The sequence below is a fragment of the Cinclus cinclus genome, chromosome Z (genome assembly GCF_963662255.1).
Source record: "Cinclus cinclus chromosome Z, bCinCin1.1, whole genome shotgun sequence".
NCBI classification, from domain to species: Eukaryota; Metazoa; Chordata; class Aves; order Passeriformes; family Cinclidae; genus Cinclus; species Cinclus cinclus.
In genome coordinates, this window is record NC_085084.1 from 8,202,527 (window position 1) to 8,346,705 (window position 144,179).

The window sequence follows — 144,179 nt, forward strand, 5'->3', positions numbered from 1 at the left end:
CAGAGCACAGGGACACCCAGACACCCTCTTTAGACCCTTGTGTGCCATTAACTAAAGGCATCTCCCCAAACCAAGCTGTCCAATTCAGCACTTAGCACAGAATATGTCACTGCCAGGGAAGTCAGCATGTAAGAATTCAGAGAAAAATGCAATCATGAAATGTATTGGGGATTCAATATAACGCAGGATAAATTCAAATTTTGGTGCTTACCTTCATAAATGAGCATATATACTAGCTGTTTTCTCTGGAGTGTAGTTCAAGAGTGTGCACTTTCCATAGCAGTAACATTCTTCACTTCATGCATTCACAGCCACCAGAGCTCTCACACAACTTGTTGTTTCTCTTAAGTGTAAGGAAGGCCTTAGTTCAAATGAACCGTGCTGCTTCCTCCAAAAGATACCAAATGATGGCAATAATACATGCAAAGTCATAGGTTCTTTAAGGCAGGCCACTGGTATCTAAAATAAGGATGATTTACATGTAGCATCATATGCACATAAGGTAACAATCAATTTTCTTACGTTTGAGAAAAATATGTTTTGTGCTCCCAGAAAGTACACAGTCAAATAAAGCCAAACTCAGATACAAATGTTTTCCTCACCATGAAAATGGCCAAACAAAGAATAGCTGCCAGTGATACATTTCCTACGGCCCTGTTTGCCCCAGGTGTGGATACAACCAGCGTCTGAGCTGCTCAGATCATTCTGGCCCGTTGATCCGAGCCTGTCCCAGAGTGTCACCAACAAGGGCATGGAAGTTCAGCATCCCGTGCTCTATGCCCTGTGCTCCTCTCAGGGCTCCTGAGAGCTCCTCCAGGGACAGGATAAACCCCCGCCAGTGGGGACCAGCTCCTGCTGTGTCACCAGGCAGCCTCGGATGGTGCTGGGGCAGCAGCCCATGCAGGGCTCGCTCAGCGTCAGCCCCGGGCACTGTGGGCAGTGCTGCATTCTCAGCAAAGCTCTGCTGCAGGCTTTGCAGAAGTGTGGGTGTTCTGTTGGATTGATCCCTGCAATCCCCAAATTCAGAGCCCGCAGCAAAGTCCAGCTGGCTGTGAGTGATCTTCCCATTTGTCCCATGGCCTTTTTGGGAATGCTGCCAAGGAGCCTGATGTCTCTTCTCCCCACCTGGAGGCATCAGCACATGCCAGGGACCTGTCAGTGGCACCAGGGTTAATCACAGTTCCTAGACTACTGCAAACAGGGTGGTGTCAAAACATGCATTTGCTAATTCCTCTGTGCTAATGCCTGTGCCCAGCAGGAAGAGTGCAACATCTGTGAAAAGCTCCTGCACATCCACAGCAGCCTCAGTATCTGTGTTGGTAGAAGCATTGCAGAAAAGTGTGCTTGTGAATTCTCAGCCAGTCTGATAAGCATTTCAAGGGTTTCTACAATCCATCGCTTGATCAATCAATCAATCAATCAATCAGTCACTGTTTTTAAGGTTTAAAAAAAGGAAATTAGAATGAGAACTTGAAACAGTTATATTATGACATCTTACATATATCCCAAATGAATTTTTGCAGTAGAATTTTGGAGGAGACACACTCATCAAAAACTAGCACAGCTGTCTTTTCTCTCTAGAGAAACACCTTCCAAGCAATGTTACAGCACAATCAATAATTCATGTTTTCTTTGCAGGTTGCATTAAACACAGCCTACAAACTTGTGTAACAGGAAATCATTGTAAGTGGAGTTCTTAAGTTCCAAACTGCAGCAAAGGCCTGTTGTACCTGTCTCTGTAGCTCTCTTACCTCGTGTCTCAGTCTTCAAGTTGCAATAAACAGCTGAATGGTCCCAGTAACTCTGAGTCCTTCCTCTTACCATCCTGAATGGATGGGCAAAAGTAGCATTATAAACAACATAAGCAACTCTTCAATTCTATCAGAACTTAATGCTTCAAGTTTGGATTATGTGTCTTGCAGGGCAAGCGGATGCACCAAACACACAGGAGAACATGATTTTAGACGATGCTGTTTAGTTTGGTATGCTCAAGAGTTGCTTGCCTCAGGAACAGGTGGATAATTGCTCTCTAAGCCTCAAGAACTGCAGAGTGAGTAAAGCCTGAATGGACAAACTCACACTTCACGTGGTTCGTGGTAATCCTTACATACTTGGAGTAGTGTTGGATACAGCCGGTTAAGGATACTGGAAAAACATCCTCCCCTGACATGATCTGTGATTTCCAGGTAAGAGAAAAAGTCAGTTTTCAAAACAGAAAAAGAATTTTTATGTTGAGGAGTTCCCTAGACCTGCCTGAGAAGGTTGCCCTTCAGAGAAGGCAATGAAGCAATAGATGGATCAAAAAGTAACTTAGCTTAGAGTTGAGAATAAAAACACAGAAACACGTATTACAAATATTAACCCATTTCATACACTTAATGGCTACAACTCAGTAAGGTTTGATTCAAGCTGTACAAGTTTTCATGCATTTTTTCACATTTCCTTTAAAAAAGACTGTACAAATAATGTAAGGAAAAGCATGAAGTACAGTTAATACTGACTAAAGCATGATGTTAAGCATAGGCAGAATCAAATAGTGTCCAACCATGTCAAGCATTTTCTGAGGCAATCTGAAGTCTGCTGAGAAGTCACTGACTGAAAGGAATAGTAGCAAAAAAACAGAATAAATGTAGAAAAGACAGGGCTGGTATAAGAGAACAAGTGGTGTGTGGAACAGAGAGCCCAGTTGGTTGAGACATTCTGGCTTTGGTCGGGTACAGACCATGGAATAAGAAAGCACAGATATGAAGCAAAGAGCTTCATGTGCAGCTGTCAGGTTTTTTGGAACTATGTGTTTTTTAAGGCTGCCAAGTAATGCGAACAATAGGCTGATTATGTAACTGGGGGGACATTCTGGCCTGGGGATGTGACTGCTTGGGGCTGCAACAGTCTAGAAGGCTGACCTGAGAGAACAATACATTACTTCAGTGACTTCAGTGACTTCAAGAACTTCAAGAACTTCAATGACTTCAACTCTGATTTCAACTCCCAACTTCAACTCCGACTTCTTTCTGCTTGGACTTTGGCTTCTTGCTTGGATTACTTTTTGTACCCCTTCTTTGAAGTCTCATCTCTCAGGAGCATGGCAGACTGGCTATCACATCTTTAATAAATATCCATGTAGAAGTGCCTTATATTATGATCAAAAGTTTGTTCAGTTGAGGTGAGTGAAAGGATTCTTGCTGACTGTAGTGGGTTGGAAACCGCATACTTTGGGAAAAGATCACAGAGAAAAGATTGAAGTGATCAGCATATCCTTTGTATTCAGTCTCTGTTTTCTCCAGTCTAAATGAGATACATACTCATAAATCACAACCATTCTTCTGTTCTCTTTAAGTCTTAGTTTGGTATTCCGGAGGGCTCTTGAAATTAAATTGGCTTTCTGGAAAGCAATTTGCTATTCTTCTAGTAGTCGCACAAGTAGGGACAACAAGAGTTGAAAGCTCAGAGTAAAGAGTCAAAAAGCAAATTTGCATGGGTTATTTTGTGTTTTTTTATTGCTACATCACATACATATGTGAACTTCTCCTAATGTGAGTCTTGCTATCATCATTCATAAATATCACAGTGATTCAGCAAAGGGATTACTTTATTTCCAAAGTCAGTGCCCTTCAAGAAGCTGTCTTCTCACCAATGGAGACCTCAACAAAGCTTCTTGGATTTCTCCTGGGAGTTAACAGCAGATGTGCCAGCGGAGCACCTCTGCAGCTCCAAACATCTCCTGCAGCCCCTTATGCCTCAGTGCTGAGCTAGATTTATTTATATACATATTTTATATGAATTGATTTCTATATTTATTTCTCTATTTCTCTTTCTATTTCTATTTCCATATCTATTTCTACAGAAAGAATATGAGCAGCTCATCTCAACCTCATCAGCTCATCTTCTGTACCCAAGACACTTGTCCTGCACTCCATGTCTTAGGGGTGCCGGTGTGTATGGGAGACCCATTTCCTTCTGGAGCAGCAAATGAGGCACAACAGATCCCACAGGGAAGATTCAATGGATCAAAAGGTCCACTTTAAGCACCTGAAGCAAGGATGAGATCTCCACCAGCCCTACAGGCAGTTTGGACACCCAGCTCCCCTGGAGGCACAGGTAGGTGGGAAACTCAAGGACAGCCCTGAATGATGAACTATCTAACTCTAGTACACCTCTATTTTCCCTGGGGATATAAGGAATGCAAAGAACTTGCAGTCCTACTAGAGAAACTTCATGGAGCTGTCTGAGAGTGTTTGATAGCATTTTGAAAGGTAGATGCCATTTTTTATTTGCCTATCCAAAAGGGCTTTTGTGTTCCACAGCTTTTGTGTCATATCCGTACGTCCTTTATGGACATTTTGTATTTAAAACGGTTCCAGAGGGCTGTGCTGAGACCACGGAATTAAATTCTAGATATATGGTTATCACAGGTTTGACAAGCCTTCATATACAACCGTGGAGGAGCCCAGAAGAGCAAAGACAAAAATGGAAGTCAAAGTGATTCTGGGTTTAGATTGCTTAAAATAATAAGAGGGGGAGAAGATGAAAACTTTTTTTATTATTACTTTTCCTAGATGGAAAGCATAAATTCTGGGATCTAAAATGTCTCTTACAATCCACAGCTGCACTGTCCTATTACCAAAAGCACAAATATTAGCTGATAGAATAAATCATGCCGCACATGGATAATCAAGAAATTTTATAATGTGGTCTAAACAAGAAGCAGTCTTTAAGATTGAATTACATTGCTGCTGCCTCGGCAACTGCCAGATGAATGAGTACAATAATCAACTAGGTCAGAAACTGACTTTTTCTGCCTTTCAAAACAGGATACAATGATACTGGCCACTTGTGTTTATAATTCTGCATCATGTGGTTTAATTGTCATTTTATGATTTCTTACAATATCTGTCAATCAGGTTTTCTTCTACTGGCACATTTTCTGCTTTATAGCCATGGCTATTTCTGAGATTTGTTTTGCTCTCAGCAAATCTGCTGGCAGACAGCAAATCAGTCCTATGTTTTCTTGCAATGTACAAGAGCTCCTGGGAATACCTGACACTGGCAATCTCTGTCATTCACAACGCTTTCTGACCCTTCAGTGCCAAATCAAGTGACACTGCTTCAATACTGCAAGCTGCAGCAATGAGTTTATCTTTTAAATCTGTGGGCTGAGACTAAAATGATCAGCATGAATTATTCGGCAACATAAAAGAAGTGATGAGTTTTCAATCACTATACATCTAATCCATATAAAGCACATTTTAAGTATAATTAAGATGAGCTAGATAAGCTCTTTTTATTGTTATCAAATGATGTTTTCATCTTCAGCACCGAGGTCTCTTATCTCCGTCATTTATGAGATCTTCATATTAACTGCTCTACAATATCCCAAAGATATTTTGTGCAACGCTCCTGTTAATAATGTCTATTTTTTTACCACTCACAAAGTGTCAATTTTGTTTCTCTTCAGCAAGAGAAAATTAAAATTATTATTTGAACAATCCTAAATCAAACTTCATCAAACTTGTCAATTTTTTAACCAATTAATTTTGGAAAGGACAGTAGTATTTCTCTTCCTGATTTTACTAAGAAAGAACAAAACACCAGGCTAGCAAACACTGTAGATGAGATCTTGTTTATGTAGAGCATTTCTTCAGCTGGTACTTCATACCTGTACATATATACATTGTATGTAGATTATAGTGTATTTACCTAAGGGCTTACAAACTGATGTAAAATAACTATTAGTTCATTGCTTTAAAGGATTTGCTCTCTTCCCTTCCTTCAACAGTTGTGTTCCTGAGAACCATGGGTAATTGTAAATGATAAAGAAGTTGCATGGTATCAATTAGTCCAGTGGGTTACTGGCATTAAAATCAAAATCAAAAACATACACACGCCTTGTTTACTAGGAAGAAAGAGGAAAAAAGGGAAATTGAGAGTTTGATTCCTGGACATTAATCGGATTTAATGGAAATATTGCAAAGATTGAAAGAGAATTTGGATTCAATTCTAAACCAGCCCTGCAATTCTCACCCTTAACTGCTTTAGCAAAGTGTCTTGATACTAGAGGTTCCTTAGAAAATAAGTTGAACTAAAGTTCTATGGAACTATGCTGTTGTAAAACCTTTCTTAAATTTGCCCTTTCTTCACAGAGAAGCATGAATGTTCTAGAAATCTGCTAAAGGAGAGAAGACATGGTTCTAAATGCTGAGCACTACCTTTTCAAACACCCAGGGTACGTAATGCAGAGATAGCCTAGAAAGTAAAAAATCAGTATTAACAGTGGGGCAACAAGCGCTGAAGTCTTATCATTGATCCCATTTATAATCAGGTCTGCTCTCGGCAGTGGATTTGAGCTCCAAAAGCCGAGCAGAGCCTGCAGGATGGGGAACTGATCTGTAACTGCAGTTCCAGGAGGGGTCCTGTTGGCAGCTCAGGAACAGCTCCCTTGTCCATCAGCAATGTGCCCGCTCCTCCTGCATGCTGCCAGTCCTTCCCTTGCAGTGCCAGCAGGAGCTGCTCCCTGCCACCGGCCAGCTCCTTAGCCTGGAGTGCCTTCCAGTGCTGGCAGTCCAAGCTCCCTCTTGCCTTGAGCCAAACACGTGCCTGCACCTTGGGCTGGCTTTGCCAGGTCTCTTTTTCCAAGCGCCTGACTCCCAGGCTTCTGCCCCAGCCCAGGGACATTGGTTATTTCCATCACCAGGTAGTTTTACACCATGAACCATTTTGGTTTTAGCCAGGAGGTGAATCATTACGATTCTGGTGTTTTCTTGTACCCAATGTCCTGTTAAGACCAAGAATGAGCTGTTCCCACAGCTTAGTGTGTGGCTATTCCTACACCATTTTATTCCAGACTGCATGACTAAAGAAAAGCTATCCTTTTCCTTCCTGTGTTCCAGCTCACTAAGTACTTCCTACATGTGTATATATATATCTATTTGTATATATGGATGTCTGCGTATAAAGAAACAAACATCAATGGAATGATCTGAAAATCCACAGAGCACAAGTTCTGTGCCCAGTGGAGTCCCGGAGTTTCCTCAGCAGGCTTTGCAGGGAGTTCTTGGTGAACATGTGCCTCTGCTATCCCAAATCTGCCCTTTCCTTGCCCAGCCTGAGTGCACGTGGGACATGTGCTGGGCATGGCTGGAGATTTTCACAATCCAAATCCTCCAGCACCATCGCCTTTACACCTGCTCATTGCTTTGGACAGCACAAATCACACAACACCCATCTCAGCCGACAAATGTCATTTCTTGCACATTGCTACAACCACACTGCTGATCGACAAACACACAAGAATATTGATTTCAGCTGAAAAATAGAATTTGTTACAAATTGTGACACCCGTGCTGGCAATACAGAACGACACCAATCTCTGTTAAGGTTAAAAAAAGGAATTTATTACATTAGTACAACAAGGCTATGGAAATATATACAAATACTAACTCCAGTTAACAAAAAGATTAATTTATTGCCAACATCTACAACAACTCACTATACACAAAGATCAATTAAGTGTTGAACAACCTAATTTATTACATACTACTACAAGTGTACAGTCCATATAGAAATACAAATATATGCATTCCCTCTCTAAATAGATAAAACTATACCATTCTACAATTCCATACACGTTGAAATAGAACTCAATTAATACATATATACATATATATAAATACATATAAACATATAACTATACACAGATGTAAAGATAGATTAAATATTACATATTAAATACAATATAGATAAACAGATATATAAAAAACCCTATCTATAAATTTAAAAATATCCCTGTGCCAAGCTAAATAGCCATATAACTGCACCAGTACAAATACAGAGCTCTTCACTTGGATACACATGTAAATAGAATGACATCTAGAAATTTATTATTATCCATATAAAAATAAAACATATAGTCCTATGCAAATAACAATATACCTATTTAAAGAGCCATCTACCTATAACTGCATCAAAACAAATAGATACATGTGTACAGAAAAATTTATACATAGGAAACAGAACTAAAAGTAGATAGAACAACATACACGTCTACTTAGACACATATATACACATACATGTAATTACAAACATATATGTATGTATATGCATACATATATGCACAGCATAGGTCCATAAATAAAACAACAGATGTATAAAAATATTGCTATACAAATAGCAACCGACATATGTAAATATCTGTATAATTATCTGAGTCTATGTGCAAGTCCATCTATCTTGAACAAGGACGCTGAGGGATTCCAGCAGCCCCAGCTCCAAAGCCTCTCCCTCGGTCTCCTCGGCCCGTGCAGAGCAGCTCTCCTGGACAGGGACAGCACATGGCACATCTGGGAAGCAAAGGGAACACGGAGTCAGGATCAGGCCCTTTCCCTTGGCAGCACCTGCCCTTCCATCAGGGAAGCAAAGAGAAAACCTCAGCACCTCCCCAGGAGGGTTGGAAGAAAAAGCAGGCCCAGCGGGCCAGGCTGTGGTGAGCGCAGCCGCGGCGGGACTGTCCCACAGCCCCCGGCAGCCCGGCACAGCCGGCACAGCTCCCGGGCCCTGCCGGCACAGCTGCCTTGCCCAAGGACAGCCCCTGTGCCGGCCGGGGCAGCTGCGCTGAGCAGCCCCAGCACGGGCAGGGCCCGCTCCTGCCCCGCCGGGCAGTGCCCACGGCCACAGCCCACGGCACCCTCACCCCCACCCTGCCTCCCCGGCCCTGTGCCCTCACCCAGGCTCTCGCGGGGCAGCAGCAGCTCCCTGCTCGCTCCTCTTGCTCCTGCCCTTCAGCTCCTCCCTGCTGCCTCCTGTCAGTTCTCCTGCTGTCTTCCAGATCTTCACTGCAGCTGTGGCACAAGTGGAGGCTCAGCAATGGCTTCCAAGGCCAGCCAGAGCTGCAGTCCCTCAGCCCTCTGTGCTCACTGCTGGCCCCCTCCATCCCCTCAGCTCTCGGCAAACCCCGAGTCCCCTTCAGGTTCTTCTGAGCCCCGCAGTTCCCTCACCCCCCTCAGTCCCTTCTGACCCATCACATCCCCTTGGACCCGCCGCCACCCCCCTCAGCCTGTGCCACTTCCCTGTCACCTCAGTGCCACCATTGCCCTCTGCTGCCCCACAGCCTCAGCCCCAGCAGCACCTCCAGGTCACCGTCCCTTCAGTGTCACCGCCTCCTCAGCCCCCTCAGCCCCCTCAGTCTCACCGTCCCTCAGCAGCTCCTCAGGGGACAGTGCCTGGGGCCACCGGCAGCTCCCACCTCTCCAGGGACACCCGGGGCTGGAACTGCTGCTCCTCCCGGCCTGGCCGCCAGCTCGGACCCAGCACAGGAGGAGGGGACAGAGGGGGCACAGGGGAAAGACAAGAGATGAAAAATCGGCATGCCAGGGGGGAAAGAGCTTAAGAAAAGACCTGCACCTATACAGATATCAAGCTTTCTAAGTGAACTCACTGTAAGTGATATAAATACAACTATGTCTATGTATAAACACAGCTACAGAAATGTAAAAGTAACTACAGACAGGTATAAATGCCTCTAGGCATTTTGACAACTATAGCTTCACATATAAAAATATAACTATGTATATCTACAACTATATATATAAATTAAATTATACAGACCTAAAAATACAACTACATAGACATATAAATAGACCTATATAGATCTAGAAACATAAATGTATAACTATATCATTGTAACTCTAAATATCAACAAATATGTCTATGGCAGAGGGATTCACCTGCCCGATGGTCACAGGCCTTTCCTCTGTCTCTTCCTGCCACACAGGGCAGCCCTTCTGGAGAGGCTGATCAGATGGGATCTGGGAAGCAAAGGGAACACTGAGTCAATATTGGCCCTTGTGCACACTTCCCTTGGGCACCAATTGTCCTTCTATCCAGGACTGTTAAAGACAGTCTGAAAGGCAGACTCTCATTTGGAATTTAAAGCCTGCTCTTCAGAGAGCACGGATCCTTCCAAGTGTTCAAAACTGTGGAAAGCATTGAAAGCTTTACCATTTATCTTGATAAAGTCTCAGAGCTCATAGTGCAAATAGCACCTATGAGACCTTGAAACACAGTCTCAGCTCCCACAAGGAAGCCCAGCCTTGTTCTTTCTCTGTGCTGACACAGAGACCTCAGTCCCCACTGAAATGGCTGAAGCTGAAGGGTGCTGTGAGCTGGGTTAGGAACCAGCTCCATGAGCTGAGTTCTACCAACTGCCCTCTGCACTGAGCAACAGCTGCTCCAACTCGACCATCAGCTCTGGCAGGAAGAGCTGGCAGGGAAAGAGCTCCCTACCAGGACTGCAGGCTGCACCAGCTTGCTAAAGATAGGATCTATAATGTTCCCTCTGTCCTCTCAGGTCTTGCTAATTTGGGGTCATTCAGCCTTTGACTTTTGCCAACGGATTTGCAATTTCTCACCTGTTTGGACTCTGATCTTTTGCTCCTTGTTTTACTTCTGTCTCAGGACAGATAGCAGCAGACTGGTACTACATTTAGTCAGTGATTTGGACTTCTATCCTGACTTTTTCCTTTTTTTTCTCCCCCCGTTCATTCTTTTTTCCTCCCTGTTCCTTCATGGGCCAGGCTCAGCCTAGCCTCCCCTGTCACCCTACAGCAAACTTATCCATGGTCTTCAGCACAAAATTGGGACACCTGGCCTGTGGGCGACACAACTCCCACAAGGTCAGGTTTACTCCTGGCTCTCTTGCCCCAGCAGAGGACTCAGTGTCAGAGCCTCTGCAGAAGCGTGGAGGGCAGGGCTCAGGGAGGTTGTGTCACTGCAGGATTTGATCGAAAGGCACCCAGAAGCACCAACCCTGCAGACAAGAACTCAGCTCTTCTCATCTCCCCTCCTGTCACAGGCAGTCTCAGAGCAGCAGTCTCACACCTCCCTAATCCAATGTGGGCTCTCTCCTTACCAGGCTCCTCACGCTCTGGGGAACTGTTCCCGCAGCTCTCGGTGCCAGATGAAGCTTCCTCTGCTGCAGCCTTGTTCAGAGCGTCCTCTCCTGATGACTCAGGGGCAGCATTGATATTCCCCTTGAAAGAGAAACAGAAAGAAAGCAACCCAAAGATCATTCACTATTTTCTTGGAATCACATCGGGGTACAGGAACTCTCCTTCCCCACTCCCAGGGGATATGGAGAACAAGGGGGGAACACTGCCCACATGGTTCACATGACAAGCATTTTCAATTCAGGATTTGGGTGGCCAAGGTGAAACTGAAGCTCTCACAAAATGACCTTTGAGGCAAAACATGAACACAGAAAAACACAAGACACCAAGTGAGGGGACGTGCCCTCAGGTGCTGACCCTGCCTTATCCCATGAGCTGTAAGAAATCAGCCAGCAGAGAGCCAGGGACCCTCCTTGTTGACACCACAGGCAAGGGCAGAGCTCACTCCCAGCACTGCCCAGCGCTCTGTGCTGCAACCCCACACAATAAGCACACATTTCTGCCAGGGACTCTCATCACCCCCGACCCAAACGCTCAGACAATCCATCACCAGCTGGTGCTTTTTTGGAGCCTTCTGCTGCTGCCCCGTACGTATGATCCAAGCAAACATTTAGTGACCTAGGGTATTTCCAGGATCAGATTTTCCAGTGGCAAAAATCTGTAAATCTGGAGGGTAAAGGAAAAGAAACAACCCACGTCTTCTGCAATAGCCTGCCCATCAGAATCCTAAAGATTCTAAAGATGGTTCAGAGACTACAAAGTTTCCTTTTAGTGTGGAATACAATTCTTTTGAAAAGTGCTACGTGTGAGTTTATGGAAGGCAAAAGACGTACCACTGGAGAATTAAATATTAGAAAAACCTAAAAAATCCCGCTCCCTGCCCTGAGTCTGTCCTTCCTCAGTCATAGATGTACTGCAGCCAGTGGGATCAGCACATCAAGAGAAAGAGAGCCATTCTTTGGACAACACGTGGAATAGCTGTGAAAAGGCTTTTGTAACACTCCAGGCAAGTTGGGGAAGAGTTCAGAGAAATGGGATTCCTAATGCAAAGACGGAATCTGTCAATCAAAAGGACAGAAGGCTGCAGCTCCAGCACATCCCCAAACGCAGCTCTGGGAGCACCTACACGCACAGCAGGGCTCACACAGCAGCTGCAGCAGCTCCAGCCCAGCCCTTGCTTTGCCTTGGCCTTCCAACACCAAAGAGGCAGAGCCCACATCTGCTGCTGCAGCAGAGGCACCTCTCACGTGCCCCTCCCTGCAAGGGACACTTGGCCTTCAGTGCCCTTCTTCAAATGCTCTTCTGTTCTTTCCCATCAAACAAAGCCTGGTAGAACCTACTGCCTCTGCACGAGGCATTCTTCCCAGGGAAAGGAGCAACCAAACGTGGGCAGCGCAGGCTCACACCTCTCACCCTCACTAAGGGAGAAGACTTTTTCATTCTTCTCCTTTTAGAAATCCTACCTTACCTAGAATAATTAGATAGCTATACAATAACAAAACAAATTCAGTTCAAGAAGCCTTTGCTTCCTAGTCCAGCCCCTTTTCTTCCCATCCAATGGGCTTACCTGAGCAGAGGGAGACCTTTGAGGCAAGGATCTCCTGATCTCCCGAATCATTTTTTCTATTTCAATGCCTAGATCTGCCGCTGCTGACTGCTCTTCCGCAGGTGCATTCCGTGCTGAGCTGGAGGCCATCGATGCTGCACAACCAGCACTACCAGGTGGAACACTGAGGGCTGAAGTGCCTGGGTGGGAGGCTGCAGGAATCCAAAAACATTGGTCAGGTTCCAGAATGAGGCTTTGGGACACAGAGCTCTATGGCTGCCTTGGATCAAACATCGCAGGAAGCACACAGGAAAACCAGGCAGAGAATCTTTTGGCCTTCTAGGTGCCCCTTCCTAACAGTCTTGACAATTTCTGTCTCACAATGACAGAGCAGCGCTGAAAACTACTTCAAGCGCTCGCTTTTCATGACCTTCTGGAAAAGCAAGGCTACAATTCTTTTCCTACCTGGCTCACCGGAGGCTGGGAGCTGCTGCTCCCTGTGCAGCTGCTGGAAGCTGCAGGGCTGGATCCTGAGCACCTCCTGCTCGGCCGGAGGCAGCTGCTCCCCGCAGAGCTCCGGCAAGCGGCTGGGGGACCCCTCCCGGCCGAGCGGCAGCGGTCGCTCCCCGTGGAGCCCGAGGAAGTGGCAGGGCGGCAGCCGGAGCACCTCCCGCTCGGCGGGCAGCGGCCGCTCCCCGTAGAGCTCCTGCAAGCGGCTCGGCCCCTCCCGCCGGGCCGGCAGCGGCCGCTCCCCGTGCAGCAGGTGGAAGCCGCAGGGCGGGCGCCGGAAGAGCAGCGGCCCCTCCCTGGGGGGCTGCTCGAAGCGGCCGGGCCGGGGGCTGCGCAGCTCCCGCCCGTCCGGCGGCGGCCGCGCCCTGGGGAGCTGCTGGGAGCCGCGGGGCGGGCGCCTGCGCCCCTCCCGCCCCGCCGGCAGCCGCTGCCTGTTGGCCGCGCTCCGGCGCCGCATGCGGAACAGCAGGTCGGGGCGGTCGCGGCGAAAGCAGGGGTTGGCGTAGTGGAGCCAGGCGCCGGCATCGCCCGGCACAGCCGAGCCGAGCCAGCCCGGCACCTTGCGGAAGCCGTAGCGGTAGAGCTGGCGCACGAAGCTGCGGAACCGCGTGGCCCTGAAGGTGCGCGGGGCCGGAGGCCGGGCGCCGCCCGGGCTGAGCAGCTCCCGCTCGAACAGGCAGCGGTCGACGAGCAACCCCTGGGCCCGGCCGTCCCAGCGCACGGACACGACGCGGGGGCTGTTCACCAGGCGCCACAGCTTGGCGGGGAAGGTGTCGGCGTTGAGCCCGGCGGGCAGCGGCAGCTCCGCCATCTCGCCCATCGCCGACTGTCGCCACAACGCCCGCGGCGCAACGGCCGCGGCTGCAACGGCGGCGCGCGGCCTGAGGGGGGCGCTGCGCTCGGCCCCGCTCGCGGCCCCCGCGCGGGCCGGACTTGGCGGGGACGAGCGCCGCAGAGCCGGGGCTGCGGGACCAGCGCGGGTGGGGCGGCTCCCGGGGCTGGCCGGGCACCGCAGGGCGGGCCGGGGTGAGCTGCAAACCCCTTCTGGGACGGGTTTGCCTGCGATGGAAAGGTCCTGCACATGAAGGTTGAGGTGCACATGTCCCTGCTGCACCTCTTGGTGCATCTTTGTATGGACCACAGGAATACCCACTGAGCCTGTGAAGCGCTGAATTTGGAAAGTCCTAGTTCATGGGGGTTTCTTGTTTGTTTGTTTGTTGGTTTATTTGTTTATTGGTTTTTGTTTTGAGTTTTTTCTTTCTTGTAGGCAGCATCCATTTGTGGTATCTGTCAACCCTACTTCCTGCCTGGTGCCACTGATCATTCCTGTGAGGAAGAGGGTGCTTGAGAAAGACTGTCAAAATCACATCTGGACCATTTCCTCCACCAACCAATGTATGATTTTAGACTAGGACTGTAGAGTAGGACTGCAGAGTAGCACTGTAGAGTAGGATTGTAGACAAGGATTATAGAGTAGGATTGTAAATAAAGACATTTTCTGAAACCTCAACGCATCTGGAAGATTCCTTTCCTTCTCACCATGTGTCAGAGACTGAAATATTCTAATTTTAGACTGAAACATTTTCTTGAAGGATATTTAGAAGTGTATTACAATGGCTGCACATAATACCACCATATCCTGAATAGGCCTTTGGAGTGAGGCCCTGGACTGTTCCACAGTGAAGGTAAGATAAAACTCAGGAACTGGGGACATTGACCAAGCACAAGCTTAGCACCTCTGGGCAGGAGACAACAGCCACAAGGCTATCAGCTGCCAGGCTCGCACAGAGCCTCACCCCAAAGGGTGGGCAAAGAGAAGCTTTGGGGGTCTGTTGGAAAGCCTCTGGTGAGAGGCTCAGGGACCACCCATCCTCCCATGTGCAGACCAGCCCCGCTGTGGGGTCCTTCACCCAGGGGAAAGCTCATCCACAGCAGAGGGGCTGACAAAGCCCGTGTCACCAGCTGACGTGAAGTTGCTACATCAAATATATCCATTTCTTGCTTGCTTCCAACTTTTACTGTTAACAATCTGGAGTTGCTTTTTTATTTATTTTATTTGAATCTCATTTGACTCAAATTTGTCTGCAAAGATCTTGTCTTGATGTTTTAGGCTGGATTACATCTGAGTGAGTGCCATCAGAATTGAATTGTTCTTGTGAACAGTGGTGTGAAAATGCTTAAATAGTTTTGGTGGGTTCAAGTCAAACTGGGCAGAAACACCAATTTCATGTCGTGTTTTTAGTTTGCCATTTTGAAAATTCCTGGGCAATGTATCAATTGTTGTGGTGTGTCTAGTACTTGTCAAATCACCAGTGCACCCTCTAGTCGCAGAAACTTCATTTATTTACAATCGTGGTCTCATTCCCCCTCTACAATCCTTTTCAACAATCCTGCTCTAAGCTTGTTGTCATGTAAATGATCCTGGGGTGATTATCACACCAGTCTTCCGATCTCTTTTCACTGAAATTGTGAGTAGCACATTGATGGAATTAGGCTTACATGATGATACAGGTTTTCAATCACAAAAGGCTCCAAGAATTCTTCAACACCATTGGTATGGAGACAATTGAGGAAGTTCTAAAATACTCCCTAAGGGGAAAAGGGGCATTCACAGCCTCTTTGAATGTTCCCAAATATTCTAGTCCTTCAGTCAGATTCATATACTTCTCCAAAAGAAAGTTCTGGCTTTGCTGGCCACACCTCTACCTTGACAGCTGAATAAATCAACAGCAGGAAACTTAGGAAAGGGATTAGACACCAAACTTCATAGAGCCCATAGGTCTGTGCACAAATCAGTATCTGTCACTCTAGAAAGAGTGGTTGGAAGAGCTTGTTTTGGAGAAAACTACAAAACTGCCAGAGTTTGCATATGGACAGATTCAACCAATTGGTCTTGAAAATCTGCTGAAGTATCTTGCCTGCAACATTTCTTTATGTGTTTACAGAACACTTGCCAAAATCTGCATATTCCTTGACTCACTGACAAGGTGAAACCAAGGTCTACAAATAGTCCTGGGAGGTGTTTCAGCTGACATCTTGGAGCAGCCTGTATGCATTCCTCTGTAACCCTCCAATAGAAGGTGATTAGGGAGGGGGTTGTCCAAACTTCTCCACCTTTGACAGCATAAGGCAAGGAATTTAAACTCTAAGAAAGTTCACAAAACACCCATATATATATCATAAGAATTTCAATTTGCCACAATATTTTCTTAAAATGTGCACAACTTCATAGGTACTTGGCTTCCACCCTCTACTGAAAAAGTTTATTTCAATGAGCAAACCTAAGGCTTGAAGCAAAGAACTGACCAGAAGATAGCCACTCCAAATGCTGCTTAAACAACAATGAGAGATAGAGTTATGAACAGTGAAATTTCTTTATCTTTCAAGGTCTAAACTAACTTGATTCAAGTTCTAGAACTTCCTAAAATTCTTTCAACTAATCCCACATTTTTAACCAATATTGAACTGCTCAGTGCTATGTGCTACCATAACCATTCAATGCTAAGTTAAGTAAGGCTAAAAGACTAATGTTCTTTTTGAAATAAAAATCCAAAGGTGAGAGATTTTCATCAGGCTGAAGCATCTGTCTCGTGCCAGGACTCCAATTATTGCTTGTCAGCTTCAGATATTTGTCTGTGAATATGGGACAGCTTATTGTGGAGGTACTGGCTAGCACCTGCTCTTCATTTCAGAGTAGCTGGGGCTACCTTGTGAAGGAGAAAGAAAAAGAAAATTAGGGAATGCAAGCATCTCTGCCAAGTTTCGAATCTGATGTCTTTTGTTTAAAAAAGCCTTGAGCCAGACTCAGCAGTAACCATGGCCCTGCAGGTCTGGTCTCACATACACCTCTTGTAACTGCTGATAATCTGCTAGCCTGGAATCAGAGACTACCACTATTCATGAAACTGTCTGAAATTCCTGTTGATCTTGTCAATCTGAGTATGTAAATTCTGGTATTCCTCATACTCTGCATTGAAGTCATCCTTGTAGTGCTGGCGTTGCTCCAAGGAGACTATGGCTATGTATGTTCTAATGGAAAAAAACAGATCATTTTTCTATGAATGAACTCTAAGTGAATATTCTAATGTGTTCCTATTCCATAAAGCACATGTGTAGTTTTACACCAAGCACGTGGCAAATGTCAAGCACAGACCCCCAAGCTCTGAGTCAGTTCCTCTGGCCCTCACTGTTTCTACATGCAAGTTCATGTGCTAGAAGAGAATGTAATGAGGTGACTCTAGAAATCTGCCACATTTCTATGACACTTAATTACTAAGGGTTTACATAGTAGAGGTTGTCTTCATTAGGCAGTAGAGCGCATTTAGGAAACACTGGCACTCATTTCAAATGTCAAAGGACCAGCAATGACCACAGCCTCAGGAAGAGAAGAAACATTGCTAAATTATATTCTCTTTCTATATAGGGAAAGCTTTTAAGTTTACATTTGCTTTTGAAAATCCATTTGTAATTCATTTTTGGCAGGGACTTTGGCATTTATGGATTTGGTTGCACAGAGCTGGACTTCTGAGCTACATTTATATCTGCCTGTCTAACAGCAAAGCAGAGGTAATGATAATATTTGATTCTTCTAGTGGACAGCTGTTACAAAACTGAATCTTGAACTGAGGCCCTTGTTATAAAGCCAATTTAAAAATACTCTACAAATGTCTGAAACCACAACAAAAAAATCCCAAACCACATCGCTGCTAAGGAGGGCAAAACACATTAATGCCACTGACGGAGAGAAAAATTTCCACATCCTTTCTCCCTCAAGTTAACCAAAGTAAAATTTATAGAGCTCATGATATGAATCCAAGATGAAGTGGAAATGGGAATGACAGACACCACTTCCCAACACTGACACACCAATGCTTCTGCTCCTCTGAGCCTGAGCACCTGGCTCATTTGCACGACAAAAACTCCCTCCACAAGGAAATGAATCCTTCAAAGCATCCTGAGATTAATTCTTGCAAGCAGGAATTATTTCCCACACTGAAATTCAGTACCAAGACAGACAGCATCTTGTGCCAGGGATGGGTCCCAGGCCAGATGCAGCTGCCTGGTGTGCTGGTGTGTTCTGCAAAGGAAAGTACAGATGTCTTTGCAGGTTTTGGCAGGTGCCTCAGAAGAAATAGCCTGGACTTGTGCCATGTGCCCAGTACCATTTCCTAGCAAGAGCCCTAGCACAGGCCTCCCTCAGCTGCTCCCCTGCAGGGCCAGCCTTGCCCTGAGCCTTGCCACGGAGCATCCCTGGCTGTATCCAATGTGAGCCAGGGCCCTGCCGCGCCTGCTCCAAAGGCCACAGCTGCCCCAGAGCCCAAGGGCTGCAGGAGGCCTGACTGCCCTTGCCACCATCAGTGCTCTGACAGAAGCTCTGAGCCATTCCCAGCCTTTCATACCACACACACACACACACACACACACACACACAGACACTTCTCCCTGCCCTCCTGCTCTGCAAATCCCAGGGGGGATGCAGCACCAGAGCTGCAGCTGACCCTGTGCAACTGCACTGCAGGAAGGGAGGGCCCGTCCGGGACAAACCCACCTCGGGGTCCATCTCAGCTCTCCCTCCCACCCCACCCATCTCCTCCTATTCCTTTCTATCTCTTGTTCACATTTACTACTAAATACGTCTGTACTATTGATTCTGGAATATGGCCTTGCTTGCACCTTAATTCAGGGAGACGTTTCTCTTAATAATCAAATCGTTCCACCATGGTTATCCACACAGGACCTAGGAAACACAGCCCAACAATATTTTCATCAACATTCAAAGGACACTACTCCTTCAGCCTCAGCAAGTGCATTTACTTCCTATTGGACTTTTGGTTCTACTTCGGCACCATGGCAGGTACTGGGATTCTGGAGCTCCAAAATTTATCATTTTTGGTACCTCATGTTTGCAGGGCCAAATGGAGCCGACACTTGGGGCCAGGGATGAAGTGGAACGGGAATCTGGAAGGCAGAACCAAGGAAGCAGCTGCTGGAAGGACTTGATTGGGCTGCTGGTCAATCCTCTGCTTCTTGCTGTCTTGGTTTTGGGAAAACTTTGAAGGAAACCTCTGAATGGGTTCCCTCTGGGAAACAGACTGCCCTCATAGCGGCCCCTCCTCCAACTGGTTTGGGCAAAAATTTCCTTGGAGTGAAGTGGAAAAGAGGTGTTTATTTAACAGGCAAAGCAGTCCCCAGCACAAAAATGAAGAACACTAAACAACAAAATCTCTCTCTGCTCTGACAAATGAGATGACAAATTCAGCAGAGTCCCTTTTGTGGGGTGCAGCCCGGCTCACTCAGGCTGTTCTCAGTCCCTCCAGAGCTGGGAAATGCCACAGCCCAGGCCAGGCATTCTGTGCCACAGGTGCCAGATCCTGCTGCTCTTCTGAGTTTTCCAGTCCAGAGCAGCTTCCAACAATTCCAAGAACAACGAAAATAACATACAGTCTAGGGAACTTCTCTGTCTCAGCTAGTCAAAAACGAAGTAAAAGCAAAGGAGAGCTCTCCCCTGCTGTCCACTGCAGACAACACAGTCTGTGTGTAAGAATGTGGGGGAGCAAGTGCAGTCCCTGATGACAAACTGTGCACCTCTTCACTCCCCCTTCACTCTTGGAACCAGTCTTCAAGTTGCAGAACTTAATAGCCAACCCAAAGAGAACAAACAACTGGGGATGCAAGCATCATAAAGTCAACCCAGGACACTTGCTCATCACAGGGCTCATAAAGTCTGAATCTAGAGGCACAAAGTTTGCATGAGTTTCTGCACTCTTGTCAGAAGGAAAACCAATTCCATTCTAGAGGGGTTACTGGCACCAAGGCTCCAATAACCTGCACACAAAGCTCCTCATTAAAATGACAAGATTGGGTTGGAAAGAGCCATGCACTTGTGAATTGCTCTTTGGCTCTTTTCAAAGGCATTTGGGAAGCTCTGCACACACAAGCTCAAAGCCATCATTTCAGAGAAATGTTGGAAAATTATGAAAATAAAATGATCTGGCATAAGAAAAAAATCAGCTGCAACAGGAAGGAACACTGAGGATCTTGGCAATCTTCCTTTGCTTTTCATCTGGTGTTTTGTGGCAAGTTTATCCTTTATAGTCTTTGTTAGCTTACATTGCCACTCTATACACACAGCTCGGAATGTCAGCAGGTGGAGATTGTCATTTCATAGCTGAAATTGGACAAAATCGATACAGAACACTCCAAGTTGCTTGGGATGTGACCTATGGAGGTCTTACCCCAGCAGCAAGAAGGGAGAACAAATCAGAGTCTAAAAAGACAAATTAGTAAAATTTACAAGGAAACCACTGGGATGTAGCCAAAAGCATTTTCCCTTGCACTATTGAGGATCAGAATTCAAGTGGCTTCTAAAGAAAAAAGTGAGCCCATATGAAATGCTAAGTGGAAGACCTTCCCAGGTTACAATGCTTTCTATAGACAATCATGTGATAGGAAATGATCATTTAAATCTGTGTGTATCACCTTTGGGAAAAGTGATCTCATCTCTGGGAAAAGTTCTCTCATCTTTGGACAGATTTCTGGTGTGAGCATCCCTGATGACTTTGGATGACAGGTACATACATACCTCATCAACCTGGGGACTGTGTCTATGTCAGAAAGCAAAGCAAGAAGGCACTGAAAGAAAAGTGGATATGACCATTTCAAGTACTCCTAAGCACTCCTGCATCAATAAAAAGGGATGGGATAAGTGCATTGGTAGAACTTCCACAAAGGAAGATAGCTACAACACTTGAAGATCTAGATAGCAAAATAAAGTCAACTGAGAATTTGAAGCCTCTAAAAGCATGAACATATGACTTCTTTACGCTGTATAGAATTAGAAGAATTGCCATGTAAGGAGTGAGAAGTCATGAAGGGGTAACCATGAAAAATCCTCTGTTTCAGCCCACTCTTGACAGCAACACTCTTGCATGTGGTTCCAAGCAGCAGCAGTCAGCAAGCCAAGGGCAGGCTCCCCAGCAGAATTCACCCCAAGGCCCCTGTGGCAGAATTCCTTGTGCTGCTGCACTCCAGAGGTATAGGAGCAGCCCCTGCCCCAGGCAAAAATGGACCCAAATCTCGGGATTTAAGAGGTGACATTTTCTTGAACTTCACTGGAAGGAGAACAAAGGGCAGCAACAACTCAGCTGTTCAATCACAAAATGCAGCAAGATATCTCAGTTATGGGGACTTAACTGTGTTGGCATGGAGATAATTGAGGAAGTTCTAAAATACTCTCCAAGGAAGAAATGGGCTTTCACAGCCCCATTTGAGTCTTATCATATATTTTCTTCCCTCAGTCATTTTTCTATCCTTCCCCAGAAGAATGTTATGACATTGCTGGCCAAAACTCCACAGTGTCAGCTGAATATATTAACAACGGGAGAATTAGGAAAATGGCTGGACTTCCAAGTCCCCATAGGTCTGTGCAGGAATCAACAGCTCTGTCTCTCTAGAATATCTAGTTGTGACGGACTATTTTTGAAAGAACTACTGAACAGTGTCTCCATATTGACACATTCACTTAATTTCTCTTTAAAACCTGCTCAAGTATCTTCTCTCCAACACTTGTAAATGTGTTTGACAAAACATTTGCCAAGATCTCCATATTCCTTGGCACACTGACAAGGACAAACCACGGTCTACAAGGGGTCCTAGGAGGTGCTTCAACTGACATCTTGGAGCAGCCCATATGCATTCCTCTCTAACCCTCCAAAAGATGGTGATTAGGGGAAGGGATTTGCCCAAACTTTTATACCTTTGACAGAATAATGTAAAGAGTTAAAATTACAAGAAAGACCAAAAATCACCCCTATACCTATCATAAAGAATTTCAGTTTTCCACAATATCCTCTTAGCATGTGCATCGCCTCATAGTAGAGGTACTGGGCTTCTACCCTCTACTGAAAAAGTTTATTTCCATGGATAAACCTAAGGCTTGAAGCAAAGAATTGACCAGAAGAAAGCCATTCCAAATAATGTATAAAGAATGAGAGATACAGCTATCAACAGTGAAATTTCTTTATTGGAAAAGTTCAAAACTAACTGCTTTCAACTTCTAAAGCTGCCTAAACTTCTTTAGACTAATCCTACATTTTTAACAAGTAATCATCTGCTCAGTGCTATGTGCTAACATATCTAACTGTTCAATAGTAACTTAAATAATCCTAAAAGCCTAATCTTCTATTTCAAATAAAAATCCAGAGGTCACTGATTTATAAGGCTGAAGGAGATGTCTGGTGCCAGGACTCCGCTACCTGCTTGTCAAATTCTGATATTCGGCTCTGAATATGGGACAGCTTTTTATGGAGGTACTGGCACCTGCTCTTCATTTCAGAGTAGCTGGGGCTACCCTGTGAAGGGGAAAGAAAAAAAAAGAGGGAATGCAAGCATCTCTGCTGAGTTTAGAATCTGATATCCCTTGCTTTAAAAAAGCCTTGAGCCAGACTCAGCAGTAACCATGGCCGTGCAGGTCTGGTCTCACACATACCTCTTGTAACTGCTGATAATCTGCTAGGACTCGATGAAGCAGCATCTTCAAGAAAAAACCATGAAGAATGTTTCACTACCACCATAAAATGCAAACCTAGGTAAAACGCTAAAACTACCGTCAGTTTGACTCCAGAGATTTTCTTCTCTGCGAGCCACCACTCATCTGGAATGTTTGCAAAAACAAAACTCCAAATCCCAGCATCACCCAAGATCTGCAATTAAGCCTCTGAATAGGGAACACAAGGAGCACATGCTCTGAGGTTCTGCCTGGGACACATCTCACCTTCCTCTTTCTTCATAAACACATCAAACAGGGGCTATTGGGCAGGGTCTTGCAAAAATTAGACCCAGCCCAAGCAGTGGCTGAGCACATATGGCAGTTACGAAGTTTCCATTTGTCCCACTGAGCAGCTCCAGGGAATCCAGTGATGTGATGAAGCACAGCCTTCACAGTTTTATCCTTCTTTACCTGGTAGACTTTGGAGCCTCGATTCAGAGACTTCCACTGTTCATGGAACTGTCTAAAATTCCTGTTGATCTTGTCAATCTTAGTATGTAAATTCTGGTATTCCTCATACTCTGTGTTGAAGTCATCCTTGTAGTGCTGGCGTTGCTCCAAGGAAACTATGGTTATGTATTTTCTAATGGAAAAAAATCAGATCATTTTTCTATGAATTAACTCGAAGAGAACATTCTAATGTGTACTTTTACACCAAGCACGTGGCAAATGTCAAGCACAGACCCCCAAGCTCTGAGTCAGTTCCTCTGGCCCTCACTGTTTCTACATGCAAGTTCATGTGCTTGAAGAGAATGTAGTCAGGTGACTCTAGAAATCTGCCACATTTCTATGACACTTAATTACTAAGGGTTTACATAGTAGAGGTTGTCTTCATTAGGCAGTAGAGCACATTTAGGAAACACTGGCACTCATTTCAAATGTCAAAGGACCAGCAATGACCACAGCCTCAGGAAGAGAAGAAACATTGCTGAATTATATTCTCTTTCTATATAGGGAAAGCTTTTAAGTTTACATTTGCTCTTGAAAATCCATTTGTAATTCGTTTTTGGCAGGGACTTTGGCATTTATGGATTTGGTTGCACAGAGCTGGACTTCTGAGCTACATTTTTATCTGCCTGTCTAACAGCAAAGCAGAGGTAATGATAATATTTGATTCTTCTAGTGGACAGCTGTTACAAAACTGAATCTTGAACTGAGGCCCTTGTTATAAAGCCAATTTAAAAATACTCTACACATGTCTGAAACCACAACAAAAAAATCCCAAACCACATCCTCTGCTAAGGAGGGCAAAACACATAAATGCCACTGATGGAGAGAAAAATTTCTACATCCTTTCTCCCTCAAGTTAACCAAAGTAAAGTTTATAAAGCTCATAATAACAATGAAAGAGGAAGTGGCAAGGGGAACGACAGACTCCGGTTGCCAATACTGACACACCAATGCTTCTGCTCCTCTGAGCCTGAGCACCTGGCTCATTTGCGTGACCAAAACTCCCCAAACACATGGAAATGAATCCTTCAAAACATCCTGAGATTAAATCTTGCAAGCAGGAATTATTTAACACGCTGAAATTCGGTACCAAGACAGAAAACAGCTTGTGCCAGGGATGTGTCCCAGGCCAGATGCACCTGCCTGGTGTGCTGGTGTGTTCTGAAAAGGAAAGTACAGATGTCTTTGCAGGTTTTGGCAGGTGCCTCAGAAGAAATAGCCTGGACTTGCGCCATGTGCCCAGTGCCATTTCCTAGCAAGAGCCCTAGCACAGGCCTCCCTCAGCTGCTCCCCTGCAGGGCCAGCCTTGCCCTGAGCCTTGCCACGGAGCATCCCTGGCTGTATCCAATGTGAGCCAGGGCCCTGCCGCGCCTGCTCCAAAGGCCACAGCTGCCCCAGAGCCCAAGGGCTGCAGGAGGCCTGACTGCCCTTGCCACCATCAGTGCTCTGACAGAAGCTCTGAGCCATTCCCAGCCTTTCATACCACACACACACACACACACAGAAACTTCTCCCTGCCCTCCTGCTCTGCAAATCCCAGGGGGGATGCAGCACCAGAGCTGCAGCTGACCCTGTGCAACTGCACTGCAGGAAGGGAGGGCCCGCCCAGGACAAACCCACCTCGGGCTCCATCTCAGCTCTTAGCCTGGGAGATACAGCAAAACCTTCTCCAAATCATCCTTTCAATACTGTAAACAGCTTCACATGGCACCCCACTGCCAGTGCCAAGGCTTAATTGTTATTTCACTCACCTCAGGTAGTCAGCTTGGTTGTTTGTTGCAGACCATGTGGACACAATGGAAGTCTCTTTTCTCTCTCCTGTAGAAAAGCAGAATTTGGACACTCTTCACCAGGAGATCTTTAAAAAATAAAAACAGACCTCCAGGATGGCTTTGAAAAAGCCCTTCAGAGCTTTGTTCTCACAGGAAATTTTTCAAGAAACCCTACACAAAGTAATAACGGGGCAGACATAACATTCTCTACAGTAGCCAGTTCTGAGCTTTAGACAGAATGCATGGCCACTTTATTCTACAGGTTTTGCACTAGCACAGGATAAAGCCCAGCTCAGCTCTTCTGTTTTGAGGGCATGAGGTGGCATCTGCACAACCCTTCAAGTCTTGCAGTAACAGATGCAGCTTCACAAAAGATAACAGCTTGAGAGAGACAGAGGAGAAGAGAGAGAGACCAACATGGAGGTTCTAACAAGAAATAGAGAAAAAAGCTGCAGTCCTTCATATCCAATGTTTTTATGACCACTTCCTTGCCCATTCTAGTTGGACACAGTTTGGATGAAACCAAGTGTGGATGCAAAGTTTCTGCACTTTTGTCTGCAGGAAAGTCACATTATGTTCAATACAACTTGTAAGAGCAGCTTTGCGGAGATCATTTCATTCCCGAAAGTGCATTTGCTCTCATGATTCAGTCTACACAAAAGCTTCAGCCCAAGCCCCAAATTGACACACAATCCAGAATTTTCCCTCACTAGCTGCTCAGGGTTTTTCTACTGGCTCCTGAAGAAAAACGTTCATGTGTTTATAGATTCAAGCAGGAGTCCGTCCAAAGTCATCCCAAGGTTTGTTGGTATTGTGTGTATGTCCAGAAGAAATGTGGAAAGACCATCTCAAAGCACCTGTCCCTACAAGCACACCACCACTCTCAAGAGGCATCTGCACACTCTGAACATGCCTCCAGGCTAAATGCAACTAGTGATTTGCAAATTCAACTTCCAAAAGAGACAACACACAGAGAAAGCAACTGAACTCTGCCCTACTGGGCGTGTCCCTGGGATCAGAAGTCAAGTGTTCTTTGTGCCTTTCTGTTTAGCTTTTCAATGTCATCTTCAGTCTTGTAAAGCTTTTGAAGAGAGAAATTCTGCAGCTAAGATACAGAGGAGCTCCTGGCAAAGCCCAAACTACAACTTCAGGAACTGCAGCCCAGGTTTCGTAGCTTTTGGAGTTCCCATGAAAAGGCTGAGTTCAACGAACAATGTTGAAATCATTGCGATTTGATCTACATATTTCAGCAAACTAGTCTGCAATCAATGTGTAATGGGTTTCTGTCTTCAACATGCAGACTTGAAAACCTGCTGGTGGAAAAAGTGGTGCCTCAATCAACTGTTACTTTTACTGGAAATCAAACTAAAAGAAAACATCCATTCTCTGTGGCTTTCTAGTTCCTGGCTCCTCATTTTTAGCAGGTTTCCCCAACATTAATCCATGGGTCACATTTCTTTTTCTTGACTGGTTTTCCAATACAGAGGGAGAAGTTCTAAAATTGAATGATGTCGTAGATAAAGTTCCAGCAGCATAGATTCTGGGCTTTGCTCTTGCTGTCTTTTAAACAAGACTTACAATGTAATGCAAAGGCAGAAAACAAAGTCTTGATTTTTCAGGACCGTGCATGAGGGATAATGTAGAGCAGTAATAGAGAGCAGTGCCTTCATGTCTTCAGTCCCAGGTTTCCAAGCTCCCTTTTCACACCGTGCAAGAACACAATTCACTATTTCAGAGCACAGTCAAAGAAGGATGTTCCCATAAGATAAGCCATCAGAACAGGAATTTTAGAAAAGCACAGACGGCATGAAGAAATGCACTAAGCCTTGACCTAACACAGGTGACGACTTGGAATTAGGATACCAGACAGAAATGCTGTTGGAGGGACTGTGGGAAAGGAAAGGACAGCTTACATCCCTTACAGGCCAAGATCTAAGAATATCTGTGACCATCTGTATCTGTGGCTACTCAAATCCTGGGCAGTATAAAGGTGGTACCTCCAGAGGGATTTGGGGACACCCATCACTGACAAGACCAAGGCTGAAGAAAGACTGGCTGGATGACAGAGAATCCATGTGGTGCTGATATCTTCATACTTAACATCTCTCTCTCTTCCCCAAGCCCCACCTCTCTTCTCTTATTCTTTTCTAGCTCCCTACTTTGCATTTACTCTTAATAACATCTGCACACTTGAAAAGGATCTCACTTGCGCTCTTATTTGGGCAGAAGCTTCTCTACACAACCAAATCTTTCCACCACAGTTCTCCAGAGAGGACTTAGGAGAAGCAGCATATTAATACCTTCATCGAAATCCAAAGGATGGGACTGCTTCAGCCTCCCCAATTCATTTTTCTTCCCATTTGAACTGGGGACCTCCTTCTGCACCATGTCACACTCTGGGACACAAGAACTCTGGAAATTTTCATCCTGGTGCACCTCATGGGTGCAGGGGGAAATGGAGCCGACCCTTGGAGACATGTTCAAAGTAGAAAGGGATGTGGAAGCTAGCACCCAGGAAGAAGAGAGGCATGCAGCTGCTGGCTGGATGTGACAGGTGAATTGCTGGTGACCAATTCGCCTCTTCTTGCTCATCACAGGATCAGTAAAGTCAGAAAACAGAGAGCGTTTCTGCAAGAATAACAAAGTAATTAATTAATTAATTCATTCATTCATTCATTCATTCATTCATTTATTAATTCATTCATTCATTCTTCTATGATCAGGAGCAGCTCCAGTTGGCTTTGTCTAACTCCCATTTCCTGCTTGTACACACCAGGAAAAGACTCAGTTCTTGCTCGCACACACCTACATGATGCACTAAAGACACCCTTGGCTGGTTTAGGGTTTTACCCATTAAAGACAAGATCAGTGCTTCACTCACCCAACCCAGGAGTACTGGCTGTGGTGGTTGGTTGTGAATTGTCATCAGGAGGAGCAAAGACATCAGTCACATGTCAGGAAATTCTTTAGGTGCTTTTAGGTAGAATTGCCTTGACTCAAGCAGCCACTCCACTCTTTAGACTCAAAGCTGCTGGTTCAAAACTTCTTAGATTTGTACAGCAGACTTTCACAAGTGGTGACTTATGAGCCCTTCCTTTTCCCTCAGTACCCTTCAAACATTTCTCACCACCTCCCAAGGACCTTCTCAGAGGTGCTGGCTCACAAGCCACAAAACACATGGCCACAAGCTCCCCACTCCCACAGCAAACTTGAGGGCTGAGGATGGAGTAGAACAGGACAGCCATGCTGTTCCCAGGCAGAGTGAGGGAGGAGAGAAATTAAGGCTGAGAAGGGAGTGAGGGAATACCACAGTTTTGTCATGCATGCAGAGCCAGCCCTTTGAGCCCTTCTCCAGGGAAAGAGTGGAAAGTGGCTGCTGAGCTCAAGTGTCCAGGCAGAGCAGAAAGTTGGCTCAGGACAGTGCTATTCCACCCCTGCAGGACCCTCTCTTCTGATCACAACCTTCCCGTCCAAGCAGTCACAATGTCTGAGGCACAGCATATTTTGGCCCTGGTTTTGCACATTCCCATCTCAGCTTTATTCCCATCAGCAGAAGTCTGAACATTAACACAAAACAAAGAATGTGCAAAAATGCACCAAATACCTGAGCAGGTCTTGCTGGAGCATCTCTCTCAGAAGGCCCTGGAGATGTCACTTGGCTGGTGCTGGTGCGCTTCTGAGATGGAGCTGATTTGCTAGGAAGATGGTCAAACATTTCAGGTTACAAGGATTAAGTATCAACTGACATAGTTCTTTCCTTGCCGACAAAACAGACTTTCAGTGTCAGGACTCAAGGAAACTGCATGAGGCTAAGTTGAGAGAGCTTTCAGCTGGATATCAGGAAAACATTCTTGCCCCAGAGGGTGCTTGAGGACTAGAACAGGCTCACCTGGCCAGTGGACACTACAGCAAGGGCTTCAAGAAGTGTTTGGACAACACTCTTGGGCACAGGCTGTGATTCTTGTGGTGTCCAGAGCAGGGCCAGGAGTTGGACTCCATGACTGTGATGGGTTGCTGCTGACTCAGCATATTCTAACAAGCTCAGCTTCATTTCCCAGGGTGTTTCCTCTGAAAAGCCTGTTTTCCTTCCTCTAAAGACTGAACTTACCTAGCTAGTATTAACTTCAAATTCTCCCTATCGATTTCAGTGTAGCCAGGCCAATCAGTCTGAAGGGTTGGAAATAGATGTTCCTTCAGACTGAAGGAATTATCCTTTAGGTTCAGGTTGGCTACCTACAGGCAGACATACAAGAAAAGAAACATCAATTATTGTTCTGTTATGCAAACTAGAGAAATCCAATTGGTCCTGACAGCTGTTTGTGAGCACCTAACTCAAACTAAACAATGTCCTTTGGTACAGAGATGAATTATTCCTCTATCACATGAGTTTCAAGCCATGTCAAACTTTCACCAACTTGAAACAACCAAATATGTCTATTGATATCAGGCAAGTATTCCTTTGAAAACAACATTTAGTGCTACAATGTGTAAGGAGAGGCTGTCAGGCCCAGTATCCCTCCCTCTTCATGTGGCAGAGCCAAGGTTCATTCCTGACAAGTCCTGTTGTGAGAAGGCAGTGCACATGGCTTGCTCTATTCCTTTGACAATAAATGAGGTTCATCCCTCCCTCTAGACAAATACAAAGTCTACTCGAGAAGCTAAAATGAGGTAGTAATACTTCAAGACCACTGACATGAATAGTGCTGGTTTAGATTTTATCACCTGTCACCTCCTCAGAGATCTTGCTGAGATGAAGACAGGAAAAGTCTCTCTCTATTTACCCCGACAATACATTAAATACCTCATCAACACAGCATCACCATGCCTTCATATCTGGCCTTTCTCTTTCTTTGAAGACATTATAAACACTGATGTTTATCTGATGGTCTGTGTTGATGGCTCTGTCCCCCAAGCTTGAAAAAAATGTAGAAGTAACAAAGATACCAAAATTGAGGATTTCATGTCTTAAAAGCAGAACTAAGGTTGTGTTGGAAGGGAAGTCAGTCTGTGAAGCCATTTGATAAGCAAGTCTGTGCATCCAAAATTGTATCCATTTGAATTATCCTCCCTGGACATTGTTCATAGCTGAAGAAGATGTATTCTTATGTGGTATATTAATGTTGGCATAATTCAACAACAGCCATGGGGAACAGGGAGGATTTTAAAAAGAGAAAAGTTTCTTATAGAAAGATTGAAGGAAGAAATATAAATTAAGGATAAAAGAACAATGTGGTGGAAAAAATTGCTGGAACAAACTGCACAATCTCACCTGCTGGAGGATCTTTCCAAGGGTACCCTTGTCCTTTTGCATGACTCCATCTCTCTGCAAGCGGGCAAGTAACTCTGGCTTCTTGTACGTCCTCAGAGCAAGCAAATGAATCACCCTGTCCCTGTAGGGTCGGCGATAAACAGCAGTGCAAGGATTGCCTTCACTCTCTGCAGCCTTCATGGGCATTGTTTTCTTCTTCTCAGGTGCAAGATATGAAGTGTTTGGCTGGGCACTTTTGTTTATCCAAAGGAAAGGAAAACAGAAATGAATTGTTATTGGGAGCAGGCAAGAGAGCTGATTTAAACTTATGATGGAATTCTTGGGCACAGAGCTGCACTTGCATATCCTTGTGAATCCCTTCCAGCTAAGCGTATTCTCTCATTCTGTGACAAAGCCCAATCCCTAACTGGTACTGCATGGAGCATGTTGCAAGGGCACCCTGTACCCTACCAGCAACCACACCTGACTCACCTGAGTTTCTCAGTGCCAGCCCAAAGCAAAACCATCCAGACCAAGTTCCACAATTATCTCACTAGTGCCAGTTTTCAACCTCAATTGCTGAAATGTTCAATATTCCCTTTGGATCTATGTAAACTATCAGCAAGTGTTACACAAATCATCATCATTCACATGATAAACAGAAGATCCATAAAAACAAATTTGGAGGTTTAGTTTCATTTCCTCAAAATACCATGATGTTGCTGCCCTAAAATGCTCAGCACTCAGCTAAGGCAGAGCAAGAGCTGCACTTTCAGTGGCAGGGATGTCCCTGCAGGCAGGTGACTGCAGCCACAGCCAGGTGAGAGCCTCTTTTTCTCAGGGCAGCTGGCTGTGCCTAATTCAGCTGTCTGCTACAGGCAGCACCACGGAGTGCCTGGAAGGGGAATATCCACCTCATGTCTGCCTGGAGCCAGGCTCCTTGGGGAAACACTACTCAGAACAGGTTAATAACAGATGGCACCACCAGAGCACACTGGGCTTTGTGCACAGTTATGGGATCTGTGGGGAAGATGACATCATTACTTGCCTTTCACTTTCTTTGAAAAGGACCCAAAACTGTATTGTGTCTACCGTTACTTCTTACTGACCATGACAAAGAATGAAATCAAGTAACATTTTCCATCTTGACCTTATGAATTTCTGCATGGGACTTCCTCAATGTCATTTTTGGTCAATTTCCAAGGTTTAACACATAAACAGAGTGCCTAGCTACCCCAAAGTCCACTTGAAAACCAAATCATTAGTTACCAAGGCAGGTTACTTAAGAGCATTGGGTAGTCCCTACCTGGACCTCAATGCTCAAAATTCCAAACATTCCAAAATTCCAAAATTCCGTCAAGCAGTATGGGGACAGGGAAGGACTGGCAGGCTTTCCAAGAGGATAACAGGCCAATGGCTGAATGTAGTGACAAGAGATTGCAAGGCTGACCTCAGGGCAAACCACCTATAGCTGAGAACTCTGAACACACCACCTGGCCCAAGAATATGCTGCAAGAATAAATTACCAAGTTGAAAATCTTACAGACATTGAACAAAATATGAAAAGCAACCATACCTCCAAGTGGGTTATACAATTTGACAACCTGCGCACTTCCAATGTGCAATGCCTCACTGGAACTTGGCTAAAAGGCAAAAGAAATGCTCTGTAAAACTTCCAGCCAGCACTCCATTCCTGGTGATTCACCAGGCCCTTACTTTTAAACAAGAGCTCTAGTTGAAAAGTTTTGCTGTCCCATCACTAAAAACAGCTGCTCTGACACAATTCTCCCTCTGAAAGCAGCCGGCTACAAAACTGCCCTGAGACAGCGACTGTCACTTCCCCTTCAATGCAGACAAGTGCTCAAGTAGCAAGTCATCCTGTCCCAGTTGCTGGAATTTATAGGCACAGGCTTCCCTTGAAATCAAGTGCCTGAGGACAACTGGACTGGCCAGAGCTCAGCTGACAAACCAGGCGAGAGTGGTTCCCAAAAAGATCACAAAGTTGGGACAGCACCCAGCGCTGGCATTGATTTGGTACTAAGGAAGCACATGCTGCAGTGAGCTCCAAGAAGAATTTCAACTGCAAATGGTGAATTTTGTCTGGAACAGGCACCAAGACCCTTTCTCTTCTCCACAGCTCTAGGTGTATTTATTTGCATAGATGTGACATGGAAACAGTTTATCCCAGGTTAATGACATGTAACAAAATTTGGATTGCTTGGCTGAACTCATCATTTGCTACAGAATGTGCCACAGGGAGCTCAAAACTCACTAAAATGTCTGTAAACAAAACCATATTTTTTAACAAAAACAGCCTACTGCCATGTAACTGCTTCATTCTAAAAGCAAAATGGGCTGAAAGTGAAGCTAAAAGCTATTCATCTGGAATTTGCCTGGACTTTTATTTAAACAGGAATATCACTTGCAAATACCTGTGAAAGCAATATTCCACAGTCCTTTAGAAATCCCTCAATATTTTGCTTGTGACACTGTTCATCCTTCATCCATGGCACTGTCATTTGCACTAAGTATTGCCTCAAAACAATTCCACTGAGATTTCTGTTTCAGTCATCAGCACTGGCAGAGCTTAGGATAGGGACTGGACATGAAGAGGAACAGGGAGTCACCTGAAATTCACATCCTTTTATGTCAGCTAAACGAGTAAGTTTCCTCTAAGACCACCCGTGCATTTTATAGAAGAATGGGAACAAATATCAGAGGGGGCTGATGGGTTTCCACCAGCCTGGATTATTTATGGAGCATTTCATTACTTGTTTAGCCTATATTTTCTCCTGCTTAATGTACTTAATTAACTTTGTAATTGCTTCTTAAATTAATCATAAACAGTATGGTAATCATATACACTGCTTTCCTCCTAAGCAGGAGAAGCAAGAGGATCGTTACCCAAGAACAGACAGAATATTAATTATGAACAGAACTCGGGAACTTGCAGCCAATGAACACAAAGAGCTTTGCTGGTTCAAATGTATCAATACTAAAATGTTCTGGGGCTTATGGTGCAGGCTTTGTGAATTTGCCACTGAGCCCCCCCTTTCTGCCCAGAACTGTAAATATTTACCTCCACTCAGTGTGTGGATCAGCCTCTTGACCAACGGGTGTGAGATCCAACCAAGCTGGAAGAGCACTCGCTGAGCGCTCGGACACCTCCGCTCTCGCTGCAGCCACGGAAGGGTCTGACCGGTCCTGCCCTGTGCTGCTGACAATGGCCTCGTGTCCTTGGAAACAGGCAGCTCCATGTTCCAGGCTGGGTGGGATGTCACTGAGGAGCTGGATGGGACACACCCAGGGCAGAGGGAATTCCCACTGGGCACACATAGGAACGCACTGCCCAGTTCCACAAGGGACTCAGCTCATTTCCAAGAGCAGGAAGAGGTGCTCCGGTCACCCCAGTTGCTGCAGCTGTGCAAAGCAGGGCTAATTAAGTGTTTCTGCACAAAAGTGCTGTACTTGGCTGTCTCCTGGGTGAAGGTGCAGCTGAACACCTCTCACTAGGGCAGCAAGGTGCAGCCCTGCCAGCACTGCTCGATCCTGCCAAGGGCCGGTCAATCTGTGAGGCTTCCAGCACGTTCCTGCTCAATCAAATATCATCTCTTTGACAAAAGCCCCCCGGACCATTCCTCATCCCCCTCTTCTAAAAGGATACAAGCCAGCAACATGCACAGGCCCCCATGGGCTCTGCAGGAGGAGCTGACATGGAAGAGCCAGTGCTGACCCTGAACACAATCACAGGCTGATAGTTGTGCTGACTGCAGGTGGCCATTGAAGTTATATTGACACATCTGGAAAAATAGTTTATAGTCAGTTTATGATCCTTTTACTTGCATTTTCTCCATACCCAAGCTTACTCCTGATTTCAGTCAACTGGCAGCAATAATACTCTCTTGCAGTCATTACAGGGAGAGGGAATAAAGCATGCCATTGAAAATGTGTTGAATATTTGCATCCAAGCTCCTTTTCCATATCACATGTACTCGAGGGATGGCCAGTTCACCTCAGACCAGGAGACACCATGGTCCTCACTGATAGAATAGGCTGGAAAATGAATGGGGAAAAAATGCCAGCTTCTGTGTCACACAGGTTATGTGTGGTTTAGAGCACAAAGGAAGTCACTGGTTATCCCTGAGCAGAATCTTAAAATAACAGGTGGTATTGCAAGATCAAAAGACATGGTGCTAAAGACAGCTCCTACCTTGAACCCTGCTATGTTCCTCAATCCTTCTACAAGGAATCACAATCTCCAAGCAAATATGGACAGCTTTGGGAGTGTCCAGTTCCCTGCTAAAGCAGCAATAATGTACTGCAAAGCTCACCAGTACACACAAAGACCCAGCAACATCAGAAATCAAGTAGCAGACAAAACTGCTAGAGAGGGGGCAGAATTTTGAATAGGCAAAAACCAGGCAGCTCTTTGTGAACCTGAAGGACATGGAGGCTGGAAAAGAAAGTGCTGTCATGGACTACACAGGAACACTGTCAGGAGAGTGGAAACATGGTGGCTACATCAATGAACTTGGTAATAAAAAAAAAAAAAAAAAAAGGAAAAGAAAGAGGAGGAGAATGTCAGTGTTATTCATTGTATGTGGGACGCATCCCTTAAGGCAGGAAGAGATGAAAAAGTGATCCCTTGTGAGGAATGGTGGAACAGATTTTGATGCCAAGTGCAGAGATGATGTGAAAAATATCCCATTTTTATTGAGAGATTTGCTTCTTGTTTACTTCCACAAAAATGTTGGGTCTCTACAAGTGTCTGTTTGGACAAAATTACAAATTCTTATTAAATAAATGAATGTTTGCATATGTTTTCCTTTTTGAATCCCTACAAAATGCAGTCAATGCTTTCAAAAGTATTTTTCCATTACCTGAGCCACTTCAGGTGTAAATAGTAGATCTTCCCAGAGAAGCCTCCTGTGTGAGGCTAAAAGACAGATCACTGTCTTTAAGAAGAGAAATTCCCAAGAAATGCTGAGAGTTGCTGCATCCTGCTTTAGGCTGTCTTTTCATCCTTTTCCACTCTCATGCATTCCAAAAAAGGCTGGATTGCACTGACCAGTGAAAGTCTTTAAAAGGACTTTCAGTGGCAGTATAATTCAGAAAATTTAATTACCTTCACTTCTGGTACTTCCATACATCAGTCTCTGGAATTTGGAGCAACAGTATGCAGCATTGGGTTTTTTCCCTGCTCTTCCCCAGCCTTGGTCAAACCACAATTCAGGCTCAGATCTGTAGTGTTTGGTTTGGGTTTTGTTTGGGTTGGTTTTTTGGTGTTTTTTTTCAGAATGGGATTTCAGTCATCATGCTCAATATTCAGCTTTGTATTTCCTTAGAGCGTTTTAACTCACACTGAATATTCCTTAGAGACACTTGCTGTGGTCAGCCCAAGGCAGGAGGATCTTGAGCAGCAGGAAGGTTCCAGAGGACTGGATGAATGTTGATATTGTGTCTATTTCCTAGAAAATCAAATAGGATTACTTGGGTAACTCGAGGCTGGAGACCTGAGCATCAAACTCGTGAAAACAACAGGACAGGTGACACGAGATCTCATAAATACTAATGGGGTAGGAATGAAATTAATTATGCTTAAGTCCCCTTAAATAATGTCACTTCCTTCTTGAAAATTATGAAATTGGTTTTGGTATAGATAAAATCATTTTAGGCTTTTATAATGCTTCTGGCATAGTTCCACAATACAGCCTAAGGAATAAATTCAGTCTTCACAATATCAATCAAAGCTATTTGAATAGCTCAGTAACCCGGAAAGTGCCAGGTCTCTGAGGAGAGATGTCGGGAACTGCTGCTTACATTTACTGAGAGAAATTTGCAGTAATTGCAGGTAATTGCAGAGTTGTAAATTCAGGGGCAAGGTGTTGAGGCCACTGGGGCTGGAGCAGGATGACCCTGATTCCAGAGGGATTACATTTGGAAGCAGAGCATTGAGAATTGGAGTGATCTCTGTGCACCTGACATTTTCAGGTCAAGGTGGGATACCATTCTGCTAGGTAGGTTTTATCCAGACAGACAAACAAAGAAACAAACAAACAAAGAAACAATCAAACAAACTGTAGGGCAGCAGCACTTCTTAGAATTATTCAGGGGTGAGTAACTGGCATTATGGGAGGTCAGACTTGATCATTTAATGGTCCCTTATGACCCACCTTCCCTGCTCCTGCTGGAAAATGTGCAAGCAAATAGTACAAGTGCTTCTGCACCCCCATCCTGGGCAGTTCCACAGTCCTTAGGAGAGAATTATTCAGCTAGGGCAGAAATGAGTGCCAAGGCAATTCCTAAACATTGAGATGCTGCTGCCTAATCACTTTTGTTTTCTTTGATTTTAAAACTACTCTGGTTTTTTTGTATCATTGTCTCCTCAGGAGATTTGGACTTGATAGGGGATATGTGGGGAAGTCCCTGCGTGGTGAGGTTTTTCCTGATGTATTTAGGTGAAACTACATAGACATGCCTTGTACTTTTCTGAATTACCCTTGGTTTCTAGGTGAAGAGAATATAAAAATCATTCTAGACTAAATTTTTTAGACACCATACATGATTACATAGACAATCAATGCATGATTGGTTTGTTCGTTGGTGTGGGGCTTTTTATCTTTTTTTCAGGGGAGGTTGTTGCTTCACTTTTTTTACTAAATTAAAAGACAAAACCACAAACCAAGGCATTTTAAGTGCCCTATGTGTCACAGAGATCGAATGTTTTCTGCCATGCTCAAGTCACAGCACAGCACAGTTCTAGACTGCAGAACACATGCTGCCTGTGCTGAAAGGCTGTAAAAGAGAGACAATTCCAACTGCAGCTGGCCTGGTCTGCATGAGCACAAACCTTCACTGCATGCACTGGAAAGGATAGGGAAGGAAGACCCTTGGAAAGGATATCAAAATACAGAGGCACAGACAGGAATGAAAAGCTTCCGAAATTCAGGGTAGTGGTCTGATACTTTGATCTTGTGAATGATGCAGTTTTCTCACAAGACTTTCCACTGTACCCCCCGATGTGTGTCACTCACTGTTTGTGGTACCTGATCAGGGCATGCCAAGGGTGCCTGCCTGGATAGCCAAAGAATGGAAAAGGTACAGCAAGGTCCCTATGGATGATGAGTTAAACACATAGACAGAGGGCAGCTGGGTTGTCCCCTTGTGTACAATAGGCCACAATTAAATTGACAGAGTGATTTCTTACACCTGTTTTTTTCCTGCCCTCAGATCACAACAACCCCTGCAGCTCCACGCTGGGGGAAAAGTGTCTGGAAAGCTGGGACAGGCCCTGGGGGTGCTGGTGACAGCAGCTGGACACGAGCCCAGGGGTGCCCAGGTGGCCAAGAGGCCGCTGGCCCCTGGGCTGTCCCAGCCATGGTGTGGCAGCAGGAGCAGGGCAGGGACTGTCCCTGTGCTGGCCCTGCTGAGGCCACACCTCAAATCCTCAGGGCAGCTCTGGGCCCCTCACAACAAGACAGGCTTTGAGAAGTTGCACATCAGGAGGAATTCCTTCCTCAAAGGGCTGTCAAGCATTGGCCCAGGCTGCCCAGGGAAGTGGTGGAGTCATCATCCCCAAGGAGATTGAAAAGATGAGAAAATTTGGCACTTAGGAACACAGTTAACGTGATGGATTTGACAGTGTTACATCAATGGTTGGACTCCACGATCTGAAGTGTCTTTGATAACCCAAACCATTCTACAATTCTATGAGTACAGAAAGCCCAATTTGAATGAGTCCCAAAATCATGAGCACTCATCCACTGACAGTTCCACCAGGTCAGTCTCATGTTGGATATGGAGTCAGGAATGAGCTAAGGAAGTCTCATGCTAAAAAACACTATCAGGAATCAACACAGAGAACAAAGTAACACAAACGCCACAAAATCACTTGCAATCACAGCAAGAGCAAACATGTCTGAAACCAGTTTATCGTCCTTTAGTTAAATCCTGATATCACAAGCCACCTGATGTTTCCATTCCAGGTCTACTGTGTGTGCCTTAGAGAAAACTTAGGAGAAGCTGGTTATGCTTTTAGTGTACTCAAATACTCCAAATTTGCATCACCCAAGCCATCCCTAGAAACCATGCTGCCATTTGCCCAGACATTGCTCTGGAACAGTCTCAGATCAGTTATTTCAAGTGTCCTGAGTTCAACACCTGGAGGGGCAGAAAGTGTTCTGTAGGGCTTATTAAAAACTGATTCTACAGCCTATCTCTAAATAATACTAGGAACTATTTTAACCAGATATGAAGATGCTCAGGATTTTGCAGAAGTAATTTGCTGGTGGCAAGATCAAGCCCATTAAGGAGCACAGCAGCTGAGATGCTTTCATTGATTGCTGTAAAGAATTTTGAAGTGTTGCTACTTGTTTCCATTTACATGTTCACTTCTGAGTGATTTTTTAGAAGGCATCTTGAAAGAAAAGTGTTCTTTGGGTTTCTTTGGTAGCAATACCCATAGCAGGCAGCAGGCTGGAGACCTGCTGAAGATCTGGTGAAGAGATCTGGTGAAGAGCTCGGAATACCATTGAAGTCATTGCTCACTGAGCAGCTCTGAGAACCCCTGTGCTACTATCAAAGACCCACCAGCTCTGGTGCCAAAGAGTTCAGAATGTGGCTACGTGGAAATCAAGTCCCCAGCACGTCGTGACTCCCCCTACGCCCAGATCGCCGGCTCTGCTACGGCCAGCAAGAACGTGTATGAAGTTGGTAGGAACAAAATCCACCTCTGGATGCTGGGGCTTAGGGACAAAGAGCACAGGGCTTTTTATTCCTTGATTCAGTTTCATCAAAAGACATGAAAATCACTGGAAACACAAAATGATGGGATTAGAGTCGATGTTCTGCTCAAAAGCTGTAACAACAGCGTTCTTTACTCTTTTGCTGTAATTCACACAAACAGGGTTTGAAGTACCTTCAGCTCTGCTCAGGTACTTCTGAATTTCCCTGGTGTGAAAGCCTTCTTTTGAACAACAGCATATGATAAGCTTGGCATTTGATTGCAATGGAGTTCAGCTCTAGGTGAGACTGAACGCAGCTGGAATTATGGATGGCAGGGCTGAAGTTCTATTGCTTTCTCTTGATCAGAAAAAAATGGCAACTCCATCCACAGACACAGTATTCCACTCATATGGGCCCTAGCCAGTTACCATATTTCTGTAGTTACAGAAAACTTTGGGGTCCTGTGGATTGGTAGCTATCCTGATCACCTCTGGGCTGGAATAAATTGTGTCCCCTGCTACAGGATATATTTTCCTTTTCTGCATGCAAGTAGAGACCACTGAATTCCATCAACATGCCCATTCTGCTTTTAAGAATTTTTATCAAGCCTTGAGTAAAAACTTCAAATTCAAGTTGGTATATTGTTGCTTTGTTTTGTTTTTTGAATTTGCTGAAAATAAAGACACAAAAGGAAGAGATGCTGTCTCGTTTCTGTCTGTAAAGACACTCATGTCAAGGCCCTGCTGCAAGTGCAAAGCAAAAACACCAACCTGTGTTTGTACAGCTACATTTGAGGACTCAACACATCGAGGAATCTTCCTGCTGCAGCAGAAGCTGAAATGAAGTCTCAGTGTTTTCCCTAAAGTTGTGTGCATGCTCTCTCTCCTCACAGAGCCCACGGTCAGCGTTGTCCAGGGCTCGTTCAGCAGCGGCGGCGGGCGCTTCGGCCAGGATCCCTATGACCTCCCAAAAAAACAGCCACATTCCATGCCACTACGAGATGTGCTTCCCATCCTAGGGAACCCCACACCCTCCACAAAGGGGGTCAGCAGCAACTGACCCAGCAAGAAGCTGATGCCTACAGCTCTGGGACGCTCAAGGGGCAGGGTGGCACGGTCGTGCTCCTTCCTCTCTAGTTTACCATCTCTCTTGGCTCCTCATCTGTCTGCCAGATCATTGCTGTACCTTAAGCAGAATCTCAGCATGAGGTTTGTATTGACAGATGGACAAATGCCACACTCTTGGCATCCTCATTCTTCTGCCTTTTTTTCTTCATGTTTTTTTTTTTTGTTTGTTTGTTTCATGGCAGTACATTTTCTAGAAACAGGTATGAAGCACTTTTATATTGTAATATACTGTCTTAAAAAATAGTAGTTTGCAGATTAGTCTTGATAACATCACATTTTAGTGACTTCAGGTATAGGCTTTATGTCTGTCATGTTCCAGATTAGTAATACTCCAAGGACAGTGCAATTTAACAAATACCACTTTGTGCAGGAGACCTGATTCACCAACTACCTTTCAAGTATGCCTATTATTTTTTTTTCTTAGTTGATATAAAAAAAGTGTTTTGTTGTGGGAACATATTTTCCAGAGATGACTGATGTTCATCGTTCTCCCTCTCACTACCATATACTTCATGTACATGTAGGTTAAAGCAATAAAGTCTCTAATGAAAGATGGGAAGTGCTTTGAACTTTTTTTGTTTGTTTTACATTTGACTACGGGGGATCTTGAAATAGCATGGGAAATGTAGGAAATGTCATTTGTGCTCTCATGGTTTCACCCCAGCTGGCAACTGAGTACCATGCAGGTAGTTACTCCCCCAGGGAGAAGAGGAAAGGAAAGTCCTTGGGTTGAAATAAGAAAAAGAAAAGAAAAGAAAAGAAAAGAAAAGAAAAGAAAAGAAAAGAAAAGAAAAGAAAAGAAAAGAAAAGAAAAGAAAAGAAAAGAAAAGAAAAGAAAAGAAAAGAAAAGAAAAGAAAAGAAAAGAAAAGAAAAGAAAAGAAAAGAAAAGAAAAGAAAAGAAAAGAAAAGAGAAAAGAAACTACTAGTAATAATAGTAATGCTAAAACAGAAAAATCCATCATAGAGGTCTAATATTTCAGATTATAAAAGCTGCAATCCAGTATTGCAAAAGTATAGTTCTGCTTTCCAGGCTTTTCTAGGCAAAGCTGAGAAACTCAGCGCTCCTTCAATGCTGTTGAAAAAACAGGGGGCTTAATCCTATGTAATTCCCTTGTTTTACATTCAAACTGCCATCTTCTTAATCAAAAAAGGAACAAAGAGTGATCCTGATTAACTACCTGGTGTAAGTAATCATTGGTTATACATTAACATTCTTCATGAAGAGTCAAGTTTCCACTCAAGGACAAAAAGGGCCTGGAATCCCAGAATCCCAGAATCCCAGAATCAATCAGGCTGTGAAAGACCGTGGAGATCATCAAGTCCCAAGCTGTGACCTAACACCACCTTATCACAAATTTATCCTTATCTGAAATTGGGGACCTAGAACTGGACACAGCACTGGAGGTTCAGCATCACCAGTGCAGAGTAGTAGAGGAGAAGAATCTCTGTCCTGCTCCTGCTAGCCACACCATTCCTGATCCAGGCCAGGGGCCATTGGCCTTCCTGGCCCCCTGGGCACACAGCTGGCTCATGTCCAGCCTGCTGTCCATCACTGACCCCAGGTCCCTTTCTGCCTGGCCCCTGTCCACCCACTCTGTCCCCAGCCTGCAGCACTGCAGGGGTGGCTGTGGCCAAAGTGCAGGACCTGGAACTTGGTCTTGTTGAAGCTCACCTTGTTGGATTTGGCCTCTGGATCCAGCCTGTCCAGGACCCTGTGCAGAGCCCTCCTCCCGTCCAGCAGATCCACACTCACACCCAGCTTGGTGCCATCTGCACATTTGCTGCTGGTGGACTCAATGCCCTCATCCACATCCTCAATAAAGATTCTAAACAGGAAACAGCAATGCAGATGTTAAACAGATGTTAACAGATGGCCCCAGCACTGATCCCTGGGGACACCACTGGTGACTGCCTCCCAGCTGGATGTGGCACCACTCCCCACCACTCTCTTGGCCCAGCCTCCAGCCACTTCTTGACCCACTGAAGAGTGCACCTTTCCAAGCTGTGGGCTGCAGCTTTTCCAGGGGATGCTGTGGCTCACCGTGACAGAGGCTTTGCTGAAGTCCAGGCACACAACATCCACAGCCTTTCCCACATCCACCAGGCTGGTCACCTGGACATACAAGGAGATCAGGTTGGTCAGACAGGACCTGCCCCCCCTAAATCCACGCTGGCTGGCTCTGATCCCTCGGCCATCCTGGAGATGCCCTGTGATGGCACTCAAGGTGATCTGTTCCATCACCTCACCAGGCACCCAGGTCAGGCTGACAGGCCTGGAGTTCCCCAGATCCTCCTTCCAGCCCTTCTTGGGATGGGGTCACATTGGCACCTCCACTCCTCTGAGACCAACCTGGTGAGCCAGGAGTGAAGATAAATGGTGGAGAGCACCTTGGGGAGCTCATCCAGCAGCTCCCTCATCTGCCTAGGATGGATCCCATCTGCTCCCAGAGACACCTGTGAGCATGTGAGTGGCTCAGCAGGTTCCCAGCTGCTTCCTCCTGGATTACAGGGGTCTGTTCTCCTCCCTGGCCCCATCTCCCAGCCCAGGGGACACTTGTCCTGAGCATGACCACTCTTACTGTTGAAAAGTGACCCAAACAAGGTGTTCAAGTACCTCTGCCTTTTTCCCATCTTTGCCTACCTAATTCCCTCCCACATCCAATAAAGAACCCAGGTTGTCCTTGCCCATCCTCTTCCCTTCATGTATTTATAAAAATATTTTTATCATCCTTCACAGCAGCCACCAGCAAGTTCTAACTGGGCTTTTGCCTCTCTAATTTCCTCACTCATCCCTCACAGTGAAGGAACTGAGCACAACACCACCAGAGCTCCTGCCCCATCAACCACGAGACCCAGAGCCTTGAAGTCCTTTTTAACTACCCAGGTGCTCTTCTTTTCAACCTCATCACTGCCAGCCTGGACAGCCTTGTCTCTGCCCCACACAGTCCTGAACTTGGGGATGCTTTTGATCAATGTGTGTGTCCTCAGATGGAGAACCTGCTGTCTTCATTGTGCGAGCCTTGAATCCCACACTCTGCACTGCGAAGTTGGAGGAAAGGAGCCAGAGAATGAAACAAGCCACCAAAGTGTTCTCGCTGGAACACTGGTTTGAAAAACTACACATTAAATACTAAACATGAGCTGCTGTGCATTCAGCCTAAAGCTGTGCTTGTCTTGGCACTTGTTTGGTCCCAGTGCAGAATGGAAATGACCCCTCAGCCAAATGGAAGCTGTGGGGTTGTCTAATCCAGTGCTTTCATCTCTCTTCACCCAGTCAGCTGGAATGGCCTGAGGATCACACAGAATACACAGGTATAAACACCATTCTGCAGTACAGCAGGAGACCAGACAGGCTGTGCAAGGGCATCTCAAATAGCCCTAGAAAACCAATATTGAATACTGGAAGAGCCCTCCTTGTACCAGTGAAGTCCAGCCATCAGATGAAAGATAAGTAGCATCATGCTGTGTAGATTTCTTATAGCTTAAGACAAAAGGTTATTTGAGAAGAAAAAGAAGTTTTAATTATGTACATATAGATTTAGTTAATCTCCTCTCCTATCTTTGCCCTAAGCTTTTTCTCTACAGTGTATTTCAGAAGCCTGAGAAACTCTTCATGAGAAAAAGACATATTCCTTCTTCCTGTAGGTCAAAGACAGGAGATATCAGGAGGGAATCTCAGTTCTTCTTCTAAACCACACAACTTCATTCCTTGTCCATAGCAATGGAAGTTTGAAACATTACAAATGGTTATTGCCAGAATGAGGGAAATCCAAAATGGACAGGAAGGTCCAAGCCTTCAGGAGGTTTGACAGGACAGTGACCTTCCTGATCATTTGCTCACTCTCATGTCATAATAATCTTCTGAGTAAAGCCAGAACTTTAGCTCAGATTAAGCGTTCTGCAGAATGTGAGTTAAATGAGTATTACTTGAATGAAATTAAAAAGGGAAAAATCCCAAAAGTCATGGCCTGTAATCTAGTGCTGAGAAAGGATGATGCTGAATTGTCCAGGAATTCCTCCAGTGTGAATACATGGCTCCGTTGTCCACAAAGTGTGTCAGCTTGGCTCACTCTTCCATGGGGTGCAGTCCCTGAAGGCCAGGCTGCTCCAAGCTGGGTCCCCCACGCGGTGACAAGTGCCATCAGGAAAGCTGGTGCAGCGTGGAGTCCTCTGTGCAGGGTTCCTCGTGGAGCTGTCCAGGACCATGGCAGGGCAGGCAGGTCCATGGCACGCTTGGCTTGTCCCGCAGCTGGAGCAGAGTCAGCGTGGCAGGGCTGTGGTGCATGGAGAGCTGGGGGAGTGGGGAATACAGCAGCAAGGTGGGAGTGACAGCAGAGACAGGACATTGGGGAACATGGCAGTAAAGAGGGAATGAGAGCAGAGACAGGCCACAGGGAAACATGGCAGCAATGCAGGGACACAGCCAGAGGTGGCAGCGCAGCCATCACCACCTGCACAGAGACACTGCAAGTGTCCTGAGTGCTTGGCTCAGTGATGTTGAATATGCCATGATGACTGCAATAGTGCAGGTTCAAGACTAAGCTCTGCCTGCTGGGAACTTGCTTTTGGCTCAGCCAGTTCCTTGGCCACAGACTGTGCCCATAAAATGCCCAGTGGGAGTCAGCCAGCTCCTGCCTTGCCTGCTCGCCTCTCATCTGCCATTTGGGGAGACACAAAAAAAAAAATCTCCCTTGTCCTTACAATTCATTTTGCTCTTGCACTAACCCACTCCATTCCTTTCCCCCTCCGATTTCCTTTTCTCCCTTTTCCTCCACTCTGCACTCACACTTCCAACCTCACACAAACCTTCTGACTCACAAGTAAACCACTACTTCCTTTTTACCAATGTCATCTTTCAACATTGAAAAACCTCTCTTATTTACACTTCTCTTGCCCTCCCTACCACAAGCATTCCCAGCCATTGCTCTTACCCTTTTTATTTTGTTTTTTTTTCACTTTTATTTCTTTTTCACTTTTATTTCCCTCCATGAGAAATAAACCCACACAAATACCTGGGACAGGGCATAACAACACACAAAGCGTTACTCCACAAGCCATACAAACCATTCCACTTTTTCAAATGGCAAAATCATCCTCTGTCCACAACAAACTGCTCTTCTTTTTGTTCCACCAAATAATTCCATGTGCCTTTCACAATCAATGCTTTTTGCTCTAGACTCTTTAGGAAGATTTATGCTAAAATATTTCCCACTCAACTCCTTAAACTCTCCCCACAGCAGCTTATATTAACAGAAAGCTGCAAATTGCTGAAGCTCAGCTGCACTTGGATTGAAAATTCCATCTAAAATATTTTGCCTCTACAGTTTGAGCTTTCTTCTCCCCATCTGCCTCCTCCACACTTCTCACTGGACTTTTCCAACATCTTCTATCCCAGCACTGAAGTCCACAGTGGTCTTTGCATCTTTGCATTTCCTGAGGCTGCAGCAGTTCTGTACATGAAGTGGTTCTTGCAGAGACACCAGAGCTATCAGTGCTGTTCTAAAACACCTCCCGTGGCCCTGGTGAACATCTGCCCTCTCTTGCCATCACTCTCTTTCCCCCTCTGTCCCTCTCAAGCTTTTGTCTTTAGTGAAGCTGCATCTGTTACTGCAAGACTTGAATGGTTGTGCAGATGCCACCTCATGCCCTCAAAACAGAACAGCTGAGCTGGGCTTTATCCTGTGCTAGTGCAGAACCTGTTGAATAAAGTGGCCATGCATTCTGTCTAAAGCTCGGGACTTGGCTACTGTAGAGAACATTATGGCTGCCTCATTAATAAGTGTTGTAGCTTTTCATGAGTCATTTCCTGTGAGAACAAAGCTCTGAAGGAATTTTTCATGGTCATCCCGGAGGTCTGTTTTTGCTTTTTAAAGATATCCTGGTGAAGAGTGTCCAAATTCTGCTTTTCTACAGGAGAGAGAAAAGAGACTTCCATTGTGTCCACATGGTCTGCAACAAACAACCAAGCAGACTACCTGAGGTGAGTGAAATAACAATTAAGCCTTGGCACTGGCAGTGGGGTGCCATGTGAAGCTGTTTACAGTATTGAAAGGATGATTTGGAGAAGGTTTAGCTGTATCTCCCAGGCTAAGAGCTGAGATGGACCCCGAGGTGGGTTTGTCCCGGACGGGCCCTCCCTTCCTGCAGTGCAGTTGCACAGGGTCAGCTGCAGCTCTGGTGCTGCATCCCCCCTGGGATTTGCAGAGCAGGAGGGCAGGGAGAAGTGTCTGTGTGTGTGTGTGTGTGTGTGGTATGAAAGGCTGGGAATGGCTCAGAGCTTCTGTCAGAGCACTGATGGTGGCAAGGGCAGTCAGGCCTCCTGCAGCCCTTGGGCTCTGGGGCAGCTGTGGCCTTTGGAGCAGGCGCGGCAGGGCCCTGGCTCACATTGGATACAGCCAGGGATGCTCCGTGGCAAGGCTCAGGGCAAGGCTGGCCCTGCAGGGGAGCAGCTGAGGGAGGCCTGTGCTAGGGCTCTTGCTAGGAAATGGCACTGGGCACATGGCACAAGTCTAGGCTTTTCTTTCTCTGGTACCTGCCAAAACCTGCAAAGATCTCTGTACTTTGCAGAACACACCAGCACACCAGGCAGCTGCATCAGGCCTGGGACACATCCCTGGCGCGAGCTGTTTTCTCTCTTGGTACTGAATTTCAGCGTGTTCAATATTTACTACTTGCAACAATTAATCTCAGGAGGCTTTGAGGGATTCATTTCCATGTGGAAGGATTTTTTGTCCTCCAAGACAAGCAGGTGTTCAGGTCCAGAGGAGCAGAAGCAATGGTGTGTCAGTATTGGGAACTGGTGTCTATCATTCCCATTGCCACTTCATCTTGGGTTCGTATCATGACCCTCTCACCAGAGGCTTTCCAACACACCCCCAAAGCTTCTCTCTCTGCCCACCCTTTGGGGTGAGGCTCTGTGTGAGCCTGGCAGCTGATAGCCTTGTGGCTGTTGTCTCCTCCTCAAAGGTGCTAAGCTTGTGCTTGGTGAATGTCCCCAGTTCCTGAGTTTTATCTTATCTTCATTGTGCAACAATCCAGGGCCTCACTCCAAAGGATAAGGTGATATTCTGTGCAGCTATTGTAATACAGTTCTACAAGTCCTTCAAGAAAATGTTTCAGTCTAAAATTCGGATATTTCAGTCTCTGACACACGGTGATCTAGAAAGGAATCGTCCAGATGAGTTGACGTTTCAGAAAATATCATTATTTACAATGCTACTCTATAATTCTTCTCTACAATCCTACTCTGCAGTCCTACTCTACAGTCCTACTCTAAAACGGTAAACTGCCTGGGGAGCAAACGATCCAGATGTGATTATGACAGTCTCTTCTCCACCATCCTCTTCTTCATAGAAACAATCAGTGGCAGCACGCAGGAATTAGGCTTGACCGAAGCCACAAATGGATGCTGGCCACAAGAAAAAAAAAAACAAAAAACAAAACAAAGCAAATAACAACAAACAACAGAAAAGCAATGAACCATGAGTTTTCAAGGTCAGTGCTTCACAAGGTCAATCAGGATTCCTCTAGTTTATAGAAAGACGCAGCAAGAGGACCAGTGGGGTCATCTGCACCTCAACCTTCATGTGCAGGACCTTGCCATCACAAGCAAACGTGGCCCAGAATCCCACTCATCTCTTAATTCTGGTGCCTTCACCTTGCTGGGATTTTTCTCCTGCCAGGGCTCTGGAAATGGTGCTTTCGGTCTCTGAGGTTTCTTCCTTTCAGGAAACTCCAAAGACTCACGTAGGTGCCTCTCTTTGAAGACAGGCATCATGCTAATTTCCACATGGAGACAGAGCAGTGTTTGCATGCCATGTGCCTCCCTGTGCTGGATGCCTTCCTTCCTTCCTGCAATCCTTCCTTCCTGGATTCCTTCCTGGAATCCTTCCTTGCTGCAATCCTCCCTCCCTCTCTCCCTCCCTTCCTTCCTTCTTAGCAGGGACAGCCGAGTGGCACTGGGTCCTGCAGTTCCCTCTCTGCCCCACAGCCTGGCAGAAACCCTGGGGCAGTTCCTGTCTGCTTGACCAGGCCAGGCAGCAGATGAGGCTGGGACAAGTCCCTCTCAGCTGTCCCTGTTTGCCTGGTAGAAACCTCTAAGAGTGGGGTGGGGGGCACAGAGCACGGCCCCTCAGAGGCTCACTCTGAGCCCACCACAGCCCCTCCTTCCCGCAGCCAAATCTCAGACTGCTCAGTCAGGTCTGGCTTCCTTGGCTTCTTCCAACGCTGTTTCATGCCTCTGCACCCAGCATTGCTCTACTTAACCACCACCAAATTACAAAACAGGGCAACAGAAACAGTCAGAGGACAGAGCACCTCTCTCCTGAGGACGGACTGAGAGACCTAGAGTTATTGAACCTGAAGAATAGGCCCCAGGGAGACTTTACTGCCACTTTCCAAAACTTCCGTGTGGTTTCTGAGGGAGTGGGGGACACCTCCTTTAAAATGTCCACTTACAATATAATGTAATACTGCTGGGCTACCATTTGGAAACAAAAAGGGGATCAAGTCCCAGTAGGTCTAAGGAATAACTTGTTTACTAGGAGGATGGTGCCACACTAGAACAAGCTACCCCAGGAGCTGGGAGGTGCCCCATCCCTGGAACCATCCCAGCTCAGGTGGGACAGGGCTCTGAGCAACCTGACCTCCTGAAAGTTGTCCCTGCTCATTGCAGGCCACTTGGACCAGATGACCTTTACAGCTCCCTGCCGGTCCAGCCCAGTCTAGGGATTCCCTGCCCTTTTCCTTTCAACAGCACCAAGACTAGAGGTGGGGAGGAGGGGGGCTCATCTGATGCCTTGGAATTCAGTGGAGGAGGAGGAACCCATCCCTGGCACACTGTTTCACCTGCAGCCCCTTCACATTTTACCTGCAGGAGCTCCTTGGCAGACCAGCACTGTGCCTCGTCTCTCTGCAGGCAGCAGCTCAGGAGGTGCCGCAGCAAAGGAGAGAAGAGGTCGGGCTGCTGCAGCTTTGGTCTCCCTCCGGTGGCTATCAGGAGCTGAGGCTGCACAAAAAGGAAACACGAGGCTCCACCTGCTTCTTTCACATCTGTAACTGCTCTCCCAGATGTCCTTGTTTAACCTCCACTCTGCAGTGGCAGTTTCTGCCCTGGCAGAGAGGCAGAGATGACTTTCCTACACCACCAAAACACCCAAACCCCAAAGCAGCCACAGCTTTTCCAACATTCAAGGGATCCTGCCTTGGCAGCTGATTTCAGTGACTGACCTACTTAGTGGCAGCTACATCAGCAAAAGCACATTTCATTTCTCTGACGATTCACACCAGCTTGACAAGCTGTTTAGAAGGGCAGTGTGCTCTAGCTATACTATTTCCAAGCATTATGGCACAAAAGGAATCTCTGCAGTGCTTGGTCCCTTTAGCACAGCTCCCACTAAACAAAAATCAAGTTTTTGTTCTCTTCTAGAAAAAAAATGCAGATGCAGAATCTATCTCAACTAGAGAGAAATAACAATGGGAAGAGGCCTAGGACTCTCCATGAAAATGCCCACTGCAATAGTAACAGCTGGGTGCTGGTGGCACTGAAACAGATGGGGACCAGAGACTTTGTTACTTTCCTTTTCAAGCCAGAGGAAAATTTCCTTCACTTCACCCACACCCCCAGAGATCACAAAGGGGCTTTGATCCCATCCTTCTGCAGCTGAGCTCAGCCACTGGACGTGGTGGGGAGCTGAAATGCTCACTGTCATTGGAACTGTGCAAGTCAGGGATGGCCCTGCTCCTGCAGTAAAGGAACACAGCACCGGCATCAACCACAGCCCTTGGATCCCAGCCACACACCTGACTGCAGCTCATCTACTGTTAAAGTACCAAGAAACACCCAAGGCTTTGGTGGGCAATTCTAACTGCAGTCAGAGAAAAACACATCCTAAACTTAGCCGGGTCACCCAGGGACATGACACAACAATGTACAGATGATTTGAAAGCCTGAAAGATTTGAAGACACACAGGATCAGGAAAAGATGGTACAGTATGCAGGAAAATTGACGTGCTTTGGTTAATGAAGGGAAAAGCAAGCACAACTGCTTGAGGATTTCTTTGGTGGTTACTTATTTTCTTCTCATTTTCATTTGCATTTTCTTATTGTTATTGGTTTTCTTCTTCTATTTCTTGTTCTACTTCTATTTCTTCTTCTTCTTGTCTTTGTTCTTATTCTGTTCCTTTCGCTATTTCTTCATATTTCTCTTTTCCTACTCCTTGTTCTTCTTCTTTTTCTCCTTATTTTTCTTCATTTTCTCTTTTTTTTTTTCCTTTATTTTTTCTATTCCTTTTACGTTTTTGTCTTGTTTTTCTTCTTGTTTTTGTTCTTTTTCTTCTTCTTCTTCAACAGAACTGCAAATTGCTCTGAATTCCATAATCCACCCTGACTACTGTCAGGAAACAACATTCTCTCTGCAAAACTGGGCTTTCAGTTCCTTAAGAGATCTGAAATGCAGCATTAGGAAATAGCCAGCGATGCCTTTGCTGTTGTTGCTGCAGACATGGAAATGGATTTTCTTTCAGCCTACTCAGCTGGCCCTCAACTGCCACAGGTCAAGTTCACAGCTTGCTGCACAATTCCAAAACACCAGGAACAACAAATGTTCCTTTCTCACTCACCTCTCAATATCTGCCTCAGGTGACCTGCAGTGGGCAAGGGAAAATGAACCAGATTCCTTGAGAAATCTGGGCTGCTGAATCCCTCAGAACAGCTCAAGCCAAACAGAGGGCATTTCCATTTCACAACATCCCTCCAGGAGACACAGCTCTTTCACACAGCCAGAAAGAGAATAGGACAATATCTTTTGTCCTGCCTACACTTTGGTCTGTTTTGACAGTAAATGAACGCTAACTTAGGAGGAGAACACAATTGGTTTTTTAACTCTCAATGCTCATGTCCACCAGATAAAGTACCTTCTCTTCTCTTCTCTTCTCTTCTCTTCTCTTCTCTTCTCTTCTCTTCTCTTCTCTTCTCTTCTCTTCTCTTCTCTTCTCTTCTCTTCTCTTCTCTTCTCTTCTCTTCTCTTCTCTTCTCTTCTCTTCTCTTCTCTTCTCTTCTCTTCTCTTCTCTTCTCTTCTCTTCTCTTCTCTTCTCTTCTCTTCTCTTTCATGTACCTTTTCCTCAAATAAATTGGATGCACTAATTCTCATTAAGCTGCTGAAAACAGTTGCCCAGAAAAACTTCCCCCAAATCCCCCTGAGCTATGGCAGTTCTATTGTGAAACAGCTCAGGAGCAGCTCCAGGCTTCAGGAGCAGACACTCACTGCTTTGCAGTTTGCACTTCATTGTAAAGGCAATCACTATTAAGCACTCAGTAAAGGGTCAGGTTAGATAGTCAAATCCTTTCATGTCACAATTCAGAATAAAAGCAGCTTTTGCTCAGTGCTGGGGAGAACCACAAAGTCTTTAGAAGGGCTTCTGAGAAGGTCTCCCAGTCTGCATTTTCAAAGTTGTCCTGCTTGACCCAGCAAACTGAGGAAATGGCAGACTCTGCTGCCACAGACTCTCCCGGGGAGGGAATGCAACCCCTCCAGGTTCCCTTGCAAATGCTGCCCGCAGCCCCCTGGCTACAGACACCCCGTGTTTAGGGGAACAGGTTGAAAGGAGCTTTACCAAACCAGTGACATCCTAATGCTCTTTCTGTTTCAAAATCAACCCAGTCACTAAGAAAGAGCAGGAAGACATCTAAAAGACAAATTAGGTTATACCCACGGAAAATCTCTACTTACATGTCACGTTAGTCAGGTAATATCCTGAACAACCACTGCCATAAACTGTGCAAACTGCAGCAATGACTTGCTCAATCTTTGTAGCGCTCCTGTGCAGTTTGCAGACAGTTCAGAAACACCAGAAAAAACAAGGCCCCTGTCACTGTGCTCAGCTGCCCACTGACAAACTGGAGGATGCTGCTGCGCTGGGCACACCCAAGAGCTGCTCTGGCACTGAGGTCTTGGGTGCATCAAAACAACCTTCTGATGTCACCACAACTATTTGGCAACCATGCCTTGACATAACAAAAAAAAATGCTCCATGTTGGTCTGGACTCTATGCCAAAAGCTTTTAGCAGGGTCTTGAACCCTTGGGACCCTTTCCTTTTTGAGACCCACGTGCCTTTCCAACAAACAACTTTATAGCAACTACGAACAGCTCAACTCTTTTGAACAGCTCAGCTCTTTTGAAGATTAAACCCACAACCCCAACAGAGTCCAAGAAATGTCCAGGTCCCCCATACTTCCCTTGGCATGAGCTGCAAGATGCAGATGGTCAAGCTGACACTCCTGGACAAGAACAGTGAGATGTATCTTGCAGGAGGACACACTTGAATCCCAGGAGCCCTGCAGAATTTGTCTGCCTCTCTCAGTTTGTGTGTCCCTGATAAACACACAGGCTCACAGCCACCCATCTGGATGAGGAGTACTCCATACCATTTCAAGACCAAGGGCAGTATTCCACAACCACTTCTGAACTACCTTAGGGCAGTGATTAAACTACCTGTGACAGCAGCCAGGATGAGATGTGATTATTACTTGAAAAATCCCATTTTTGCTGCTTTGCCACAGTCCTCACCACAACATCTCATCCTGACCTTCAGTCCTCCTGGAGCTACTCAGGCAACAAATGCCACTCCCCCCTGGCAGAGTCACAGCCAGCCTGAATGGGCACACACGAAGAGAATTTCTTCCACTTGAGCTCCCTGGGCTCTTCAATGTCCCTGACACGCTTCCACTAGCTCAGCTCACTTGAGGGGGGATAACGATCCTGGCAGACCTAAGCAGCATGTCCAGCAGACAGGGGGACTCAAACCAAAGCATCCCAGCTTCAGGTTTAACAAGACTTGTGCAGTCATCACACAAAACACTTCATGGAGATATTCAGCTGAGACTGGGGAATGTACAGTGACATTTGAGTCAGGCGGGAGCGGCACTACAACAACCTGAAGTGGTGTTTGCAGACAAAACAAACCCAAGTGAGGAAGCAGAGAAAGAGGCAGAAGTTGCTGGTGAAGTTCAACAAAGAACCATTTCATGCCAAGTTTGTTCCAAAACTGAGATGCATTTTCAAGGCATTTACCATGACTTTTTGCTTTGCAGTCTTATTTTTGGTATAAAAGGCCTGACGTTCTCTCTCCCTACACTCTCAAGTCCAGAGACTAAGGTGGCCCCCTAAGTGTTCGTTTCAGGTGTTTTGAATTCACTAGACTGAAGAGTATGGCTACTCTGTTGTGAGTGAATGGACAGATGGGGAACATCTCCTGAAGCCAGTTTCATTGAGTATACAAGGTGTTTATATGGGGTTTACCTTGTAGGGCAATCACAGAGGGCTCTAATTTTGGTAACAATTTCCCACTGGTTTCACATTCTTCATGACATCACATTACCTGGTAACATTATCTTATCACAAAATTTCACCACATGTTTCTCAGTCACTTCTTGCCCATGGAGCACTTACCTTGTGTCCACCTCTCCCGTGGTTTCTGCTCTGTAAGGCCTAGAGATACCAGACCCCTTCATCACTTTTATCTGTCTCTCTTCCATTCACCATACTCTGTACCTGCTGTTGCAGTAAGATTGCCCCTTTTTCTGATGGCATTCTATCTCCTATGCAAATATTTTCAGTTCTGCAAAGGTAAAATTTGAAGCCTAAATCTTCCCATCCATGGTAAAGAGCACACCTGTGAAAAGGAAGAAAACGATGAACATTCTCTTTCCCATTCTGTAGCCCAGAAATCTATGAAATACATGCTAAATTCAATGACTCATCACTTGCTTTCCAGGAATCAGCTTGCCAAGAGTTCTCCCTTTCATCAGCAATGGAAGCCCCAGATACAGACTCCAGCTAAAGTGGTCAGAAAAAGACACACTATTTTCTTCAGCTTTTCCAATTCACGGTGCTGTGGTTGGACCAAGTGACCTAAAAACACAGGCAGGAACACCCTTTGCCACAAGTCTAGTGTAGAAATCAACAGGAAAGGATTCATTCAGGGACCAAGAGTTAGCTCCCAGAAAATCAGGAACACTTTGGATCCTGCATGCCTACCACGCCTCCATCACCTCAAGGAATACTGCTGGCACAGGTGTTGGAGGGAAAACTATCTAAGCATTGGAGATGAAAAGGTCAAGGCAGTGACAGAGCTGTGTGCAAATCAGAAAGGGAAAGCTGTGTCTTCCTACACTGCAAAGAGATCTCACCTGCTAGCACTAGGGCACACAGGAGAGTTCCAGCTGAAACACACACCAGTGTATCACAGATATATTGAAAAGATCAATCATTTCTGACAACTTCTCAATAATAATTTCTTTATGAGTTTCAGCATCCTTGAGACACAGCTAAAGGTAACTTCTCATTCTTAGCCACAGAGTACTGTGGAAAAGTCCATGTAACCACAACTATACTACAGGTGGGACTAAACACTCCAGTGGACAATGCACTTTTCAACCACCTGCTTCCTCATCTCCAGCAGGCCACAGGGCCACTATTCCTGTGGGTCTCATGACTCCCAGAGATTACAGAGGAAGCCTTAAAAAAGAGGCTTTGCTTGATGCAGCAGCACATAGATGGACATGTGGGAAATAGGGGCCATGCAACATCAAGACAGATGTCCCCTCTTTTCTGAACTCCCCTCTTCTCCTGCTGGCCTATTCATCAGGAATTTTGTTCTAATTCAGTTGCTGGCTTACTTTCTGGCAGGTTTCTTACACTGCGTTGAAAAAAAGACCAACACCATCCAGCCAAGGTGCAACATTTGTAATTCACGTTCTGTTTGAAGCTATTTAAGATGAAACGGGAAGAGATTTCCTAGGCAGCGCATTTCAATTTTTCTGAGAAAGCCAGCACACAGAGGAAAAGATGACAGGGCATCTTGGAAACACTCACTCCAAAAGACTGCTCCAGAATGTGATGGGACCAACAATCCTTATGTCAGCATGTCACTCACAGGGCAGTGGCTGAAGTGACAGGGCTGGGCTCCTCACAGAGGGACCTGGAAGGAGGGCAAGAGAAGGCAGTGTCAGCCAGAACTCCAGGCAAGCTGGACATAAGGAAAATACCCACTGTGTGTGGGGGGTGAGCTTCTGCCATTCCACCCAATATACTCACGTGAGGCCTCATGGTGAAATGATGGAAAGACATAAAAAAAGGGGCATGAATTAAAAGAGATGGGAGAAATAGGTCTATATTTCCCTGCTCTGAAAAATGTTTCCATTTCAAGAGAGCGTTTAAAATAAAAAGAACAAGTTACACTAAGCAGATCATTGCTAGATCACCTTTGCCGGTTTACGTTGAAGAGACATGGTGGTGGGAGGGATTTTTACATTGTAACTCTCCCCTGATTGTGGGGAAAAAAAAGAGAAGAAAACATTTCTGAAGAAAGAAGAATGCAAAACCTCTTGGTGAAGACAGCAGCATGAGTTCACTGTCACTGTAAGCAATGACTACCTCGGCTAAAGCAACATCCTTCCAGGCGGCAGGACTCTAGGTCTGATGAAAATGCTGACAAAATTGCTGCCCCTTCCTGCTGCTGCTGCTTCTATCTCCAGAGAGTGAGAAATGTGCCAAATCTGCTGAGGACAGGTAGAGACAGAGAGAAAGAAGCAGCCAGCTGGCTGGAAAAAGGGGCAGAAAGAACGTCTTCCATTCTCTCTTTCCGTTTCCCCTTCTCGCACTTGACCTCCAAAGGGTTTGCAACTCACCCCGCCCCGCCCCACCCCGGCCGGCCCTGCGGTGCCCGGCCAGCCCCGGGAGCCGCCCCGCCCGCGCTGGTCCCGCAGCCCCGGCTCTGCGGCGCTCGTCCCCGCCAAGTCCGGCCCGCGCGGGGGCCGCGAGCGGGGCCGAGCGCAGCGCCCCCCTCAGGCCGCGCGCCGCCGTTGCAGCCGCGGCCGTTGCGCCGCGGGCGTTGTGGCGACAGTCGGCGATGGGCGAGATGGCGGAGCTGCCGCTGCCCGCCGGGCTCAACGCCGACACCTTCCCCGCCAAGCTGTGGCGCCTGGTGAACAGCCCCCGCGTCGTGTCTGTGCGCTGGGACGGCCGGGCCCAGGGGCTGCTCGTCGACCGCTGCCTGTTCGAGCGGGAGCTGCTCAGCCCGGGCGGCGCCCACGGAGCGGGCGCCCAAGGGGCGGGGCCGGCCCCGGACTCCTTCCAAGCCACGCACTTCGGCAGCTTCGTGCGCCAGCTCAACCTCTACGGCTTCCACAAGGTGCCGGGCGATGTCGGGGGCTGCCTGCACTTCAGCAATCCCAACTTTCGCCGCGATCGCCCCGACCTCCTCCTCCGCATCAAGCGCCTGACCAGGGCCAACAGGCAGCGGCTGGCGGCGGGGCTGGAGGTGCGCAGCCGCCAGCCCAGCCGCTTGCAGCAGCTCCACACGCAGCGGCCGCTGCTCGCCTTCTCTGCCGGGCAGCCCCCCAGAGCCGGTGAGACGGGGTGGGAGCTGCGGGCGCCGTGGCCGCTGCTGCTCCGTGCCCGGCCCGGGGATGCTTGGGGAGCTCTCCGTGAGTGCGTGTGAGCCGAGGGGCTCGGTCGTGGTCAGGCCCAGCCGGAGGGAGCCTCCTGCTCCTCTGGGGCGCAGGGGAAGACACCTGGCAGTTGGGTTCCTGGCAGTTGCTTCCTGCCAGGGAATGGCAGCAGGACACTTTTCCCAGGCAGTTGAACGAACAGGGGAGAGCTAAGTAGGCAAGGAACTGGGTATTGAATAGCCCCAGAATATTTTTTTCTTTTTTCCTTCCTCTTCTTTCTCACCTTACTTGGCGGGGGGGGAGGAGCTTTTTGTCTCCCCTGACAGAAGTACACTTGCTGCCAAGGGAAACACACGCAAAGACCACTAGTGACCCAGGCTTTCCTTTGCTTCCTTTCTTCTTCCCTCACTGCTGCATAGTTCCGTCATGCCAGAACTTTGCTGCTGCCTCAGCTGAGGACGCAGAGCTGCTTCCAGGCTCTTCCAGGGGACGTGCAGGTGCTCAGGAGTCTGAGGCTTCCCCACCACCTGCCAAGAAAGTCTGTGCCTCCTCTGGACTTTCTGGCGCTTTAGCAGTGGAAACATCAAGGGAGCTCCTGCGCAGATTTAATCTCCACCAGCTCACCATTCCGCTGGTTCACATCGAGCCTGAAGCTGCCTGCAGGGCCCTTGGAGAGAGCAGCAGCTGCACCTCTTCAGGGCAGCCCATCCCAGCCAACAGTGCTGCCTCACCTGAGGATGCAGAGGTGCCTCCAGGCACCTCCAGGACACGTGCAGGTGCTCAAAAGCATCAGGCTTCCCCAGCACCTCCTGAGAAAGTGTTTGTCACCTCTGGACTTCTTGGTGAGTCCAGATCAGTGGAGGCAGGCACGTACAGATTTCAACTCCGGCCTGAGCTTATTGTTCCACCGGTTCCTGTGCACCAGCAAAGCACTTTGGTGACAGTTCGGGAGCGGAGCAGCTGCGCATCTCCTGGGCAGCGCTTGCCAACCTACTGCCCATCAGGTAGGGAAATAGTTTCTAACCTTGCTTTTCAGAATGGTCATGAAAATTAAGCTTAAAATATTTCCCTGCACTGCTCTGTCATGGGTAGATCTCAAGTGATAATGAGGAGGAAAGGGGCAGGTGTTCTAGGAAGTGGAACCATGAAAACAGAACCCATCTCTGTCTGCTTTTCCTGTACTTGCTGCAGATTTGGGGGCGGGTTCTGGGCATTTTCCAGACAGCCAATCTGTAGGGGTGCAAGGGCAAGGAAAAAAACCCCTTTGTCTACAACTGGTCAGTGCAAGGTAAATGGCCATCTTTCTCGGAATGAAGCCAAACTAGGAGCCCGATAGGGTATTGCAGTGTTTCTAGGTTGTCTCTCCTTCAAATAATGCTATTAAAATTCAGTGAGCTCTGTGTGTTCCCAGAACAGCTGCAGCGGCAGAATACAGCCTCACCCACAAGGCTGCTTTTTAGAATAAACTCACACTTTAATTTCAGCATGTGTGTCTGCAGATCTGGGCTCTTCCTGGGTGAATCCACTTTCTGTGGTTTGTTGTGATGAGAAACTGCGAAGCCACCAAATCCAAAAGCTAATGGGGAGATAGAAAAGGCAGTGATTGTCAAGTGGTTTTTTGTATGTGTAGATCAATTTTAGAATCCATCCTTTAATATACATACACGTCCTTTAGAAGAAAGACTTCTCAAGAGCTAGAACTCACTCTTCCCATTCCCTGGGAAATTTGAACACAGGTCTGGAAGTGAGGTTGCTGTGTGCTTCTTGTGATGTTTCATCCAAGGCAGCATAGAGCTCAGTGTCCCAAAGCTGCATTCTGGAACCTGACCCATGTGTTTGAATTGTTGCAGCCAATCCAGGCACTTCAGCCCCCAGTGCTCCAGCTGGCTGTGCTGCTTATGCACCATGGAGAGCCCCCAGCTGGCTCTGGAATACTCCTGGGGAAGAAGAGTTGCCACCCCCGGATCTGGACATGGTGCTTGAGACACTGGAGGAGATGCTTTCGTCCTCCCCACGTGAAAGGTCTCGCTGTGCTCAGGTGAGTGCACTGAAGAGGGATGAAAGGGACTGGACGGAGAGCTTTGGAAAGTTGTTACATGGCTGAGAAGCAAAGGCTTCTTGAATTCAGTTGTGAATGGCCAGGGAAGGATTTGCTTGCTGAAGGAAGGTTTCTAAGGGAAGGGGAATGAAAAAGTGTGTGCCCTTGGTGAGGACGAGAGGTGTCAGCCTGTGTTGGCCAAGTTTGGGTGCTCCTTTTCCTGGGCAGAATGCCTTCTGCAGGGGCGTTAGCGGTGAGGAAGTGGAAGCTTTGTGCATTCAACCAGGCTTTGTTTGATGGGGAAGAAGAGAGGAGTGTTTGGAGAATGCTACTGAAGGCCGAGTGTCCCTTGCAGGGAGGGTCATGCGAGAGGTGCCACTGCTGCAGCAGCAGATGTGGGCTCTGCCTCTTTGGTGTTGGAAGGCCAAGGGAGAGCAAGGGCTGGGCTGGAGCTGCTGCAGCTGCTGTGTGAGCCCTGCTGTGTGTGTAGGTGCTCCCAGAGCTGCATTTGAGGATGGGCTGGAGCTGCAGGTCTCTTGCCCTCTCAGTAACCTGGTGCCTGCAGTCCAGTTTCTGTCTGGGAAATCCTCCACTGGGCAAACTGGCCAGTCTTGCTCTCCATGTCCCAGAGCTCGGTCACCTTGCTGTTGGGCATGTGTGTGGGAAGAGATGTGTGTTCCCACGCAGTCCCTGCAAAGCTGCAGCCTGGGTGAGACTGTTCTGCAGAGGGCTGTGGAGGGAGGAGCACATCCCTGTGCCAGGAGCTGGCAGGACTCCTTCCTCAGCAGCCAATCTATGTGTTCAGTGTCACCGCCACACTCAACACTGTCAGCTTTGACAGCTTTTGGACCATGTTGGAGAAGTCAAATCTTTCTGACTTTTCAAGGTTTTTGGGATCCACATTTCTTGTTAGGAACAAGAGATGAAGTATGTGAGCCACAGAGTTGTTGGACCAGATGTCTTGTGTAACTGGTAAGAAGGGTTTATTTCTTTGTGTTTCTTTTTCAAGGGGAATATTAATGTTGCCCCTGAGTCTTCAGGAGGGGAGCCTGTGACCAAGGCTGCAGCAGAGGGAGCTTTGCCTGGCGCCGAGAGCTGTGGGAACAGTTACCAGGAACATGAGGAGCTTGGTAAGGACAGAACCCACATTGGTTTAGGGAGGTGTGAGATAGCTGCTCTGAGCCTGCCTGTGACAGGAAGGGAGATGAGAAGAGTTGAGTTCTTGTCTGCAGGGTTGGTGCTTCTGGGAGCCTTTAGTTCCAATCCTGCAGTGACACAACCTCCCTGAGCCCTGCCCTCCACGCTTCTCCAGAGGCTCTGACACTGAGTCCTCTGCTGTGGCAAGAGAGCCAGGAGTAAACCTGACCTTGTGGGAGTTGTGTCAGCCCCAAGCCGGGTGTCCCCATTTGGTTTCCTAACTCAGCTGCCAGCAGCCTTCAGCTTCAGCCATTTCAGAGCGGACTGATGTCTCTGTCAGCACAGACAAAGAGCAAGGCTGGGTTTCTTTGTGGGAGCTGAGACTGTCTGTGTTTCAAGGTCTGGATTTGGGTGCGATTTGCGCTGTGAGTGCTGAGACTTTATCGAGATACTGCAGTGCTACCCACAGGTTTTAACACTTGGATGGATCCCTGCTCTTTAAAGAGCAGGCTTCCAATTCCCAAGTGAGAGTCTGCCTTTCAGGCCATCTTTTACACTCTTTGATAGAAGGACAGTTAATTCCAAAGGAACAGATGGACACAGGCCTATATGAACTCAGTGTTTCCTTTGCTTCCCAGATATCCACCTGATCTACCTTGCCAGGAGGGCTGCCCTGCGTGCGAAGGAGGGAGCAAGGGAGAGCCTGTGATCATTGGGCAGGTGGAATCCCTCTTTTTATATGTAGATGTATAGGTGTCTATATAGTTATATTTATACATGCTTATATTTACATTTATAGATTTATGGAGTTGTGCTTATGCATGTATATGTTTATAGACCTATATAGTTAAATATATATATCGAGTTATAGGTTAGATTGAATCATATCTATGCAGTTACATTTATAGATTGGCAGAGTGCATTTATATATGCATAGCAAAATATTTAAACATACAAGTAATATTTATAAGTAATGTAAACATAAGTAAGTATATAAACTTGCAAGTAATATGAAGTAATATTGATGAAGTTGCATAGTTGCGTAGTTAAAGTTATATGGATATTTAGGTGGATAGATGGATATTTGTGCAGGCTTAGGCTGCATTTTTACTTTCTTTTTCCCCTGCCGGATGCCTTTCTCATCTCTTGTTTTTCCCCTCTGTCCCCTCCTCCTGTGCTGGGTCCGAGCTGGCGGCCGGGCCGGGCGGAGCAGCAGTTCCAGCCCCGGGTGTCCCTGGAGAGGTGGGAGCTGCCGGTGGCCCCAGGCACTGTCCCCTGAGGAGCTGCTGAGGGACGGTGAGACTGAGGGGGCTGAGGGGGCTGAGGAGGCGGTGACACTGAAGGGACGGTGACCTGGAGGTGCTGCTGGGGCTGAGGCTGTGGGGCAGCAGAGGGCAATGGTGGCACTGAGGTGACAGGGAAGTGGCACAGGCTGAGGGGTGTGGCGGCGGGTCTAAGGGGATGGGATGGGTGGAAGGGACTTAGGGGGGTGAGGGAACTGCGGGGCTCAGAAGAACCTGAAGGGGACTCGGGGTTTGCCGAGAGCATGGCGGGGCTGAGGGGATGGAGGGGGCCATCAGGGAGCACAGAGGGCTGCGGGACTGCAGCTCTGGCAGGCCTTGGAAGCCATTGCTGAACCTCCACTTGTGCCACAGCTGCAGTGAAGGCCTGGAAAACACCAGACGAACTGACAGGAGGCAGCGGGGAGGAGCTGAAGGGCAGGAGCAAGAGGAGCGAGCAGGGAGCTGCTGCTGCCCCGCGAGAGCCTGGGTGAGGGCACAGGGCCGGGGAGGCAGGGTGGGGGTGAGGGTGCCGTGGGCTGTGGCCGTGGGCACTGCCCGGCGGGGCAGGAGCGGGCCCTGCCCGTGCTGGGGCTGCTCAGCGCAGCTGCCCCGGCCGGCACAGGGGCTGTCCTTGGGCAAGGCAGCTGTGCCGGCAGGGCCCGGGAGCTGTGCCGGCTGTGCCGGGCTGCCGGGGGCTGTGGGACAGTCCCGCCGCGGCTGCGCTCACCACAGCCTGGCCCGCTGGGCCTGCTTTTTCTTCCAACCTTCCTGGGGAGGTGCTGAGGTTTTCTCTTCGCTTCCCCGATGGAAGGGCAGGTGCTGCCAAGGGAAAGGGCCTGATCCTGACTCCGTGTTCCCTTTGCTTCCCAGATGTGCCATGTGCTGTCCCTGTCCAGGAGAGCTGCTCTGCACGGGACGAGGAGACCGAGGGAGAGGCTTTGGAGCAGGGGCTGCTGGAATCCTTCTGCTCAGCGTCCTTGTTCAAGACAGATGGACTTGCACATAGGCAGCGATTTTTATATGGAAATATGCATATATGGGTTTCTATTTGTATAGCATTATATTTATACGTCTGTTGTTATATTGATGGACCTATGCTATGCATATATGTATGCATATACATACATATATGTTTGTAATTACATATAAGTGTATATATGTGTCTAAGTAGACATGTATGGTGTTCGGTCTACTTTTAGGTCTGTTTCCTTTGTATACATTTTTCTGTATATATGTATCTATTTGTTTAGATGCAGTTATAGGAAGATGGCGTTTTAAATAGGTATATTGTTATTTGCATAGGTCTATATGTTTTATTTTTAGATGTATAATAATCAATTTCTGGATGTCATTCTATTTACATGTGTATCCAATTGAAGAGCTCTGTATTTGTACTGGTGCAGTTATATGGCTATTTAGCTTGGCACATGGATATTTTTAAATTTATAGATAGGGTTCTTTATATATCTGATTATCTATATTGTATTTAATATGTAATATTTAATCTATCTTTACATCTGTGTATCGTTATATGTTTATATGTATTTGTATATATGTATATATGTATTAATTGAGTTCTATTTCAATGTGTATGGAGTTGTAGAATGGTAGAGTTTTACCTATTTAGAGAGGGAATGCATATATTTGTATTTCTATATGGCCTGTACACTTGTAGTAGTATGTAATAAATTAGGTTGTTCAACACTTAATTGATCTTTGTGTATAGTGAGTTGTTGTAGATGTTGGCAATAAATTAATCTTTTTGTTAACTGCAGTTAGTATTTGTATATATTTCCATAGCGTTGTACTTATGTAATAAATTCCTTTTTTTGACCTTAACAGAGATTGGTGTCGTTCTGTATTGTCAGCATGGGTGTCACAATTTGTAACAAACTCTATTTTTCAGCTGAAATCAATATTCTTGTGTGTTTGTCGATCAGCAGTGTGGCTGTAGCAATGTGCAAGAAATGACATTTGTCGGCTGAGATGGCTGTTGTGTGATTTGTGCTGTCCAAAGCAATGAGCAGGTGTAAAGGCGATGGTGCTGGAGGATTTTGATTGTGAAAATCTCCAGCCATGCCCAGCATATGTCCCACGTGCACTCAGGCTGGGCAAGGAAAGGGCAGATTTGGGATGGCAGCAGAGGCACATGTTCAACCAAGAACTCCCTGCAAAGCCTGCTGAGGAAACTCCAGGACTCCATTGGGCACAGAGCTTGTGCTCTGTGGATTTTCAGGTCATTCCATTGATGTTTGGTTCTTTATACGCAGACATCCATATATACAAATATATATATATATACACACACATGTAGGAAGTACTCAGCTGGAACACAGGAAGGAAATGGATAGCTTTTCTTTAGTCATGCAGTGTGGAATAAAATGGTGTAGGAATAGCCACAAACTAAGTTGTGGGAACAGCTCATTCTTGGTCTTAACAGGACATTGGGTACAAGAAAGCACAAGAATCGTAATGATTCACCTCCTGACTAAAATCAAAATGGTTCATGGTGTAAAACTACCTGGTGATGGAAATAACCAATGTCCCTGGGCTTGGGCAGAAGCCTGGGAGTCAGACGCTTGGAAAAAGAGACCTGGCAAAGCCAGCCCAAGGTGCAGGCACGTGTTTGGCTCAAGGCAAGAGGGAGCTTGGACTGCCAGCACTGGAAGGCACTCCAGGCTAAGGAGCTGGCCGGTGGCAGGGAGCAGCTCCTGCTGGCACTGCAAGGGAAGGACTGGCAGCACGCAGGAGGAACGGGCACATTGCTGATGGACAAGGGAGCTGTTCCTGAGCTGCCAACGGGACCCCTCCTGGAACTGCAGTTACAGATCAGTTGCCCATCCTGCAGGCTCTGCTTGGCTTTTGGAGCTCAAATCCACTGCCAAGAGCAGACCTGATTATAAATGGGATCAATGATAAGACTTCAGCGCTTGTTGCCCCACTGTTAATACTCATTTTTTACTTTCTAGGCTATCTCTGCATTATGTACCCTGGGTGTTTCAAAAGGTAGTGCTCAGCATTTAGAACCATGTCTTCTCTCCTTTAGCAGATTTCTAGAACATTCATGCTTCTCTGTGAAGAAAGGGCAAATTTAAGAAAGGTTTTACAACAGCATGGTTCCATAGAACTTTAGTTCAACTTATTTTCTAAGGAACCTCTAGTATCAAGACATTTTGCTAAAGCAATTAAGGGTGAGAATTGCAGGGCTGGTTTAGAATTGAATCCAAATTCTCTTTCAATCTGTGCAATATTTCCACGAAATCTGATTAATGTCCAGGTATCAAAATCTCGATTTCTCTTTTGTTCTCCTTCTTCCCAGTAAACAAGGCGTGTGTATATTTTTGATTTTGATTTTAATGCCAGTAACCCACTGGACTAATTGATACCATGCAATTTCTTTATCATTTACAATTACCCATGGTTCTCAGGAACAAAGCTGTTAAAAGAAGGCAAGAGAGCAAATCTTTTAAAGCAATGACCTGATAGGTATTTTACATCAGTTTGTAAGCCCTTAGGAAAATACACTATAATCTAAATACAACGTATATATTTACAGGTATGAAGTATCAGCTGAAGAAATGCTCCACATAAACAAGATCTCATCTACAGTTTTTGCTAGCCTCGTGTTTTGTTCTTTCTTAGTAAAATCAGGAAGAGAAATACTACTGTCCTTTCCAAAATTAATTGGTTAAAAAATTGACAAGTTTGATGAAGTTTGATTTAGGATCGTTCAAATAATAATTTTAATTCTTTCTTGATGAAGAGAAACAAAATTGTCACTTTGTGAGTGGTAAAAAAATAGACATTATTAACAGGAGCGTTGCACAAAGTATCTTTGGGATATTGTAGAGCAGTTAATATGAAGATCTCATAAATGACGTAGATAAGAGACCTCGGTGCCGAAGATGAAAACATCATTTGATAACAATAAAAAGAGCTTATCTAGCTCATCTTAGTTATACTTAAAATGTGCTTTATATGGATTAGATGTATAGTGATTGAAAACTCATCACTTCTTTTATGTTGCCGAATAATTCATGCTGATCATTTTAGTCTCAGCCCACAGATTTAAAAGATAAACTCATTGCTGCAGCTTGCAGTATTGAAGCAGTGTCACTTGATTTGGCACTGAAGGGCCAGAAAGCGTTGTGAATGACAGAGATTGCCAGTGTCAGGTATTCTCAGGAGCTCTTGTACATTGCAAGAAAACATAGGACTGATTTGCTGTCTGCCAGCAGATTTGCTGAGAGCAAAACAAATCTCAGAAATAGGCATGGCTATAAAGCAGAAGATGGGCCAGTAGAAGAAAACTTGGTTGACAGATATTGTAAGAAATCATAAAATGACAATTAAACCACATGATGCAGAATTATAAACACAAGTGACCAGTATCATTGTATCCTGTTTTGAAAGGCAGAAAAAGTCAGTTTCCGACCTAGTTGATTATTGTACTCATTCATCTGGCAGTTGCTGAGGCAGCAGCAATGTAATTCAATCTTAAAGATTGGTTCTTGTTTAGACCACATTATAAAATTTCTTGATTATCCATGTGCGGCATGATTTATTCTATCAGCTAATATTTGTGCTTTTCGTAAAAGGACAGTGCAGCTGTGGATTGTAAGAGAAATTTTAGATCCCAGAATTTATGCTTTCCATCTAGGAAAAGTAATAATAAAGAAGCTTTCATCTTCTTCCCCTCTTATTATTTTAAGCCATCTAAACCCAGAATCACTTTGACTTCCATTTTTGTCTTTACTCTTCTGGGCTCCTCCACGGTTGTGTATGAAGGCTTGTCAAACCTGTGATAACCAGATATCTAGAATTTAATTCCGTGGTCTCAGCACAGCCCTCTGGAACCGTTTTAAATACAAAATGTCCATAAAGGACGTACGGATATGACACAAAAGCTGTGGAACACAAAAGCCCTTTTGGATAGGCAAATAAAAAATGGCATCTACCTTTCAAAATGCTATCAAACACTCTCAGACAGCTCCACAAAGTTTCTCTAGTAGGACTGCATGTTCTTTGCATTCCTTATTTCCCCAGGGAAAATTGAGGTGTACTACAGTTAGATAGTTCATCATTCAGGGTTGTCCTTGAGTTTCCCACGTACCTGTGCCTCCAGGGGAGCTGGGTGTCCAAACTGCCTTTAGGGCTGGTGGAGATCTCATCCTTGCTTCAGGTGCCTTAAAGTGGACCTTTTGATCCACTGAATCTTCCCTGTGGGATCTGTTGTGCCTCATTTGCTGCTCCAGAAGGAAATGGGTCTCCCATACACACCTGCACCCCTACAGACATGGGGTGCAGGACAAGTGTCTTGGGTACAGGAGATGAGCTGATGAGGTTGAGATGAGCTGCTCATATTCTTTCTGTAGAAATAGATATGGAAATAGAAATAGAAAGAGAAATAGAGAAATAAATATAGAAATCAATTCATATAAAATATGTATATAAATAAATCTAGCTCAGCACTGAGGCATAAGGGGCTGCAGGAGATGTTTGGAGCTGCAGAGGTGCTCCGCTGGCACATCTGCTGTTAACTCCCAGGAGAAATCCAAGAAGCTTTGTTGAGGTCTCCATTGGTGAGAAGACAGCTTCTTGAAGGGCACTGACTTTGGAAATAAAGTAATCCCTTTGCTGAATCACTGTGATATTTATGAATGATGATAGCAAAACTCACATTAGGAGAAGTTGACATATGTATGTGATGTAGCAATAGAAAACCACAAAATAACACATGCAAATTTGCTTTTTGACTCTTTACTCTGAGCTTTCAACCCTTGTTGTCCCTACTTGTGTGACTACTAGAAGAATAGCAAATTGCTTTCCAGAAAGCCAATTTAATTTCAAGAGCCATCTGGAATACCAAACTAAGACTTAAAGAGAACAGAAGAATGGTTGTGATTTATGAGTATGTATCTCATTTAGACTGGAGGAAACAGAGACTGAATACAAAGGATATGCTGATCACTTGAATCTTTTCTCTGTGATCTTCTCTCAAAGTATGCGGTTTCCAACCCACTGCAGTCAGCAAGAATCCTTTCACACACCTCAACTGAACAAACTTTTGATCGTAATATAAGGCACTTCTACATGGATATTTATTAAAGATGTGATAGCCAGTCTGCTGCATGACTGAGAGATGGGACTGCAAAGGAGGGGTACAAAAAGTAATCCAAGCAAGAAGCCAAAGTCCAAGCAGAAAGAAGTCAGATTTGAAGTTGAAATCAGAGTTGAAGTCAGAGTTGAAGACATTGAAGTCATTGAAGTTACTGAAGTTCTTGAAGTCACTGCAGTCACTGAAGTAATGTATTGTTCTCTCAGGTCAGCCTTCTAGACTGTTGCAGCCCCAAGCAGTCACATCCCCAGGCCAGAATGTCCCCCCAGTTACAGAATCAGCCTATTGTTCGCATTACTTGGCAGCCTTACAAAAGCACATAATTCCAAAAAACCTGACAGCTGCACATGAAGCTCTTTGCTTCATATCTGTGCTTTCTTATTCCATGGTCTGTACCCGACCAAAGCCAGAATGTCTCGACCAACTGGGCTCTCTGTTCCACACCCTACTTGTTCTCCTATACCAGCCCTGTCTTTTCTACACTTATTCTGGTTTTTTGATACTATTCCTTTCAGTCAGTGACTTCTCAGCAGACTTCAGATTGCTTCAGAAAATACTTGACATAGTTTGACAGTATTTGATTCTGCCTGTATTTAACATCCTGCTTTAGTCAGCATTAAGTGTACTTCATGTTTTTCCTGACATTATTTGTACAGTCCCACTTAAAAGTAAATGTGAAAAAAAATGATTGAAAACTTGTCTACGTTGAATTAAAAGATACTGAGTTGTAGCCCTTAGGTGTATAAAATGGGTTAATATTTGAAACATGTGTTTCTGTGTTATTATTCTCAATTTTAAGCTAAATTTCTTTTTGATCTGTCTATTGCTTCATTGCCTTCCCTGAAGGGCAACCTTCTCAGGCAGGTCTAGGGAATACCTCAATGTAAACATCCTTTTTGTCTTCTGAAAACTGACTTTTCTCTTACCTGGAAATCACAGATCACATCAGGAGAGGATGTTTTTTCCAGTATCCTTTACCTGCTTTATCCAACACTAATCCGGGTCTATGCGGATTACCAGGTACCACGTGAAATGCAAGTTTGTCCATTCAGGCTTTACTCATTCTGCAGTTCTTGAGGTTTAGAGAGGGATTATCCATCAGTTCCTTGGGAAAGCAGCTCTTGAGCATACCAGACCAAACAGCATCATCTCAAATCATGTTCTCCTGTGTGTTTGGTACATCTGCTTGCCCTGCAAGACACAAAATCCAAACTTCTGAGGTTTAAGTTATGATAGAATGGAAGAGTTGTTTGTATTGTTTAATGCCACTTTTGCCCATCCATTCAGGATGATAAGAGGAAGGACTCAGAGTTGCTGGGATCATTCAGTTGTTTATTGCAACTTGAAGACTGAGACACGAGGTAAGAGAGCTACAGAGACAGGTACAACAGGCCTTTGCTGCAGTTGGTTACCTAAGAACTCTGCCTACAATGATTTCCTGTTACACATGTTTGTAGGCTGTGTTTAATGCAACCTGCAAAGAAAACATGAATTATTGATTGTGTTGTAACATTACCTGTAAGGTGTTTCTAAAGACAGCTGTGCTAGTTTGTGAGGAATTTGTCTCCCCCACAATTCTCATGATAATATTAATTTGGGATATATGAACGTTATGTAATTTAATTGCTTTAAATGCTCCCACTAATTGCTTTTTTTTTAAAACCATAAAAATATTGATTGATTGATTGATTGATTGATCGATTGAAACCTTGAAATGCTTATCAGACTGGCTGAGAATTCACAAGCACACTTTTCTGCAATGCTTCTACCAACACAGATACTGAGGCTGCTGTGGATGTGCAGGAGCTTTTCACAGATGTTGCACTCTTCCTGCTGGGCACAGGCATTAGCACAGAGGAATTAGCGAATGCATGTTTTGACACCACCCTGTTTGCAGTAGTCTAGGAACTGTGATTAACCCTGGTGCCACTGACAGGTCCCTGGCATGTGCTGATGCCTCCAGGTGGGGAGAAGAGACATCAGGCTCCTTGGCAGCATTCCCAAAAAGGCCACGGGACAAATGGGAAGATCACTCACAGCCAGCTGGACTTTGCTGCGGGCTCTGAATTTGGGGATTGCAGGGATCAATCCAACAGAACACCCACACTTCTGCAAAGCCTGCAGCAGAGCTTTGCTGAGAATGCAGCACTGCCCACAGTGCCCGGGGCTGACGCTGAGCGAGCCCTGCATGGGCTGCTGCCCCAGCACCATCCGAGGCTGCCTGGTGACACAGCAGGAGCTGGTCCCCACTGGCGGGGGTTTATCCTGTCCCTGGAGGAGCTCTCAGGAGCCCTGAGAGGAGCACAGGGCATAGAGCACGGGACGCTGAACTTCCATGCCCTTGTTGGTGACACTCTGGGACAGGCTCGGATCAACGGGCCAGAATGATCTGAGCAGCTCAGACGCTGGTTGTATCCACACCTGGGGCAAACAGGACCGTAGGAAATGTATCATTGGCAGCTATTCTTTGTTTGGCCATTTTCATGGTGAAGAAAGCATTTGTATCTGAGTTTGGTTTTATTTGTCTGTGTACTTTCTGGGAGCACAAAACATATTTTTCTCAAACATAAGAAAATTGATTGTTACCTTATGTGCATATGATGCTACATGTAAACCATCCTTATTTTAGATACCAGTGGCCTGCCTTAAAGAACCTATGACTTTGCATGTATTATTGCCATAATTTGGTATCTTTTGGAGGAAGCAGCACGGTTCATTTGAACTAAGGCCTTCCTTACACTTAAGAGAAACAACAAGTTGTGTGAGAGCTCTGGTGGCTATGAATGCATGAAGTGAAGAATGTTACTGCTATGGAAAGTGCACACTCTTGAAGTACACTCCAGAGAAAACAGCTAGTATATATGCTCATTTATGAAGGTAAGTACCAAAATTTGAATTTATCCTGCGTTATATTGAATCCCCAATACATTTCATGATTGCATTTTTCTCTGAATTCTTACATGCTGACTTCCCTGGCAGTGACATATTCTGTGCTAAGTGCTGAATTGGACAGCTTGGTTTGGGGAGATGCCTTTAGTTAATGGCACACAAGGGTCTAAAGAGGGTGTCTGGGTGTCCCTGTGCTCTGGCACCAGCTGAGGTGTGGAGCACTTCTAGGGCTGCCCCCAGGTGTGATGAGCTGAAGTTAAAGCAGAGCCTTCTGCTGAGCAGCTGCTACCACCTGACAATGGACAACAGGGCCTAATATAAGAAACAGAGGCTTCTTCATTTCTTACTGAGGCCCAGAGTCTGATAAAATGGGTTCTTCATCCTGCTGTGATCAGTGAATCTCAGGGTGAACTTCCACAAATTTCCCACCCTGTTTCCTTTATACCTGCCAGCCACATGTGCCATGATATCCTGCTGCTCAACTTCCTTGAGAAAAGCTGTCATCTCTTTGGGACAGGCTTCTTCACTAATAGTTTGACTCAAAATTGGCTCACTGATGTCTCTCTAATTCCCAAGTTATTGCAGAGCTACAGCTGCCTTCTAGGGATGTACCCTACTGCTCCTTTGATTCCTGTGGGGTCTTCTTTGCCTACCTTTTTCAGGAATGAGCTAGAACAAGCCATTGAATGTTCAAGGGAAGGATTTGTGTTTCCTACTTCATACGGGGTCATTTAATTTGAAAAGTTTTAGACTCTGATTTTTATTTAACGGGGGGCCAGACTTGAAATTCTGACCACTCTTTGGGCCAGACTTTAAATTCTCTCAGCACACTCCTGTTTTCCACATCAAAGCTTTTTACACACCAAAATAGTATGTTTCACTGAATTTTAGTAAAATACTAAATGGATGAAGAGCCCTCCACTTAGTATTGTTGCTTAATGGAGATTCCATAGTGATCCAGAATGAAGCGCTTGATTTGCACACTCCTGAAAACTCCATGCCTTCCTTCTCCCCATCCAGCCTTCAATGTAAGGAATACCAAAATTTCTTACATCATGCTATTTGTTGCCAATGTGTTTGAATATCATGCATTTAGTAATGTTGTGTTAAAGTCATCTGATACAGAATCACTTCCCAACTTCAAAACCCACGCACTTAATGTTTGACTCCAACTGCACCACACATAGACATTTTTTTAACCTACTTTCTCTGCTATAATTGAGCAGTCCTTTCTCTCTTGGATCACTAATTTGCTCAAATAAGACTAAAATGTAATCATCCTTTGTCACATGATGCTCTAGTCAGTATATTTCATTTATTCCTATTTACTAGGTATCAAGACTTAATTCTCACATGTAATAAGTACATTCTTTCAGCTTTAAGAGGCAGAGGACATGAATTCCATTGAGACTGGCTCAATACTTTTATCTTCAGAGTCACTCATGAACTGTTTCAAGTTTGCATAAACAATTTATGCAGCAGTGCCTCTAAGAGACAGGGAAAAGATGATTAGGAGCAAGCAAATCATGGCTTGCTTTGGCATGCAGAAGTCTTCACTTTAAAAAGAGAATTTCATTACATTTTGTATGTTTTGAAAAGGCAACAGGAGAAAAAAATATCTTTAAATGTTGGCAAGTTTCAGAGATAATTATGCAAATGTTAATGTGAGAATCTACAGAGTATCCTTCTTAATGACACATGTAGCTGTGCAGGTTTTTCATTCCTACATGGACATATTTGTGAAATAACTATCCATAAAGGATTTTTTTCTAAGACTTTGCAGGAATGTTTTTATCTGATGTATCTTCCTGCTCTAAACTCTGTGTGCTGTGGAAAGAACACTAATACCTAGATAGCCTGGTTTCCTTTTGCAAAACTCTTCCTTCCAACTAATTTAAAACTTGTTCCCTGTTCTGCTTGGGTCAGCAGAGCAGTTCTAGTCTGTCTCCAGCTGGAAGCTGTCTTTCCCTTTCTTCTTCCTGGTCCAGAATCTCCTTTAATTCCTGCCTCCCACAGCTCTGCCCACTGACAAGTAAGTGCAGCACCAGTTCGTGGTCTGGATCCCTGTGCGTTGTTTGATGCCATTCTGCAGAACCAAGGGGAGATGTGTGGGCTGTGCAACTATTTGTGGATTTCTGTGTTTTTACTCCTACATATTGTCACAGATTTAATGCCACTTCTGCCCCTGAAGTCTGAGTATGTCCATTTATCTACTGCTATTGCTCAGAGCATAGTGTACCTTGTGCTTTTCAGCTGGGGCAGAATTCTTTTAGCAAACATCATGTGAATTTTTGAGAAGATAGGGTGTAAGAGAATTGAAGAGAGCTGCATCATACAGAACAAGAACAGTGTGCAACATGAGGAGAATCTGAGGCAGAGGGTATGTAGTTCTTACACACTGGATAACAGCTAAAAATGCCCATTGTTACAGAACACCTTGCAGACTGCTCCTGTGCTTGCTTTGTGCTCAGCCTGAGCTGACACATGCTGGTCTCTGAGCTTGTGTATAGACAAGCAAATTCCCACAGAGGGCACCGTGCAGCCTCCAGAATGCACAAGAACTTTAGGACACATTTAAGCCTTACAGAAATATAAAAACCCCAAACCAAAATATATCACCATAACTAACTGAAAAAAAAAGAAGTCTAATAAAAACCCCATGGAAATTTGTTTACAGGTTATAATAAATTGTCTCATGTCACCTCCATTCTGTTAGTCAAACTACTGTCAATGTTAATACAGATGGCGAAAGAGAGGTTTCAGTAAGATTGACCAAGTTTTGGTTTGGCCCCTCCTGCAACTGGTTTGGGAAAAGAATGAAGTGGAAAAAAATCTGTTTATTTAACAGGCAAAGCAGTCCCCAGCACAAAAATGAAGAACACTAAACAACAAAACCTCTCTCTGCTCTGACAAATGAGATGACAAATTCAGCAGAGTCCCTTTTGTGGGGTGCAGCCTGGCTCACTCAGGCTGTTCTCAGTCCCTCCAGAGCTGGGAAATGCCACAGCCCAGGCCAGGCATTCTGTGCCACAGGTGCCAGATCCTGCTGCTCTTCTGAGTTTTCCAGTCCAGAGCAGCTTCCAACAATACTGAGAAAATGGAAATGAAGCACAGACCAGGGAATTTCTCTGCCTCAGCTAGTCAAAAAGGAAGTAACAGCAAAGGAGAGCTCTCCCCTGCTGTCCACTGCAGACAACACAGTCTGTGTATAGGAATGTGGGGGAGCAAGTGCAGTCCCTGATGACAAACTGTGCACCTCTTCTCTCCCCCTTCACTCTTGGAACCAGTCTTCAAGTTGCAGAACTTAATAGCCAACCCAAAGAGAACAAACAACTGGGGATGCAAGCATCATAAAGTCAACCCAGGACATTTGCTCATCACAGGGCTCATGAAGTCTGAATCTAGAGGCACAAAGTTTGCATGAGTTTCTGCACTCTTGTCAGAAGGAAAACCAATTCCATTCTAGAGGGGTTACTGGCACCAAGGCTCCAATAACCTGCACACAAAGCTCCTCATTAAAATGACAAGATTGGGTTGGAAAGAGCCATGCACTTGTGAATTGCCCTTTGGCTTTTTTCAAAGGCTTCTGGGAAGCTCTGCACACATGAGCTCAAAGCTGTCTTTTCAAAGAAATGTTGAAGAATTATGAACATTAAAAGAGCTGGCATAAGGAAAAATCAGCTGCAACAGGAAGGAACACTGAGAGTCTGGATAATCTCTCTCTGCTTTCCATCTGGGGCTTTTTGTCAAGTTTCAAACCACAGGATGCTTTCTAGTCTTTGTTAGTTTACATTGCCACTCTATACACACAGCTCAGAATGTCAGCAGGTGGAGATTGTCATTTCATAGCTGAAACTGGACAAAATCTGTACAGAACACTCCCAGTTCCATGGGACGTAACCTATGGAGGTCTTACCCCAGCAGCAAGATGAGAGAACAAATCAGAGTCTAAAAAGACACATGAATAAAATTTGCAAAGAAACCACTGGGATGTGGCCAAAAGCATTTTTCCTTGCACTATTGAGGATCAGAATTCAAGTGGCTTCTAAAGAAAAAAGGGAGCCCATATGAAATGCTCGGTGGAAGATCTTCCCAAGTTACAATCCTATCACAAATGTGATAGGAAATGATAATTTCAGTCTGTGTGTATCACCTTTGGGAAAAGTGCTCTCATCTTTGGGAAAACTACTCTCATCTTCAAACAGCTTTCTGGTGTGAGCATCCCTGATGACTCTGGAGGTCAGGTACATACCTCATCAACCTGGGGACTGTGTCTATGTCAGAAAGCAAAGCAACAAGGCACTTAAAGTGGAAATGAGCATTTCAAGTACTCCTAAGCACTGCTGCTGCAATAAAAGGGGATGGGATAAGTGCATTGGTAGAACTTCCACAAAGGAAGCCAGCCACAACATATGAAGATGTAGGTGGGAAAATAAAGGCAAATGAGAATTTGAAACTTACACTTGTAAAAGCATGAAAATATGACTCCTTTATGCTGTATAGAATTGGTTAGAAGAATTGCCATGTAAGGAGTGAGAAGTCATGAAGGGGTAACCATGAAAAATCCTCAGTCCCAGCTCACTCCTGACAGCAACACTCTTGCATGTGGTTCTAAACAGCAGCAGTCAGCAAGCCAAGGGCAGGCACACCAGCAGAATTCACCCCAAGGCCCCTGTGGCAGAATTCCTTGTGCTGTTGCACTCCAGAGGTGTAGAAGCAGCCCTGGCCCCAGGCAAAAAAGGATACAAATCTCAGGATTTAAGAGGTGACATTTGCTTGAACTTCACTGGAAGGAGAACAAAGGGCAGCAACAGCTCAGCTGTTCAATCACAAAATGCAACAAGATATCTCAGTTATGGGGACTTAACTGTGTTGGCATGGAGGCAACTGCAGAAGTTCTAAAATACTCTCCAAGGAAGAAAGGGGCATTCACAGCCCCATTTGACTCTTATCATATATTTTCTTCCCTCAGTCATTTTTTTATCCTTGCCCAAAAGAATGTTAATGGCATTGCTGGTCAAAACTCCACAGTGTCAGCTGAATATATTAACAACAGGAGAATTAGGAAAATGGCTGGACTTCCAAGTCCCCATAGGTCTGTGCAGGAAACAATAGCTGTGTTTCTCTGCAAAATCTAGTTGGGCCAGACATTTTTTGAAAGAACAATTGAACAGTGTCTCCATATTGACACATTCACCTGGTTTCTCTTTAAAACCTGCTGAAGTATCTTCTCTGCAACTCTTGTAAATGACTTTTACAAAACACTTGCCAAGATCTCCATATTCCTTGGCTCACTGACAAGGTCAAACCAAGGTCTACAAGGAGGAGGTGCTTCAACTGACATCTTGGTGCAGCCCATAGGAATTCCTGTGTAACCGTCCAAAATAAGGTGATCTGGGGAAGGGCTTTGCCCAAACTTTTATACCTTTGACAAAATAAGGTAAAGAGTTAAAATTAAAATACAGATCAAAAACACCCCTATACCTATCATAAAAAACTTCAGTTTACTACAATATCCTCTTAACCTGTGCATAGCCTCATAGTAGAGGTACTGGGCGTCTACCCTCTACTGAAAAAGTTTATTTCCATGGATATACCTAAGGCTTGAAGCAAAGAATTGACCAGAAGAAAGCCACTCCAAATAATGTATAAAGAATGAGAGATAGAGTTATCAACAGTGAAATTTCTTTATTGTAAAAGTTCAAAACTAACTTCCTTCAACATCTAAAACTTCCTAAACTTCTTTGAACTAATCCTACATTTTTAACAAATAATCATCTGCTCAGTGCTATGTGCTAACTTAACTCTTCAGTGCTAACTTAAATAATCCTAAAAGCCTATTCTTCTAGTTCAAATAAAAATCCAGAGATCACTGATTTATGAGGCTGGAGCAGATGTCTGGTGCCAGGACTCCAATAATTGTTTGTCACATTCAGATATTTGTCTGTGAATATGGGACAGCTTTCTGTGGAGGAACTGGCACCTGCTCTTAATTTCAGAGTAGCTGGGGCTACCCTGTGAAGGAGGAAGAAAAAGAAAATTAGGGCATGCAAACAGCTCTGCAGAATTTAGAATCTGATGTCTTTTGATTTATAAAAGCCTTGAGCCAGACTCAGCAGTAACCATGGCCCTGCAGGTCTGGTCTCACACATACCTCTTGTAACTGCTGATAATCTGAGAGGATTTGATGAAGCAGCATCTTCCAGGAAAAAAAAATAAAGAAAGTTTCGCTACCACCATAAAATGTAAACCTAGGTAAACTGTAAAAATAATCTCAGTTTGACTCTAGAGATTCTCTTCTCTGTGGGCCACCTCTCTTCTGGGACGCTTGCAAAAACAAATCCCCAACTCCCAGCATCACCCAAAATCTACAATTAAGCCTCTCAATAGGGAGCACAAGGAGCACATGCTCTGAGGCTCTGCTTGGGACACATCTCACCTTCCTGTTTCTTCATAAGCACCTCAAACATGGTATTTTGGGCAGGGCCTTGCAAAAACTCAGACCCAGCCCAAGCAGTGGCTGAGCACATGTGCCAATTCTGCAGTTTCCATTTGTCCCAATGAGCAGCTCCAGGGAATCCAAAACAGTGCTGTGATGAAGCACAGCCTTCACAGTTTAATCCTTCTTTACCTGGTAGGCTTTGGAGCCTCGATTCAGAGACTTCCATTGTTCATGAAACCATCTGAAATTCCTGTTGATCCTGACAATCTGAGTATGTAAATCCTGGTATTCCTCATAGTCTGCATTAAAGTCATCCTTGTAGTGCTGGCGTTGCTCCAAGGAGACTATGGCTATGTATTTTCTAATGGAAAAAATTAGATCATTTCTCTAAGAATGAACTCGAAGAGAACATTCTAATGTGTTCCTATTCCATAAAGTACACGTGTAGTTTTACACCATGCATGTGGCAAATGTCAAAACTGACCCCCAAGCTCCGAGTCAGTTGCTCTGGCTCTGACAGTTTCTACATGCAAGTTCATGTGCTTGAAGAGAATGTAGACAGGTGACTCTAGAAATCTGCCACATTTCTATGACACTTAATTACTAAGGGTTTACATAGTAGAGGTTGTCTTCATTAGGCAGTAGAGCACATTTAGGAAACACTGGCACTCATTTCAAATGTCAAAGGACCAACAATGACCACAGCCTCAGGAAGAGAAGAACCATTGCTAAATAATGTTCTCTTTCTATATAGGAAAAGCTTTTAAGTTTACATTTGCTCTTGAAAATCCATTTGTAATTCATTTTTGGCAGGGACTGCTTTTATGGATATGGTTTCACAGAGCTGGACTTGTGAGCTACATTAATGTCTCCCTATCTAACAGCAAAGCAGAGCTAATACAAATATTTGATTCTTCTAGTGGACAGCAGTTACAAAACTGAGCCTTGAACTGAGGCCCTTGTAGTTCAGCCATTAAAAAAAACCTCACTCTAAACAAGTCTGAAATTACAACTACAAAATCCCAAACCACATCACCTGCTAAGGGGGGCAGAACTGATTAATGTTTAAAGATATTGCAGGGAGAAAAATCTTCTTCATTCTCCTCCCCCTCCAATTAATATGAGTGATGTTTATAAAGCTCATTATATAAATCCAAGATGAATTGGCAATGGGAATGATAGACACCATTTCCCAGCACTGACGTACCAATGCTTCTGCTCCTCTGGGCATGAACACCTGGTTATCTTGGAGGACAAAAACTCCCTCTCCATGGAAATGAATCCTTCAAAGCCCCTGAGATTAATTGTTGCAAGCAGTAAATACTTCACACGCTGAAATTCAGTACCAAGAGAGAAAACAGCTTGTGCCAGGGATGTGTCCCAGGCCAGATGCAGCTGCCTGGTGTGCTGGTGTGTTCTGAAAAGTACAGATGTTTTGCAGGTTTTGGCAGGTACCAGAGAAAGAAAAGCCTGGACTTGTGCCATGTGCCCAGAGCCATTTCCTAGCAAGAGCCCTAGCACAGGCCTCCCTCAGCTGCTCCCCTGCAGGGCCAGCCTTGCCCTGAGCCTTGCCACGGAGCATCCCTGGCTGTATCCAATGTGAGCCAGGGCCCTGCCGCGCCTGCTCCAAAGGCCACAGCTGCCCCAGAGCCCAAGGGCTGCAGGAGGCCTGACTGCCCTTGCCACCATCAGTGCTCTGACAGAAGCTCTGAGCCATTCCCAGCCTTTCATACCACACACACACACACAGACACTTCTCCCTGCCCTCTTGCTCTGCAAATCCCAGGGGGGATGCAGCACCAGAGCTGCAGCTGACCCTGTGCAACTGCACTGCAGGAAGGGAGGGCCCGTCCGGGACAAACCCACCTCGGGGTCCATCTCAGCTCTTAGCCTGGGAGATACAGCAAAACCTACTCCAAATCATCCTTTCAATACTGTAAACAGCTTCACATGGCACCCCAATGCCAGTGCCAAGGCTTAATTGTTATTTCACTCACCTCAGGTAGTCTGCTTGGTTGTTTGTTGCAGACCATGTGGACACAATGGAAGTCTCTTTTCTCCCTCCTGTAGAAAAGCAGAACTTGGACACTCTTCACCAGGAGATCTTTAAAAAGCAAAAACAGACCTCCGGGATGGCCATGAAAAATTCCTTCAGAGCTTTGTTCTCACTGGAAATTATTCAAGAAACCCTACAAAACTCAATAATGGGGCAGACATAACATTCTCTACAGTAGCCAGTTCTGAGCTTTAGACAGAATGCATGGCCACTTTATTCTACAGGTTTTGTACTAGCACAGTATAAAGCCCAGCCCAGCTCTTCTGTTTTGAGGGCATGAGGTGGCATCTGCACAACCATTCAAGTCTTGCAGCAACAGATACAGCTTCACAAAAGACAACAGCTTGAGAGGGACAGAGGGGGAAAGAGAGAGACCAACATGGAGGTTCTAAGAAGAAATAGAGAAAAATGATGGAGTTCTTCATATCCAATATTTTTACTGCCATTTCCTTGCCCATTCCAGTGACCTGAGGTTTGGATGAAATAAAGCGTGGATGCAAAGTTTCTGCACTTTTGTCTGCAGGAAAGTCACATTATGTTCAATACAACTTGTAAGAGCAGCTTTGCGGAGAGCATTTCATTCCCGAAAGTGCATTTGCTCTCATGATTCAGTCTACACAAAAGCTTCAGCCCAAGCCCCAACTTGAAACACAATCCAGAATTTTCCCTCACCAGCTGCTCAGGGTTTTGTAACTGGCTCCTGAAGAACAATGCTCATGTGTTTATAGATTCAAGCAGGAGTCCTTCCAAAGTCATCCCAAGGTTTGTTGGCATTGTGTGTATGTCCAGAAGAAATGTGGAAAGACCATCTCAAAGCACCTGTCCCTACAAGCACACCACCACTCTCAAGAGGCATCTGCACACTCTGAACATGCCTCCAGGCTAAACGCAACTAGTGATTTGCAAATTCAACTTCCAAAAGAGACAACACACAGAGAAAGCAACTGAACTCTGCCCTACTGGGTGTGTCCCTGGGATCAGAAGTCACGTGTTCTTTGTGCCCTTCTGTTTAGCTTTTCAATGTCATCTTCAGTCTTGTAAAGCTTTTGAAGAGAGAAATTCTGCAGCTAAGATACAGAGGAGCTCCTGGCAAAGCCCAAACTACAACTTCAGGAACCCCAGCCCAGGGTTGGTAGCTTTTGGTGTTCCCATGAAAAGGCTGAGTTCAATGAAAAATGATGAAATCATTGAGATTTGATCTACATATTTCAGCAAACTAATCCGCAATCAATGTGTAATGGGTTTCTGTCTTCAACATGCAGACTTGAAAACCTGCTGGTGGAAAAAGTGGTGCCTCAGTCAACTCTTACTTTTACTAGAAATCAAACTAAAAGAAAACATCCATTCTCTGTGGCTTTCTAGCTCCTGGCTCCTCATTTTTAGCAGGTTTCCCCAACAGTAATCCATGGGTCACATTTCTTTTTCTTGACTGGTTTTGCAATACAGAGGGAGAAGTTCTAAAATTGAATGATGTCTTAGATAAGGTTCCAGCAGCACAGATTCTGGGCTTTGCCCTTGCTGTCTTTTAAACAACAAGACTTACAATGTAATGCAAAGGCAGAAAACAAAGTCTTGATTTTTCAGGACGGTGCATGAGGGATAATGTAGAGCAGTAATAGAGAGCAGTGCCTTCATGTCATCAGTCCCAGGTTTCCAAGCTCCCTTTTCACACCGTGCAAGAACACAATTCACTATTTCAGAGCACAGTCAAAGAAGGATGTTCCCATAAGATAAGCCATCAGAACAGGAATTTTAGAAAAGCACAGACGGCATGAAGAAATGCACTAAGCCTTGACCTAACAGAGGTGAAGACTTGGAATTAGGAGACCAGACAGAAATGCTGTTGGAGGGACTGTGGGAAAGGAAAGGACAGCTTACATCCCTTACAGGCCAAGATCTAAGAACATCTGTGACCATCTGTATCTGTGGCTACTCAAATCCTGGGCAGTATAAAGGTGGTACCTCCAGAGGGACTTGGGGACACCTACCACCGACAAGACCAAGGCTGAAGAAAGACTGGCTGGATGACAGAGAATCCATGTGGTGCTGATATCTTCATACTTAACATCTCTCTCTCTTCCCCAAGCCCCACCTCTCTTCTCTTATTCTTTTCTAGCTCCCTACTTTGCATTTACTCTTAATAACATCTGCACACTTGAAAAGGATCTCACTTGCGCTCTTATTTGGGCAGAAGCTTCTCTACACAACCAAATCTTTCCACCACAGTTCTCCAGAGAGGACTTAGGAGAAGCAGCATATTAATACCTTCATCGAAATCCAAAGGATGGGACTGCTTCAGCCTTCCCAATTCATTTTTCTTCCCATTTGAACTGGGGACCTCCTTCTGCACCATGTCACACTCTGGGACACAAGAACTCTGGAAATTTTCATCCTGGTGCACCTCATGGGCGCAGGGGGAAATGGAGCCGACCCTTGGAGACATGTTCAAAGTAGAAAGGGATGTGGAAGGTAGCACCCAGGAAGAAGAGAGGCATGCAGCTGCTGGCTGGATGTGACTGGTGAATTGCTGGTGACCAATTCGCCTCTTCTTGCTCATCACAGGATCAGTAAAGTCAGAAGCCAGAGAGCGTTTCTGCAAGAATAACACAGTAATTAATTAATTAATTAATTAATTCATTCATTCATTCATTCATTCTTCTATGATCAGGATCAGCTCCAGTTGGCTTTGTCTAACTCCCAATTCCTGCTTGTACACACCAGGAAAAGACTCAGTTCTTGCTCACTCACACCTACATGATGCACTAAAGACACCCTTGGCTGGTTTAGGGTTTTACCCATTAAAGACAAGATCAGTGCTTCATTCACCCAACCCAGGAGTACAGGCTGTGGTGGTTGGTTGTGAATTGTCATCAGGATGAGCAAAGACATCAGTCACATGTCAGGAAATTCTTTAGGTGCTTTTAGGTAGAATTGCCTTGACTCAAGCAGCCACTCCACTCTTTAGACTCAAAGCTGCTGGTTCAAAACTTCTTAGATTTGTACAGCAGACTTTCACAAGTGGTGACTTATGAGCCCTTCCTTTTCCCTCAGTGCCCTTCAATCATTTCTCAGTTCCTCCCAAGGACCTTCTCAGAGGTGCTGGCTCACAAGCCACAAAACACATGGCCACAAGCTCCCCACTCCCACAGCAAACTTGAGGGCTGAGGATGGAGTAGAACAGGACAGCCATGCTGTTCCCAGGCAGAGTGAGGGAGGAGAGAAATTAAGGCTGAGAAGGGAGTGAGGGAATACCACAGTTTTGTCATGCATGCAGAGCCAGCCCTTTGAGCCCTTCTCCAGGGAAAGAGTGGAAAGTGGCTGCTGAGCTCAAGTGTCCAGGCAGAGCAGAAAGTTGGCTCAGGACAGTGCTATTCCACCCCTGCAGGACCCTCTCTTCTGATCACAACCTTCCCGTCCAAGCAGTCACAATGCCTGAGGCACAGCATATTTTGGCCCTGGTTTTGCACATTCCCATCACAGCTTTATCCCCATCAGCAGAGGTCTGAACATTAATACAAAACAAAGAATGTGCAAAAATGCACCCAATACCTGAGCAGGTCTTGCTGGAGCATCTCTCTCAGAAGGCCCTGGAGATGTCACTTGGCTGGTCCTGGTGGGCTTCTGAGATGGAGCTGATTTGCTAGGAAGATGGTCAAACATTTCAGGTTACAAGGATTAAGTATCAACTGACATAGTTCTTTCCTTGCCGACAAAACAGACTTTCAGTGTCAGGACTCAAGGAAACTGCATGGGGCTGAGTTGAGAGAGCTGTCAGCTGGATATCAGGAAAACATTCTTGCCCCAGAAGGTGCTAGAGCACTAGAACAGGCTCTCCTGGCCAGTGGTCACTACAGCAGGGCTTCAAGAGGTGTTTGGACAACACTCTTGGGCACAGGCTGTGATTCTTGTGGTGTCCAGAGCAGGGCCAGGAGTTGGACTCCATGACTGTGATGGGTTGCTGCTGACTCAGCATATTCTAACAAGCTCGGCTTCATTTCCCAGGGTGTTTCCTCTGAAAAGCCTCTTTTCCTTCCTCTAAAGACTGAACTTACCTAGCTAGTATTAACTTCAAATTCTCCCTATCAATTTCAGTGTAGCCAGGCCAATCAGTCTGAAGGGTTGGAAATAGATGTTCCTTCAGACTGAAGGAATTATCCTTTAGGTTCAGGTTGGCTACCTACAGGCAGACATACAAGAAAAGAAACATCAATTATGGTTGTGTTATGCAAACTAGAGAAATCCAATTGGTCCTGACAGCTGTTTGTGAGCACCCAACTCAAACTAAACAATGTCCTTTGGTACAGAGATGAATTATTCCTCTATCACATGAGTTTCAAGCCATGTCAAACTTTCACCGACTTGAAACAACCAGGTATGTCTATTGATATCAGGCAAGTGTTGCTTTGAAAACAACATTTAGTGCTGCAATGTGTAAGGAGAGGCTGTCAGGCCCAGTATCCCTCCCTCTTCACGTGGCAGAGCCAGGGTTCATTCCTGACAAGTCCTGTTGTGAGAAGGCAGTGCACATGGCTGGCTCTATTCCTTTGACAATAAATGAGGTTCATCCCTCCCTCTAGACAAATACAAAGTCTACTCGAGAAGCTAAAATGAGGTAGTAATACTTCAAGACCACTGACATGAATAGTGCTGGTTTAGACTTTATCACCTGTCACCTCCTCAGAGATCTTGCTGAGATGAAGACAGGAAAAGTCTCTCTCCATTTACCCCGACAATACATTAAATACCTCATCAACACAGCACCACCATGCCTTCATATCTGGCCTTTCTCTTTCTTTGAAGACATTATAAACACTGATGTTCATCTGATGGTCTGTGTTGATGTCTCTGTCCCCCCAGCTTAAAAAAAATGTAGGAGTAACAAAGATACCAAAAATTGAGGATTTCATGTCTTAAAAGCAGAACTAAGGCTGTGTTGGAAGGGAAGTCAGTCTGTGAATCCATTTGATAAGCAAGTCTGTGCATCCAAAATTGTATCCATTTGAATTATCCTCCCTGGACATTGTTCATAGCTGAAGAAGATGTATTCTTATGTGGTATATTAATGTTGGCATAATTCAACAACAGCCATGGGGAACAGGGAGAATTTAAAAAAGAGAAAAGTTTCTTATAGAAAGATTGAAGGAAGAAATATAAATTAAGGACAAAAGAACAACGTGGTGGAAAAAAATTGCTGGAACAAACTGCACAATCTCACCTGCTGGAGGATCTTTCCAAGGGTACCCTTGTCCTTTTGCATGACTCCATCTCTCTGCAAGCGGGCAAGTAACTCTGGCTTCTTGTACATCCTCAGAGCAAGCAAATGAATCACCCTGTCCCTGTAGGGTCAGCGATAAACAGCAGTGCAAGGATTGCCTTCACTCTCTGCAGCCTTCATGGGCATTGTTTTCTTCTTCTCGGGTGCAAGATATGAAGTGTTTGGCTGGGTGCTTTTGATGTCTGCTTGCTTACCCAAAGGAAAAGAAAACAGAAATGAAATGTCATTGGGAGCAGGCAAGAGAGCTGATTTAAACTTATGATGGAATTCTTGGGCACAGAGCTGCACTTGCATATTCTTGTGAATCCCTTCCAGCTAAGCGTATTCTCTCATTCTGTGACAAAGCCCAATCCCTAACTGGTACTGCATGGAGCATGTTGCAAGGGCACCCTGTACCCTACCAGCAACCACACCTGACTCACCTGAGTTTCTCAGTGCCAGCCCAAAGCAAAACCATCCAGACCAAGTTCCACAATTATCTCACTAGTGCCAGTTTTCAACCTCAATTGCTGAAATGTTCAATATTCCCTTTGGATCTATGTAAACTATCAGCAAGTGTTACACAAATCATCATCATTCACATGATAAACAGAAGATCCATAAAAACAAATTTGGAGGTTTAGTTTCATTTCCTCAAAATACCATGATGTTGCTGCCCTAAAATGCTCAGCACTCAGCTAAGGCAGAGCAAGAGCTGCACTTTCAGTGGCATGGATGTCCCTGCAGGCAGGTGACTGCAGCCACAGCCAGGTGAGAGCCTCTTTTTCTCAGGGCAGCTGGCTGTGCCTAATTCAGCTGTCTGCTACAGGCAGCACCACGGAGTGCCTGGAAGGGGAATATCCACCTCATGTCTGCCTGGAGCCAGGCTCCTTGGGGAAACACTACTCAGAACAGGTTAATAACAGATGGCACCACCAAAGAACACTGGGCTTTGTGCACAGTTATGCAATCTGTGGGGAAGATGACATCATTACTTGCCTTTCACTTTCTTTGAAAAGGACCCAAAACTGTATTGTGTCTACCGTTACTTCTTACTGACCATGACAAAGAATGAAATCAAGTAACATTTTCCATCTTGACCATATGAATTTCTGCATGGGACTTCCTCAATGTCATTTTTGGTCAATTTCCAAGGTTTAACACATAAAAAGATTGCCTAGCTACTCCAAAGTCCACTTGAAAACCAAAACATTAGTTACCAAGGCATGTTACTTAAGTGCATTGGGTAGTCCCTACCTGGACCTCAATGCTCAAAATTCCAAACATTCCAAAATTCCAAAATTCCATCAAGCAGTATGGGGACAAGGAAGGACTGGCAGGCTTTCCAAGAGGAAAACAGGCCAATGGCTGAATGCAGTGACAAGAGATTGCAAGGCTGACCTCAGGGCAAACCACCTATAGCTGAGAACTCTGAACACACCACCTGGCCCAAGAATATGCAGCAAGAATAAATTACCAAGTTGAAAATCTTACAGACGTTGAACAAAATATGAAAAGCAACCATACCTCCAAGTGGGTTATACAATTTGACAACCTGAGCAATTCCAATGTGCAATGCGTCACTGGAACGTGGCTAAAAGGCAAAAGAAATGCTCTGTAAAACTTCCAGCCAGCACTCCATTCCTGGTGATTCACCAGGCCCTTACTTTTAAACAAGAGTTCTAGTTGAAAAGTTTTGCTGTCCCATCGCTAAAAACAGCTGCTGTGACACAATTCTCCCTCTGAAAGCAGCCGGCTACAAAACTGCCCTGAGACAGCGACTGTCACTTCACCTCCAATGCAGACAAGTGCTCAAGTAGCAAGTCATCCTGTCCCAGTTGCTGGAATTTATAGGCACAGGCTTCCCTTGAAATCAAGTGCCTGAGGACAACTGGGCTGGCCAGAGCTCAGCTGACAAACCAGGCGAGAGTGGCTCCCAAAAAATCACAAAGTTGGGACAGCACCCAGCGCTGGCATTGATTTGGTACTAAGGAAGCACATGCTGCAGTGAGCTCCAAGAAGAATTTCAACTGCAAATGGTGAATTTTGTCTGGAACAGGCACCAAAACCCTTTCTCTTCTCCGCAGCTCTAGGTGTATTTATTTGCATAGATGTGACATGGAAACAGTTTATCCCAGGTTAATGACATGTAACAAAATTTGGATTGCTTGGCTGAACTCATCATTTGCTACAGAATGTGCCACAGGGAGCTCAAAACTCACTAAAATGTCTGTAAACAAAACCATATTTTTCAACAAAAACAGCCTACTGCCATGTAACTGCTTCATTCTAAAAGCAAAATGGGCTGAAAGTGAAGCTAAAATCTGTTCATCTGGAATTTGCCTGGACTATTATTTAAACAGGAATATCACTTGCAAATACCTGTGAAAGCAATATTCCACAGTCCTTTAGAAATCCCTCAATATTTTGCTTGTGACACTGTTCATCCTTCATCCATGGCACTGTCATTTGCACTAAGTATTGCCTCAAAACAATTCCACTGAGATTTCTGTTTCAGTCATCAGCACTGGCAGAGCTTAGGATAGGGACTGGACATGAAGAGGAACAGGGAGTCACCTGAAATTCACATCCTTTTATGTCAGCTAAACGAGTAAGTTTGCTCTAAGACCACCCGTCCATTTTACAGAAGAATGGGAACAATTATAAGAAGGGGCTGATGGGTTTCCACCAGCCTGGATTATTTATGGAGCATTTCATTACTTGTTTAGCCTATATTTTCTCCTGCTTAATGTACTTAATTAACTTTGTAATTGCTTCTTAAATTAATCATAAACAGTATGGTAATCATATACACTGCTTTCCTCCTAAGCAGGAGAAGCAAGAGAATCGTTACCCAAGAACAGACAGAATATTAATTATGAACAGAACTCGGGAACTTGCAGTCAATGAACACAAAGAGCTTTGCTGGTTCAAATGTATGAATACTAAAATGTTCTGGGGCTTATGGTGCAGGTTTTGTGAATTTGCCACTGAGCCCCCCCTTTCTGCCCAGAACTGTAAATATTTACCTCCACTCAGTGTGTGGATCAGCCTCTTGACCAACGGGTGTGAGATCCAACCAAGCTGGAAGAGCACTCGCTGAACGCTCGGACACCTCCGCTCTCGCTGCAGCCACGGAAGGGTCTGACCGGTCCTGCCCTGTGCTGCTGACAATGGCCTCGTGTCCTTGGAAACAGGCAGCTCCATGTTCCAGGCTGGGTGGGATGTCACTGAGGAGCTGGATGGGACACACCCAGGGCAGAGGGAATTCCCACTGGGCACACATAGGAATGCCCTGCCCAGTTCCACAAAGGACTCAGCTCATTTCCAAGAGCAGGAAGAGGTGCTCCGGTCATCCCAGTTGCTGCAGCTGTGCAAAGCAGGGCTAATTAAGTGTTTCTGCACAAAAGTGCTGTACTTGGCTGTCTCCTGGGTGAAGGTGCAGCTGAACACCTCTCACTAGGGCAGCAAGGTGCAGCCCTGCCAGCACTGCTCGATCCTGCCGTGGGCCGGTCAGTCTGTGAGGCTTCCAGCACGTACCTGCTCACTCAAATATCATCTCTTTGACAAAAGCCCCCTGGACCTTTCCTCATCCCCTTCTCCTAAAAGGATACAAGCCAGCAGCATGCACAGGCCCCCATGGGCTCTGCAGGAGGAGCTGACATGGAAGAGCCAGTGCTGACCCTGAACACAATCACAGGCTGATAGTTGTGCTGACTGCAGGTGGCCATTGAAGTTATATTGACACATCTGGAAAAATAGTTAATAGTCAGTTTATGATCCTTTTACTTCCAACTTCTCCTTAGCCAATCTTACTCCTGATTTCAGTCAACTGGCAGCAATAATACTCTCTTGCAGTCATTACAGGGAGAGGGAATAAAGCGTGTCATTGAAAATGCGTTGAATATTTCCATCCAAGCTCCTTTTCCATATCACAAAATCTTGTCTTTGTCTTCAAGACCATGTCCATATCTGCCCATGTCTGGTGTCCTGGCTGCCACGCTCACAAGGGCAGTGTAGTTTGGGGAACAGTAAGGAAGGAAGTAGTTTGTCAAACACTAGAGCCCAGATCTATAAGACAACTATGTCCCTGCTTCGGAATGCCTGGATGGTGGGAGTTATGGATCCCCAGTTATGGACTATTGCAAAAGCCTTTGTATGAACCACCAAAGGAATCCAAGGAGGTAATTCACTGGATTATGGAATGTCCATCAACCATTCAATATCGTAACAAGACATTACTGACCACACCTGCTCGGGAGTTACCACATTTGACTCAAACCTTTGCACTGTTCATCCCTGAGTGCCTTTGCCTTGCACAGCAGCTCCATATTTAGCTCCAAGACTGGGAATGAAGGAATGAACCCAGTAGAAAGAGCATATTTCTCAAAAGAACCCTAAACTAGTTACTCAAGGGATGGCCAGTTCACCTCAGAATTGGAGCCACCATGGTCCTCATTGATAGAACAGACTTGAAAATGAATGGGAAAAAAATGACAGCTTCTGTGCCACACAGGTTATCCCTGAGCAGAATCTTAAAGTAACAGGTAGTATTGCAAGATCAAAAGGCATGGTGCTAAAGACAGCTCCTACCTTGAACCCTGCTAAGTTCCTCAATCCTTCTACAAGCAATCATGACCTCCAAGCAAGTATGGACAGTTCTGGGAGTGCCCAGTTCTCTGCTAAAGCAGCAATAATGCACTGCAAAGCTCACCAGTACACACAAACACCCGGCAACATCCAAAACCCAGTAGCAGACAAAACTGCTAGAGAGGGGGCAGGACAAAGCATCTTGTTGCCAGTTCTATCCAAAGTTGTCAACCTTTCCAAATCAGTCCCAGAACACCAGGATGAAAACAATCAATTAGCAAAATCCCTACATGTCGGATTTAGTGGGGAAGGGTGGTGGCTGACAACAAATCAACAAATTAGTGTCTCAAGCAATAATGACACAAGCTATAGAAGACAAACATAGAGAAACCCATTAGGGTAGTGAGGATTCAGAGGACAATTTGGAAAAGCTGCTACTTAGGGTTAGGCTGACAAGGAATGGGACAAGTGCAATGTAGAGTCTGCTTACAGAACAATGCACAGTTTTACAAAACACTGCCATTAGAGATCACAAAAAAAAAAAAAAGAAAAGAAAAAAAAGAAATAATGCAGGAGATGACTGCCAAAGAGATTTTTCCAAGTTACCTCAACACAAAAGAATATAAGTATATATTAGGTTTAGTAGACCCACTTTCTGTGGCCAGAGGCTTTTCCTTTTCATACACACAAAGCTAGAGAAGTACCTCAAGTAATAATAAGAGAAATAATACTCAGGTTGGGGATCCAATTGGGAATGTCATCAAATAGAGGTTCTCGTTTTGTACCTGAAACTGTACAAAATCTATGCAAAACACTCCCAGTTACATGGGACCTACTTTGCTAATGGAGGTCGTACTGCAGTGGCAAGGCTGAAAGAACAAATCAGAGTCAAAGAAGACAAAAGAATTGACCCAGCTCCCCAGAGGGAAGCCAGCCCCAAGGCATGAGGAACTAGATGGGAAATTAGATTCAACTTAAGACTATGAAGCTTACATTTCTAAAATCATGAAAATATGACTTCTTTCTGCTGTGTAGAATTAGTTAGAAGAATGGCCAGGCAAGGAAAGATAAGTCATGAAAGGGTAACCATGAGAAGTCCTCCGTCTCAGTCCGTTCTTGACTGCAACACTATTGCACACTCTGCCAAGCAGCAGCAGTCACCAGCCCAAGGGCAGGCACCCCAGCAGAATTTACCTATTCATGCTCCCCACAGCAGAGTTCCTTGTGCTAAGGCACTCCAGATGTGTAGGATTACCCCTGCTCCAGGCACAAAAGGACACAGATCTCAGGGTTTAAGAGGTGACATTTTCTTCAACTTCACTTGAAGGAGAAATGAAGGCCAGCAACAGCTCAGGTGTTCAATCACAAAACACCCCAAGATGTCTCAGGTATGGGGGCTTATCATCCTTAGCATGGAGAGAACTGAGGAAATTCCAAAATATTCTCCAAGGAAGAAAGGGGCATTCATTGCTCCCTTTGAGTGTACCCAAATATTGTCCTCCCTCAGTCATTTTTCTATCCTTCCCCAAAAAGAAGGTTATGGCATTGCTGGCCACACTTCTACCCTGTCAGCTCAATGTATTAACAACAGGAAACTTAGGAAAAAGATTGGACTTCAGTGTTCCCATAGGTCTGTGCATGAATCAACTTTTGAGGCTGTCTACAAAGACTGGGTGTGACAGATTATTTTGGAGACAACTACAAAACAGTGTTTCCATTAGGGATACATTCACCCAATTTCTCTTTCAAACCTGCTGAAATACCTTGCCTCCAGGCCACTGGTATCTAAAATAAGGATGGTTTACATGTAGCATCATATGCACATAAGGTAACAATCAATTTTCTTATGTTTGAGAAAAATATGTTTTGTGCTCCCAGAAAGTACACAGTCAAATAAAGCCAAACTCAGATACAAATGTTTTCCTCACCATGAAAATGGCCAAACAAAGAATAGCTGCCAGTGATACATTTCCTACGGCCCTGTTTGCCCCAGGTGTGGATACAACCAGCGTCTGAGCTGCTCAGATCATTCTGGCCCGTTGATCCGAGCCTGTCCCAGAGTGTCACCAACAAGGGCATGGAAGTTCAGCGTCCCGTGCTCTATGCCCTGTGCTCCTCTCAGGGCTCCTGAGAGCTCCTCCAGGGACAGGATAAACCCCCGCCAGTGGGGACCAGCTCCTGCTGTGTCACCAGGCAGCCTCGGATGGTGCTGGGGCAGCAGCCCATGCAGGGCTCGCTCAGCGTCAGCCCCGGGCACTGTGGGCAGTGCTGCATTCTCAGCAAAGCTCTGCTGCAGGCTTTGCAGAAGTGTGGGTGTTCTGTTGGATTGATCCCTGCAATCCCCAAATTCAGAGCCCGCAGCAAAGTCCAGCTGGCTGTGAGTGATCTTCCCATTTGCCCCGTGGCCTTTTTGGGAATGCTGCCAAGGAGCCTGATGTCTCTTCTCCCCACCTGGAGGCATCAGCACATGCCAGGGACCTGTCAGTGGCACCAGGGTTAATCACAGTTCCTAGACTACTGCAAACAGGGTGGTGTCAAAACATGCATTCGCTAATTCCTCTGTGCTAATGCCTGTGCCCAGCAGGAAGAGTGCAACCTCTGTGAAAAGCTCCTGCACATCCACAGCAGCCTCAGTATCTGTGTTGGTAGAAGCATTGCAGAAAAGTGTGCTTGTGAATTCTCAGCCAGTCTGATAAGCATTTCAAGGGTTTCAATCGATCAATCAATCAATCAATCAATCAATATTTTTATGGTTTTTAAAAAAAAACAATTATTGGGAGCATTTAAAGCAATTAAATTACATAATGTTCATATATCCCAAATTAATATTATCATGAGAATTGTGGGGGAGACAAATTCCTCACACACTAGCACAGCTGTCTTTAGAGAAACACCTTACAGGTAATGTTACAACATAACCAATAATTCATGTTTTCTTTGCAGGTTGCATTAAACACAGCCTACAAACATGTGTAACAGGAAATCACTGTAGGCAGAGTTCTTAGGTAACCAACTGCAGCAAAGGCCTGTTGTACCTGTCTCTGTAGCTCTCTTACCTCGTGTCTCATTCTTCAAGTTGCAATAAACAGCTGAATGCTTCCAGCAACTCTGAGTCCTTCCTCTTATCATCCTGAATGGATGGGCAAAAGTAGCATTAAACAATACAAACAACTCTTCCATTCTATCATAACTTAAACCTCAGAAGTTTGGATTTTGTGTCTTGCAGGGCAAGCGGATGCACCAAACACACAGGAGAACATGATTTGAGATGATGCTGTTTGGTCTGGTATGCTCAAGAGCTGCTTTCCCTAGGAACTGATGGATAATCCCTCTCTAAACCTCAAGAACTGCAGAATGAGTAAAGCCTGAATGGACAAACTTGCATTTCACGTGGTACCTGGTAATCCGCATAGACTCGGATTAGTGTTGGATAAAGCAGGTAAAGGATATTGGAAAAACATCCTCTCCTGATGTGATCTGTGATTTCCAGGTAAGAAAAAAGTCAGTTTTCAAAAGACAAAAAGGCTGTTTACATTGAGGAATGCCCTAGACCTGCCTGAGAAGGTTGCCCTTCAGAGAAGGCAATGAAGCAATAGACAGATCAAAGAGAAACTTAGCTTAAAATTGAGAATAATAACACAGAAACATGTATTACAAATATTAACCCATTTTATACACCTAACGGCTACAACTCAGTATCTTTTAATTCAACTTGTACAAGTTTTCATGCATTTTTTTCACATTTACTTTTAAGTGGGACTGCACAAATAATGTAAGGAAAAACATGAAGTACACTTAATGCTGACTAAAGCAGGATGTTAAATACAGGCAGAATCAAATACTGTCAAACTATGTCAAGTATTTTCTGAAGCAATCTGAAGTCTGCTGAGAAGTCACTGACTGAAAGGAAGAGTAGCACAAACCAGAATAAGTGTAGAAAAGACAGGGCTGGTATAGGAGAACAAGTGGGGTGTGGAACAGAGAGCGCAGTTGGTCGAGACATTCTGGCTTTGGTCAGGTACAGACCATGGAATAAGAAAGCACAGGTGTGAAGCAAAGAGCTTCATGTGCAGCTATCAGGTTTTTTGGAACTATTTGTTTTTTAAGGCTGCCAAATAATGCGAACAATAGGCTGATTATGTAACTGGGGGGACATTCTGGCCTGGGGATGTGACTGCTTGGGGCTGCAACAGTCTAGAAGGCTGACCTGAGAGAACAATACATTACTTCAGTGACTGCAGTGACTTCAAGAACTTCAGTAACTTCAATGACTTCAATGTCTTCCACTCTGACTTCAACTCTGATTTCAACTTCAAATCTGACTTCTTTCTGCTTGGACTTTGGCTTCTTGCTTGGATTACTTTTTGTACCCCGCTTTTGCAATCCCGTCTCTCAGTAGCATGGCAGACTGGCTATCACATCTTTAATATCCATGCAGCAGTGTCTGATATTATGATCAAGAGTTTGTTCATTTCAGGTGAGTGAAAGGACTCTTGCTGACTGCAGTGGATTGGATACTGCATGCTTTGGGAAAAGATCAGAGAGAAAACATTCAAGTGATCAGCATATCCTTTGTATTCAGTCTCTGTTTCCTCCAGTCTAAATGAGATACATGCTTATAAATCACAACCATTCTTCTGCTCTCTTTAAGTCTTAGTTTGGTATTCCAGATGGCTCTTGGAATTAAATTGGCTTTCTGGAAAGCAATTTTCTATTCTTCTAGTAGTTACACAAGTAAGGACAAAGGGTCTTGGTAGCTCACAGTAGAATCAGAAAGTGCATTTGATGGGTTGTGTGTTTTTGTATTGCTACGTCTCATACATATGTGAACCTCTCCTAATGTAAGTTCCACTTTCATCATTCATAAATATCACAGTGATTCAGCAAAGGATTAATTTATTTCCAAAATCAGACTCCTAAAGTGAGTGCCCTTTGTGAAGATGAGTTCCCACCAGTGGAGATCTCAATGGAAATTCTTGGATTTATCCTGGGAGTTAAGAGCAGATGTACCAGCTGAGCACCTCTGCAGTTCCAAACATCTCCTGCAGCCCATTATGCCTCCGCACGAAGCTACATTTTTTTAAATACCTATTTTATATGTATTGATTTCTATATTTATTTCTCTATTTCTGTTTCTATTTCTATTTCCATATCTATTTCTACAGAAAGAATATGAGCAGCTCATCTCAACCTCATCAGCTCATCTTCTGTACCCAAGACACTTGTCCTGCACCCCATGTCTTAGGGGTGCAGGTGTGTATGGGAGACCCATTTCCTTCTGGAACAGCAAATGAGGCACAACAGATCCCACAGGGAAGATTCAATGGATCAAAAGGTCCACTTTAAGGCAACTGAAGCAAGGATGAGATCTCCACCAGCCCTACAGGCCGTTTGGACACCCAGCTCCCCTGGAGGCACAGGTACGTGGGAAACTAAAGGACAGCCCTGAATGATGAACTATTTAACTGTAGTACACCTCAATTTTCCCTGGGGAAATAAGGAATGCAAAGAACATGCAGTCCTACTAGAGAAACTTCATGGAGCTGTCTGAGAGTGTTTGATAGCATTTTGAAAGGTAGATGCCATTTTTTATTTGCCTATCCAGAAGGGCTTGTGTGTTCCACAGCTTTTGTGTCATATCCGTAAGTCCTTTATGGCCATTTTGTATTTAAAACGGTTCTAGAGGGCTGTGCTGAGACCACGGAATTAAATTCTAGATATCTGGTTATCACAGGTTTGACAAGCCTTCATATACAACCGTGGAGGAGCCCAGAAGAGTAAAGACAAAAATGGAAGTCAAAGTGATTCTGGGTTTAGATGGCTTCAAATAATAAGAGGGGAAGAAGATGAAAGCTTCTTTATTATTACTTTTCCTAGATGGAAAGCATAATTTCTGGGATCTAAAGTGTCTCTTACCATCCACAGCTGCACTGTCCTATTACCAAGAGCACAAATATTAGCTGATAGAATAAATCATGCCGCACATGGATAATTAAGACATTTTATAATGTGGTTCTAAACAAGAACCAGTCTTTAAGATTGAATTACATTGCTGCTGCCTCAGCAACTGCCAGATGAATGAGTACAATAATCAACTAGGTCAGAAACTGACTTTTTCTGCCTTTCAAAACAGGATACAGTGATACCGGCCACTTGTGTTTATAATTCTGCATCATGTGTTTTAATTGTCATTTTATGATTTCTTACAATATCTGTCAATCAGGTTTTCTTCTACTGGCCCATTTTCTGCTTTATAGCCATGGCTATTTCTGAGATTTGTTTTGCTCTCAGCAAATCTGCTGGCAGACAGCAAATCAGACCTATGTTTTCTTGCAATGTTCAAGAGCTCCTGAGAATACCTGACACTGGCAATCTCTGTCACTCACAATGCTTTCTGACCCTTCAGTGCCAAATCAAGTGACACTGCTTCAATACTGCAAGCTGCAGCAATGAGTTTATCTTTTAAATCTGTGGGCTGAGACTAAAATGATCAGCATGAATTATTCGGCAACATAAAAGAAGTGATGAGTTTTCAATCACTATACATTTAATCCATATAAAGCACATTTTAAGTATAATTAAGATGAGCTAGATAACTCTTTTTATTGTTATCAAATGATGTTTTCATCTTCAGCACCGAGGTCTCTTATCTCCATCATTTATGAGATCTTCATATTAACTGCTATACAATATCCCAAAGATATTTTGTGCAATGCTCCTGTTAATAATGTCTATTGCTTACCACTCACAAAGTGTCAATTTTGTTTCTCTTCAGCAAGAGAGAATTAAAATTATTATTTGAACGATCCTAAATCAAACTTCATCAAACTTGTCAATTTTTTAACCAATTAATTTTGGAAAGGACAGTAGTATTTCTCTTCCTGATTTTACTAAGAAAGAACAAAACACAAAGCTAGCAAAAACTGTAGATGAGATCTTGTTTATGTAGAGCATTTCTTCAGCTGATACTTTATACCTGTACATATATACGTTGTATTTAGATTATAGTGTAATTACCTAAGGGCTTACAAACTGATGTAAAGTAACTATTAGTTCATTGCTTTAAAAGATTTGCTCACTTCCCTTCTTTTAACAGCTGTGTTTCTGAGAACCATGGGTAATTGTAAATGATAAAGAAGTTGCATGGTATCAATTAGTCCAGTGGGTTTCTGGCATTAAAACCAAAATCAAAAATATACACACACCTTGTTTACTAGGAAGAAAGAGGACAAAAGAGAAATCGAGATTTTGATACCTGGACATTAATCAGATTTCGTGGAAATATTGCTCAGATTGAAATAGAATTTGGATTCAATTCTAAACCAGCCCTGCAATTCTCACCCTTAAGTGCTTTAGCAAAGTGTCTTGATACTAGAGGTTCCTTAGAAAATAAGTTGAACTAAAGTTCTATGGAACCATGCTGTTGTAAAACCTTTCTTAAATTTGCCCTTTCTTCACAGAGAAGCATGAGTGTTCTAGAAATCTGCTAAAGAAGAGAAGACATGGTTCTAAATGCTGAGCACTACCTTTTGAAACACCCAGGGTATGTAATGCAGAGATAGCCTAGAAAGTAAAAAAATCAGTATTAACAATGGGGCAACAAGCGCTGAAGTCTTATCATTGATCCCATTTATAATCAGGTCTGCTCTTGGCAGTGGATTTGAGCTCCAAAAGCCAAGCAGAGCCTGCAGGATGGGCAACTGATCTGTAACTGCAGTTCCAGGAGGGGTCCTGTTGGCAGCTCAGGAACAGCTCCCTTGTCCATCAGCAATGTGCCCGCTCCTCCTGCGTGCTGCCAGTCCTTCCCTTGCAGTGCCAGCAGGAGCTGCTCCCTGCCACCGGCCAGCTCCTTAGCCTGGAGTGCCTTCCAGTGCTGGCAGTCCAAGCTCCCTCTTGCCTTGAGCCAAACACGTGCCTGCACCTTGGGCTGGCTTTGCCAGGTCTCTTTTTCCAAGCGTCTGACTCCCAGGCTTCTGCCCCAGCCCAGGGACATTGGTTATTTCCATCACCAGGTAGTTTTACACCATGAACCATTTTGATTTTAGTCAGGAGGTGAATCATTACGATTCTTGTGTTTTCTTGTACCCAATGTCCTGTTAAGACCAAGAATGAGCTGTTCCCACAACTTAGTGTGTGGCTATTCCTACACCATTTTATTCCAGACTGCATGACTAAAGAAAAGCTATCCATTTCCTTCCTGTGTTCCAGCTCACTAAGTACTTCCTACATGTGTGTGTGTATATATATATATATATAAATATATGGATGTCTGCGTATAAAGAACCAAATACCAATGGAATGACCTGAAAATCCACGGAGTACAAGTTCTGTGCCAGTGGAGTCCTGGAGTTTCCTCAGCAGGGTTTGCAGGGAGTTCTTGGTGAACATGTGCCTCTGCTGCCATCCCAAATCTGCCCTTTCCTTTCCCAGCCTGAGTGCACGTGGGACATGTGCTGGGCATGGCTGGAGATTTTCACAATCAAAATCCTCCAGCACCATCGCCTTTACACCTGCTCATTGCTTTGGACAGCACAAATCACACAACACCCATCTCAGCCGACAAATGTCATTTCTTGCACATTGCTACAGCCACACTGCTGATCGACAAACACACAAGAATATTGATTTCAGCTGAAAAATAGAATTTGTTACAAATTGTGACACCCGTGCTGACAATACAGAACGACACCAATCTCTGTTAAGGTCAAAAAAAGGAATTTATTACATTAGGACAACAATGCTATGGAAATATATACAAATACTAACTGCATTTAACAAAAAGATTAATTTATTGCCAACATCTACAACAACTCACTATACACAAAGATCAATTATGTGTTGAACAACCTAATTTATTACATACTACTACAAGGGTACAGGCCATATAGAAGTACAAATATATGCATTCCCTCTCTAAATAGGTAAAACTATACCATTCTATAACTCCATACATGTTGAAATAGAACTCAATTAATACATATATACATATATACAAATACATATAAACATATAATGATACACAGATGTAAAGATAGATTAAATATTACATATTAAATACAATATAGATAAACAGATATATAAAGAACCCTATCTATAAATTTAAAAATATCCCTGTGCCAAGCTAAATAGCCATATAACTGCACCAGCACAAATACAGAGCTCTTCAATTGGATACACATGTAAATAGAATAACATCTAGATTATTACACATCTAAAAATAAAACATATAGACCTATGCAAATAACAATATACCTATTTAAAGCACCATCTTCCTATAACTGCATCTAAACAAATAGATACATATGTATAGAAAAATGTATACAAAGGAAACAGAACTAAAAGTAGACCGAACAACATACATGTCTACTTAGACACATATATACACTTATATGTAATTACAAACAAATATGTATGTATATGCATACATATATGCATAGCATAGGTCCATCAATATAACAACAGACGTATAAATATAATGGTATACAAATAGAAACCCATATATGCATATTTCCATATAAAAATCGCTGCCTATGTGCAAGTCCATCTATCTTGAACAAGGACGCTGAGCAGAAGGATTCCAGCAGCCCCTGCTCCAAAGCCTCTCCCTCGGTCTCCTCGTCCCGTGCAGAGCAGCTCTCCTGGACAGGGACAGCACATGGCACATCTGGGAAGCAAAGGGAACACAGAGTCACGATCAGGCCCTTTCCCTTGGCAGCACCTGCCCTTCCATCGGGGAAGCGAAGAGAAAACCTCAGCACCTCCCCAGGAAGGTTGGAAGAAAAAGCAGGCCCAGCGGGCCAGGCTGTGGTGAGCGCAGCCGCGGCGGGACTGTCCCACAGCCCCCGGCAGCCCGGCACAGCCGGCACAGCTCCCGGGCCCTGCCGGCACAGCTGCCTTGCCCAAGGACAGCCCCTGTGCCGGCCGGGGCAGCTGCGCTGAGCAGCCCCAGCACGGGCAGGGCCCGCTCCTGCCCCGCCGGGCAGTGCCCACGGCCACAGCCCACGGCACCCTCACCCCCACCCTGCCTCCCCGGCCCTGTGCCCTCACCCAGGCTCTCGCGGGGCAGCAGCAGCTCCCTGCTCGCTCCTCTTGCTCCTGCCCTTCAGCTCCTCCCTGCTGCCTCCTGTCAGTGCTCCTGCTGTCTTCCAGGCCTTCACTGAGGCTGTGGCACAAGTGGAGGCTCAGCAATGGCTTCCAAGGCCTGCCAGAGCTGCAGTCCCGCAGCCCTCTGTGCTCCCTGATGGCCCCCTCCATCCCCTCAGCCCCGCCATGCTCTCAGCAAACCCCGAGTCCCCTTCAGGTTCTTCTGAGCCCCGCAGTCCCCTCACCCCCCTCAGTCCCTTCTGACCCATCCCATCCCCTTAGACCCGCCATCACCCTCCTCAGCCTGTGCCACTTTCCTGTCACCTCAGTGCCACCATTGCCCTCTGCTGCCCCACAGCCTCAGCCCCAGCAGCACCTCCAGGTCACCGTCCCTTCAGTGTCACCGCCTCCTCAGCCCCCTCAGCCCCCTCAGTCTCACCGTCCTTCAGCAGCTCCTCAGGGGACAGTGCCTGGGGCCACCGGCAGCTCCCACCTCTCCAGGGACACCCGGGGCTGGAACTGCTGCTCCGCCCGGCCCGGCCGCCAGCTCGGACCCAGCACAGGAGGAGGGGACAGAGGGGAAAAACAAGAGATGAGAAAGGCATCCGGCAGGGGAAAAAGAAAGTAAAAATGCAGCCTAAGCCTGCACAAATATCCATCTATCCACCTAAATATCCATATAACTTTAACTACGCAACTATGCAACTTCATCAATATTACTTCATATTACTTGCAAGTTTATATACTTACTTATGTTTACATTACTTATAAATATTACTTGTATGTTTAAATATTTTGCTATGCATATATAAATGCACTCTGCCAATCTATAAATGTAACTGCATAGATATGATTCAATCTAACCTATAACTCGATATATATATTTAACTATATAGGTCTATAAACATATACATGCATAAGCACAACTCCATAAATCTATAAATGTAAATATAAGCATGTATAAATATAACTATATAGACACCTATACATCTACATATAAAAAGAGGGATTCCACCTGCCCAATGATCACAGGCTCTCCCTTGCTCCCTCCTTCGCACGCAGGGCAGCCCTCCTGGCAAGGTAGATCAGGTGGATATCTGGGAAGCAAAGGAAACACTGAGTTCATATAGGCCTGTGTCCATCTGTTCCTTTGGAAGTAACTGTCCTTCTATCAAAGAGTGTAAAAGATGGCCTGAAAGGCAGACTCTCACTTGGGAATAGGAAGCCTGCACTTTAAAGAGCAGGGATCCATCCAAGTGTTCCAACCTCAGGATAGTACTGCAGTATCGCCATAAAGTCTCAACACTCACAACGCAAATCGCACCCAAATCCAGACCTTGAAACACAGTCTCAGCTCCCACAAAGAAACCCAGCCTTGCTCTTTGTCTGCGCTGACAGAGACATCAGTCCTCTCTGAAATGGCTGAAGCTGAAGGCTGCTGGCAGCTGAGTTAGGAAACCAAATGGGGACACCCGGCTTGGGGCTGACACAACTCCCACAAGGTCAGGTTTACTCCTGGCTCTCTTGCCACAGCAGAGGACTCAGTGTCAGAGCCTCTGGAGAAGCGTGGAGGGCAGGGCTCAGGGAGGTTGTGTCACTGCAGGATTTGAACTAAAGGCTCCCAGAAGCACCAACCCTGCAGACAAGAACTCAACTCTTCTCATCTCCCTTCCTGTCACAGGCAGGCTCAGAGCAGCTATCTCACACCTACCTAAACCAATGTGGGCTCTGTCCTTACCAAGCTCCTCGCGTTCCTGGGAACTGTTCCCACAGCTCGCGGCGCCAGGCAAAGCTCCCTCTGCTGCAGCCTTGGTCACAGGCTCCCCTCTTGAAGACTCAGGGGCAACATTAATATTCCCCTTGAAAAAGAAACACAAAGAAATAAACCCTTCTTACCAGTTACACAAGACATCTGGTCCAACAACTCTGTGGCTCACATACTTCATCTCTTGTTCCTAACAAGAAATGTGGATCCCAAAAACCTTGAAAAGTCAGAAAGATTTGACTTCTCCAACATGGTCCAAAAGCTGTCAAAGCTGACAGTGTTGAGTGTGGCGGTGACACTGAACACATAGATTGGCTGCTGAGGAAGGAGTCCTGCCAGCTCCTGGCACAGGGATGTGCTCCTCCCTCCATAGCCCTCTGCAGAACAGTCTCACCCAGGCTGTAGCTTTGCAGGGACTGCGTGGGAACACACATCTCTTCCCACACACATGCCCAACAGCAAGGTGACCGAGCTCTGGGACATGGAGAGCAAGACTGGCCAGTTTGCCCAGTGGAGGATTTCCCAGACAGAAACTGGACTGCAGGCACCAGGTTACTGAGAGGGCAAGAGACCTGCAGCTCCAGCCCATCCCCAAATGCAGCTCTGGGAGCACCTACACACACAGCAGGGCTCACACAGCAGCTGCAGCAGCTCCAGCCCAGCCCTTGCTCTCCCTTGGCCTTCCAACACCAAAGAGGCAGAGCCCACATCTGCTGCTGCAGCAGTGGCACCTCTCGCATGACCCTCCCTGCAAGGGACACTCGGCCTTCAGTAGCATTCTCCAAACACTCCTCTCTTCTTCCCCATCAAACAAAGCCTGGTTGAATGCACAAAGCTTCCACTTCCTCACCGCTAACGCCCCTGCAGAAGGCATTCTGCCCAGGAAAAGGAGCACCCAAACTTGGCCAACACAGGCTGACACCTCTCGTCCTCACCAAGGGCACACACTTTTTCATTCCCCTTCCCTTGGAAACCTTCCTTCAGCAAGCAAATCCTTCCCTGGCCATTCACAACTGAATTCAAGAAGCCTTTGCTTCTCAGCCATGTAACAACTTTCCAAAGTTCTCCGTCCAGTCCCTTTCACCCCTCTTCAGTGCACTCACCTGAGCACAGCGAGACCTTTCACGTGGGGAGGACGAAAGCATCTCCTCCAGTGTCTCAAGCACCATGTCCAGATCTGGGGGTGGCAATTCTTCTTCCCCAGGAGTATTCCAGAGCCAGCTGGGGGCTCTCCATGGTGCATAAGCAGCACAGCCAGCTGGAGCACTGGGGGCTGAAGTGCCTGGATTGGCTGCAACAATTCAAACGCATGGGTCAGGTTCCAGAATGCAGCTTTGGGACACTGAGCTCTATGCTGCCTTGGATGAAACATCACAAGAAGCACACAGCAACCTCACTTCCAGACCTGTGTTCAAATTTCCCAGGGAATGGGAAGAGTGACTTCTAGCTCTTGAGAAGTCTTTCTTCTAAAGGGCGTATACGTATATTAAAGGATGGATTCTAAAATTGATCTACACATACAAAAAAACACATGATAATCACTGCCTTTTCTATCTCCCCATTAGCTTTTGGATTTGGTGGCTTCGCAGTTTCTCATCACAACAAACCACAGAAAGTGGATTCACCCAGGAAGAGCCCAGATCTGCAGACACACATGCTGAATTAAACTGTGAGTTTATTCTAAAAAGCAGCCTTGCGGGTGAGGCTGTATTCGGCCACTGCAGCTCTTCTGGGAACACACAGAGCTCACTGAATTTTAATAGCATTATTTGAAGGAGAGACATTCTAGAACACTGCAATACCCTATCGGGCTCCTAGTTTGGCTTCATTCCGAGAAAGATGGCCATTTACCTTGCACTGACCAGTTGTAGACAAGGGTTTTTTTTCCTTGCCCTTGCACCCCTACAGATTGGCTGTCTGGAAAATGCCCAGAACCCCCTCCAAATCTGCAGCAAGGACAGGAAAAGCAGACAGAGATGGGTTCTGTTTTCATGGTTCCACTTCCTAGAACACCTGCCCCTTTCCTCCTCATTATCACTTGAGATCTACCCATGACAGAGCAGTGCAGGGAAATATTTTAAGCTTAATTTTCATGACCATTCTGAAAAGCAAGGTTAGAAACTATTTCCCTACCTGATGGGCAGTAGGTTGGCAAGTGCTGCTCAGGAGATGCGCAGCTGCTCCGCTCCGGAACTGTCACCAAAGTGCTTTGATGGTGCACAGGAACCAGTGGAACAATAAGCTCAGGCCGGAGCTGAAATCTGTACGTGCCTGCCTCCACTGATCTGGACTCGCCAAGAAGTCCAGAGGTGACAAACACTTTCTTGGGAGGTGCTGGGGAAGCCTGATGCTTTTGAGCACCTGCACTTGTCCTGCAGGTGCCTGGAGGCACCTCTGCATCCTCAGGTGAGGCAGCACTGTTGGCTGGGATGGGCTGCCCTGAAGAGGTGCAGCTGCTGCTCTCTCCAAGGGCCCTGCAGGCAGCTTCAGGCTCGATGTGAACCAGCGGAATGGTGAGCTGGTGGAGATTAAATCTGCGCAGGAGCTCCCTTGATGTTTCCACTGCTAAAGCGCCAGAAAGTCCAGAGGAGGCACAGACTTTCTTGGCAGGTGGTGGGGAAGCCTCAGACTCCTGAGCACCTGCACGTCCCCTGGAAGAGCCTGGAAGCAGCTCTGCATCCTCAGCTGAGGCAGCAGCAAAGTTCTGGCATGACGGAGCTATGCAGCAGTGAGGGAAGAAGAAAGGAAGCAAAGGAAAGCCTGGGTCACTAGTGGTCTTTGCGTGTGTTTCCCTTGGCAGCAAGTGCACTTCTGTCAGGGAAGACAAAAGCTCCCCCCCTGCCAAATAAGGTGAGAAAAAAGAAGAAGCAGAAAAGAAAAAAAATATTCTGGGGCTATTCAATACCCAGTTCCTTGCCTACTTAGCTCTCCCCTGTTCATTCAACTGCCTGGGAAAAGTGTCCTGCTGCCATTCCCTGGCAGGAAGCAACTGCCAGGAACCCAACTGCCAGGTGTCTTCCCCTGCGCCCCAGAGGAGCAGGAGGCTCCCTCCGGCTGGGCCCGACCACGACCGAGCCCCTCGGCTCACACGCACTCACGGAGAGCTCCCCAAGCATCCCCGGGCCGGGCACGGAGCAGCAGCGGCCACGGCGCCCGCAGCTCCCACCCCGTCTCACCGGCTCTGGGGGGCTGCCCGGCAGAGAAGGCGAGCAGCGGCCGCTGCGTGTGGAGCTGCTGCAAGCGGCTGGGCTGGCGGCTGCGCACCTCCAGCCCCGCCGCCAGCCGCTGCCTGTTGGCCCTGGTCAGGCGCTTGATGCGGAGGAGGAGGTCGGGGCGATCGCGGCGAAAGTTGGGATTGCTGAAGTGCAGGCAGCCCCCGACATCGCCCGGCACCTTGTGGAAGCCGTAGAGGTTGAGCTGGCGCACGAAGCTGCCGAAGTGCGTGGCTTGGAAGGAGTCCGGGGCCGGCCCCGCCCCTTGGGCGCCCGCTCCGTGGGCGCCGCCCGGGCTGAGCAGCTCCCGCTCGAACAGGCAGCGGTCGACGAGCAGCCCCTGGGCCCGGCCGTCCCAGCGCACGGACACGACGCGGGGGCTGTTCACCAGGCGCCACAGCTTGGCGGGGAAGGTGTCGGCGTTGAGCCCGGCGGGCAGCGGCAGCTCCGCCACCTCGCCCATCGCCGACTGTCGCCACAACGCCCGCGGCGCAACGGCCGCGGCTGCAACGGCGGCGCGCGGCCTGAGGGGGGCGCTGCGCTCGGCCCCGCTCGCGGCCCCCGCGCGGGCCGGACTTGGCGGGGACGAGCGCCGCAGAGCCGGGGCTGCGGGACCAGCGCGGGCGGGGCGGCTCCCGGGGCTGGCCGGGCACCGCAGGGCGGGGCGGGCCGGGGCGGGGCGGGGTGAGCTGCAAACCCTTTGGAGGTCAAGTGCGAGAAGGGGAAACGGAAAGAGAGAATGGAAGACGTTCTTTTTGCCCCTTTTTCCAGCCAGCTGGCTGCTTCTTTCTCGCTGTCTCTGCCTGTCCTCAGCAGATTTGGCACATTTCTCACTCTCTGGAGATAGAAGCAGCAGCAGCAGGAAGGGGCAGCAATTTTGTCAGCATTTTCATCAGACCTAGAGTCCTGCCGCCTGGAAGGATGTTGCTTTAGCCGAGGCATTCATTGCTTACAGTGACAGTGAACTCATGCTGCTGTCTTCACCAAGAGGTTTTGCATTCTTTTTTCCTCAGAAATGTTTTCTTCTCTTTCTTTTTCCCACAATCAGGGGAGAGTTGCAATGTAAAATCCCTCCCACCACCATGTCTCTTCAATGTAAACCGGCAAAGGTGGTCTAGCAATGATCTGCTTAGTGTCACTTCTTCTTTTTATTTTAAACGCTCTCTTGAAATGGAAACATTTTTCAGAGCAGGGAAATATCAACCTATTTCTCCCATCTCTTTTAATTCATGCCCCTTTTTTTATGTCTTTCCATCATTTCACCATGAGGCCTCAGGTGAGTATATTGGGTGGAATGGCAGAAGCTCACCCCCCACACACAGTGGGTATTTTCCTTACGTCCAGCTTGCCTGGAGTTCTGGCTGACACTGCCTTCTCTTGCCCTCCTTCCAGGTCCCTCTGTGAGGAGCCCAGCCCTGTCACTTCAGCCACTGCCCTGTGGGTGACATGCTGACACAAGGATTGTTGGTCCCATCACATTCTGGAGCAGTCTTTTGGAGTGAGTGTTTCCAAGATGCCCTGTCATCTTTTCCTCTGTGTGCTGGCTTTCTCAGAAAAATTGAAATGCGCTGCCTAGAAAATCTCTTCCCGTTTCATCTTAAATAGCTTCAAACAGAACGTGAATTACAAATGTTGCACCTTGGCTGGATGGTGTTGGTCTTTTTTTCAACGCAGTGTAAGAAACCTGCCAGAAAGTAAGCCAGCAACTGAATTACAACAAAATTCCTGATGAATGGGCCAGCAGGAGAAGAGGGGAGTTCAGAAAAGAGGGGACGTCTGTCTTGATGTTGCATGGCCCTTATTTCCCACATGTCCATCTATGTGCTGCTGCATCAAGCAAAGCCTCTTTTTTAAGGCCTCCTCTGTAATCTCTGTGAGTCATGAGACCCACAGGAATAGTGGCCCTGTGGCCTGCTGGAGATGAGGAAGCAGGTGGTTGAAAAGTGCATTGTCCATTGGAGTGTTTAGTCCCACCTGTAGTATAGTTGTGGTTACATGGACTTTTCCACAGTACTCTGTGGCTAAGAATGAGAAGTTACCTTTAGCTGTGTTTCAAGGATGCTGAAACTCATAAAGAAATTATTATTGAGAAATTGTCAGAAATGATTGATCTTTTCAATATATCTGTGATACACTGGTGTGTGTTTCAGCTGGAGCTCTCCTGTGTGCCCTAGTGCTAGCAGGTGAGATCTCTTTGCAGTGTAGGAAGACACAGCTTTCCCTTTCTGACTTGCACACATCTCTGTCACTGCCTTCACCTTTTCATCTCCAATGCTTAGATAGTTTTCCCTCCAACACCTGTGCCATTTTAGAGGCATTTTTACATCCATCCTGCCTTCACTGAGTAGCTTTCTTGTAAGCACTCTGCTTACAAGTTCTCTTTGTTTTCTATCTCCAAGTTACTCTAGGATCCCTTGAACAACAGGGTTTGTCCCACCAGGGGAGTTTGTGCTGCTTTGTGACAGAGGAGAACGTCCCAGGTGATTTTGTGTTTGCTGTAGGGAGGGTTGGGCTGTTTTGCATAAATTCACAGACCAATGCAGAACGTTTGCTTTGTGATGTCAGGGCACGGTTGCCACGTTGCTGTGGTGACATCAGAAGGTTGCTTTGCTGCACCCAAGGCCTCAGTGGCAGAGCAGCTCTTGCCTGTGCTCAGTGCAGGAGCATCCTCCTATTTGTCAGTGGGCAGCTGCACACTGTGACAGGAGCCTTGTTTTTTCTAGTGTTTCAGAAGAGTCTGCAAACTTGCACAGCAGTGCTACCATGATTGAGCAACTCGTTGCTGCAGTTTGCACTGTTTATGGCATTGGTTATTCAGGATATTATCTGACTAGCCTGGGACGTAAGTAGAGATTTTCCCTGGGTGTAACCTAATCTGGCTTTTAGATGTCTTCCTGCTCTGTTTTAGTGACCCGGTTGATTTTGGAACAGAAAGAGCATGAGGATGCCACTGGTTTGGTACAGCTCCTGTCAACCTGTTCCGCTATAGACGGGGTGTCTGTAGCCAGGGAGCTGCGGGCAGCATTTGCAAGGAAGCTGCAGGGTTTGCATTCCCTCCCCGGGAGAGTCTGTGGCAGCAGAGTATGCCATTTCCTCAGTTTGCTGGGTCAAGCAGGACAACTTTGAAAACGCAGACAGGGAGATGTTCTCAGAAGGATTTCTAAAAACATTACGGCTCTCTCCAGTTTTCTCAAATAATTTATTTCATTTTCCCTGCCCTCTACAGGTCACCTGAGACGTGTATTCAGAGGTGCAGATCCTGAGGTGAGTGAGAAAGGAACCTTGGATGTTCCTGACGTTTAAAAATTGTGAAGGAATCTGTGAGCTTGGCATGTGGTAGTAGGGTGTAGATGGCCAGCTGGGTAGGTTAAAAGAAAATCCATTCCCATACCTGAATCAGCAATTGCAAAGGCATCACTGGCTGTTTCCTAATTTTCCATTTCAGAGCTTTAAAGCACTCAAAGCTCAGTTTCCAGAGGGAACCTTGCCTGCTGATAGTAAGCACGAGGGAATATTGAATTCAGAGCCATATGAAATTCTGCTGAACCAGCCCATTTTAATTTTGTTGGAGTGACTTAGAATCACATTGCAATGGCAGTTTATCATTTGTCCTTAGTCGAGCAGGTTGTAGAGCTGAATAGGAGTAAGGTTATAAATGATAGGTAACTGCCTGTCCCTCATGCTGCTGTCTGTTCACAGAGCCCTGAACCCACAGCAGACTCTCCACTGACTCTCTCAGTTCCTGGAGATGTGGCCAAAGAGGAGCTGAATGACCACAATCCTCCAGCTGTGCTCACAGCACAACCTGAATATTCCGAGCCGGTAAGTGCCAGTTCTGGCTGGTGCTGTCTTTAGTGCAAGACAGAGCTGCAAGATGCTGAGCAGCCAGCACTTGCTGTTGGTGGCTGAGGATGCTGAGAGCTGGAGACCTGCTGGGACCTAGCAATTCTCCCCCAGCTAGTGAGAGCTGGAAACTGGGCTTTGGTCTGTCATGTTGAGTTACCAAAAATCTGGTGCCTCTGGGTGAGCATCTGGATCCTTGGCTCAGTGACGCTCTGTCTCTTGGTGTAATGGTTTAAGGTTTGCCAATTGTAATATATTTACCTTTTCTTGTGAAATAGGATTAGGAGTAAAAGTGAAGCAACCCTAAAACTTAAAAAAGGCAATAAAGAAAAAAAATTATTAACAACACAAAGAATGAAAATAGTAAATTCAGAACAGATTTTCAGGCCAGTTCCTCCTTCCCCTGTTGTTACAGAAGAACAACATACAGGGACACTTCAGTCAATTCCCTACTTAAATAATGTTCTTCAGTTTATTTTAGGGAGAGGAGTTTCTTTTGGTTTAGCTATAAGGATCTTTTACCAAGAGAGGAAATCCCCACTGCTCTCTGGAATCCACTTTTTCATGATTAGCAGGCACCTGGGACCTGCTAGCATGAATTTCCTCCCACTATACAGTCTTTTCAGAACTGAGTTGCGGGCCATGTTAAATAGTCATCAGGTATTACTTTTAAGGTTGAGCTACTCCAAGGCAAAAGTTCTCTTTGCTCACTTCTCTCTGTTTATAGTTCATTCCCAGGAACAGAGATTCCCCTCCTTTTCCTCAGGGCAAAGGATTCTTCAAACACTTTACACCTTGCTCCACCTCCCATGTCTTTCCTTTTTTTCATAGTTTAAAGGAATTTTATTCGTGAAGTACAGTCCATGCCTACAACTTGCAAAAAGATATTTCAGCCAACCTTCATGTCATTTCATCATTCTCCTTCCATTTAGAGACTTACCTTTTATTTCACTGATTTTAGTGTATCCTTTCTGTTCTTCTCCCTCTCACTCAAGGAAAGACAAAAGTCTGTAAGTGATATCTGAGCATTAAGAAAAAAAATTAAAATCTCACACGGAAGTTGCAGGAGTTGGGCCAGGCCATGCTGGAGCTGTGTCAGGATCTCAGGCCGCCCAGGCCACGCTGGAGGGGCAGGATGAAAACTACCTAGTCCAGTCAGAGGAGAAATGGGTGACAAGCCTTTGGCTCCATGGCTTTCTTCCCGCACTGACTGCATTCAGTTCCAGCCGCGGGCCGGGGGTTCTCCCTCTGCCCTGCCCAGCACACAAAGCCGTGGGGGGCTCTCCCAAACCGGGCCCAGCTGCCTCCCCCCAGGCCGTGAGGGCGGCTGGGCAGGGCCCCGCCGAGCACGGCCACACCGGGAAAAGGCGAGAATCCCAGCAATGGGCTCTCCTCCCCTTGGCCGCTGGGACCCCTGGTTAAAACGAGGCCCAGCAGCCTCCGGAGCCCGCTCCCGCCTGGCCCTGGCCGCATTGGAAGCGGGCCCGGGCCAGGTCAGTGTTACCTTGTGAAAGGCCGGCAATGCAAGAGAGCTTTCCCGGGGTTTACTTGCTTCAAATGGGATTCACGGAGCGAACCGACTTTTCCAATTGGTTTCTCAGGCTGTCAACATCTAAACCAGCCTCCAAGTGGTCCCATCAATCCACAGAGGAAATTCTCATGCAGATAAAACTTCCTAGTGTGCCCTTCCCCCAGGGTAAAACCAGCACACTTGGCTTCTGCAGTGCTATGGCCAAAGGGCACATGTGGTAGCGCTGCAGATCACAGGGCTTTGTTTGTTTTCCCTTTCTGAAATGCTGTGTTTGGAGCTTGTGGAATTCCTCTGCCATTTCCTTGAGGAATTCTCCACGTCCGCAGACTGGTTTTGCCCACCTGTCTTTTGGCTTTTGATAAGCTGCAAAGAGATGATTGTGCTGTTCGTGAAGCTGTGGGGGACATTCTTGTCCCTTGTGGCAAAAGAAACCAAGGGCATAATTCTGAACCCTTCTTCTGAGGCACAAACCAGAAAGGGCAAGTTTCTGTTGATACATTTTGTGGGGTAGTCTGCAGATGTGAAAACTCCATTGGAGCCTGGAGTTTAGGTGAAGCTGCAAGTCCTTGACTGCTGTCTTGTGTTGATAACTACAGGAAAGACATCTTGGAATTCCTGATGCTGTATCTTAAGACAAACATGCAACTTGTTCAAAAGGACCCAGGAGTTGCAGTCAATAGCAGCTGAACATGAGGCAGCGTGTGCCCAGGTGGCCAAGAAAGCCAAGGCCATCGTGGCCAGTGTCAGCAATAGTGGGGCAGCAGGAGCAGGGCAGTGAGCTGTGCCCTTTGCTGGGCACTGCTGCGGCCACAGCTCGAGTGCTGTGTCCAGTTCTGGGCCCTTCTGAAGCAGAAAGACATTGAGGGGCTGGAGCGAGTCCAGAGAAGGGCAAGGGAGCTGGGGAGAAGTGGGAGCACAAACCCAGTGAGGAGATGCTTGAGGGAGCTTTAGCCTGGGGAAAGGGAGGCTCATGAGAGTCCTTCCAGGCACACTTCCATAAATGCCTACATGACAGTGCTCCTCACAAGGACCACTTCCATGACAAGAATCCCCTCACTGCACCCAAATGCTTTAGACACTGGACTAGGTGTCACTTTGATGGTTTGTTTTGTTGGGTTGTTGATTTGCTAGGAGGAGAAGATCTGTTTAGTTTCTTCCTCTGGCTAGCAAAGGCTCTTTATCACAACATTCTCCTGCACGAGAGGATGTAGTTTGGGGCAGGGACGTTGGTGCAGAAAGAGCTGCTTTGATGCCAGGCCAGCCAGCACATCACTCTCGTGTTAACAGAACCATTACCTTTTGGCAGCCTTGTGGATCAGCAATTGTCAAATAATTCAATCAGGATTGTATTTGGGAATTTAGCAGGAAATCAAGTCCCTTGCATTCTGGCTGGTGCTCAGAGATCAGAGGAGCTGGGAAGGACTGGGCTTCATTTCTGATTACAGCCACTTGAGCACTGTCAGTGTGGCTGTGAGCAAGAGAAGAACTTGCCCAAGCACTGATGCACAAGGAGTTCAGTTCCCAGAGCAGTACTCTGGGTGTAATCTCATTCCATAAGGACCTACATGCTCCAGATTCCCCAGGGATGTGGTTTAATGAAGCAACAGGAGAGCAAGTTCAGGATTCCTGCTGCTGATGGGGGCACTGGCAGCCATGTGCTATGGTGTGTCATAATAGAAAGTACAGTAAGACAAATTACACGAGATCTATTTATCTATCCATCTATCTATGTAACTATTCCATAACTGACTCTTCCTGGCTCTGGGCAGAGGCAGCTGGAGGTGCAAAGCTCACCCAAAGGCATCCCTTCAGGAGAAGAGGAGAGACGTGTTCTATCAACAGATCCTGAGCAGGCTGAGATGTTTCCCCTCCAGAAATGGTTGTTCTTTCCCCTCAGAGTTGCAATCGTCCTCCAGCCTCTTCTGCCCTGAAGCCCCCAGTTCATTCTTTGCATTTCTCCCCTTCCTAGTGACGTGGAACAATTCCATGTTTTAGGTGGTGTTTGGTGAATCTGGTCATACATGCATTACATGCCACATGATTTTCATCCTTGGCATCCCTAAGGATGTGAAAGTTCATTTGTTGATGGGGCCTTAGGAGGGTCTCTCTTAGAGCTGGTCTGAATTCTCAGTTGACAAAGAGGAAGAATAAACACCTTGGCCCTCCTCCAGATACTGAGGGGGCTGTAGAGGCTGTCTGACCTTCATCAGAGGAGCTGTGCATGCATCCTCATGTCCTGAATGAGCAGGATTTTGTGACAAGTGTGTAGATGTCAGAAAGGCAGGAATGGTGGGGCAGGTCTGAAGAGAACATGAACTCCAGAAGTGTCTCTCACAAGGAGTGAGCCCACAGTGGGCAGGATGGAGCTGTGAGAGAGGGATGAGTGTCAGTCACGATGGAAAGACAAAATGGACACGGCAGAAGTGGAGGGAGGCCCTCAGAAGACCCTTGAGAAATGCCACACCTTCCCTGTCAGCTGCCTAAGAGGCTGTTGGAGCTTCAGTCCCAGATGGACCCTGATTGTACTGCCAGTGTCACTTTGGAATCTGTGCCTCCCCATGGGCAGAGAATGAGCCAGGAGAGCAGCAGCAGCAGCACAGTGCTTTGGGAACGTGTGAAGCCATCAGTCTTTGAGACCTGGCTCACAAATGTTGTATGGGATGTTGAAAGCCTCCTTGTCTTGCTTTCTGTGCAGGTCCTTCTAGAGGAAGAGCACGAGCAGAGTGCTTTATCAGAGGTGCCACAGCAGACTCAGGGAGAGCTGTTCCCAGCCCAGGAGCAGGAGGAGCAGCTCAGGCAGCAGGTGGAAGAGGTACAGGAGAATGGCCAGGTAAGCCTGGCTCCCCAGGTGCCAGAATGAAGGAGAGGAGCAGAGGCATAAAACAGAGCTCTTGGGACTGAGGAGGCCAGGAGTGCCACAGGCACTGAAAGCACAGGGCCTTGTGATGTGCAGAGATCAGCGCTAGCACGGGAGGGTTACAATGGAAACAGAGGTGGGTAGGGGAGCAGAAAGAAGTGGCTGAATGAATTTGGTTTTGAGGCTGAAAGAGGAAAAAGCTGAGCCTGGTGGCAGCTCCCTGTGACTTGCTCTGCATTTGTGTCTGCAGAACATCAAGGCAGAGCCACAAGCAGAGCTGCCCGAAGCTCCGATTGCCATCATGGCAGTAAGGAGAAGGCACAAGGAAGACATGAGAAGCATCCAAGAGGAGATGAATCTCCATCAGCAGACAGGCGATCAACAAAACCAGGTGAGTGCAAGAGTGGAAGACACTCCACTCGTGACAGATGTCTCTTGTTTTTTACAGAACCTCAAGGACAACCTGCATGCAGAGCTGCATGAAATTGAGGCTGGGATGAAGGCAAGAGAGAAGAGGCTGAGGGAAGAAATAAAACTTATCAGAGAGAAACATAATCCCCTGCTTCAGGCTGTACAAAAGCAAGTGAGTGGAACATCAATAGCCAGTGCAGTCACCCATCTGCTGGTCTCTGCCCTTCTTGCCTTTCCAGTGTACAGTAGCAGTGGGTGGGGTGATGCCTCTGAGTGCCATCCTGCTGTAGGGTCCATCACAGCCACTCTGAAGGACTTCTCCTGGTGTGCCAAATCTCTGAAGCTGCCCTGCACAGTGAGGGTAGTCCTTTCGCCTTTATGCTAGCACTCATACAAATGGATTCCTGCTGGGCTGTTCCTGCATTCTTTTTTTCTTGAGGTATTTTTACAGAGGGGCATGGTGACCCAGATGGAGGATTGGAACAAACAGTCTGTAACCCTAGTAAATCTGTTCTCTCCCTTTCCTCACAGTCAATGACTCTTGGCTCACAGGGACAACCTGTAGTCTCTGACTGCTTTGTTCTGTTTAACTTGAGGTGGAATTGTTCACTTCTGATGTGCCAGCCTGTGAAGACTTCCAGCAAATGACTGGAAACAAAAAGCCCCGTGGTCGACGAGAGATACGGGAGCTTTCCCAATCAGAGATGCTGCAGTTTGGGCACGTCCCAAAGATGGCGCAGGGAAAGAGAACTGAGTGGGAGGAGGTAGAGCATTTTAATAATTGTGTCAGCAGCCCATGGAAGGGGAGAGGAATCCTTGGGGAGGAAGTGGAATGGTCATTGTGGCAGACATCCTTCAGAAAATCCATGAGTTTGGAACATGAATGTGGTCATGAAGTCGAGTAAAAGCGGCCTTTGATATGGACCCATCCAGTCTGAATAGGGGACATCCAAATAATCCCTTTTAAGAGCCCTGCACATGGCTGACAACATCTTCCTAAAATTTTGCATTTGAAAAGGGATCTCAGGATCATCTCTGACAGCCAACTTTCTGACACAAACTCATTACTTGTCTCAGATCTGCACAGGCACTGTCACTGAACCTGCAGCAGCAGCAGCAGCAGCAGCAGCAGCATTGTCTGAAGGAGCCTTTGTTCCCCAGCCTGAAAAGTCGAGCCTGGGCAGTGTGTTCATCACCAGCACTGACAGAGCTGCTGCTCAGCAAGAGGAGGCAGAGGAGAAGTACTTGCAGCTACTGAGTACGTCTGGTGTATTTCTTGTCTGAGGGACAGTGTGTTGTGTGCATGTGTCAGCATAGCTGTACCAAATGTTCCTCCTCAGTCTGGTGTCACAGGGACACTTAGGACTCCCCACATGAACTGCTGTAGAAAAATCCCTCTCTGTGCTGGCCATCTGTACTGCAGAGCTGTCTGCCTGGTTGTTGTTCCCCAGCCAAGCACAAAGGGTTCAGAGACCCAGACAGTGGGGCTGCCTTTCTTATCATCTGGAAGCAGAGATCTTTGCTTTAAAGTGAGCATCTTACATTTTGGTTTCCCTCAGGGAAAATAGTGAACATGGGAAACCCCATGATGAAGTACACTGAACTGGAAAATACTGGCAGTGGGTGAGTCCATCCGCAATTACTTCTACACAAGAATGAGGCAGGGGGTTTACTGATAGTACATCTATCAATTGTGGAGTCAGGCAAGCTGCACACATATTCAGAAACTGGAGTTAGATTGTCCCACTTCTCAGTACCAGCCAGAATTTGTGAGCGTGCTGTGAACTCCTTGTCAAAGAGATCTCCATGCTTCCAAGGCCTTGCCTGCAGCAAGGAACAGGACCTGGAAGATTTCTTTCTTGTCTATCAAGTGTGGGCCATCTCTGTGCTAATTGCCTTAGCATTTTTGAATATCTTCACATCATACAGCCACAATAATGAAAGGAGAATAATCTTGCTTGCCTTAAAAAGCAACCTGCCCACTATGATAGCTGTGAGATAAGAGTTCTCAGGAACTTTTCTTTCCAAGAGTTTGTTGAAGGAAATACTCCATGGTCAGGATAAGAACTGTACAGTTTAGAAACTGCAGCCTGAGATGAAAGAATCAGCTCTCTTTTTGAGCTGAGGCAGTAAAGCCCATCACTCCAGGAACAGGTCCAGTGCCCATGCACTTGAGAGGGAAATGCATCAGCTGCCTTCTGGCAGACACTTCCTGCATCCTGCAGGTTTTAGGCACTGCCAGCACAGATCTCCTGTCTGGGCTGGCTTTCACTCAGAGATCTAAACGGCTTCTCCTTTCTTTGCTTTGTTTTGTTTCTAGGACTTTTGGAGAGGTTTGTAGGGCACTCGACACTACCACAGGAGAAGAGGTAAATGTCAACAGCCCCTGCAGACTCTGCAGCTCTTGAGAGCTTTCCCCTCAGGTGTGAGCTGTGGCTGGAGGTTTGTGTAGAGCTGTGCTGCAAAAGCACAAGAAGCCCAGACTGGTGCCAGCCTGCAAATTGCATTAGGGACAGTGTTTGTCCTTCTCAGCTGCCAGAAGGAAGGCGAGGAGGGCAGCGGTTCCTTTCAGAGAAGGACGCGCTCACTCGCTCTCAGCTGCTGAAACAAAGCTGGTGCCTTAGAGCATCTCACTGCTCTTTGGGGTTACAGCTTCAGAGCTCTATTCTCATTTCTGGCTGCCAGCAAATATATCTGAATGTTACTGGGAGTTCCTTAGCCACCTGCAGTGCTGCACTTGGGAACTGCATGTAGGCAGAGATCTGCAAGGTGTCCCTAAAAGCCCTAAGCCCTGCTTATAGCCCGGGATGTATCAACAGAGGAGCAAAGCAAGGATTGCTTTTGAATCCTAGACAGAGCAGTAGAGAGTGTGGTCAGAGCTTTGTGGGTGATAGTAGAGCCATCTTTGTTCCCAAGTGGACAACACAAAATGTCAGTGGCCACATGTCCTGAAACTGGACTCCAATGGAGCCGAGAAATGGGCTGCTGGAATGTCAGTTCCTAAATACTCCAATGTCTAATCACAAGGCACTTTGGCTCAGCTTGGCTGTGTCATTGCAAAATCACTCACTCCACGTGCACTGTGGTCTCGTGCCACCAACTTCTCAAGTTATTGATGGTGAATGTCATCTTAGGTGGCCATAAAGAAAATTAATCTCCACCAACTGAGGAAGAGGGAACTAAAAGTTGATGAATTTATGGTCATCAAGAAGAATAAGAATCCCAACCTGGTCAAATATTTAGACTGGTGAGTTGTTGTGCTTTTGTTCCATGACTGTTTGTTTACGTACTGCAAACACACGAGGTAAAAACCCACTTTGGTCCCTGGCAGAAAAGACAGCTGTTATTATTAGTAAATTGTTATTGTTCTGCTCACCCTCACTATGGATGGGAAGAGAGTGGATCTTGTCTGCATGAGTTTTCCCTGGTCCACGTAGTTTAAAAATTGTTCCAAAACCTGGATCAACCGTATCTTACTAAATCAATAGCCTGTAAATTCACTGCCACCCCATTGTTTTGGGGCTTGGTTGTTTCAAGTGTCTTCTTACATGCAGATAAACTAACAAGGATTTCCCTTGGATTGTGTTCCCTCTTTTCCATTACTGTGCATGCCAGGAACACTAGGTGCTTTTATTCCAGAAGCACACAGTGTGAGAGGTTCTTGATCTGTTAGTAAACTGCATTTTTCCCTTGCTGGTCATCTAACACATCTCTTTTACCCAGATGTGTCGTTTTCCTTGAGCCAGCAGAGAGTGCAAACACTACACAGCCTAGAGGGAATGTCTATTCCTTTTATTCTGTTCTCATCACAAAGAGACCCAGAAACAAAGAATCAACCCATATCTTTTCCAAACAGCAACGTAGTCATGCATGTTCATATCCATGCCCTTGTTTCCTTCTTTCAGCTACCTTGTGGATAAGCAATTCTGGCTGGTGATGGAGTACATGGATGGAGGCACTCTGAGCAATGTCATCAGCTGGACCTTCCTGTCTGAAGATGAGATGGCAGCTGTCAGTCGGCAGGTCAGGGATCCCACCTGTGCTTCCAGGGCCTTGGGCAGGATTGTCTGGGAAAGTGGGGCTCAGACCTGGAGAGATTTCATGTGCCAAGCTTTGTTTCTGTGTTGCTAGAATGCTATGGGGAAGCTAGAGCATCTCAAGTCAATTGTCTACCAGTGCCCCAGAACTCACTGTACTCTATTCCTGTATGCTTTTCTCCTGCTCTTGTATCCTCACTCTGTCTCTTTGTATTTGCTGTTCTCTACCCAACTTCTCTAAATGTTTACCTCCAGCCTGTGTGCACTGCATTCCTTGCCTGGGAAAGCGAAGGTGCTGCTGGCAGGATTTGAAACAAACAACAAAGAGAAAAGAGAGACTCTTTTCTCACAGTCCTCAGCTGAAGAGGATAATAGTGCACCCAAAGTGCTGTTGGATTCTGAGCACATCCACTGCAGGAGCAGGCATTCTGGCTGGTCTGCAGGGGACGGTCTACAACAGCAGTTGCTGTTGCTCTTTCAAAAGCTGACGTGCCTTTCCTTAGAGAGGTCCTGCTCTGCTAGTGTTGGAGCAGCATGCTCTTCCTCTCAATGGCACAGTGTTCTGCCATGATTCCCTATTCCTGTGGAAAGGAAGTGATTTGGAGTTATTTCCTTTCTTGTGGGATAAAATCCCATCACTCATTTTTGCCCTCCTCTTTCTGTTTCCCTTCCCAGTGCCTGCAAGGCCTGGATTTTCTTCACAAAATGTGCGTGATCCATCAAAATGTGAAGAGCCGCAGCATCCTTCTCAGAAGCGATGGCTCTGTCAAGCTGGGTCAGTATATTCTTGGTCAGAGGCAGCATTCCAGGGATGTGGGGTTTTGGGCTGCTATGAGTGACTTCCAGCTCCCCAAAAATGGTGCTGGTGGCAGTGCAGGGGCCCCTGCTCTGAGCTGAAGGCACAGTTGCAATGTGCACAGAGATATGATAAGGAGCCACAAGGAGTCAAGAGTGGCGTTGGTCTGTGTGTGTCTTTTCCAGAGGGAGGGAGATAGAATCTAAACCTTCAGGGGAATAAAGGCCACTGCTGTGAGCAGCATTTAAAAACCTAGGTTATTTTTGGAAGTGGACATTTCCCTACTCCCTTGGCTAAATCCCCACTGACAGTTCTCCAGGACATTCATCAACAGCACATTCTCAGAGTGAGAGTGGGGAATTCTTTTGCCTGGTTTGCTAATTTGAGCTGGCTTTCATGGTGTGTTGTTTTCTCCACAGCTGATTTTGGCCTCTTAGCTCAGCTCAGCCCTGAGCAGAGAAGACAGGACTCAGTGGCCAGCACTTCTGGGTGGATGGCACCTGAAGTCCTGACAGGTCAACAATATGGCCCTAAACTGGATATATGGTCTTTTGGAATTGTGGGCATTGAAATGGTGGAAGGAGAAGTTCCCTACTGGAATGAAACTGCTGTGTGGGTAAGGTGCAAAGACTTCCTGATGCCGCTGTCTTTCTCACCTGTGCCATGTTGTGTGTGCCACTGGACAAAATCCCATTGCCATCTGCTGGCACCCCTTCCACCATGGTCCCCTTGTAAAATGTCCCCATAGTTCAGCACATCTGCTGTAGTTTTGGTTGCACCAGAAGGGAAGTGGCAGGAAGCCAGTTCAGCAACTTTGAGCTCCAGCTATGCCTGCTATTTCTGATTTGCTTTTGGAGCCCTGTTGGAGCTCTGTTTCTGAAGGAAGGGTTTTTTTCAGTGAAATGTTTAAATACATGACAAATATCCTTCACATTGGAGGTTGGATGATCCTAGTCTCAATTTTATAGTAAAAGTAAGAAAAAATGAAAAAAGAACAAGAAAAAAACAGAAGGGGACAGGGAAAAGGAAAGGGAAAAGGAAAGGGAAAGGGAAAGGGAAAGGGAAAGGGAAAGGGAAAGGGAAAGGACAATCAGCAAAGCAATCTCCAAGGAGTTCTGCTATCTATTTTATTTTTTAACCAAGTACAGGAAAAAAAGCTTAATGAGCTTTATTTTATGGCCACTGTGCTTAAGGGACCAAGAAGCACTCAGAGATGCCTTTCATGTAATTACCCTTGGAAATAGTAGTGTTAGATAATATAGCAAAGTCCCCCTTCCAAAAAGCCTGTTCAGCTGGTGAGAATCCTCAGGGAAACACACTTGCTTTTGCAAGAGGTCAGTCAATGAAATCACCTGCCAAGGCAACAACCCCTGGATGTGGGAGAAGCTGTGGCTGCTTTGGGGTTTGGGTGTTTTGTTGGTATAGCAAAGTCATCTCTGCCTCTCTGCCAGGGCAGAAACTGCCACTGCAGAATGGAGGTTAAACAAGGGCATCTGGGAGAGCAGTTACAGATGTGAAAGAAGCAGGTGGAGCCTCGTGTTTCCTTTTTGTGCAGCCTCAGCTCCTGATAGCCACCGGAGGGAGACCAAAGCTGCAGCAGCCCGACCTCTTCTCTCCTTTGCTGCGCGACTTCCTGAGCTGCTGCCTGCAGACAGATGAGGCTCGGCGCTGGACTGCCAAGGAGCTCCTGCAGGTAAAATGTGAAGGGGCTGCAGGTGAAACAGTGTGCCAGGGATGGGCTCCTCCTCCACTCAAGTCCAAGGCATCAGATGAGCCCTCCACCTCCCCACATCTTCATCTTTCTATGAACCAGAGGAATCCTGATTGAGCCTGTAAAGCACTGAGCTTGGAAAGTCACAGTTCATTGTTTTTTGTTGTTTGTTGTTAATTTTTGGTTTTTTCCGCTGGGCAGCATCCATTTGTGGCATCAGTCGAGCCTACTTCCTGCCTGGTGCCACTGATCGTTTCTTTGAAGAAGAGGATGGTGGAGAAGAAACTGTGATAAGCACATCTGGACCATTTCCTCCACCAACCAGTGTATGATTTTAGCGTAGGATTGTAGAGTAGGACTGCAGGGTAGGATTGTAGAGTAGGACTGCAGGGTAGGATTGTAGAGTAGGATTGTAGACAAGGATTATAGAGTAGGATTGTGAATAAAGACATTTTCTGAAACCTCAACCCATCTGGAAGATTCCTTTCCTTCTCACCATGTGTCAGAGACTGAAATATTCTAATTTTAGACTGAAACATTTTCTTGAAGGATATTTAGAAGTGTATTACAATAGCTGCACATAATACCACCATATCCTGAACAGGCCTTTGGAGTGAGGCCCTGGACTGTTCCACAATGAAGGTAAGATAAAACTCAGGAACTGGGGACATTGACCAAGCACAAGCTTAGCACCTCTGGGGAGGAGACAACAGCCACAAGGCTATCAGCTGCCAGGCTCACACAGAGCCTCACCCCAAAGGGTGGGCAAAGAGAAGCTTTGGGGCTGTGTTGGAAAGCCTCTGGTGAGAGGCTCAGGGACCACCCATCCTCCCATGTGCAGACCAGCCCCGCTGTGGGGTCCTTCACCCAGGGGAAAGCTCATCCACAGCAGAGGGGCTGACAAAGCCCGTGTCACCAGCTGACATGAAGTTGCTACATCAAGGATGTCCATTTCTTGCTTGCTTCCAACTTTTACTGTTAACAATCTGGAGTTGCTTTTTTATTTATTTTATTTGAATCTCAACATTTGAGTCAAATTAGTCTGCAGTGATCTTGTCTTGATGTTTTAGGCTGGATTACATCTGAGTGAGTGCCATCAGAATTGAATTGTTCTTGTGAACAGTGGTGTGAAAATGCTTGGCTTGACCCAGCCCTGCAAAGGGGCAGAGCCTGCCTGGCCAGGGTATTGCCTGTACTCAGGCTAGAAGGGCAAGAGAGATTCCCAGGATTTGTTGTCCATCTTTACATGTGTGTTCCCAGACACGCATCTAAATTTTCACTGGTATGGCAATGTGTCAGTATTAAAAATCAGCCACTGATGGGGTTTTTTCTGGTCAAAAGCAAGCTCCCCAGATCCTTACAGGGAATTTTTTGCATAACTCATTCATTCCTTCCCCCCCCAAAAAAAGAAAATTTATTACAAACCAGCATGTTAGTTTATGAGGGTCTGTGCAAGTGCCATCTCGTAACAATCCAGGTGTAATATAATGCTGGTTTGCAGATGAATCCAGTAAAAGCCATATTTGAGATGTCTTTCCAGAGATGCTTGTAAGCAGGAGATTTGTAGTGGGTACTTGGACAGGACCTGTAGGGTTTTTTGGGAAGTGGGTAAATGTGTTCTGCTGGTGAATCACAGGCATCCACTACAGACCTGCAGTGTGGCATGAGCGTGCTGGACCAACACCTGCCTCAGATGCAATGGGTATTTAATCATTGGCATTTTGCAGCACTTTTCCCTATGTCACATTCAACTATCTATGTAGAGGCTTGAGAGCTGGCCTGTAAGCCAAACTGAGTCAGTAGAAAAAACAGCAATTGATGAATTCCAAGCATATCTGTAGCAAAGAAGACAAGGCCATTAGCATGGAAACTGGTTGAAAAGGTACATGAAGGATTTTTGTAGTTAGACTAGGTACATAAGGAAATGTGTATACCTGCCTTATTAAATTGGTGCAAAACTTTTGCCAAATATATTGACACTAACTGCTCTGCACCAATGAATATAATAAAAACTTGTGGTATAAACAACGCCTTAGGATCATGCTTTGTTAAGAGTATATAAAGAGGAGAACACGCAGAATTAGAAGGACAAAGACACCATTGCAACTCTGCTCAAGTGTGTGAGTGTGTGTGTGTGTGTGTGTGTGTGTGTGTGTGTGTGTGTGTGTGTCACGTCCGACCTGATGGTGACAACTCCCCCACGTGGTTTTAACAGCTGAAGATAGAATCCTGCTTTTGGCTACTCCTGGTTTACAACCCAAGACACTTGTTAATTTACGATCTTTGCCTTGAGTGGTTGAAGGTGTAGAAGTTTGGACAACCCCATCCCCAAACCAGGTTGCATTGGAGGGTTACAGAGGAATGCATATGGGCTGCTCTGAGAGGTCAGCTGAAGCGCCTCCCAGGACTACTTGTAGACCTTGGTTTCAGCTTGTCAATGAGCCAAGGGATATCCAGATTTTTGCAAGTGTTTTGTAAAACACATTTACAAGTGTTGGAGGCAAGGTATTTCAGTGGGTTTGAAAGAGAAATTGGGTGAATGTATTCCTATGGAAACTCTGGTTTGTAGTTGTCTCCAAAGTAATCTGTCATAGTCTTTCTAGAGAGCCACAAAAGTTGATTCCTGCACAGACCTATGGGAACATGGAAGTCCAGTCTTTTTCCTAAGTTTCTGGTTGTTAACATGTTCAGCTGACGGGGTGGAGGTGTGGCCAGCAATGTCATAACCTTATTTTGGGGAAGGATATGAAGTTAGTTGAGGGAGGACAATATTTGGGAGCACTCAAATAGGGCTGTGAATGCCCATTTCTTCCTTGGAGACTGTTTTAGAACTTCCTCAATTGTCTCCGTGACAACAACGTGAAGTCCCCATAACTGAGACATCTTGGTTCATTTGTTGCTTGAACACCTGAGCTGTTGCTGCCCTTTGTTCTCCTTCAAGGGAATTGCTAGAAAATATCACCTCCTTAACCCTGAGATGTGTGTCCATTTTTTTTCCTGGGGCAGGGCTGCTCCTACACCTCTGGAGTGCAACAGGACAAGGAACTCTGCCACTGGGGGCATGGGGTGAATTCTGCTGGGGAGCCTGCCCTTGGCTTGCTGACTGCTGCTGCTTGGAACCACATGCAAGAGTGTTGCTGTCAAGAGTGAGCTGAAACAGAGGATTTTTCATGGTTACCCCTTCACGATTTCTCTCTCCCTACATGGAAACTCTTCTAATTCTATACAGCATAAAGAAGTCATATGTTCATGCTTTGAGAGGCTTCAAATTCTCAGTTGACCTTATTTTCCCATCTAGATCTTCATGTGTTGCAACTGGCTTCCTTTGTGGAAGTTCTACCAATGCACTTATCCCATCCCTTTTTATTGATGCAGGAGTGCTTAGGAGTACTTGAAATGGTCAAATCCACTTTTCTTTAAGCGCCTTCTCGCTCTGCTTTCTGACATAGACACAGTCCCCAGGTTGATGAGGTATGTACCTGACCTCCAAAGTCATCAGGGATGCTCACACCAGAAATCTGTCCAAAGATGAGAGAACTTTTCCCAAAGGTGGTACACAGAGACTTAAATTAACATTTCCCATCACATGATTGTCTCTAGACAGGATTGGAACTTGGGAAGGTCTTCCACAGAGCATTTCATATGGGCTCACTTTTTCCTTAGAAGCCACTTGAATTCTGATCCTTAATAGTGCAAGGCGAAAGCGCTTGTAGCCACTTCTGAGTGGTTTCCTGGAAAATTTTATTCATTTGTGTTTTTAGACGCTGATTTGTTCTCTCATCTTGCTGCTGGGGTGAGACCTCCATGGATTAAGTCGGTCCCATGGAACTGGGAGTGTTCTGTATCGATTTTGTCCAATTTCAGCTATGAAATGACAATCTCCACCTGCTGACATTCCGAGCTGTGTGTATAGAGTGGCAATGTAAGCTAACAAAGACTATAAAGGATAAACTTGCAACAAAACACCAGATGAAAAGCAAAGAGAGATTGCCAAGATCCTCAGTGCTCCTTCTTGTTGCAGCTGATTTTTTTCTTATGCCAGATCATTTTATTTTCATAATTCTTCAACATTTCTCTGAAATGATGGCTTTGAGCTCATGTGTGCAGAGCTTCCCAAATGCCTTTGAAAAGAGCCAAAGAGCAATTCACAAGTGCATGGCTCTTTCCAACCCAATCTTGTCATTTTAATGAGGAACACTCAACTTTGTGTGCAGGTTATTGGAGCCTTGGTGCCAGTAACCCCTCTAGAATGCAATTGGTTTCCCTTGTGACAAGAGTGCAGAAACTCATGCAAACTTTGTGCCCCTAGATTCAGACTTTATGAGCCCTGTGATGAGCAAGTGTCCTGGGCTGACTTTATGATGCTTGCATCCCCAGTTGTTTGTTCTCTTTGGGTTGGCTATTAAGTTCTGCAACTTGAAGACTGGTTCCAAGAGTGAAGGGGGAGTGAAGAGGTGCACAGTTTGCCATCAGGGACTGCACTTGCTCCCCCACATTCCTACACACAGACTGTGTTGTCTGCAGTGGACAGCAGGGGAGAGCTCTCCTTTGCTTTTACTTTGGTTTTGCCTAGCTGAGGCAGAGACGTTCCCTAGACTGTATGTTATTTTCGTTGTTCTTGGAATTGTTGGAAGCTGTTCTAGACTGGAAAACTCAGAAGAGCAGCAGGATCTGGCACCTGTGGCACAGAATGCCTGGCCTGGGCTGTGGCATTTCCCAGCTCTGGAGGGACTGAGAACAGCCTGAGTGAGCCGGGCTGCACCCCACAAAAGGGACTCTGCTGAATTTGTCATCTCATTTGTCAGAGCAGAGAGAGATTTTGTTGTTTAGTGTTCTTCATTTTTGTGCTGGGGACTGCTTTGCCTGTTAAATAAACACCTCTTTTCCACTTCACTCCAAGGAAACCTTTGCCCAAACCAGTTGGAGGAGGGGCCGCTATGAGGGCAGTCTGTTTCCCAGAGGGAACCCATTCAGAGGTTTCCTTCAAAGTTTTCCCAAAACCAAGACAGCAAGAAGCAGAGGATTGACCAGCAGCCCAATTAAGTCCTTCCAGCAGCTGCTTCCTTGGTTCTGCCTTCCAGATTCCCGATCCACTTCATCCCTGGCCCCAAGTGTCGGCTCCATTTGGCCCTGCAAACATGAGGTACCAAACATGATAAATTTTGGAGCTCCAGAATCCCAGCGCCTGACATGGTACTGAAGTAGAACCAAAAGTCCAATAGGAAGTAAAAACACTTGCTGAGGCTGAAGGAGTAGTGTCCTTTGGATGTTCATGAAGATATTGTGGGCTGTGTTTCCTAGGTCCTGTGTGGATAACCATGGTGGAATGATTTGATTATTAAGAGAAGCCTCTGCCTGAATTAAGGTACAAGCAAGGCCATATTCCAGAATCAATAGTACAGACGTATTTAGTAGTAAATGTGATCAAGAGATAGAAAGGAATAGGAGGAGAAGGGTGGGGTGGGAGGGAGAGCTGAGATGGACCCCGAGGTGGGTTTGTCCCGGACGGGCCCTCCCTTCCTGCAGTGCAGTTGCACAGGGTCAGCTGCAGCTCTGGTGCTGCATCCCCCCTGGGATTTGCAGAGCAGGAGGGCAGGGAGAAGTGTCTGTGTGTGTGTCTGTGTGTGTGTGTGTGTGTGGTATGAAAGGCTGGGAATGGCTCAGAGCTTCTGTCAGAGCACTGATGGTGGCAAGGGCAGTCAGGCCTCCTGCAGCCCTTGGGCTCTGGGGCAGCTGTGGCCTTTGGATCAGGCGCGGCAGGGTCCTGGCTCACATTGGATACAGCCAGGGATGCTCCGTGGCAAGGCTCAGGGCAAGTCTGGCCCTGCAGGGGAGCAGCTGAGGGAGGCCTGTGCTAGGGCTCTTGCTAGGAAATGGCACTGGGCACATGGCACAAGTCCAGGCTATTTCTTCTGAGGCACCTGCCAAAACCTGCAAAGACATCTGTACTTTCCTTTTCAGAACACACCAGCACACCAGGCAGCTGCATCGGGCCTGGGACACATACCTGGCACAAGATGCTGTCTGTCTTGGTACCAAATTTCAGCATGTTAAATATTTACACCTTGCAAAAGTTAATCTCAGGATGCTTTCAAGGATTCATTTCCTTGTGGAGGGAGTTTTTGTCGTGCAAAAGAGCCAGGTGCTCAGGCATTGGTGTGTCAGTGTTGGGAATTGGTGTCTATCATTCCCATTTCCACTTCATCTTGGATTCGTATCATGAGCTCTATAAATTTTACTTTGGTTAACTTGAGGGAGAAAGGGTGTAGAATTTTTTCTCTCTGTCAGCAGCATTAATGTGTTTTGCCCTCCTTAGCAGCTGATGTGGTTTGGGATTTTGTTGTTGCAGTTTCAGAGATGTATAGAGTTTACTTAATGGCTGCATTACAAATGCCTCAGTTCAAGACTCAGTTTTGTAACAGCTGTCCACTAGAAGAATCAAATATTATCATTACCTCTGCTTTGCTGTTAGACAGGCAGATATAAATGTAGCTCAGAAGTCCAGCTCTGTGAAACCAAATCCATAAACGTAGTCCCTGCAAAAATGAATTACAAATGGATTTTCAAAAGCAAATGTAAACTTAAAAGCTTTCCCTATATTGAAAGAGAATATAATTCAGTGATGTTTCTTCTCTTCTTGAGGCTGTGGTCATTGCTGGTCCTTTAACATTTGAAATGAGTGCCAGTGTTTCCTAAATGTGCTCTACTGCCTAATGAAGACAACCTCTACTATGTAAAATCTTAGTAATTAAGTGTCATAGAAATGTGGCAGATTTCTAGAGTCACCTGACTACATTCTCTTCAATCACTTGAACTTGCATGTAGAAACAGTGAGGGCCAGAGGAACTGACTCAGAGCTTGGGGGTCTGTGCTTGACATTTGCCACGTGCTTGGTGTAAAACTACACATGTGCTTTATGGAATAGGAACACATTAGAATATTCACTTAGAGTTCATTCAGAGAAAAATGAACTAATTTTTTCCATTAGAAAATACATAGCCATAGTCTCCTTGGAGCACTACAAGGATGACTTCAACGCAGACTATGAGGAATACCAGGATTTACATACTCAGATTGACAAGATCAGCAGGAATTTCAGATGGTTTCATGAATAGTGGAAGTCTCTGAATCGAGGCTCCAAAGTCTACCAGGTAAAGAAGGACAAAACTGTGAAGGCTGTGCTTCATCACAGCACTGTTTTGGATCCCCTGGAGCTGCTCAGTGAGACAAATGGAAACTGCACAACTGCCATATGTGCTCAGTCACTGCTTTGCCTGGGTCCCAGTTTTGCAAGACGCAGCCCCAAACCCGCTGTTTGAGGTGTCTATGGACAAACAGGAAGGTGAGATGTGTCCCAAGCAGAGCCTCAGAGCATGTGCTCCTTGTGTTCCCTATTGAGAGGCTGAATTGCAGATCTTGGGTGATACTGGGAGTTGGAGATTTGTTTTTGCTAACCTCCCACAAGAGTGGTGGTTCACAGAGAAGAAGCACAGGAACAGAGTCAAGAAGAGGGGATTTTTAGTGTTTACCTAGGTTTGCATTTTATAGTGGTAGTGAAACATTCTTCATGGTTTTTTTCTTGAAGATGCTGCTTCATCGAATCCTAGCAGATTATCAGCAGTTACAAGAGGTATGTGTGAGACCTGACCTGCAGGGCCATGGTTACTGCTGAGACTGGCTCAAGGCTTTTTTTAAATCAAAAGACAACAGATTCTAAATTCTGCAAAGATGCTTGCATGCCCTCATTTTCTTTTTCTTCCTCCTTCACAGGGTAGCCCCAGCTACTCTGAAATGAAGAGCAGGTGCCAGTAGCTCCACAAAAAGCTGTCCCATATTCAGAGCCAAACATCTGAACTTGACAAGCAGGTAGTGGAGTCCTAGCACCACACTTAGGCTTCAGCCTGATCAAATCTCTGGCCTTTGGATTTTTATTTCAATTAGAAGATTAGTCTTTGAGCCTTACTTAAGTTAGTAATGAACAGTTCTGTTAGCACACAGCACTGAGCAGTTGAATATTTGTTCAAAATGTAGGATTCGTTCAAATATGTTTAGAAAGTTGTAGAAGTTGATAGAAGTTAGTTTAGACCTTTAAAAATAAAAAAAAAATGTTCCCTGTTGATAACTCTATCTCTCATTGTTTATACAGCCTTTGGAGTGGCTTTCTTCAGGTCAATTCTTTTCTTCAAGCCTTAGGTTTGTTCATTGAAATAAACTTTTTCAGTAGCGGGTGGAAGCCAAATACCTCTGCTATGAAGTTGTGCACATTTTAAGAAACTATTGCGGCAAATTGAAATTCTTTATGATGAATACAGGGGTGTTTTCTGAACATTCTTATAGTTTAAGTGCTTTGCCTTATGCTGTCAAAAGTGTAGAAGTTCAGACGATCCCCCCCTAAATCACCTTGCCTTGGAGGGTTACAGAGGAATGTGTACAGGCTGCTCCAAGATGTCAGCTGAAACACCTCCCAGGACTATTTGTAGACCTTGGTTTCACCTTGTCAGTGAGCCAAGGAATATGCAGATTTTGGCAAGTGTTCTGTAAAACACATAAAGAAATGTTGCAGGCAAGGTACTTCAGCAGATTTTCAAGAGCAATTGGTTGAATCTGTCCATATGCAAACTCTGGCAGTTTTGTAGTTTTCTCCAAAACATGCTCTTCCAAACACTCTTTCCAGAGTGACAGTCATTGATTTGTGCACAGACCTATGGGGTCTATGAAGTTTGGTGTCTAATCCTTTTCCTAAGTTTCTTGCTGTTGATTTATTCAGCTGACAGAGTAGAGGTGTGGCCAGCAATGCCATAACCTTCTTCTGGGGAAGTGTATGCAACTGACTGAGGGAGGAGAATATTTGGGAACATTCAAAGGGTCTCTGAATGCCCTTTTCCCCTTAGGGAGTATTTTAGAACTTCCTCAATTGTCTCCATACCAATGGTGTTGAAGAATTCTTGGAGCCTTTCGTGACTGAACATCTGTACCATTATCTAAGCCTAGTTCCATCAATGTGCTACTCATCATTTCAGAGAACAGAGAAAGGAAGAGAGAAGACTGTGATAATCACACCAGGATCATTTACACGACAACAAGCTTAGAGCAGGATTGTTGAAAAGGATTGTAGAGGAGGAATGAGACCACAATTGTAAAGAAATAAAGTCTCTGGGACTTGAAGGTGCACTGTGATTTGACAAGTACTAGTCCCACCACAACAATTGATGCATTGCCTGGGAAATTTCAAAATGGCAAACTAAAAACACAATAAAAAACTGGTGTTTCAGCCCATATTGACCTGAAACCACCCAAATTATAAAAGCATTTTCACACCACTGTTCACAAGAACAATTCTGATGGCACTCACTCAGATGTAATCCAGCCTAAAACATCAAGACAAGATCACTGCAGACCAATTTGAGTCAAATGTTGAGATTCAAATAAAATGAGTAAAAAGGCAACTCCAGATTGTTAACAGTAAAAGTTGGAAGCAAGCAAGAAATGGATATATTTGATGTAGCAACTTCATGTCAGCTGGTGACACGGGCTTTGTCAGCCCCTCTGCTGTGGATGAGCTTTCCCCTGGGTGAAGGACCCCACAGCGGGGCTGGTCTGCACATGGGAGGATGGGTGGTCCCTGAGCCTCTCACCAGAGGCTTTCCAACACAGCCCCAAAGCTTCTCTTTGCCCACCCTTTGGGGTGAGGCTCTGTGCGAGCCTGGCAGCTGATAGCCTTGTGGCTGTTGTCTCCTCCCCAGAGGTGCTAAGCTTGTGCTTGGTGAACGTCCCAGTTCCTGAGTTTTATCTTACCTTCATTGTGGAACAGTCCAGGGCCTCACTCCAAAGGCCTGTTCAGGATATGGTGGTATTATGTGCAGCTATTGTAATTCAGTCCTACAAGTCCTTCAAGAAAATGTTTCAGTCAAAAATTAGAATATTTCAGTCTCTGACACACGGTGATCTAGAAAGGAATCCTCCAGATGAGTTGATGTTTCAGAGAATACCTTTATTTACAATGCTACTCTATAGTTCTTCTCTACAATCCTACTCTCTAATGCTACTCTGCATTCCTACTCTACAGTTCTACTCTAACATTATAAACTGGCTGTGGAGTAAATGGTCCAGATGTGATTTTGACAGTCTTTCTCAAGCACCCTCTTCCTCACAGGAATGATCATTGGCACCAGGCAGGAAGTAGCATTGACTGATGCCACAAATGGATGCTGCCTACAAGAAAGAAAAAACTCAAACAAAAAACAATAAACAAATAAACCAGCAAACAAAAAAAACAAGAAACCCCCATGAACTATGACTTTCCAAATTCAGCACTTCACAGGCTGAGTGGGTATTCCTGTGGTCCATACAAAGATGCACCAAGAGGTGCAGCGGGGACATGTGCACCTCAACCTTCATGTGCAGGACCTTTCCATGGCAGGCAAACCCGTCCCAGAAGGGGTTTGCAGCTCACCCCGGCCCGCCCTGCGGTGCCCGGCCAGCCCCGTGAGCCGCCCCGCCCGCGCTGGTCCCGCAGCCCCGGCTCTGCGGCGCTCGTCCCCGCCAAGTCCGGCCCGCGCGGGGGCCGCGAGCGGGGCCGAGCGCAGCGCCCCCCTCAGGCCGCGCGCCGCCGTTGCAGCCGCGGCCGTTGCGCCGCGGGCGTTGTGGCGACAGTCGGCGATGGGCGAGATGGCGGAGCTGCCGCTGCCCGCCGGGCTCAACGCCGACACCTTCCCCGCCAAGCTGTGGCGCCTGGTGAACAGCCCCCGCGTCGTGTCCGTGCGCTGGGACGGCCGGGCCCAGGGGCTGCTCGTCGACCGCTGCCTGTTCGAGCGGGAGCTGCTCAGCCCGGCCGCCGCCCGGCCTCCGGCCCCGCGCACCTTCAGGGCCACGCGGTTCCGCAGCTTCGTGCGCCAGCTCTACCGCTACGGCTTCCGCAAGGTGCCGGGCTGGCTCGGCTCGGCTGTGCCGGGCGATGCCGGCGCCTGGCTCCACTACGCCAACCCCTGCTTTCGCCGCGACCGCCCCGACCTGCTGTTCCGCATGTGGCGCCGGAGCGCGGCCAACAGGCAGCGGCTGCCGGCGGGGCGGGAGGGGCGCAGGCGCCCGCCCCGCGGCTCCCAGCAGCTCCCCAGGGCGCGGCCGCCGCCGGACGGGCGGGAGCTGCGCGGCCCCCGGCCCGGCCGCTTCCAGCAGCCCCCCAGGGAGGGGCCGCTGCTCTTCCGGCGCCCGCCCTGCGGCTTCCACCTGCTGCACGGGGAGCGGCCGCTGCCGGCCCGGCGGGAGGGGCCGAGCCGCTTGCAGGAGCTCTACGGGGAGCGGCCGCTGCCCGCCGAGCGGGAGGTGCTCCGGCTGCCGCCCTGCCACTTCCTCGGGCTCTACGGGGAGCGACCGCTGCCGCTCGGCCGGGAGGGGCCCCCCAGCCGCTTGCCGGAGCTCTGCGGGGAGCAGCTGCCTCCGGCCGAGCAGGAGGTGCTCAGGATCCAGCCCTGCAGCTTCCAGCAGCTCCACAGGGAGCAGCAGCTCCCAGCCTCCGGTGAGCCAGGTAGGAAAAGAATTGTAGCCTTGCTTTTCCAGAAGGTCATGAAAAGCGAGCGCTTGAAGTAGTTTTCAGTGCTGCTCTGTCATTGTGAGACAGAAATTGTCAAGACTGTTAGGAAGGGGCACCTAGAAGGCCAAAAGATTCTCTGCCTGGTTTTCCTGTGTGCTTCCTGCGATGTTTGATCCAAGGCAGCCATAGAGCTCTGTGTCCCAAAGCCTCATTCTGGAACCTGACCAATGTTTTTGGATTCCTGCAGCCTCCCACCCAGGCACTTCAGCCCTCAGTGTTCCACCTGGTAGTGCTGGTTGTGCAGCATCGATGGCCTCCAGCTCAGCACGGAATGCACCTGCGGAAGAGCAATCAGCAGCGGCAGATCTAGGCTTTGAAATAGAAAAAATGATTTGGGAGATCAGGAGATCGTTGCCTCAACGGTCTCCCTCTGCTCAGGTAAGCCCATTGGATGGGAAGAAAAGGGACTGGACTAGGAAGCAAAGGCTTCTTGAACTGAATTTGTTTTGTTATTGTATAGCTATCTAATTATTTTAGGTAAGGTAGGATTTCTAAAAGGAGAAGGATAAAAAAGTATTCTCCCTTAGTGAGGATGAGAGGTGTGAGCCTGTGCTGGCCACATTTGGTTGCTCCTTTTCCTGGGAAGAATGCCTCGTGCAGAGGCAGTTGTGGTGATGCTTTGTAGGTTCTACCAGGCTTTGTTTGTTGGGAAAGAACAGAAGAGCGTTTGAAGAAGGGCACTGAAGGCCAAGTGTCCCTTGCAGGGAGGGGCACGTGAGAGGTGCCTCTGCTGCAGCAGCAGATGTGGGCTCTGCCTCTTTGGTGTTGGAAGGCCCAGGCAAAGCAAGGGCTGGGCTGGAGCTGCTGCAGCTGCTGTGTGAGCCCTGCTGTGCGTGTAGGTGCTCCCAGAGCTGCGTTTGGGGATGGGCTGGAGGTGCAGCCTTCTGTCCTTTTGATTGACAGATTCAGTCTTTGCATTAGGAATCCCATTTCTCTGAACTCTTCCCCAACTTGCCTGGAGTGTTACAAAAGCCTTTTCACAGCTATTCCACGTGTTGTCCAAAGAATGGCTCTCTTTCTCTTGATGTGCTGATCCCACTGGCTGCAGTACATCTATGACTGAGGAAGGGCAGACTCAGGACAGGGAGCGGGATTTTTTAGGTTTTTCTAATATTTAATTCTCCAGTGGGATGTCTTTTGTCTTCCATAAACTCAAACGTAGCACTTTTCAAGAGAATTTTATTCCGCACTAAAAGGAAACTTTGTAGGCTCCGAACCATCTTTAGAATCTTTAGGATTCTGATGGGCAGGCTATTGCAGAAGAGGTGGGTTGTTTCTTTTCTTTTACCCTCCAGATTTACAGCTCATGGGATAAGGCAGGGTCAGCACCTGAGGGCACGTCCCCTCACTTGGTGTCTTGTGTTTTTCTGTGTTCATGTTTTGCCTCAAAGGTCATTTTGTAAGAGCTTCAGTTTCACCTTGGCCACCCAAATCCTGAATTGAAAATGCTTGTCATGTGAACCATGTGGGCAGTGTTCCCCCCTTGTTCTCCATGTCCCCTGGGAGTGGGGAAGGAGAGTTCCTGTATCCCTGATGTGATTCCAAGAAAATAGTGAATGATCTTTGGGTTGCTTTCTTTCTGTTTCTCTTTCAAGGGGAATATCAATGCTGCCCCTGAGTCATCAGGAGAGGACGCTCTGAACAAGGCTGCAGCAGAGGAAGCTTCATCTGGCACCGAGAGCTGCGGGAACAGTTCCCCAGAGCGTGAGGAGCCTGGTAAGGAGAGAGCCCCCATTGGATTAGGGAGGTGTGGGACAGCTGCTCTGAGCCTGCCTGTGACAGGAAGGGAGATGAGAAGAGCTGAGTTCTTGTCTGCAGGGTTGGTGTTTCTGGGTGCCTTTAGATCAAATCCTGCAGTGACACAACCTCCCTGAGCCCTGCCCTCCACGCTTCTGCAGAGGCTCTGACACTGAGTCCTCTGCTGGGGCAAGAGAGCCAGGAGTAAACCTGACCTTGTGGGAGTTGTGTCGCCCACAGGCCAGGTGTCCCAATTTTGTGCTGAAGTCCATGGATAAGTTTGCTGTAGGGTGACAGGGAAGGCTAGGCTGAGCCTGGCCCATGAAGGAACAGGGAGGAAAAAAGAGCAAAAAGTCAGGAGAGAAGTCCAGATCACTGACTAAATGTAGTACCAGTCTGCTGCTATCTTTCCTGAGACAGAAGAAAAAAAAAAAAGGAGCAAAAGATCAGAGGCCAATCAATTGAAAAATTGCAAATCCATTGACAAAAGGAAAAGCCTGAATGACCCCAAATTAGCAAGACCTGAGAGGACAGAGTGAACATTATAGATCCTATCTTTAGCAAGCTGGTGCAGCCTGCAGTCCTGGTAGGGAGCTCTTTCTGTGCCAGCTCTTCCTGCCAGAGCTGATGGTCGAGTTGGAGCAGCTGTTGCTCAGTGCAGAGGGCAGTTGGCAGAACTCAGCTCATGGAGCTGGTTCCTAACCCAGCTCACAGCACCCTTCAGCTTCAGCCATTTCAGTGAGGACTGAGGTCTCTGTGTCAGCACAGAGAAAGAGCAAGGCTGGGCTTCCTTGTGGAAGCTGAGACTGTGTTTCAAGGTCTCATAGGTGCTATTTGCACTATGAGCTCTGAGACTTTATCAAGATAAATGGTAAAGCTTTCAATGCTTTCCACAGTTTTGAACACTTGGAAGGATCTGTGCCCTCTGAAGAGCAGGCTTTAAATTCCAAATGAGAGTCTGCCTTTCAGACTGTCTTGAACAGTCCCGGATAGAAGGACAATTGGTGCCCAAGGGAAGTGTGCACAAGGGCCAATATTAACTCAGTGTTCCCTTTGCTTCCCAGATCGCATCTGATCCGCCTCTCCAGGAGGGCTGCCCTGTGTGGCAGGAAGAGACAGAGGAAAGGCCTGTGACCATCGGGCAGGTGAATCCCTCTGCCAGTAGACGTGTTTGTTGATATTTAGAGTTATAATGATATAGTTATACATTTATGTTTCTAGATCTATATAGGTGTATTTATATGTCTACGTAGTTGTATTTATAGATCTGTATAGTTAAATTTATATATATAGTTGTAGATATATATCTTTTTATATGTGAATGTATAGTTCTAGATATGCCTAGATGCATTTATACATATCTAGAATAGCATTTACATATCTATAGCTATGTTTATAAATAGACATATTTGTATTAATATTTGGGAGTTCATTTACAAAGATTGACATCTGTATAGGTGCAGGTCTTTTCTTAAGCTCTTTCCCCCCTGGCATGCCGATTTTTCATCTCTTGTCTTTCCCCTGTGCCCCCTCTGTCCCCTTGTCCTGTGATGGGTCCGAGCTGGTGGCCGGGCCGGGCGGAGCAGCAGTTCCAGCCCCGGGTGTCCCTGGAGAGGTGGGAGCTGCCGGTGGCCCAAGGCACTGTCCCCTGAGGAGCTGCTGAGGGACGGTGAGACTGAGGGGACTGAGGGGGCTGAGGGGGCTGAGGAGGCGGTGACACTGAAGGGACGGTGACCTGGAGGTGCTGCTGGGGCTGAGGCTGTGGGGCAGCAGAGGGCAATGGTGGCACTGAGGTGACAGGGAAGTGGCACAGGCTGAGGAGGGTGGTGGTGGGGCCAAGGGGACGGGATGGGTCAGAAGGGACTGAGGGGGGTGAGGGGACTGCGGGGCTCAGAATAACCTGAAGGGGACTCGGGGTTTGCCGAGAGCATGGTGGGGCTGAGGGGATGGAGGGGGCCAGCAGGGAGCACAGAGGGCTGAGGGACTGCAGCTCTGGCTGGCCTTGGAAGCCATTGCTGAGCCTCCACTTGTGCCACAGCTGCAGTGAAGATCTGGAAGACAGCAGGAGCACTGACAGGAGACAGCAGGGAGGAGCTGAAGGGCAGGAGCAAGAGGAGCGAGCAGGGAGCTGCTGCTGCCCCGCAAGAGCCTGGGTGAGGGCACAGGGCCGGGGAGGCAGGGTGGGGGTGAGGGTGCCGTGGGCTGTGGCCGTGGGCACTGCCCGGCGGGGCAGGAGCGGGCCCTGCCCGTGCTGGGGCTGCTCAGCGCAGCTGCCCCGGCCGGCACAGGGGCTGTCCTTGGGCAAGGCAGCTGTGCCAGCAGGGCCCGGGAGCTGTGCCGGCTGTGCCGGGCTGCCGGGGGCTGTGGGACAGTCCCGCCGCGGCTGCGCTCACCACAGCCTGGCCCGCTGGGCCTGCTTTTTCTTCCAACCCTCCTGGGGAGGTGCTGAGGTTTTCTCTTCGCTTCCCCGATGGAAGGGCAGGTGCTGCCAAGGGAAAGGGCCTGATCCTGACTCCGTGTTCCCTTTGCTTCCCAGATGTGCCATGTGCTGTCCCCGTCCAGGAGAGCTGCTCTGCACGGGACGAGGAGACCGAGGGAGAGGCTTTGGAGCTGGGGCTGCTGGAATCCTCTGCTCCGCGTCCTTGTTCAAGACAGATGGACTTGCACATAGGCAGTGATAATTATATGGATATATGCATATATGGGTTTCTATTTGTATAGCATTTTATTTATACGTCTGTTGTTATATTGATGGACCTATGCTATGCATATATGTATGCATATACATACATATATGTTTGTAATTACATATATGTGTATATATGTGTCTAAGTAGACATGTATGTTGTTCGGTCTACTTTTAGTTCTGTTTCCTTTGTATACATTTTTCTGTACATATGTATCTGTTTGTTTTGATGCAGTTATAGGAAGTTAACGTTTTAAATAGGTATATTGTCATTTGCATAGGTCTATATGTTTTATTTTTACATGTGTAATAATCAATTTCTAGATGTCATTCTATTTACATTTCTATCCAATTGAAGAGCTCAGTATTTATACTGGTGCAGTTGTATGGCTATTTAGCTTGGCACAGGGATATTTTAAAATTTATAGATAGGGTTTTTATATATCTGTTTCTCTATATTGTATTTAATATGTAATATTTAATCTATCTTTACATCTGTGTATCGTTATATGTTTATATGTATTTGTATATATGTATATATGTATTAATTTAGTTCTATTTCAACGTGTATGGAATTGTAGAATGGTATAGTTTTATCTATTTAGAGAGGGAATGCATATATTTGTATTTCTATATGGCCTGTACACTTGTAGTAGTATGTAATAAATTAGGTTGTTCAACACTTAATTGATCTTTGTGTATAGTGAGTTGTTGTAGATGTTGGAAATAAATTAATCTTTTTGTTAACTGGAGTTAGTATTTGTATATATTTCCATAGCCTTGTTGTCCTAATGTAATAAATTCCTTTTTTTGACCTTAACAGAGATTGGTGTCATTCTGTATTGTCAACATGGGTGTCACAATTTGTAACAAACTCTATTTTTCAGCTGAAATCAATATTCTTGTGTGTTTGTCGATCAGCAGTGTGGCTGTAGCAATGTGCAAGAAATGACATTTGTCGGCTGAGATGGGTGTTGTGTGATTTGTGCTGTCCAAAGCAATGAGCAGGTGTAAAGGCGATGGTGCTGGAGGATTTGGATTGTGAAAATCTCCAGCCATGCCCAGCACATGTCCCACGTGCACTCAGGCTGGGCAAGGAAAGGGCAGATTTGGGATGGCAGCAGAGGCACACGTTCACCAAGAACTCCCTGCAAAGCCTGCTGAGGAAACTCCGGGACTCCACTGGCACAGACCTTGTGCTCTGTGGATTTTCAGATCATTCCATTGATGTTTGGTTCTTTATATGCCAACATCCATATATACAAATATATATATATATACACATGTAAGAAGTACTTAGTGAGCTGGAACATAGGAAGGACAAGGATAGCTTTTCTTTAGTCATGCAGTCTGGAATAAAATGGTGTAGGAATAGCCACACACTAAGCTGTGGGAACAGCTCATTCTTGGTCTTAACAGGACATTGGGTACAAGAAAGCACAAGAATCGTAATGATTCACCTCCTGACTAAAATCAAAATGGTTCATGGTGTAAAACTACCTGGTGATGGAAATAACCAATGTCCCTGGGCTGGGGCAGAAGCCTGGGAGTCAGACGCTTGGAAAAAGAGACCTGGCAAAGCCAGCCCAAGGTGCAGGCACGTGTTTGGCTCAAGGCAAGAGGGAGCTTGGACTGCCAGCACTGGAAGGCACTCCAGGCTAAGGAGCTGGCCGGTGGCAGGGAGCAGCTCCTGCTGGCACTGCAAGGGAAGGACTGGCAGCACGCAGGAGGAGCGGGCACATTGCTGATGGACAAGGGAGCTGTTCCTGAGCTGCCAACAGGACCCCTCCTGGAACTGCAGTTACAGATCAGTTCCCCATCCTGCAGGCTCTGCTTGGCTTTTGGAGTTCAAATCCACTGCCGAGAGCAGACCTGATTATAAATGGGATCAATGATAAGACTTCAGCGCTTGTTGCCCCACTGTTAATACTGATTTTTTACTTTCCTAGGCTATCTCTGCATTACGTACCCTGGGTCTTTCAAAAGGTAGTGCTCAGCATTTAGAACCATGTCTTCTCTCCTTTAGCAGATTTCTAGAACATTCATGCTTCTCTGTGAAGAAAGGGCAAATTTAAGAAAGGTTTTACAACAGCATAGTTCCATAGAACTTTAGTTCAACTTATTTTCTAAGGAACCTCTAGTATCAAGACACTTTGCTAAAGCAGTTAAGGGTGAGAATTGCAGGGCTGGTTTAGAATTGAATCCAAATTCTCTTTCAATCTGTGCAATATTTCCTTTAAATCCGATTAATATCCAGGTATCAAAATCTCGATTTCTCTTTTGTTCTCCTTCTTCCTAGTAAACAAGGCGTGTGTATATTTTTGATTTTGATTTTAATGCCAGTAACCCACTGAACTAATTGATACCATGCAACTTCTTTATCATTTACAATTACCCATGGTTCTCAGGAACACAACTGTTAAAGGAAGGGAAGAGAACAAATCCTTTAAAGGAATGAACTAATAGTTACTTTACATCAGTTTGTAAGCCCTTAGGTAAATATACTATAATCTAAATGCAATGTATATATGTACAGGTATGAAGTATCAGCTGAAGAAATGCTCTACATAAACAAGATCTCATCTACAGTTTTTGCTAGCTTCGTGTTTTGTTCTTTCTTAGTAAAATCAGGAAGAGAAATACTACTGTCCTTTCCAAAATTAATTGGTTAAAAAATTGACAAGTTTGATGAAGTTTGATTTAGGATAGTTCAAATAATAATTTTAATTCTCTCTTGCTGAAGAGAAACAAAATTGACACTTTGTGAGTGGTAAGCAATAGACATTATTAACAGGAGCGTTGCACAAAGTATCTTTGGGATATTGTAGAGCAGTTAATATGAAGATCTCATAAATGACGGAGATAAGAGACCCTGGTGCCGAAGATGAAAACATCATTTGATAACAATAAAAAGAGCTTATCTAGCTCATCTCAATTATACTTAAAATGTGCTTTATATGGATTAGATGTATAGTGATTGAAAACTCATCACGTCTTTTATGTTGCCGAATAATTCATGCTGATCATTTTAGTCTCAGCCCACAGATTTAAAAGATAAACTCATTGCTGCAGCTTGCAGTATTGAAACAGTGTCACTTGATTTGGCACTGAAGGGTCAGAAAGCGTTGTGAATGACAGAGATTGCCAGTGTCAGGTATTCCCAGGAGCTCTTGAACATTGCAAGAAAACATAGGACTGATTTGCTGTCTGCCAGCAGATTTGCTGAGAGCAAAACAAATCTCAGAAATAGCCAGGGCTATAAAGCAGAAAATGGGCCAGTAGAAGAAAACCTGATTGACAGATATTGTAAGAAATCATAAAATGACAATTAAAACACATGATGCAGAATTATAAACACAAGTGGCCGGTATCACTGTATCCTGTTTTGAAAGGCAGAAAAAGTCAGTTTCTGTCCTAGTTGATTATTGTACTCATTCATCTGGCAGTTGCTGAGGCAGCAGCAATGTAATTCAATCTTAAAGACTGGTTCTTGTTTAGATCACATTATAAAATTTCTTGATTATCCATGTGCGGCATGATTTATTCTATCAGCTAATATTTGTGCTCTTGGTAATAGGACAGTGCAGCTGTGGATTGTAAGAGACATTTTAGATCCCAGAAATTATGCTTTCCATCTAGGAAAAGTAATAATAAAAAAGCTTTCATCTTCTTCCCCTCTTATTATTTTAAGCCATCTAAACCCAGAATCACTTTGACTTCCATTTTTGTCTTTACTCTTCTGGGCTCCTCCACGGTTGTGTATGAAGGCTTGTCAAACCTGTGATAACCAGATATCTAGAATTTAATTCCATGGTTTCAGCACAGCCCTCTAGAACCATTTTAAATACAAAATGTCCATAAAGGACCTACGGATATGACACAAAAGCTGTGGAACACAAAAGCCCTTTTGGATAGGCAAATAAAAAATGGCATCTACCTTTCAAAATGCTATCAAACACTCTCAGACAGCTCCACGAAGTTTCTCTAGTAGGGCTGCATGTTCTTTGCATTCCTTATATCCCCAGGGAAAATAGAGGTGTACTACAGTTAGATAGTTCATCATTCAGGGCTGTCCTTGAGTTTCCCACCTACCTGTGCCTCCAGGGGAGCTGGGTGTCCAAACTGCCTGTAGGGCTGGTGGAGATCTCATCCTTGCTTCAGGTGCCTTAAAGTGGGCCTTTTGATCCATTGAATCTTCCCTGTGGGATCTGTTGTGCCTCATTTGCTGCTCCAGAAGGAAATGGGTCTCCCATGCACACCGGCACCCCTACAGACATGGGCTGCAGGGCAAGTGTCTTGGGTACAGGAGATGAGCTGCTGAAGGGGAGGATGAGATACGCTGCTCATCTTGTTTAGAAATAGAAATAGAAATAAATATAGAAATCAATACATATAAAATATGTATTTAAATAAATGTAGCTTAGTGCGGAGGCATAATGGGCTGCAGGAGATGTTTGGAACTGCAGAGGTGCTCCGCTGGCACATCTGCTCTTAACTCCCAGGATAAATCCAAGAATTTCCATTGAGATCTCCACTGGTGGGAACTCATCTTCACAAAGGGCACTCACTTTAGGAGTCTGATTTTGGAAATAAATTAATCCCTTTGCTGAATCACTGTGATATTTATGAATGATGAAAGTGGAACTTACATTAGGAGAGGTTCACATATGTATGAGACATAGCAATACAAAAACACACAACCCATCAAATGTACTTTCTGATTCTACTGTGAGCTACCAAGACTCTTTGTCCCTACTTGTGTGACTACTAGAAGAATAGAAAATTGCTTTCCAGAAAGCCAATTTAATTCCAAGAGCCATCTGGAATACCAAACTAAGACTTAAAGAGAGCAGAAGAATGGTTGTGATTTATAAGCATGTATCTCATTTAGACTGGAGGAAACAGAGACTGAATACAAAGGATATGCTGATCACTTGAATGTTTTCTCTGTGATCTTTTCCCAAAGCATGCAGTATCCAATCCACTGCAGTCAGCAAGAGTCCTTTCACTCACCTGAAATGAACAAACTTTTGATCATAATATCAGACACTGCTGCATGGATACTTATTGAAGATGTGATAGCCAGTCTGCTGCGTGACTGAGAGACGGGACTGCAAAGGCGGGGTTCAAAAAGTAATCCAAGCAAGAAGCCAAAGTCCAAGCAGAAAGAAGTCAGATTTGAAGTTGAAATCAGAGTTGAAGTCAGAATTGAAGACATTGAAGTCATTGAAGTTACTGAAGTTCTTGAAGTCACTGCAGTCACTGAAGTAATGTATTGTTCTCTCAGGTCAGCCTTCTAGACTGTTGCAGCCCCAAGTAGTCACATCCCCAGGCCAGAATGTCCCCCCAGTTACAGAATCAGCCTATTGTTCGCATTACTTGGCAGCCTTACAAAAACACATAGTTCCAAAAAACCTGATAGCTGCACATGAAGCTCTTTGCTTCACACCTGTGCTTTCTTATTCCATGGTCTGTACCCGACCAAAGCCAGAATGTCTCGACCAACTGGGCTCTCTGTTCCACACCCTACTTGTTCTCCTATACCAGCCCTGTCTTTTCTACACTTATTCTGGTTTTTGATACTATTCCTTTCTGTTAGCGACTTCTCAGCAGACTTCAGATTGCTTCAGAAAATACTTGACATAGTTTGACAGTATTTGATTCTGCCTGTATTTAACATCCTGCTTTAGTCAGCATTAAGTGTACTTCATGTTTTTCCTTACATTATTTGTACAGTCCCACTTAAAAGTAAATGTGAAAAAAAATGATTGAAAACTTGTACAAGTTGAATTAAAAGATACTGAGTTGTAGCCGTTAGGTGTATAAAATGGGTTAATATTTGAAATATGTGTTTCTGTGTTATTATTCTCAATTTTAAGCTAAATTTCTCTTTGATCTGTCTATTGCTTCATTGCCTTCCCTGAAGGGCAACCTTCTCAGGCAGGTCTAGGGAATTCCTCAATGTAAACATCCTTTTTGTCTTCTGAAAACTGACTTTTTTCTTACCTGGAAATCACAGATCACATCAGGAGAGGATGTTTTTTCCAGTATCCTTTACCTGCTTTATCCAACACTAATCTGAGTCTATGCGGATTACCAGGTACCACGTGAAATGCAAGTTTGTCCATTCAGGCTTTACTCATTCTGCAGTTCTTGAGGTTTAGAGAGGGATTATCCATCAGTTCCTTGGGAAAGCAGCTCTTGAGCATACCAGACCAAACAGCATCATCTCAAATCATGTTCTCCTGTGTGTTTGGTGCATCCGCTTGCCCTGCAAGACACAAAATCCAAACTTCTGAGGTTTAAGTTATGATAGAATGGAAGAGTTGTTTGTATTGTTTAATGCCACTTTTGCCCATCCATTCAGGATGATAAGAGGAAGGACTCAGAGTTGCTGGGATCATTCAGTTGTTTATTGCAACTTGAAGACTGAGACACGAGGTAAGAGAGCTACAGAGACAGGTACAACAGGCCTTTGCTGCAGTTGGTTACCTAAGAACTCTGCCTACAATGATTTCCTGTTACACATGTTTGTAGGCTGTGTTTAATGCAACCTGCAAAGAAAACATGAATTATTGGTTGTGTTGTAACATTACCTGTAAGGTGTTTCTCTAAAGACAGCTGTGCTACTTTGTGAGGAATTTGTCTCCTCCACAATTCTCATGATAATATTAATTTGGGATATATGAACGTTATGTAATTTAATTGCTTTAAATGCTCCCACTAATTGCTTTTTTTATAAAAACCATAAAAATATTGATTGATTGATTGATTGATTGATCGATTGAAACCCTTGAAAGGCTTATCAGACTGGCTGAGAATTCACAAGCACACTTTTCTGCAATGCTTCTACCAACACAGATACTGAGGCTGCTGTGGATGTGCAGGACCTTTTCACAGATGTTGCACTCTTCCTGCTGGGCACAGGCATTAGCACAGAGGAATTAGCAAATGCATGTTTTGACACCACCCTGTTTGCAGTAGTCTAGGAACTGTGATTAACCCTGGTGCCACTGACAGGTCCCTGGCATGTGCTGATGCCTCCAGGTGGGGAGAAGAGACATCAGGCTCCTTGGCAGCATTCCCAAAAAGGCCACGGGACAAATGGGAAGATCACTCACAGCCAGCTGGACTTTGCTGCGGGCTCTGAATTTGGGGATTGCAGGGATCAATCCAACAGAACACCCACACTTCTGCAAAGCCTGCAGCAGAGCTTTGCAGAGAATGCAGCACTGCCCACAGTGCCCGGGGCTGACGCTGAGCGAGCCCTGCATGGGCTGCTGCCCCAGCACCATCCGAGGCTACCTGGTGACACAGCAGGAGCTGGTCCCCACTGGCGGGGGTTTATCCTGTCCCTGGAGGAGCTCTCAGGAGCCCAGAGAGGAGCACAGGGCATAGAGCACGGGACGCTGAACTTCCATGCCCTTGTTGGTGACACTCTGGGACAGGCTCGGATCAATGGGCCAGAATGATCTGAGCAGCTCAGACGCTGGTTGTATCCACACCTGGGGCAAACAGGGCCGTAGGAAATGTATCACGGGCAGCTATTCTTTGTTTGGCCATTTTCATGGTGAGGAAAACATTTGTATCTGAGTTTGGCTTTATTTGACTGTGTACTTTCTGGGAGCACAAAACATATTTTTCTCAAACATAAGAAAATTGATTGTTACCTTATGTGCATATGATGCTACATGTAAACCATCCTTATTTTAGATACCAGTGGCCTGGAGGCAAGGTATTTCAGCAGGTTTGAAAGAGAAATTGGGTGAATGTATCCCTAATGGAAACTCTGGTTTGTAGTTGTCTCCAAAATAATCTGTCACACCCAGTCTTTGTAGACAGCCTCAAAAGTTGATTCATGCACAGACCTATGGGAACACTGAAGTCCAATCTTTTTCCTAAGTTTCCTGTTGTTAATACATTGAGCTGACAGGGTAGAAGTGTGGCCAGCAATGCCATAACCTTCTTTTTGGGGAAGGATAGAAAAATGACTGAGGGAGGACAATATTTGGGTACACTCAAAGGGAGCAATGAATGCCCCTTTCTTCCCTGGAGAATATTTTGGAATTTCCTCAGTTCTCTCCATGCTAAGGATGATAAGCCCCCATACCTGAGACATCTTGGGGTGTTTTGTGATTGAACACCTGAGCTGTTGCTGGCCTTCATTTCTCCTTCAAGTGAAGTTGAAGAAAATGTCACCTCTTAAACCCTGAGATCTATGTCCTTTTGTGCCTGGAGCAGGGGTAATCCTACACATCTGGAGTGCCTTAGCACAAGGAACTCTGCTGTGGGGAGCATGAATGGGTAAATTCTGCTGGGGTGCCTGCCCTTGGCCTGGTGACTGCTGCTGCTTGGCAGAGTGTGCAATAGTGTTGCAGTCAAGAATGGACTGAGACGGAGGACTTCTCATGGTTACCCTTTCATGACTTATCTTTCCTTGCCTGGCCATTCTTCTAACTAATTCTACACAGCAGAAAGAAGTCATATTTTCATGATTTTAGAAATGTAAGCTTCATAGTCTTAAGTTGAATCTAATTTCCCATCTAGTTCCTCATGCCTTGGGGCTGGCTTCCCTCTGGGGAGCTGGGTCAATTCTTTTGTCTTCTTTGACTCTGATTTGTTCTTTCAGCCTTGCCACTGCAGTACGACCTCCATTAGCAAAGTAGGTCCCATGTAACTGGGAGTGTTTTGCATAGATTTTGTACAGTTTCAGGTACAAAACGAGAACCTCTATTTGATGACATTCCCAATTGGATCCCCAACCTGAGTATTATTTCTCTTATTATTACTTGAGGTACTTCTCTAGCTTTGTGTGTATGAAAAGGAAAAGCCTCTGGCCACAGAAAGTGGGTCTACTAAACCTAATATATACTTATATTCTTTTGTGTTGAGGTAACTTGGAAAAATCTCTTTGGCAGTCATCTCCTGCATTATTTCTTTTTTTTCTTTTCTTTTTTTTTTTGTGATCTCTAATGGCAGTGTTTTGTAAAACTGTGCATTGTTCTGTAAGCAGACTCTACATTGCACTTGTCCCATTCCTTGTCAGCCTAACACTAAGTAGCAGCTTTTCCAAATTGTCCTCTGAATCCTCACTACCCTAATGGGTTTCTCTATGTTTGTCTTCTATAGCTTGTGTCATTATTGCTTGGGACACTAATTTGTTGATTTGTTGTCAGCCACCACCCTTCCCCACTAAATCCGACATGTAGGGATTTTGCTAATTGATTGTTTTCATCCTGGTGTTCTGGGACTGATTTGGAAAGGTTGACAACTTTGGATAGAACTGGCAACAAGATGCTTTGTCCTGCCCCCTCTCTAGCAGTTTTGTCTGCTACTGGGTTTTGGATGTTGCCGGGTGTTTGTGTGTACTGGTGAGCTTTGCAGTGCATTATTGCTGCTTTAGCAGAGAACTGGGCACTCCCAGAACTGTCCATACTTGCTTGGAGGTCATGATTGCTTGTAGAAGGATTGAGGAACTTAGCAGGGTTCAAGGTAGGAGCTGTCTTTAGCACCATGCCTTTTGATCTTGCAATACTACCTGTTACTTTAAGATTCTTCTCAGGGATAACCTGTGTGGCACAGAAGCTGTCATTTTTTTCCCATTCATTTTCAAGTCTGTTCTATCAATGAGAACCATGGTGGCTCCAACTCTGAGGTGAACTGGCCATCCCTTGAGTAACTAGTTTAGGGTTCTTTTGAGAAATATGCTCTTTCTACTGGGTTCATTCCTTCATTCCCAGTCTTGGAGCTAAATATGGAGCTGCTGTGCAAGGCAAAGGCACTCAGGGATGAACAG